The 127026-nt window shown below is 42.6% G+C and overlaps 3 protein-coding genes and 2 long non-coding RNA genes across 5 annotated transcripts; 4 read left to right on the forward strand and 1 right to left on the reverse strand.

Moving 5' to 3' along the window:
- The first annotated feature begins 69045 nt into the window (after nucleotides 1-69045).
- On the forward strand, nucleotides 69046-69424 carry LOC128373366 (uncharacterized). The gene is made up of 3 exons (XR_008322940.1): nucleotides 69046-69102; nucleotides 69192-69291; nucleotides 69380-69424. It is a non-coding gene; the product is annotated as an uncharacterized LOC128373366 (long non-coding RNA).
- A 2835-nt stretch (nucleotides 69425-72259) lies between these two features.
- LOC128373365 (uncharacterized) lies at nucleotides 72260-72638 on the forward strand. The gene is made up of 3 exons (XR_008322939.1): nucleotides 72260-72316; nucleotides 72406-72505; nucleotides 72594-72638. It is a non-coding gene; the product is annotated as an uncharacterized LOC128373365 (long non-coding RNA).
- Nucleotides 72639-74708: 2070 nt separating this feature from the next.
- sar1ab (secretion associated, Ras related GTPase 1Ab) lies at nucleotides 74709-78365 on the forward strand. Its single transcript, XM_053332783.1, has 7 exons — nucleotides 74709-74782; nucleotides 75949-76019; nucleotides 76623-76742; nucleotides 76853-76918; nucleotides 77012-77115; nucleotides 77232-77363; nucleotides 78115-78365. The coding sequence occupies exons 2-7, from the start codon at nucleotides 75962-75964 to the stop codon at nucleotides 78229-78231; spliced, it is 597 nt and encodes a 198-aa protein (XP_053188758.1). The 5' UTR covers nucleotides 74709-74782; nucleotides 75949-75961; the 3' UTR covers nucleotides 78232-78365.
- Nucleotides 78366-80359: 1994 nt separating this feature from the next.
- On the forward strand, nucleotides 80360-84154 carry tysnd1 (trypsin like peroxisomal matrix peptidase 1). The gene is made up of 4 exons (XM_053332912.1): nucleotides 80360-81603; nucleotides 82946-83076; nucleotides 83221-83406; nucleotides 83606-84154. The coding sequence occupies exons 1-4, from the start codon at nucleotides 80504-80506 to the stop codon at nucleotides 83806-83808; spliced, it is 1620 nt and encodes a 539-aa protein (XP_053188887.1). The 5' UTR covers nucleotides 80360-80503; the 3' UTR covers nucleotides 83809-84154.
- A 1153-nt stretch (nucleotides 84155-85307) lies between these two features.
- On the reverse strand, nucleotides 85308-121018 carry spock2 (SPARC (osteonectin), cwcv and kazal like domains proteoglycan 2). Its single transcript, XM_053332921.1, has 11 exons — nucleotides 120830-121018; nucleotides 107245-107253; nucleotides 106672-106717; nucleotides 97321-97435; nucleotides 96833-96938; nucleotides 95125-95233; nucleotides 94776-94907; nucleotides 88427-88645; nucleotides 87907-87969; nucleotides 86851-86982; nucleotides 85308-86291 (listed from the first exon to the last, which is right to left on the reverse strand). The coding sequence occupies exons 1-11, from the start codon at nucleotides 121016-121018 to the stop codon at nucleotides 86146-86148; spliced, it is 1266 nt and encodes a 421-aa protein (XP_053188896.1). The 3' UTR covers nucleotides 85308-86145.
- Between the last annotated feature and the right edge of the window lie 6008 nt (nucleotides 121019-127026).

The following is a 127026-nucleotide window of genomic DNA, read 5'->3' on the forward strand; positions in this document are numbered from 1 at the left end:
GGCCGCTTTGGAAAATCCTTCACAATTTTCACACAATGCCCTCACGGTGCTTGATTTTACACATTTTTCATTCAGGCCGCCCCTCTGGCCCCTTGTAGCAAGTTTTGGGACAATCCCCCACCCTTCCCATTTTTTACTTTTTCAACACTACCTGCCCTGTCATTTTTTTCAATTTTTGCCCGCTTTGGAAAATCCTTGACAATTTTCACACAATGCCTTCACGGTGCTTGATTTTACACATTTTTCATTCAGGCCGCCCCTCTGGCCCCTTGTAGCAAGTTTTGGGACAATCCCCCACCCTTCCCATTTTTGACTTTTTCGACACTACCGACCCTGTAATTTTTTTCAATTTTTGCCCGCTTTGGAAAGTCCTTGACAATTTTCACACAATGCCTTCACGGTGCTTGATTTTACACATTTTTCATTCAGGCCGCCCCTCTGGCCCCTTGTAGCAAGTTTTGGGACAATCCCCCACCCTTCCCATTTTTGACTTTTTCGACACTACCGGCCCTGTCATTTTTTTCCATTTTTGGCCGCTTTGGAAAATCCTTCACAATTTTCACACAATGCCCTCACGGTGCGTGATTTTACACATTTTTCATTCAGGCCTCCCCTCTGGCCCCTTGTAGCAAGTTTTGGGACAATCCCCCACCCTTCCCATTTTTTACTTTTTCGACACTACCGGCCCTGTCATTTTTTTCCATTTTTGGCCGCTTTGGAAAATCCTTCACAATTTTCACAGAATGCCCTCACGGTGCGTGATTTTACACATTTTTCATTCAGGCCGCCCCTCTGGCCCCTTGTAGCAAGTTTTGGGACAATCCCCCACCCTTCCCATTTTTTACTTTTTCGACACTACCGGCCCTGTAATTTTTTTCCATTTTGGCCGCTTTGGAAAATCCTTGACAATTTTCACACAATGCCTTCACGGTGCTTGATTTTACACATTTTTCATTCAGGCCGCCCCTCTGGCCCCTTGTAGCAAGTTTTGGGACAATCCCCACCCTTCCCATTTTTTACTTTTTCAACACTACCCGCCCTGTCATTTTTTCAATTTTTGGCCGCTTAGGAAAATCCTTCACAATTTTCACACAATGCCCTCACGGTGCTTGATTTTACACATTTTTCATTCAGGCCGCCCCTCTGGCCCCTTGTAGCAAGTTTTGGGACAATCCCCCACCCTTCCCATTTTTTACTTTTTCAACACTACCCGCCTTGTCATTTTTTTCAATTTTTGCCCGCTTTGGAAAATCCTTGACAATTTTCACACAATGCCTTCACGGTGCTTGATTTTACACATTTTTCATTCAGGCCGCCCCTCTGGCCCCTTGTAGCAAGTTTTGGGACAATCCCCCACCCTTCCCATTTTTGACTTTTTCGACACTACCGGCCCTGTCATTTTTTTCCATTTTTGGCCGCTTAGGAAAATCCTTGACAATTTTCACACAATGCCCTCACGGAGCTTGATTTTACACATTTTTCATTCAGGCCGCCCCTCTGGCCCCTTGTAGCAAGTTTTGGGACAATCCCCCACCCTTCCCATTTTTGACTTTTTCGACACTACCGGCCCTGTCATTTTTTTCCATTTTTGGCCGCTTTGGAAAATCCTTCACAATTTTCACACAATGCCCTCACGGAGCTTGATTTTACACATTTTTCATTCAGGCCGCCCCTCTGGCCCCTTGTAGCAAGTTTTGGGACAATCCCCCACCCTTCCCATTTTTGACTTTTTCGACACTACCGGCCCTGTCATTTTTTTCAATTTTTGCCGCTTTGGAAAATCCTTGACAATTTTCACACAATGCCTTCACGGTGCTTGATTTTACACATCTTTAATTCAGGCCGCCCCTCTGGCCCCTAGTAGCAAGTTTTGGGACAATCCCCCACCCTTCCCATTTTTGACTTTTTCGACACTACCGGCCCTGTCATTTTTTTCAATTTTTGCCGCTTAGGAAAATCCTTGACAATTTTCACACAATGTCTTCACGGTGCTTGATTTTACACATTTTTCATTCAGGCCGCCCCTCTGGCCCCTTGTAGCAAGTTTTGGGACAATCCCCCACCCTTCCCATTTTTGACTTTTTCGACACTACCGGCCCTGTCATTTTTTTCAATTTTTGCCCGCTTAGGAAAATCCTTCACAATTTTCACACAATGCCCTCACGGAGCTTGATTTTACACATTTTTCATTCAGGCCGCCCCTCTGGCCCCTTGTAGCAAGTTTTGGGACAATCCCCCACCCTTCCCATTTTTGACTTTTTCGACACTACCGGCCCTGTAATTTTTTTCCATTTTTGGCCGCTTTGGAAAATCCTTCACAATTTTCACAGAATGCCCTCACGGTGCGTGATTTTACACATTTTTCATTCAGGCCGCCCCTCTGGCCCCTTGTAGCAAGTTTTGGGACAATCCCCCACCCTTCCCATTTTTTACTTTTTCGACACTACCGGCCCTGTCATTTTTTTCCATTTTTGGCCGCTTTGGAAAATCCTTCACAATTTTCACACAATGCCCTCACGGTGCTTGATTTTACACATTTTTCATTCAGGCCGCCCCTGTGGCCCCTTGTAGCAAGATTTGGGACAATCCCCCACCCTTCCCATTTTTGACTTTTTCGACACTACCGGCCAAGTCATTTTTTTCAATTTTTGCCCGCTTTGGAAAATCCTTGACAATTTTCACACAATGCCTTCACGGTGCTTGATTTTACACATTTTTCATTCAGGCCGCCCCTCTGGCCCCTTGTAGCAAGTTTTGGGACAATCCCCCACCCTTCCCATTTTTTACTTTTTCAACACTACCCGCCCTGTCATTTTTTTCAATTTTTGGCCGCTTAGGAAAATCCTTGACAATTTTCACACAATGCCCTCACGGTGCTTGATTTTACACATTTTTCATTCAGGCCGCCCCTCTGGCCCCTTGTAGCAAGTTTTGGGACAATCCCCCACCCTTCCCATTTTTTACTTTTTCAACACTACCCGCCCTGTCATTTTTTTCAATTTTTGCCCGCTTTGGAAAATCCTTGACAATTTTCACACAATGCCTTCACGGTGCTTGATTTTACACATTTTTCATTCAGGCCGCCCCTCTGGCCCCTTGTAGCAAGTTTTGGGACAATCCCCCACCCTTCCCATTTTTGACTTTTTCGACACTACCGGCCCTGTCATTTTTTTCAATTTTTGCCCGCTTAGGAAAATCCTTCACAATTTTCACACAATGCCCTCACGGAGCTTGATTTTACACATTTTTCATTCAGGCCGCCCCTCTGGCCCCTTGTAGCAAGTTTTGGGACAATCCCCCACCCTTCCCATTTTTGACTTTTTCGACACTACCGGCCCTGTCATTTTTTTCCATTTTTGGCCGCTTTGGAAAATCCTTCACAATTTTCACACAATGCCCTCACGGTGCTTGATTTTACACATTTTTCATTCAGGCCGCCCCTCTGGCCCCTTGTAGCAAGTTTTGGGACAATCCCCCACCCTTCCCATTTTTGACTTTTTCGACACTACCGACCCTGTCATTTTTTTCAATTTTTGCCCCCTATGGAAAATCCTTGACAATTTTCACACAATGTCTTCACGGTGCTTGATTTTACACATTTTTCATTCAGGCCGCCCCTCTGGCCCCTTGTAGCAAGTTTTGGGACAATCCCCCACCCTTCCCATTTTTGACTTTTTCGACACTACCGGCCCTGTCATTTTTTTCAATTTTTGCCCGCTTAGGAAAATCCTTCACAATTTTCACACAATGCCCTCACGGAGCTTGATTTTACACATTTTTCATTCAGGCCGCCCCTCTGGCCCCTTGTAGCAAGTTTTGGGACAATCCCCCACCCTTCCCATTTTTGACTTTTTCGACACTACCGGCCCTGTCATTTTTTTCCATTTTTGGCCGCTTTGGAAAATCCTTCACAATTTTCACAGAATGCCCTCACGGTGCTTGATTTTACACATTTTTCATTCAGGCCGCCCCTCTGGCCCCTTGTAGCAAGTTTTGGGACAATCCCCCACCCTTCCCATTTTTTACTTTTTCGACACTACCGGCCCTGTCATTTTTTTCAATTTTTGCCCGCTTTGGAAAATCCTTGACAATTTTCACACAATGCCTTCACGGTGCTTGATTTTACACATTTTTCATTCAGGCCGCCCCTCTGGCCCCTTGTAGCAAGTTTTGGGACAATCCCCCACCCTTCCCATTTTTTACTTTTTCAACACTACCCGCCCTGTCATTTTTTTCAATTTTTGGCCGCTTAGGAAAATCCTTGACAATTTTCACACAATGCCCTCACGGTGCTTGATTTTACACATTTTTCATTCAGGCCGCCCCTCTGGCCCCTTGTAGCAAGTTTTGGGACAATCCCCCACCCTTCCCATTTTTTACTTTTTCAACACTACCCGCCCTGTCATTTTTTTCAATTTTTGCCCGCTTTGGAAAATCCTTGACAATTTTCACACAATGCCTTCACGGTGCTTGATTTTACACATTTTTCATTCAGGCCGCCCCTCTGGCCCCTTGTAGCAAGTTTTGGGACAATCCCCCACCCTTCCCATTTTTGACTTTTTCGACACTACCGGCCCTGTCATTTTTTTCAATTTTTGCCCGCTTAGGAAAATCCTTCACAATTTTCACACAATGCCCTCACGGAGCTTGATTTTACACATTTTTCATTCAGGCCGCCCCTCTGGCCCCTTGTAGCAAGTTTTGGGACAATCCCCCACCCTTCCCATTTTTGACTTTTTCGACACTACCGGCCCTGTCATTTTTTTCCATTTTTGGCCGCTTTGGAAAATCCTTCACAATTTTCACACAATGCCCTCACGGTGCTTGATTTTACACATTTTTCATTCAGGCCGCCCCTCTGGCCCCTTGTAGCAAGTTTTGGGACAATCCCCCACCCTTCCCATTTTTGACTTTTTCGACACTACCGACCCTGTCATTTTTTTCAATTTTTGCCCCCTATGGAAAATCCTTGACAATTTTCACACAATGTCTTCACGGTGCTTGATTTTACACATTTTTCATTCAGGCCGCCCCTCTGGCCCCTTGTAGCAAGTTTTGGGACAATCCCCCACCCTTCCCATTTTTGACTTTTTCGACACTACCGGCCCTGTCATTTTTTTCCATTTTTGGCCGCTTTGGAAAATCCTTCACAATTTTCACACAATGCCCTCACGGTGCTTGATTTTACACATTTTTCATTCAGGCCGCCCCTCTGGCCCCTTGTAGCAAGTTTTGGGACAATCCCCCACCCTTCCCATTTTTGACTTTTTCGACACTACCGACCCTGTCATTTTTTTCAATTTTTGCCCCCTATGGAAAATCCTTGACAATTTTCACACAATGTCTTCACGGTGCTTGATTTTACACATTTTTCATTCAGGCCGCCCCTCTGGCCCCTTGTAGCAAGTTTTGGGACAATCCCCCACCCTTCCCATTTTTGACTTTTTCGACACTACCGGCCCTGTCATTTTTTTCAATTTTTGCCCGCTTAGGAAAATCCTTCACAATTTTCACACAATGCCCTCACGGAGCTTGATTTTACACATTTTTCATTCAGGCCGCCCCTCTGGCCCCTTGTAGCAAGTTTTGGGACAATCCCCCACCCTTCCCATTTTTGACTTTTTCGACACTACCGGCCCTGTCATTTTTTTCAATTTTTGCCCGCTTAGGAAAATCCTTCACAATTTTCACACAATGCCCTCACGGAGCTTGATTTTACACATTTTTCATTCAGGCCGCCCCTCTGGCCCCTTGTAGCAAGTTTTGGGACAATCCCCCATCCCCCACCCTTCCCATTTTTGACTTTTTCGACACTACCGGCCCTGTCATTTTTTTCCATTTTTGGCCGCTTTGGAAAATCCTTCACAATTTTCACACAATGCCCTCACGGTGCTTGATTTTACACATTTTTCATTCAGGCCGCCCCTCTGGCCCCTTGTAGCAAGTTTTGGGACAATCCCCCACCCTTCCCATTTTTGACTTTTTCGACACTACCGACCCTGTCATTTTTTTCAATTTTTGCCCCCTATGGAAAATCCTTGACAATTTTCACACAATGTCTTCACGGTGCTTGATTTTACACATTTTTCATTCAGGCCGCCCCTCTGGCCCCTTGTAGCAAGTTTTGGGACAATCCCCCACCCTTCCCATTTTTGACTTTTTCGACACTACCGGCCCTGTCATTTTTTTCAATTTTTGCCCGCTTAGGAAAATCCTTCACAATTTTCACACAATGCCCTCACGGAGCTTGATTTTACACATTTTTCATTCAGGCCGCCCCTCTGGCCCCTTGTAGCAAGTTTTGGGACAATCCCCCACCCTTCCCATTTTTGACTTTTTCGACACTACCGGCCCTGTCATTTTTTTCAATTTTTGCCCGCTTAGGAAAATCCTTCACAATTTTCACACAATGCCCTCACGGAGCTTGATTTTACACATTTTTCATTCAGGCCGCCCCTCTGGCCCCTTGTAGCAAGTTTTGGGACAATCCCCCACCCTTCCCATTTTTGACTTTTTCGACACTACCGGCCCTGTCATTTTTTTTCAATTTTTGCCCGCTTAGGAAAATCCTTCACAATTTTCACACAATGCCCTCACGGTGCTTGATTTTACACATTTTTCATTCAGGCCGCCCCTCTGGCCCCTTGTAGCAAGTTTTGGGACAATCCCCCACCCTTCCCATTTTTGACTTTTTCGACACTACCGGCCCTGTCATTTTTTTTCAATTTTTGCCCGCTTAGGAAAATCCTTCACAATTTTCACACAAAGCCCTCACGGTGCTTGATTTTACACATTTTTCATTCAGGCCGCCCCTCTGGCCCCTTGTAGCAAGTTTTGGGACAATCCCCCACCCTTCCCATTTTTGACTTTTTCGACACTACCGACCCTGTCATTTTTTTCAATTTTTGCCCCCTATGGAAAATCCTTGACAATTTTCACACAATGTCTTCACGGTGCTTGATTTTACACATTTTTCATTCAGGCCGCCCCTCTGGCCCCTTGTAGCAAGTTTTGGGACAATCCCCCACCCTTCCCATTTTTGACTTTTTCGACACTACCGGCCCTGTCATTTTTTTCAATTTTTGCCCGCTTAGGAAAATCCTTCACAATTTTCACACAATGCCCTCACGGAGCTTGATTTTACACATTTTTCATTCAGGCCGCCCCTCTGGCCCCTTGTAGCAAGTTTTGGGACAATCCCCCACCCTTCCCATTTTTGACTTTTTCGACACTACCGGCCCTGTCATTTTTTTCCATTTTTGGCCGCTTTGGAAAATCCTTCACAATTTTCACAGAATGCCCTCACGGTGCTTGATTTTACACATTTTTCATTCAGGCCGCCCCTCTGGCCCCTTGTAGCAAGTTTTGGGACAATCCCCCACCCTTCCCATTTTTTACTTTTTCGACACTACCGGCCCTGTCATTTTTTTCAATTTTTGCCCGCTTTGGAAAATCCTTGACAATTTTCACACAATGCCTTCACGGTGCTTGATTTTACACATTTTTCATTCAGGCCGCCCCTCTGGCCCCTTGTAGCAAGTTTTGGGACAATCCCCCACCCTTCCCATTTTTTACTTTTTCAACACTACCCGCCCTGTCATTTTTTTCAATTTTTGGCCGCTTAGGAAAATCCTTGACAATTTTCACACAATGCCCTCACGGTGCTTGATTTTACACATTTTTCATTCAGGCCGCCCCTCTGGCCCCTTGTAGCAAGTTTTGGGACAATCCCCCACCCTTCCCATTTTTTACTTTTTCAACACTACCCGCCCTGTCATTTTTTTCAATTTTTGCCCGCTTTGGAAAATCCTTGACAATTTTCACACAATGCCTTCACGGTGCTTGATTTTACACATTTTTCATTCAGGCCGCCCCTCTGGCCCCTTGTAGCAAGTTTTGGGACAATCCCCCACCCTTCCCATTTTTGACTTTTTCGACACTACCGGCCCTGTCATTTTTTTCAATTTTTGCCCGCTTAGGAAAATCCTTCACAATTTTCACACAATGCCCTCACGGAGCTTGATTTTACACATTTTTCATTCAGGCCGCCCCTCTGGCCCCTTGTAGCAAGTTTTGGGACAATCCCCCACCCTTCCCATTTTTGACTTTTTCGACACTACCGGCCCTGTCATTTTTTTCCATTTTTGGCCGCTTTGGAAAATCCTTCACAATTTTCACACAATGCCCTCACGGTGCTTGATTTTACACATTTTTCATTCAGGCCGCCCCTCTGGCCCCTTGTAGCAAGTTTTGGGACAATCCCCCACCCTTCCCATTTTTGACTTTTTCGACACTACCGACCCTGTCATTTTTTTCAATTTTTGCCCCCTATGGAAAATCCTTGACAATTTTCACACAATGTCTTCACGGTGCTTGATTTTACACATTTTTCATTCAGGCCGCCCCTCTGGCCCCTTGTAGCAAGTTTTGGGACAATCCCCCACCCTTCCCATTTTTGACTTTTTCGACACTACCGGCCCTGTCATTTTTTTCAATTTTTGCCCGCTTAGGAAAATCCTTCACAATTTTCACACAATGCCCTCACGGAGCTTGATTTTACACATTTTTCATTCAGGCCGCCCCTCTGGCCCCTTGTAGCAAGTTTTGGGACAATCCCCCACCCTTCCCATTTTTGACTTTTTCGACACTACCGGCCCTGTCATTTTTTTCAATTTTTGCCCGCTTAGGAAAATCCTTCACAATTTTCACACAATGCCCTCACGGAGCTTGATTTTACACATTTTTCATTCAGGCCGCCCCTCTGGCCCCTTGTAGCAAGTTTTGGGACAATCCCCCACCCTTCCCATTTTTGACTTTTTCGACACTACCGGCCCTGTCATTTTTTTTCAATTTTTGCCCGCTTAGGAAAATCCTTCACAATTTTCACACAATGCCCTCACGGTGCTTGATTTTACACATTTTTCATTCAGGCCGCCCCTCTGGCCCCTTGTAGCAAGTTTTGGGACAATCCCCCACCCTTCCCATTTTTGACTTTTTCGACACTACCGGCCCTGTCATTTTTTTTCAATTTTTGCCCGCTTAGGAAAATCCTTCACAATTTTCACACAAAGCCCTCACGGTGCTTGATTTTACACATTTTTCATTCAGGCCGCCCCTCTGGCCCCTTGTAGCAAGTTTTGGGACAATCCCCCACCCTTCCCATTTTTGACTTTTTCGACACTACCGGCCCTGTCATTTTTTTCAATTTTTGGCCGCTTTGGAAAATCCTTCACAATTTTCACAGAATGCCCTCACGGTGCGTGATTTTACACATTTTTCATTCAGGCCGCCCCTCTGGCCCCTTGTAGCAAGTTTTGGGACAATCCCCCACCCTTCCCATTTTTTACTTTTTCAACACTACCTGCCCTGTCATTTTTTTCAATTTTTGCCCGCTTTGGAAAATCCTTGACAATTTTCACACAATGCCTTCACGGTGCTTGATTTTACACATTTTTCATTCAGGCCGCCCCTCTGGCCCCTTGTAGCAAGTTTTGGGACAATCCCCCACCCTTCCCATTTTTGACTTTTTCGACACTACCGACCCTGTCATTTTTTTCAATTTTTGCCCGCTTTGGAAAGTCCTTGACAATTTTCACACAATGGCTTCACGGTGCTTGATTTTACACATTTTTCATTCAGGCCGCCCCTCTGGCCCCTTGTAGCAAGTTTTGGGACAATCCCCCACCCTTCCCATTTTTTACTTTTTCAACACTACCCGCCCTGTCATTTTTTTCAATTTTTGGCCGCTTAGGAAAATCCTTCACAATTTTCACACAATGCCCTCACGGTGCTTGATTTTACACATTTTTCATTCAGGCCGCCCCTCTGGCCCCTTGTAGCAAGTTTTGGGACAATCCCCCACCCTTCCCATTTTTGACTTTTTCGACACTACCGGCCCTGTCATTTTTTTCAATTTTTGCCCTCTATGGAAAATCCTTGACAATTTTCACACAATGGCTTCACGGTGCTTGATTTTACACATTTTTCATTCAGGCCGCCCCTCTGGCCCCTTGTAGCAAGTTTTGGGACAATCCCCCACCCTTCCCATTTTTGACTTTTTCGACACTACCGGCCCTGTCATTTTTTTCCATTTTTGGCCGCTTTGGAAAATCCTTGACAATTTTCACACAATGCCTTCACGGTGCTTGATTTTACACATTTTTCATTCAGGCCGCCCCTCTGGCCCCTTGTAGCAAGTTTTGGGACAATCCCCCACCCTTCCCATTTTTTACTTTTTCAACACTACCCGCCCTGTCATTTTTTTCAATTTTTGGCCGCTTAGGAAAATCCTTCACAATTTTCACACAATGCCCTCACGGTGCTTGATTTTACACATTTTTCATTCAGGCCGCCCCTCTGGCCCCTTGTAGCAAGTTTTGGGACAATCCCCCACCCTTCCCATTTTTTACTTTTTCAACACTACCCGCCTTGTCATTTTTTTCAATTTTTGCCCGCTTTGGAAAATCCTTGACAATTTTCACACAATGCCTTCACGGTGCTTGATTTTACACATTTTTCATTCAGGCCGCCCCTCTGGCCCCTTGTAGCAAGTTTTGGGACAATCCCCCACCCTTCCCATTTTTGACTTTTTCGACACTACCGGCCCTGTCATTTTTTTCAATTTTTGCCCGCTTAGGAAAATCCTTGACAATTTTCACACAATGCCCTCACGGAGCTTGATTTTACACATTTTTCATTCAGGCCGCCCCTCTGGCCCCTTGTAGCAAGTTTTGGGACAATCCCCCACCCTTCCCATTTTTGACTTTTTCGACACTACCGGCCCTGTCATTTTTTTCCATTTTTGGCCGCTTTGGAAAATCCTTCACAATTTTCACACAATGCCCTCACGGAGCTTGATTTTACACATTTTTCATTCAGGCCGCCCCTCTGGCCCCTTGTAGCAAGTTTTGGGACAATCCCCCACCCTTCCCATTTTTGACTTTTTCGACACTACCGGCCCTGTCATTTTTTTCAATTTTTGCCCGCTTTGGAAAATCCTTGACAATTTTCACACAATGCCTTCACGGTGCTTGATTTTACACATCTTTAATTCAGGCCGCCCCTCTGGCCCCTAGTAGCAAGTTTTGGGACAATCCCCCACCCTTCCCATTTTTGACTTTTTCGACACTACCGGCCCTGTCATTTTTTTCAATTTTTGCCCGCTTAGGAAAATCCTTCACAATTTTCACACAATGCCCTCACGGTGCTTGATTTTACACATTTTTCATTCAGGCCGCCCCTCTGGCCCCTTGTAGCAAGTTTTGGGACAATCCCCCACCCTTCCCATTTTTGACTTTTTCGACACTACCGGCCCTGTCATTTTTTTCAATTTTTGCCCGCTTTGGAAAATCCTTGACAATTTTCACACAATGCCTTCACGGTGCTTGATTTTACACATCTTTAATTCAGGCCGCCCCTCTGGCCCCTAGTAGCAAGTTTTGGGACAATCCCCCACCCTTCCCATTTTTGACTTTTTCGACACTACCGGCCCTGTCATTTTTTTCAATTTTTGCCCGCTTAGGAAAATCCTTCACAATTTTCACACAATGCCCTCACGGTGCTTGATTTTACACATTTTTCATTCAGGCCGCCCCTCTGGCCCCTTGTAGCAAGTTTTGGGACAATCCCCCACCCTTCCCATTTTTGACTTTTTCGACACTACCGGCCCTGTCATTTTTTTCAATTTTTACCCGCTTAGGAAAATCCTTCACAATTTTCACACAATGCCCTCACGGTGCTTGATTTTACACATTTTTCATTCAGGCCGCCCCTCTGGCCCCTTGTAGCAAGTTTTGGGACAATCCCCCACCCTTCCCATTTTTGACTTTTTCGACACTACCGACCCTGTCATTTTTTTCAATTTTTGCCCCCTATGGAAAATCCTTGACAATTTTCACACAATGTCTTCACGGTGCTTGATTTTACACATTTTTCATTCAGGCCGCCCCTCTGGCCCCTTGTAGCAAGTTTTGGGACAATCCCCCACCCTTCCCATTTTTGACTTTTTCGACACTACCGGCCCTGTCATTTTTTTCAATTTTTGCCCGCTTAGGAAAATCCTTCACAATTTTCACACAATGCCCTCACGGAGCTTGATTTTACACATTTTTCATTCAGGCCGCCCCTCTGGCCCCTTGTAGCAAGTTTTGGGACAATCCCCCACCCTTCCCATTTTTTACTTTTTCGACACTACCGGCCCTGTAATTTTTTTCCATTTTTGGCCGCTTTGGAAAATCCTTCACAATTTTCACAGAATGCCCTCACGGTGCGTGATTTTACACATTTTTCATTCAGGCCGCCCCTCTGGCCCCTTGTAGCAAGTTTTGGGACAATCCCCCACCCTTCCCATTTTTTACTTTTTCGACACTACCGGCCCTGTCATTTTTTTCCATTTTTGGCCGCTTTGGAAAATCCTTCACAATTTTCACACAATGCCCTCACGGTGCTTGATTTTACACATTTTTCATTCAGGCCGCCCCTGTGGCCCCTTGTAGCAAGATTTGAGACAATCCCCCACCCTTCCCATTTTTGACTTTTTCGACACTACCGGCCAAGTCATTTTTTTCAATTTTTGCCCGCTTTGGAAAATCCTTGACAATTTTCACACAATGCCTTCACGGTGCTTGATTTTACACATTTTTCATTCAGGCCGCCCCTCTGGCCCCTTGTAGCAAGTTTTGGGACAATCCCACACCCTTCCCATTTTTTACTTTTTCAACACTACCCGCCCTGTCATTTTTTTCAATTTTTGGCCGCTTAGGAAAATCCTTGACAATTTTCACACAATGCCCTCACGGTGCTTGATTTTACACATTTTTCATTCAGGCCGCCCCTCTGGCCCCTTGTAGCAAGTTTTGGGACAATCCCCCACCCTTCCCATTTTTTACTTTTTCAACACTACCCGCCCTGTCATTTTTTTCAATTTTTGCCCGCTTTGGAAAATCCTTGACAATTTTCACACAATGCCTTCACGGTGCTTGATTTTACACATTTTTCATTCAGGCCGCCCCTCTGGCCCCTTGTAGCAAGTTTTGGGACAATCCCCCACCCTTCCCATTTTTGACTTTTTCGACACTACCGGCCCTGTCATTTTTTTCAATTTTTGCCCGCTTAGGAAAATCCTTCACAATTTTCACACAATGCCCTCACGGAGCTTGATTTTACACATTTTTCATTCAGGCCGCCCCTCTGGCCCCTTGTAGCAAGTTTTGGGACAATCCCCCACCCTTCCCATTTTTGACTTTTTCGACACTACCGGCCCTGTCATTTTTTTCCATTTTTGGCCGCTTTGGAAAATCCTTCACAATTTTCACACAATGCCCTCACGGTGCTTGATTTTACACATTTTTCATTCAGGCCGCCCCTCTGGCCCCTTGTAGCAAGTTTTGGGACAATCCCCCACCCTTCCCATTTTTGACTTTTTCGACACTACCGACCCTGTCATTTTTTTCAATTTTTGCCCCCTATGGAAAATCCTTGACAATTTTCACACAATGTCTTCACGGTGCTTGATTTTACACATTTTTCATTCAGGCCGCCCCTCTGGCCCCTTGTAGCAAGTTTTGGGACAATCCCCCACCCTTCCCATTTTTGACTTTTTCGACACTACCGGCCCTGTCATTTTTTTCAATTTTTGCCCGCTTAGGAAAATCCTTCACAATTTTCACACAATGCCCTCACGGAGCTTGATTTTACACATTTTTCATTCAGGCCGCCCCTCTGGCCCCTTGTAGCAAGTTTTGGGACAATCCCCCACCCTTCCCATTTTTGACTTTTTCGACACTACCGGCCCTGTCATTTTTTTCCATTTTTGGCCGCTTTGGAAAATCCTTCACAATTTTCACACAATGCCCTCACGGTGCTTGATTTTACACATTTTTCATTCAGGCCGCCCCTGTGGCCCCTTGTAGCAAGATTTGGGACAATCCCCCACCCTTCCCATTTTTGACTTTTTCGACACTACCGGCCAAGTCATTTTTTTCAATTTTTGCCCGCTTTGGAAAATCCTTGACAATTTTCACACAATGCCTTCACGGTGCTTGATTTTACACATTTTTCATTCAGGCCGCCCCTCTGGCCCCTTGTAGCAAGTTTTGGGACAATCCCCCACCCTTCCCATTTTTTACTTTTTCAACACTACCCGCCCTGTCATTTTTTTCAATTTTTGGCCGCTTAGGAAAATCCTTGACAATTTTCACACAATGCCCTCACGGTGCTTGATTTTACACATTTTTCATTCAGGCCGCCCCTCTGGCCCCTTGTAGCAAGTTTTGGGACAATCCCCCACCCTTCCCATTTTTTACTTTTTCGACACTACCGGCCCTGTCATTTTTTTCAATTTTTGCCCGCTTTGGAAAATCCTTGACAATTTTCACACAATGCCTTCACGGTGCTTGATTTTACACATTTTTCATTCAGGCCGCCCCTCTGGCCCCTTGTAGCAAGTTTTGGGACAATCCCCCACCCTTCCCATTTTTGACTTTTTCGACACTACCGGCCCTGTCATTTTTTTCAATTTTTGCCCGCTTAGGAAAATCCTTCACAATTTTCACACAATGCCCTCACGGAGCTTGATTTTACACATTTTTCATTCAGGCCGCCCCTCTGGCCCCTTGTAGCAAGTTTTGGGACAATCCCCCACCCTTCCCATTTTTGACTTTTTCGACACTACCGGCCCTGTCATTTTTTTCCATTTTTGGCCGCTTTGGAAAATCCTTCACAATTTTCACACAATGCCCTCACGGTGCTTGATTTTACACATTTTTCATTCAGGCCGCCCCTCTGGCCCCTTGTAGCAAGTTTTGGGACAATCCCCCACCCTTCCCATTTTTGACTTTTTCGACACTACCGACCCTGTCATTTTTTTCAATTTTTGCCCGCTTTGGAAAATCCTTGACAATTTTCACACAATGCCTTCACGGTGCTTGATTTTACACATTTTTCATTCAGGCCGCCCCTCTGGCCCCTTGTAGCAAGTTTTGGGACAATCCCCCACCCTTCCCATTTTTTACTTTTTCAACACTACCCGCCCTGTCATTTTTTTCAATTTTTGCCCGCTTTGGAAAATCCTTGACAATTTTCACACAATGCCTTCACGGTGCTTGATTTTACACATTTTTCATTCAGGCCGCCCCTCTGGCCCCTTGTAGCAAGTTTTGGGACAATCCCCCACCCTTCCCATTTTTGACTTTTTCGACACTACCGGCCCTGTCATTTTTTTCAATTTTTGCCCTCTATGGAAAATCCTTGACAATTTTCACACAATGGCTTCACGGTGCTTGATTTTACACATTTTTCATTCAGGCCGCCCCTCTGGCCCCTTGTAGCAAGTTTTGGGACAATCCCCCACCCTTCCCATTTTTGACTTTTTCGACACTACCGGCCCTGTCATTTTTTTCAATTTTTGCCCACTTAGGAAAATCCTTCACAATTTTCACACAATGCCCTCACGGAGCTTGATTTTACACATTTTTCATTCAGGCCGCCCCTCTGGCCCCTTGTAGCAAGTTTTGGGACAATCCCCCACCCTTCCCATTTTTGACTTTTTCGACAATACCGGCCAAGTCATTTTTTTCAATTTTTGCCCGCTTTGGAAAATCCTTGACAATTTTCACACAATGCCTTCACGGTGCTTGATTTTACACATTTTTCATTCAGGCCGCCCCTCTGGCCCCTTGTAGCAAGTTTTGGGACAATCCCCCACCCTTCCCATTTTTTACTTTTTCAACACTACCCGCCCTGTCATTTTTTTCCATTTTTGGCCGCTTTGGAAAATCCTTGACAATTTTCACACAATGCCTTCACGGTGCTTGATTTTACACATTTTTCATTCAGGCCGCCCCTCTGGCCCCTTGTAGCAAGTTTTGGGACAATCCCCCACCCTTCCCATTTTTGACTTTTTCGACACTACCCTGTCATTTTTTTCCATTTTTGGCCGCTTTGGAAAATCCTTCACAATTTTCACACAATGCCCTCACGGTGCTTGATTTTACACATTTTTCATTCAGGCCGCCCCTGTGGCACCTTGTAGCAAGTTTTGGGACAATCCCCCACCCTTCCCATTTTTGACTTTTTCGACACTACCGGCCCTGTCATTTTTTTCAATTTTTGCCCGCTTTGGAAAATCCTTGACAATTTTCACACAATGCCTTCACGGTGCTTGATTTTACACATTTTTCATTCAGGCCGCCCCTCTGGCCCCTTGTAGCAAGTTTTGGGACAATCCCCCACCCTTCCCATTTTTGACTTTTTCGACACTACCGGCCCTGTCATTTTTTTCAATTTTTGCCCGCTTTGGAAAATCCTTGACAATTTTCACACAATGCCTTCACGGTGCTTGATTTTACACATCTTTAATTCAGGCCGCCCCTCTGGCCCCTAGTAGCAAGTTTTGGGACAATCCCCCACCCTTCCCATTTTTGACTTTTTCGACACTACCGGCCCTGTCATTTTTTTCAATTTTTGCCCGCTTAGGAAAATCCTTCACAATTTTCACACAATGCCCTCACGGTGCTTGATTTTACACATTTTTCATTCAGGCCGCCCCTCTGGCCCCTTGTAGCAAGTTTTGGGACAATCCCCCACCCTTCCCATTTTTGACTTTTTCGACACTACCGGCCCTGTCATTTTTTTCAATTTTTACCCGCTTAGGAAAATCCTTCACAATTTTCACACAATGCCCTCACGGTGCTTGATTTTACACATTTTTCATTCAGGCCGCCCCTCTGGCCCCTTGTAGCAAGTTTTGGGACAATCCCCCACCCTTCCCATTTTTGACTTTTTCGACACTACCGACCCTGTCATTTTTTTCAATTTTTGCCCCCTATGGAAAATCCTTGACAATTTTCACACAATGTCTTCACGGTGCTTGATTTTACACATTTTTCATTCAGGCCGCCCCTCTGGCCCCTTGTAGCAAGTTTTGGGACAATCCCCCACCCTTCCCATTTTTGACTTTTTCGACACTACCGGCCCTGTCATTTTTTTCAATTTTTGCCCGCTTAGGAAAATCCTTCACAATTTTCACACAATGCCCTCACGGAGCTTGATTTTACACATTTTTCATTCAGGCCGCCCCTCTGGCCCCTTGTAGCAAGTTTTGGGACAATCCCCCACCCTTCCCATTTTTGACTTTTTCGACACTACCGGCCCTGTAATTTTTTTCCATTTTTGGCCGCTTTGGAAAATCCTTCACAATTTTCACAGAATGCCCTCACGGTGCGTGATTTTACACATTTTTCATTCAGGCCGCCCCTCTGGCCCCTTGTAGCAAGTTTTGGGACAATCCCCCACCCTTCCCATTTTTTACTTTTTCGACACTACCGGCCCTGTCATTTTTTTCCATTTTTGGCCGCTTTGGAAAATCCTTCACAATTTTCACACAATGCCCTCACGGTGCTTGATTTTACACATTTTTCATTCAGGCCGCCCCTGTGGCCCCTTGTAGCAAGATTTGAGACAATCCCCCACCCTTCCCATTTTTGACTTTTTCGACACTACCGGCCAAGTCATTTTTTTCAATTTTTGCCCGCTTTGGAAAATCCTTGACAATTTTCACACAATGCCTTCACGGTGCTTGATTTTACACATTTTTCATTCAGGCCGCCCCTCTGGCCCCTTGTAGCAAGTTTTGGGACAATCCCACACCCTTCCCATTTTTTACTTTTTCAACACTACCCGCCCTGTCATTTTTTTCAATTTTTGGCCGCTTAGGAAAATCCTTGACAATTTTCACACAATGCCCTCACGGTGCTTGATTTTACACATTTTTCATTCAGGCCGCCCCTCTGGCCCCTTGTAGCAAGTTTTGGGACAATCCCCCACCCTTCCCATTTTTTACTTTTTCAACACTACCCGCCCTGTCATTTTTTTCAATTTTTGCCCGCTTTGGAAAATCCTTGACAATTTTCACACAATGCCTTCACGGTGCTTGATTTTACACATTTTTCATTCAGGCCGCCCCTCTGGCCCCTTGTAGCAAGTTTTGGGACAATCCCCCACCCTTCCCATTTTTGACTTTTTCGACACTACCGGCCCTGTCATTTTTTTCAATTTTTGCCCGCTTAGGAAAATCCTTCACAATTTTCACACAATGCCCTCACGGAGCTTGATTTTACACATTTTTCATTCAGGCCGCCCCTCTGGCCCCTTGTAGCAAGTTTTGGGACAATCCCCCACCCTTCCCATTTTTGACTTTTTCGACACTACCGGCCCTGTCATTTTTTTCCATTTTTGGCCGCTTTGGAAAATCCTTCACAATTTTCACACAATGCCCTCACGGTGCTTGATTTTACACATTTTTCATTCAGGCCGCCCCTCTGGCCCCTTGTAGCAAGTTTTGGGACAATCCCCCACCCTTCCCATTTTTGACTTTTTCGACACTACCGACCCTGTCATTTTTTTCAATTTTTGCCCCCTATGGAAAATCCTTGACAATTTTCACACAATGTCTTCACGGTGCTTGATTTTACACATTTTTCATTCAGGCCGCCCCTCTGGCCCCTTGTAGCAAGTTTTGGGACAATCCCCCACCCTTCCCATTTTTGACTTTTTCGACACTACCGGCCCTGTCATTTTTTTCAATTTTTGCCCGCTTAGGAAAATCCTTCACAATTTTCACACAATGCCCTCACGGAGCTTGATTTTACACATTTTTCATTCAGGCCGCCCCTCTGGCCCCTTGTAGCAAGTTTTGGGACAATCCCCCACCCTTCCCATTTTTGACTTTTTCGACACTACCGGCCCTGTCATTTTTTTCCATTTTTGGCCGCTTTGGAAAATCCTTCACAATTTTCACACAATGCCCTCACGGTGCTTGATTTTACACATTTTTCATTCAGGCCGCCCCTGTGGCCCCTTGTAGCAAGATTTGGGACAATCCCCCACCCTTCCCATTTTTGACTTTTTCGACACTACCGGCCAAGTCATTTTTTTCAATTTTTGCCCGCTTTGGAAAATCCTTGACAATTTTCACACAATGCCTTCACGGTGCTTGATTTTACACATTTTTCATTCAGGCCGCCCCTCTGGCCCCTTGTAGCAAGTTTTGGGACAATCCCCCACCCTTCCCATTTTTTACTTTTTCAACACTACCCGCCCTGTCATTTTTTTCAATTTTTGGCCGCTTAGGAAAATCCTTGACAATTTTCACACAATGCCCTCACGGTGCTTGATTTTACACATTTTTCATTCAGGCCGCCCCTCTGGCCCCTTGTAGCAAGTTTTGGGACAATCCCCCACCCTTCCCATTTTTTACTTTTTCGACACTACCGGCCCTGTCATTTTTTTCAATTTTTGCCCGCTTTGGAAAATCCTTGACAATTTTCACACAATGCCTTCACGGTGCTTGATTTTACACATTTTTCATTCAGGCCGCCCCTCTGGCCCCTTGTAGCAAGTTTTGGGACAATCCCCCACCCTTCCCATTTTTGACTTTTTCGACACTACCGGCCCTGTCATTTTTTTCAATTTTTGCCCGCTTAGGAAAATCCTTCACAATTTTCACACAATGCCCTCACGGAGCTTGATTTTACACATTTTTCATTCAGGCCGCCCCTCTGGCCCCTTGTAGCAAGTTTTGGGACAATCCCCCACCCTTCCCATTTTTGACTTTTTCGACACTACCGGCCCTGTCATTTTTTTCCATTTTTGGCCGCTTTGGAAAATCCTTCACAATTTTCACACAATGCCCTCACGGTGCTTGATTTTACACATTTTTCATTCAGGCCGCCCCTCTGGCCCCTTGTAGCAAGTTTTGGGACAATCCCCCACCCTTCCCATTTTTGACTTTTTCGACACTACCGACCCTGTCATTTTTTTCAATTTTTGCCCGCTTTGGAAAATCCTTGACAATTTTCACACAATGCCTTCACGGTGCTTGATTTTACACATTTTTCATTCAGGCCGCCCCTCTGGCCCCTTGTAGCAAGTTTTGGGACAATCCCCCACCCTTCCCATTTTTTACTTTTTCAACACTACCCGCCCTGTCATTTTTTTCAATTTTTGCCCGCTTTGGAAAATCCTTGACAATTTTCACACAATGCCTTCACGGTGCTTGATTTTACACATTTTTCATTCAGGCCGCCCCTCTGGCCCCTTGTAGCAAGTTTTGGGACAATCCCCCACCCTTCCCATTTTTGACTTTTTCGACACTACCGGCCCTGTCATTTTTTTCAATTTTTGCCCTCTATGGAAAATCCTTGACAATTTTCACACAATGGCTTCACGGTGCTTGATTTTACACATTTTTCATTCAGGCCGCCCCTCTGGCCCCTTGTAGCAAGTTTTGGGACAATCCCCCACCCTTCCCATTTTTGACTTTTTCGACACTACCGGCCCTGTCATTTTTTTCAATTTTTGCCCACTTAGGAAAATCCTTCACAATTTTCACACAATGCCCTCACGGAGCTTGATTTTACACATTTTTCATTCAGGCCGCCCCTCTGGCCCCTTGTAGCAAGTTTTGGGACAATCCCCCACCCTTCCCATTTTTGACTTTTTCGACAATACCGGCCAAGTCATTTTTTTCAATTTTTGCCCGCTTTGGAAAATCCTTGACAATTTTCACACAATGCCTTCACGGTGCTTGATTTTACACATTTTTCATTCAGGCCGCCCCTCTGGCCCCTTGTAGCAAGTTTTGGGACAATCCCCCACCCTTCCCATTTTTTACTTTTTCAACACTACCGGCCCTGTCATTTTTTTCAATTTTTGGCCGCTTAGGAAAATCCTTCACAATTTTCACACAATGCCCTCACGGTGCTTGATTTTACACATTTTTCATTCAGGCCGCCCCTCTGGCCCCTTGTAGCAAGTTTTGGGACAATCCCCCACCCTTCCCATTTTTTACTTTTTCAACACTACCCGCCCTGTCATTTTTTTCCATTTTTGGCCGCTTTGGAAAATCCTTGACAATTTTCACACAATGCCTTCACGGTGCTTGATTTTACACATTTTTCATTCAGGCCGCCCCTCTGGCCCCTTGTAGCAAGTTTTGGGACAATCCCCCACCCTTCCCATTTTTGACTTTTTCGACACTACCCTGTCATTTTTTTCCATTTTTGGCCGCTTTGGAAAATCCTTCACAATTTTCACACAATGCCCTCACGGTGCTTGATTTTACACATTTTTCATTCAGGCCGCCCCTGTGGCACCTTGTAGCAAGTTTTGGGACAATCCCCCACCCTTCCCATTTTTGACTTTTTCGACACTACCGGCCCTGTCATTTTTTTCAATTTTTGCCCGCTTTGGAAAATCCTTGACAATTTTCACACAATGCCTTCACGGTGCTTGATTTTACACATTTTTCATTCAGGCCGCCCCTCTGGCCCCTTGTAGCAAGTTTTGGGACAATCCCCCACCCTTCCCATTTTTGACTTTTTCGACACTACCGACCCTGTCATTGTTTTCCATTTTTGCCCGCTTTGGAAAATCCTTCACAATTTTCACAGAATGCCCTCACGGTGCGTGATTTTACACATTTTTCATTCAGGCCGCCCCTCTGGCCCCTTGTAGCAAGTTTTGGGACAATCCCCCACCCTTCCCATTTTTACTTTTTCGACACTACCGGCCCTGTCATTTTTTTCCATTTTTGGCCGCTTTGGAAAATCCTTCACAATTTTCACACAATGCCCTCACGGTGCTTGATTTTACACATTTTTCATTCAGGCCGCCCCTGTGGCCCCTTGTAGCAAGATTTGGGACAATCCCCCACCCTTCCCATTTTTGACTTTTTCGACAATACCGGCCAAGTCATTTTTTTCAATTTTTGCCCGCTTTGGAAAATCCTTGACAATTTTCACACAATGCCTTCACGGTGCTTGATTTTACACATTTTTCATTCAGGCCGCCCCTCTGGCCCCTTGTAGCAAGTTTTGGGACAATCCCCCACCCTTCCCATTTTTTACTTTTTCAACACTACCGGCCCTGTCATTTTTTTCAATTTTTGGCCGCTTAGGAAAATCCTTCACAATTTTCACACAATGCCCTCACGGTGCTTGATTTTACACATTTTTCATTCAGGCCGCCCCTCTGGCCCCTTGTAGCAAGTTTTGGGACAATCCCCCACCCTTCCCATTTTTTACTTTTTCAACACTACCCGCCCTGTCATTTTTTTCCATTTTTGGCCGCTTTGGAAAATCCTTGACAATTTTCACACAATGCCTTCACGGTGCTTGATTTTACACATTTTTCATTCAGGCCGCCCCTCTGGCCCCTTGTAGCAAGTTTTGGGACAATCCCCCACCCTTCCCATTTTTGACTTTTTCGACACTACCCTGTCATTTTTTTCCATTTTTGGCCGCTTTGGAAAATCCTTCACAATTTTCACACAATGCCCTCACGGTGCTTGATTTTACACATTTTTCATTCAGGCCGCCCCTGTGGCACCTTGTAGCAAGTTTTGGGACAATCCCCCACCCTTCCTATTTTTGACTTTTTCGACACTACCGGCCCTGTCATTTTTTTCAATTTTTGCCCGCTTTGGAAAATCCTTGACAATTTTCACACAATGCCTTCACGGTGCTTGATTTTACACATTTTTCATTCAGGCCGCCCCTCTGGCCCCTTGTAGCAAGTTTTGGGACAATCCCCCACCCTTCCAATTTTTGACTTTTTCAACACTACCGGCCCTGTCATTTTTTTCAATTTTTGCCCGCTTTGGAAAATCCTTCACAATTTTCACACAATGCCCTCACGGTGCTTGATTTTACACATTTTTCATTCAGGCCGCCCCTCTGGCCCCTTGTAGCAAGTTTTGGGACAATCCCCCACCCTTCCAATTTTTGACTTTTTCAACACTACCGGCCATGTCATTTTTTTCAATTTTTGCCCGCTTTGGAAAATCCTTGACAAATTTTCACACAATGCCTTCACGGTGCTTGATTTTACACATTTTTCATTCAGGCCGCCCCTCTGGCCCCTTGTAGCAAGTTTTGGGACAATCCCCCACCCTTCCCATTTTTGACTTTTTCGACACTACCGACCCTGTCATTTTTTTCAATTTTTGCCCGCTTTGGAAAATCCTTGACAATTTTCACACAATGTCTTCACGGTGCTTGATTTTACACATTTTTCATTCAGGCCGCCCCTCTGGCCCCTTGTAGCAAGTTTTGGGACAATCCCCCACCCTTCCCATTTTTGACTTTTTCGACACTACCCTGTCATTTTTTTCCATTTTTGGCCGCTTTGGAAAATCCTTCACAATTTTCACACAATGCCCTCACGGTGCTTGATTTTACACATTTTTCATTCAGGCCGCCCCTGTGGCACCTTGTAGCAAGTTTTGGGACAATCCCCCACCCTTCCCATTTTTGACTTTTTCGACACTACCGGCCCTGTCATTTTTTTCAATTTTTGCCCGCTTTGGAAAATCCTTGACAATTTTCACACAATGCCTTCACGGTGCTTGATTTTACACATTTTTCATTCAGGCCGCCCCTCTGGCCCCTTGTAGCAAGTTTTGGGACAATCCCCCACCCTTCCCATTTTTGACTTTTTCGACACTACCGACCCTGTCATTTTTTTCAATTTTTGCCCGCTTTGGAAAATCCTTCACAATTTTCACACAATGCCTTCACGGTGCTTGATTTTACACATTTTTCATTCAGGCCGCCCCTCTGGCCCCTTGTAGCAAGTTTTGGGACAATCCCCCACCCTTCCAATTTTTGACTTTTTCAACACTACCGGCCCTGTCATTTTTTTCCATTTTTGCCCGCTTTGGAAAATCCTTCACAATTTTCACACAATGCCCTCACGGTGCTTGATTTTACACATTTTTCATTCAGGCCGCCCCTCTGGCCCCTTGTAGCAAGTTTTGGGACAATCCCCCACCCTTCCAATTTTTGACTTTTTCAACACTACCGGCCATGTCATTTTTTTCAATTTTTGCCCGCTTTGGAAAATCCTTGACAAATTTTCACACAATGCCTTCACGGTGCTTGATTTTACACATTTTTCATTCAGGCCGCCCCTCTGGCCCCTTGTAGCAAGTTTTGGGACAATCCCCCACCCTTCCCATTTTTGACTTTTTCGACACTACCGGCCCTGTCATTTTTTTCAATTTTTGGCCGCTTTGGAAAATCCTTCACAATTTTCACAGAATGCCCTCACGGTGCGTGATTTTACACATTTTTCATTCAGGCCGCCCCTCTGGCCCCTTGTAGCAAGTTTTGGGACAATCCCCCACCCTTCCCATTTTTACTTTTTCGACACTACCGGCCCTGTCATTTTTTTCCATTTTTGGCCGCTTTGGAAAATCCTTCACAATTTTCACACAATGCCCTCACGGTGCTTGATTTTACACATTTTTCATTCAGGCCGCCCCTGTGGCCCCTTGTAGCAAGATTTGGGACAATCCCCCACCCTTCCCATTTTTGACTTTTTCGACAATACCGGCCAAGTCATTTTTTTCAATTTTTGCCCGCTTTGGAAAATCCTTGACAATTTTCACACAATGCCTTCACGGTGCTTGATTTTACACATTTTTCATTCAGGCCGCCCCTCTGGCCCCTTGTAGCAAGTTTTGGGACAATCCCCCACCCTTCCCATTTTTTACTTTTTCAACACTACCGGCCCTGTCATTTTTTTCAATTTTTGGCCGCTTAGGAAAATCCTTCACAATTTTCACACAATGCCCTCACGGTGCTTGATTTTACACATTTTTCATTCAGGCCGCCCCTCTGGCCCCTTGTAGCAAGTTTTGGGACAATCCCCCACCCTTCCCATTTTTTACTTTTTCAACACTACCCGCCCTGTCATTTTTTTCCATTTTTGGCCGCTTTGGAAAATCCTTGACAATTTTCACACAATGCCTTCACGGTGCTTGATTTTACACATTTTTCATTCAGGCCGCCCCTCTGGCCCCTTGTAGCAAGTTTTGGGACAATCCCCCACCCTTCCCATTTTTGACTTTTTCGACACTACCCTGTCATTTTTTTCCATTTTTGGCCGCTTTGGAAAATCCTTCACAATTTTCACACAATGCCCTCACGGTGCTTGATTTTACACATTTTTCATTCAGGCCGCCCCTGTGGCACCTTGTAGCAAGTTTTGGGACAATCCCCCACCCTTCCTATTTTTGACTTTTTCGACACTACCGGCCCTGTCATTTTTTTCAATTTTTGCCCGCTTTGGAAAATCCTTGACAATTTTCACACAATGCCTTCACGGTGCTTGATTTTACACATTTTTCATTCAGGCCGCCCCTCTGGCCCCTTGTAGCAAGTTTTGGGACAATCCCCCACCCTTCCCATTTTTGACTTTTTCGACACTACCGACCCTGTCATTTTTTTCAATTTTTGCCCTCTTTGGAAAATCCTTGACAATTTTCACACAATGCCTTCACGGTGCTTGATTTTACACATTTTTCATTCAGGCCGCCCCTCTGGCCCCTTGTAGCAAGTTTTGGGACAATCCCCCACCCTTCCAATTTTTGACTTTTTCAACACTACCGGCCCTGTCATTTTTTTCAATTTTTGCCCGCTTTGGAAAATCCTTCACAATTTTCACACAATGCCCTCACGGTGCTTGATTTTACACATTTTTCATTCAGGCCGCCCCTCTGGCCCCTTGTAGCAAGTTTTGGGACAATCCCCCACCCTTCCAATTTTTGACTTTTTCAACACTACCGGCCATGTCATTTTTTTCAATTTTTGCCCGCTTTGGAAAATCCTTGACAAATTTTCACACAATGCCTTCACGGTGCTTGATTTTACACATTTTTCATTCAGGCCGCCCCTCTGGCCCCTTGTAGCAAGTTTTGGGACAATCCCCCACCCTTCCCATTTTTGACTTTTTCGACACTACCGACCCTGTCATTTTTTTCAATTTTTGCCCGCTTTGGAAAATCCTTGACAATTTTCACACAATGTCTTCACGGTGCTTGATTTTACACATTTTTCATTCAGGCCGCCCCTCTGGCCCCTTGTAGCAAGTTTTGGGACAATCCCCCACCCTTCCCATTTTTGACTTTTTCGACACTACCGGCCCTGTCGTTTTCTTCAATTTTTGCCCGCTTTGGAAAATCCTTGACAATTTTCACACAATGCCCTCACGGTGCTTGATTTTACACATTTTTCATTCAGGCCGCCCCTCTGGCCCCTTGTAGCAAGTTTTGGGACAATCCCCTACCCTTCCCTATTTTTGACTTTTTCGACACTACCGGCCCTGTCATTTTTTTCAATTTTTGGCCGCTTTGGAAAATCCTTGACAATTTTCACACAATGCCTTCACGGTGCTTGATTTTACACATTTTTCATTCAGGCCGCCCCTCTGGCCCCTTGTAGCAAGTTTTGGGACAATCCCCCACCCTTCCCATTTTTGACTTTTTCGACACTACCAGCCCTGTCATTTTTTTCAATTTTTGGCCGCTTTGGAAAATCCTTGACAATTTTCACACAATGCATTCACGGTGCTTGATTTTACACATTTTTCATTCAGGCCGCCCCTCTGGCCCCTTGTAGCAAGTTTTGGGACAATCCCCCACCCTTCCCATTTTTGACTTTTTCGACACTACCGGCCCTGTCATTTTTTTCCATTTTTGGCCGCTTTGGAAAATCCTTCACAATTTTCACACAATGCCCTCACGGTGCTTGATTTTACACATTTTTCATTCAGGCCGCCCCTCTGGCCCCTTGTAGCAAGTTTTGGGACAATCCCCCACCCTTCCCATTTTTGACTTTTTCGACACTATCGGCCATGTCATTTTTTTCAATTTTTGCCCGCTTTGGAAAATCCTTCACAATTTTCACACAATGCCTTCACAGTGCTTGATTTTACACACTTTTAATTCAGGCCGCCCCTCTGGCCCCTTGTAGCAAGTTTTGGGACAATCCCCCACCCTTCCTATTTTTGACTTTTTCGACACTACCGGCCCTGTCATTTTTTTCAATTTTTGCCCGCTTTGGAAAATCCTTCACAATTTTCACACAATGCCTTCACAGTGCTTGATTTTACACACTTTTAATTCAGGCCGCCCCTCTGGCCCCTTGTAGCAAGTTTTGGGACAATCCCCCACCCTTCCCATTTTTGACTTTTTCGACACTACCGACCCTGTCATTTTTTTCAATTTTTGCCCGCTTTGGAAAATCCTTGACAATTTTCACACAATGCATTCACGGTGCTTGATTTTACACATTTTTCATTCAGGCCGCCCCTCTGGCCCCTTGTAGCAAGTTTTGGGACAATCCCCCACCCTTCCCATTTTTGACTTTTTCGACACTACCGGCCCTGTCATTTTTTTCCATTTTTGGCCGCTTTGGAAAATCCTTCACAATTTTCACACAATGCCCTCACGGTGCTTGATTTTACACATTTTTCATTCAGGCCGCCCCTCTGGCCCCTTGTAGCAAGTTTTGGGACAATCCCCCACCCTTCCAATTTTTGACTTTTTCAACACTACCGGCCCTGTCATTTTTTTCAATTTTTGCCCGCTTTGGAAAATCCTTCACAATTTTCACACAATGCCCTCACGGTGCTTGATTTTACACATTTTTCATTCAGGCCGCCCCTCTGGCCCCTTGTAGCAAGTTTTGGGACAATCCCCCACCCTTCCAATTTTTGACTTTTTCAACACTACCGGCCATGTCATTTTTTTCAATTTTTGCCCGCTTTGGAAAATCCTTGACAAATTTTCACACAATGCCTTCACGGTGCTTGATTTTACACATTTTTCATTCAGGCCGCCCCTCTGGCCCCTTGTAGCAAGTTTTGGGACAATCCCCCACCCTTCCCATTTTTGACTTTTTCGACACTACCGACCCTGTCATTTTTTTCAATTTTTGCCCGCTTTGGAAAATCCTTGACAATTTTCACACAATGTCTTCACGGTGCTTTATTTTACACATTTTTCATTCAGGCCGCCCCTCTGGCCCCTTGTAGCAAGTTTTGGGACAATCCCCCACCCTTCCCATTTTTGACTTTTTCGACACTACCGGCCCTGTCGTTTTCTTCAATTTTTGCCCGCTTTGGAAAATCCTTGACAATTTTCACACAATGCCCTCACGGTGCTTGATTTTACACATTTTTCATTCAGGCCGCCCCTCTGGCCCCTTGTAGCAAGTTTTGGGACAATCCCCTACCCTTCCCTATTTTTGACTTTTTCGACACTACCGGCCCTGTCATTTTTTTCAATTTTTGGCCGCTTTGGAAAATCCTTGACAATTTTCACACAATGCCTTCACGGTGCTTGATTTTACACATTTTTCATTCAGGCCGCCCCTCTGGCCCCTTGTAGCAAGTTTTGGGACAATCCCCCACCCTTCCCATTTTTGACTTTTTCGACACTACCAGCCCTGTCATTTTTTTCAATTTTTGGCCGCTTTGGAAAATCCTTGACAATTTTCACACAATGCATTCACGGTGCTTGATTTTACACATTTTTCATTCAGGCCGCCCCTCTGGCCCCTTGTAGCAAGTTTTGGGACAATCCCCCACCCTTCCCATTTTTGACTTTTTCGACACTACCGGCCCTGTCATTTTTTTCCATTTTTGGCCGCTTTGGAAAATCCTTCACAATTTTCACACAATGCCCTCACGGTGCTTGATTTTACACATTTTTCATTCAGGCCGCCCCTCTGGCCCCTTGTAGCAAGTTTTGGGACAATCCCCCACCCTTCCCATTTTTGACTTTTTCGACACTATCGGCCATGTCATTTTTTTCAATTTTTGCCCGCTTTGGAAAATCCTTCACAATTTTCACACAATGCCTTCACAGTGCTTGATTTTACACACTTTTAATTCAGGCCGCCCCTCTGGCCCCTTGTAGCAAGTTTTGGGACAATCCCCCACCCTTCCTATTTTTGACTTTTTCGACACTACCGGCCCTGTCATTTTTTTCAATTTTTGCCCGCTTTGGAAAATCCTTCACAATTTTCACACAATGCCTTCACAGTGCTTGATTTTACACACTTTTAATTCAGGCCGCCCCTCTGGCCCCTTGTAGCAAGTTTTGGGACAATCCCCCACCCTTCCCATTTTTGACTTTTTCGACACTACCGACCCTGTCATTTTTTTCAATTTTTGCCCGCTTTGGAAAATCCTTGACAATTTTCACACAATGCATTCACGGTGCTTGATTTTACACATTTTTCATTCAGGCCGCCCCTCTGGCCCCTTGTAGCAAGTTTTGGGACAATCCCCCACCCTTCCCATTTTTGACTTTTTCGACACTACCGGCCCTGTCATTTTTTTCCATTTTTGGCCGCTTTGGAAAATCCTTCACAATTTTCACACAATGCCCTCACGGTGCTTGATTTTACACATTTTTCATTCAGGCCGCCCCTCTGGCCCCTTGTAGCAAGTTTTGGGACAATCCCCCACCCTTCCCATTTTTGACTTTTTCGACACTATCGGCCATGTAATTTTTTTTCAATTTTTGCCCGCTTTGGAAAATCCTTCACAATTTTCACACAATGCCTTCACAGTGCTTGATTTTACACATTTTTCATTCAGGCCGCCCCTCTGGCCCCTTGTAGCAAGTTTTGGGACAATCCCCCACCCTTCCTATTTTTGACTTTTTCGACACTACCGGCCCTGTCATTTTTTTCAATTTTTGCCCCCTATGGAAAATCCTTCACAATTTTCACACAATGCCTTCACGGTGCTTGATTTTACACATTTTTCATTTAGGCCGCCCCTCTGGCCCCTTGTAGCAAGTTTTGGGACAATCCCCCACCCTTCCCATTTTTGACTTTTTCGACACTACCGGCCCTGTCATTTTTTTCCATTTTTGGCCGCTTTGGAAAATCCTTCACAATTTTCACAGAATGCCCTCACGGTGCGTGATTTTACACATTTTTCATTCAGGCCGCCCCTCTGGCCCCTTGTAGCAAGTTTTGGGACAATCCCCCACCCTTCCCATTTTTACTTTTTCGACACTACCGGCGCTGTCATTTTTTTCCATTTTTGGCCGCTTTGGAAAATCCTTCACAATTTTCACACAATGCCCTCACGGTGCTTGATTTTACACATTTTTCATTCAGGCCGCCCCTGTGGCCCCTTGTAGCAAGATTTGGGACAATCCCCCACCCTTCCCATTTTTGACTTTTTCGACAATACCGGCCAAGTCATTTTTTTCAATTTTTGCCCGCTTTGGAAAATCCTTGACAATTTTCACACAATGCATTCACGGTGCTTGATTTTACACATTTTTCATTCAGGCCGCCCCTCTGGCCCCTTGTAGCAAGTTTTGGGACAATCCCCCACCCTTCCCATTTTTGACTTTTTCGACACTACCGGCCCTGTCATTTTTTTCCATTTTTGGCCGCTTTGGAAAATCCTTCACAATTTTCACACAATGCCCTCACGGTGCTTGATTTTACACATTTTTCATTCAGGCCGCCCCTCTGGCCCCTTGTAGCAAGTTTTGGGACAATCCCCCACCCTTCCCATTTTTGACTTTTTCGACACTATCGGCCATGTAATTTTTTTTCAATTTTTGCCCGCTTTGGAAAATCCTTCACAATTTTCACACAATGCCTTCACAGTGCTTGATTTTACACATTTTTCATTCAGGCCGCCCCTCTGGCCCCTTGTAGCAAGTTTTGGGACAATCCCCCACCCTTCCTATTTTTGACTTTTTCGACACTACCGGCCCTGTCATTTTTTTCAATTTTTGCCCCCTATGGAAAATCCTTCACAATTTTCACACAATGCCTTCACGGTGCTTGATTTTACACATTTTTCATTTAGGCCGCCCCTCTGGCCCCTTGTAGCAAGTTTTGGGACAATCCCCCACCCTTCCCATTTTTGACTTTTTCGACACTACCGGCCCTGTCATTTTTTTCCATTTTTGGCCGCTTTGGAAAATCCTTCACAATTTTCACAGAATGCCCTCACGGTGCGTGATTTTACACATTTTTCATTCAGGCCGCCCCTCTGGCCCCTTGTAGCAAGTTTTGGGACAATCCCCCACCCTTCCCATTTTTACTTTTTCGACACTACCGGCGCTGTCATTTTTTTCCATTTTTGGCCGCTTTGGAAAATCCTTCACAATTTTCACACAATGCCCTCACGGTGCTTGATTTTACACATTTTTCATTCAGGCCGCCCCTGTGGCCCCTTGTAGCAAGATTTGGGACAATCCCCCACCCTTCCCATTTTTGACTTTTTCGACAATACCGGCCAAGTCATTTTTTTCAATTTTTGCCCGCTTTGGAAAATCCTTGACAATTTTCACACAATGCCTTCACGGTGCTTGATTTTACACATTTTTCATTCAGGCCGCCCCTCTGGCCCCTTGTAGCAAGTTTTGGGACAATCCCCCACCCTTCCTATTTTTGACTTTTTCGACACTACCGGCCCTGTCATTTTTTTCAATTTTTGCCCCCTATGGAAAATCCTTCACAATTTTCACACAATGCCTTCACGGTGCTTGATTTTACACATTTTTCATTTAGGCCGCCCCTCTGGCCCCTTGTAGCAAGTTTTGGGACAATCCCCCACCCTTCCCTATTTTTGACTTTTTCGACACTACCGGCCCTGTCATTTTTTTCAATTTTTGCCCCCTATGGAAAATCCTTCACAATTTTCAAACAATGCCTTCACGGTGCTTGATTTTACACATTTTTCATTTAGGCCGCCCCTCTGGCCCCTTGTAGCAAGTTTTGGGACAATCCCCCACCCTTCCCTATTTTTGACTTTTTCGACACTACCGGCCCTGTCATTTTTTAAAATTTTTGCCCGCTTTGGAAAATCCTTGACAATTTTCACACAATGCCTTCACGGTGCTTGATTTTACACATTTTTCATTCAGGCCGCCCCTCTGGCCCCTTGTAGCAAGTTTTGGGACAATCCCCCACCCTTCCCATTTTTGACTTTTTCGACACTACCGACCCTGTCATTTTTTTCAATTTTTGCCCTCTTTGGAAAATCCTTGACAATTTTCACACAATGCCTTCACGGTGCTTGATTTTACACATTTTTCATTCAGGCCGCCCCTCTGGCCCCTTGTAGCAAGTTTTGGGACAATCCCCCACCCTTCCAATTTTTGACTTTTTCAACACTACCGGCCCTGTCATTTTTTTCAATTTTTGCCCGCTTTGGAAAATCCTTCACAATTTTCACACAATGCCCTCACGGTGCTTGATTTTACACATTTTTCATTCAGGCCGCCCCTCTGGCCCCTTGTAGCAAGTTTTGGGACAATCCCCCACCCTTCCAATTTTTGACTTTTTCAACACTACCGGCCATGTCATTTTTTTCAATTTTTGCCCGCTTTGGAAAATCCTTGACAAATTTTCACACAATGCCTTCACGGTGCTTGATTTTACACATTTTTCATTCAGGCCGCCCCTCTGGCCCCTTGTAGCAAGTTTTGGGACAATCCCCCACCCTTCCCATTTTTGACTTTTTCGACACTACCGACCCTGTCATTTTTTTCAATTTTTGCCCGCTTTGGAAAATCCTTGACAATTTTCACACAATGTCTTCACGGTGCTTGATTTTACACATTTTTCATTCAGGCCGCCCCTCTGGCCCCTTGTAGCAAGTTTTGGGACAATCCCCCACCCTTCCCATTTTTGACTTTTTCGACACTACCGGCCCTGTCGTTTTCTTCAATTTTTGCCCGCTTTGGAAAATCCTTGACAATTTTCACACAATGCCCTCACGGTGCTTGATTTTACACATTTTTCATTCAGGCCGCCCCTCTGGCCCCTTGTAGCAAGTTTTGGGACAATCCCCTACCCTTCCCTATTTTTGACTTTTTCGACACTACCGGCCCTGTCATTTTTTTCAATTTTTGGCCGCTTTGGAAAATCCTTGACAATTTTCACACAATGCCTTCACGGTGCTTGATTTTACACATTTTTCATTCAGGCCGCCCCTCTGGCCCCTTGTAGCAAGTTTTGGGACAATCCCCCACCCTTCCCATTTTTGACTTTTTCGACACTACCAGCCCTGTCATTTTTTTCAATTTTTGGCCGCTTTGGAAAATCCTTGACAATTTTCACACAATGCATTCACGGTGCTTGATTTTACACATTTTTCATTCAGGCCGCCCCTCTGGCCCCTTGTAGCAAGTTTTGGGACAATCCCCCACCCTTCCCATTTTTGACTTTTTCGACACTACCGGCCCTGTCATTTTTTTCCATTTTTGGCCGCTTTGGAAAATCCTTCACAATTTTCACACAATGCCCTCACGGTGCTTGATTTTACACATTTTTCATTCAGGCCGCCCCTCTGGCCCCTTGTAGCAAGTTTTGGGACAATCCCCCACCCTTCCCATTTTTGACTTTTTCGACACTATCGGCCATGTCATTTTTTTCAATTTTTGCCCGCTTTGGAAAATCCTTCACAATTTTCACACAATGCCTTCACGGTGCTTGATTTTACACACTTTTAATTCAGGCCGCCCCTCTGGCCCCTTGTAGCAAGTTTTGGGACAATCCCCCACCCTTCCTATTTTTGACTTTTTCGACACTACCGGCCCTGTCATTTTTTTCAATTTTTGCCCGCTTTGGAAAATCCTTCACAATTTTCACACAATGCCTTCACAGTGCTTGATTTTACACACTTTTAATTCAGGCCGCCCCTCTGGCCCCTTGTAGCAAGTTTTGGGACAATCCCCCACCCTTCCCATTTTTGACTTTTTCGACACTACCGACCCTGTCATTTTTTTCAATTTTTGCCCGCTTTGGAAAATCCTTGACAATTTTCACACAATGCATTCACGGTGCTTGATTTTACACATTTTTCATTCAGGCCGCCCCTCTGGCCCCTTGTAGCAAGTTTTGGGACAATCCCCCACCCTTCCCATTTTTGACTTTTTCGACACTACCGGCCCTGTCATTTTTTTCCATTTTTGGCCGCTTTGGAAAATCCTTCACAATTTTCACACAATGCCCTCACGGTGCTTGATTTTACACATTTTTCATTCAGGCCGCCCCTCTGGCCCCTTGTAGCAAGTTTTGGGACAATCCCCCACCCTTCCCATTTTTGACTTTTTCGACACTATCGGCCATGTAATTTTTTTTCAATTTTTGCCCGCTTTGGAAAATCCTTCACAATTTTCACACAATGCCTTCACAGTGCTTGATTTTACACATTTTTCATTCAGGCCGCCCCTCTGGCCCCTTGTAGCAAGTTTTGGGACAATCCCCCACCCTTCCTATTTTTGACTTTTTCGACACTACCGGCCCTGTCATTTTTTTCAATTTTTGCCCCCTATGGAAAATCCTTCACAATTTTCACACAATGCCTTCACGGTGCTTGATTTTACACATTTTTCATTTAGGCCGCCCCTCTGGCCCCTTGTAGCAAGTTTTGGGACAATCCCCCACCCTTCCCATTTTTGACTTTTTCGACACTACCGGCCCTGTCATTTTTTTCCATTTTTGGCCGCTTTGGAAAATCCTTCACAATTTTCACAGAATGCCCTCACGGTGCGTGATTTTACACATTTTTCATTCAGGCCGCCCCTCTGGCCCCTTGTAGCAAGTTTTGGGACAATCCCCCACCCTTCCCATTTTTACTTTTTCGACACTACCGGCCCTGTCATTTTTTTCCATTTTTGGCCGCTTTGGAAAATCCTTCATAATTTTCACACAATGCCCTCACGGTGCTTGATTTTACACATTTTTCATTCAGGCCGCCCCTCTGGCCCCTTGTAGCAAGTTTTGGGACAATCCCCCACCCTTCCTATTTTTGACTTTTTCGACACTACCGGCCCTGTCATTTTTTTCAATTTTTGCCCCCTATGGAAAATCCTTCACAATTTTCACACAATGCCTTCACGGTGCTTGATTTTACACATTTTTCATTTAGGCCGCCCCTCTGGCCCCTTGTAGCAAGTTTTGGGACAATCCCCCACCCTTCCCTATTTTTGACTTTTTCGACACTACCGGCCCTGTCATTTTTTTCAATTTTTGCCCCCTATGGAAAATCCTTCACAATTTTCAAACAATGCCTTCACGGTGCTTGATTTTACACATTTTTCATTTAGGCCGCCCCTCTGGCCCCTTGTAGCAAGTTTTGGGACAATCCCCCACCCTTCCCTATTTTTGACTTTTTCGACACTACCGGCCCTGTCATTTTTTAAAATTTTTGCCCGCTTTGGAAAATCCTTGACAATTTTCACACAATGCCTTCACGGTGCTTGATTTTACACATTTTTCATTCAGGCCGCCCCTCTGGCCCCTTGTAGCAAGTTTTGGGACAATCCCCCACCCTTCCCATTTTTGACTTTTTCGACACTACCGGCCCTGTCATTTTTTTCCATTTTTGGCCGCTTTGGAAAATCCTTCACAATTTTCACAGAATGCCCTCACGGTGCGTGATTTTACACATTTTTCATTCAGGCCGCCCCTCTGGCCCCTTGTAGCAAGTTTTGGGACAATCCCCCACCCTTCCCATTTTTACTTTTTCGACACTACCGGCCCTGTCATTTTTTTCCATTTTTGGCCGCTTTGGAAAATCCTTCACAATTTTCACACAATGCCCTCACGGTGCTTGATTTTACACATTTTTCATTCAGGCCGCCCCTGTGGCCCCTTGTAGCAAGATTTGGGACAATCCCCCACCCTTCCCATTTTTGACTTTTTCGACAATACCGGCCAAGTCATTTTTTTCAATTTTTGCCCGCTTTGGAAAATCCTTGACAATTTTCACACAATGCCTTCACGGTGCTTGATTTTACACATTTTTCATTCAGGCCGCCCCTCTGGCCCCTTGTAGCAAGTTTTGGGACAATCCCCCACCCTTCCCATTTTTTACTTTTTCAACACTACCCGCCCTGTCATTTTTTTCAATTTTTGGCCGCTTAGGAAAATCCTTCACAATTTTCACACAATGTCCTCACGGTGCTTGATTTTACACATTTTTCATTCAGGCCGCCCCTGTGGCCCCTTGTAGCAAGTTTTGGGACAATCCCCCACCCTTCCCTATTTTTGACTTTTTCGACACTACCGGCCCTGTCATTTTTTAAAATTTTTGCCCGCTTTGGAAAATCCTTGACAATTTTCACACAATGCCTTCACGGTGCTTGATTTTACACATTTTTCATTCAGGCCGCCCCTCTGGCCCCTTGTAGCAAGTTTTGGGACAATCCCCCACCCTTCCCATTTTTGACTTTTTCGACACTACCGGCCCTGTCATTTTTTTCCATTTTTGGCCGCTTTGGAAAATCCTTCACAATTTTCACAGAATGCCCTCACGGTGCGTGATTTTACACATTTTTCATTCAGGCCGCCCCTCTGGCCCCTTGTAGCAAGTTTTGGGACAATCCCCCACCCTTCCCATTTTTACTTTTTCGACACTACCGGCCCTGTCATTTTTTTCCATTTTTGGCCGCTTTGGAAAATCCTTCACAATTTTCACACAATGCCCTCACGGTGCTTGATTTTACACATTTTTCATTCAGGCCGCCCCTGTGGCCCCTTGTAGCAAGATTTGGGACAATCCCCCACCCTTCCCATTTTTGACTTTTTCGACAATACCGGCCAAGTCATTTTTTTCAATTTTTGCCCGCTTTGGAAAATCCTTGACAATTTTCACACAATGCCTTCACGGTGCTTGATTTTACACATTTTTCATTCAGGCCGCCCCTCTGGCCCCTTGTAGCAAGTTTTGGGACAATCCCCCACCCTTCCCATTTTTTACTTTTTCAACACTACCCGCCCTGTCATTTTTTTCAATTTTTGGCCGCTTAGGAAAATCCTTCACAATTTTCACACAATGTCCTCACGGTGCTTGATTTTACACATTTTTCATTCAGGCAGCCCCTCTGGCCCCTTGTAGCAAGTTTTGGGACAATCCCCCACCCTTCCCATTTTTGACTTTTTCGACACTACCGGCCCTGTCATTTTTTTCCATTTTTGGCCGCTTTGGAAAATCCTTCACAATTTTCACACAATGCCCTCACGGTGCTTGATTTTACACATTTTTCATTCAGGCCGCCCCTGTGGCCCCTTGTAGCAAGTTTTGGGACAATCCCCCACCCTTCCCATTTTTGACTTTTTCGACACTACCGGCCCTGTCATTTTTTTCAATTTTTGCCCGCTTTGGAAAATCCTTGACAATTTTCACACAATGCCTTCACGGTGCTTGATTTTACACATTTTTCATTCAGGCCGCCCCTCTGGCCCCTTGTAGCAAGTTTTGGGACAATCCCCCACCCTTCCCATTTTTGACTTTTTCGACACTACCGACCCTGTCATTTTTTTCAATTTTTGCCCGCTTTGGAAAATCCTTGACAATTTTCACACAATGTCTTCACGGTGCTTGATTTTACACATTTTTCATTCAGGCCGCCCCTCTGGCCCCTTGTAGCAAGTTTTGGGACAATCCCCCACCCTTCCCATTTTTGACTTTGTCGACACTACCGGCCCTGTCGTTTTCTTCAATTTTTGCCCGCTTTGGAAAATCCTTGACAATTTTCACACAATGCCCTCACGGTGCTTGATTTTACACATTTTTCATTCAGGCCGCCCCTCTGGCCCCTTGTAGCAAGTTTTGGGACAATCCCCTACCCTTCCCTATTTTTGACTTTTTCGACACTACCGGCCCTGTCATTTTTTTCAATTTTTGGCCGCTTTGGAAAATCCTTGACAATTTTCACACAATGCCTTCACGGTGCTTGATTTTACACATTTTTCATTCAGGCCGCCCCTCTGACCCCTTGTAGCAAGTTTTGGGACAATCCCCCACCCTTCCCATTTTTGACTTTTTCGACACTACCAGCCCTGTCATTTTTTTCAATTTTTGCCCGCTTTGGAAAATCCTTGACAATTTTCACACAATGCCCTCACGGTGCTTGATTTTACACATTTTTCATTCAGGCCGCCCCTCTGGCCCCTTGTAGCAAGTTTTGGGACAATCCCCCACCCTTCCCATTTTTGACTTTTTCGACACTACCAGCCCTGTCATTTTTTTCAATTTTTGCCCGCTTTGGAAAATCCTTCACAATTTTCACACAATGCCTTCACAGTGCTTGATTTTACACACTTTTAATTCAGGCCGCCCCTCTGGCCCCTTGTAGCAAGTTTTGGGACAATCCCCCACCCTTCCCATTTTTGACTTTTTCGACACTACCGGCCCTGTCATTTTTTTCAATTTTTGCCCGCTTTGGAAAATCCTTCACAATTTTCACACAATGCCTTCACAGTGCTTGATTTTACACACTTTTAATTCAGGCCGCCCCTCTGGCCCCTTGTAGCAAGTTTTGGGACAATCCCCCACCCTTCCTATTTTTGACTTTTTCGACACTACCGGCCCTGTCATTTTTTTCAATTTTTGGCCGCTTTGGAAAATCCTTGACAATTTTCACACAATGCCCTCACGGTGCTTGATTTTACACATTTTTCATTCAGGCCGCCCCTCTGGCCCCTTGTAGCAAGTTTTGGGACAATCCCCTACCCTTCCCTATTTTTGACTTTTTCGACACTACCGGCCCTGTCATTCTTTAAAATATTTGCCCGCTTTGGAAAATCCTTGACAATTTTCACACAATGCCTTCACGGTGCTTGATTTTACACATTTTTCATTCAGGCCGCCCCTCTGGCCCCTTGTAGCAAGTTTTGGGACAATCCCCCACCCTTCCTATTTTTGACTTTTTCGACACTACCGACCCTGTCATTTTTTTCAATTTTTGCCCCCTATGGAAAATCCTTCACAATTTTCACACAATGCCTTCACGGTGCTTGATTTTACACATTTTTCATTTAGGCCGCCCCTCTGGACCCTTGTAGCAAGTTTTGGGACAATACCCCACCCTTCCCTATTTTTGACTTTTTCGACACTACCGGCCCTGTCATTTTTTAAAATTTTTGCCCGCTTTGGAAAATCCTTGACAATTTTCACACAATGCCTTCACGGTGCTTGATTTTACACATTTTTCATTCAGGCCGCCCCTCTGGCCCCTTGTAGCAAGTTTTGGGACAATCCCCCACCCTTCCCATTTTTGACTTTTTCGACACTACCGGCCCTGTCATTTTTTTCAATTTTTGCCCGCTTTGGAAAATCCTTGACAATTTTCACACAATGCCTTCACGGTGCTTGATTTTACACATTTTTCATTCAGGCCGCCCCTCTGGCCCCTTGTAGCAAATTTTGGGACAATCCCCCACCCTTCCCATTTTTGACTTTTTCGACACTACCGACCCTGTCATTTTTTTCAATTTTTGCCCGCTTTGGAAAATCCTTGACAATTTTCACACAATGCCTTCACGGTGCTTGATTTTACACATTTTTCATTCAGGCCGCCCCTCTGGCCCCTTGTAGCAAGTTTTGGGACAATCCCCTACCCTTCCCTATTTTTGACTTTTTCGACACTACCGGCCCTGTCATTTTTTTCAATTTTTGGCCGCTTTGGAAAATCCTTGACAATTTTCACACAATGCCTTCACGGTGCTTGATTTTACACATTTTTCATTCAGGCCGCCCCTCTGGCCCCTTGTAGCAAGTTTTGGGACAATCCCCCACCCTTCCCATTTTTGACTTTTTCGACACTACCAGCCCTGTCATTTTTTTCAATTTTTGCCCGCTTTGGAAAATCCTTGACAATTTTCACACAATGCCCTCACGGTGCTTGATTTTACACATTTTTCATTCAGGCCGCCCCTCTGGCCCCTTGTAGCAAGTTTTGGGACAATCCCCCACCCTTCCCATTTTTGACTTTTTCGACACTATCGGCCATGTCATTTTTTTCAATTTTTGCCCGCTTTGGAAAATCCTTCACAATTTTCACACAATGCCTTCACGGTGCTTGATTTTACACATTTTTCATTCAGGCCGCCCCTCTGGCCCCTTGTAGCAAGTTTTGGGACAATCCCCCACCCTTCCCATTTTTGACTTTTTCGACACTACCGGCCCCGTCATTTTTTTCAATTTTTGCCCGCTTAGGAAAATCCTTCACAATTTTCACACAATGCCCTCACGGAGCTTGATTTTACACATTTTTCATTCAGGCCGCCCCTCTGGCCCCTTGTAGCAAGTTTTGGGACAATCCCCCACCCTTCCCATTTTTGACTTTTTCGACACTACCGGCCCTGTAATTTTTTTCCATTTTTGGCCGCTTTGGAAAATCCTTCACAATTTTCACAGAATGCCCTCACGGTGCGTGATTTTACACATTTTTCATTCAGGCCGCCCCTCTGGCCCCTTGTAGCAAGTTTTGGGACAATCCCCCACCCTTCCCATTTTTTACTTTTTCGACACTACCGGCCCTGTCATTTTTTTCCATTTTTGGCCGCTTTGGAAAATCCTTGACAATTTTCACACAATGCCTTCACGGTGCTTGATTTTACACATTTTTCATTCAGGCCACCCCTCTGGCCCCTTGTAGCAAGTTTTGGGACAATCCCCCACCCTTCCCATTTTTGACTTTTTCGACACTACCGTCCCTGTCATTTTTTTCAATTTTTGCCCGCTTTGGAAAATCCTTCACAATTTTCACACAATGCCCTCACGGTGCTTGATTTTACACATTTTTCATTCAGGCCGCCCCTCTGGCCCCTTGTAGCAAGTTTTGGGACAATCCCCCACCCTTCCAATTTTTGACTTTTTCAACACTACCGGCCCTGTCATTTTTTTCAATTTTTGCCCGCTTTGGAAAATCCTTGACAATTTTCACACAATGCCCTCACGGTGCTTGATTTTACACATTTTTCATTCAGGCCGCCCCTCTGGCCCCTTGTAGCAAGTTTTGGGACAATCCCCTACCCTTCCCTATTTTTGACTTTTTCGACACTACCGGCCCTGTCATTTTTTTCAATTTTTGCCCGCTTTGGAAAATCCTTGACAATTTTCACACAATGCCTTCACGGTGCTTGATTTTACACATTTTTCATTCAGGCCGCCCCTCTGGCCCCTTGTAGCAAGTTTTGGGACAATCCCCCACCCTTCCCATTTTTGACTTTTTCGACACTACCAGCCCTGTCATTTTTTTCAATTTTTGCCCGCTTTGGAAAATCCTTGACAATTTTCACACAATGCCCTCACGGTGCTTGATTTTACACATTTTTCATTCAGGCCGCCCCTCTGGCCCCTTGTAGCAAGTTTTGGGACAATGCCCCACCCTTCCCATTTTTGACTTTTTCGACACTATCGGCCATGTCATTTTTTTCAATTTTTGCCCGCTTTGGAAAATCCTTCACAATTTTCACACAATGCCTTCACAGTGCTTGATTTTACACACTTTTAATTCAGGCCGCCCCTCTGGCCCCTTGTAGCAAGTTTTGGGACAATCCCCCACCCTTCCTATTTTTGACTTTTTCGACACTACCGGCCCTGTCATTTTTTTCAATTTTTGCCCGCTTTGGAAAATCCTTCACAATTTTCACACAATGCCTTCACGGTGCTTGATTTTACACACTTTTAATTCAGGCCGCCCCTCTGGCCCCATGTAGCAAGTTTTGGGACAATCCCCCACCCTTCCTATTTTTGACTTTTTCGACACTACCGGCCCTGTCATTTTTTTCAATTTTTGGCCGCTTTGGAAAATCCTTGACAATTTTCACACAATGCCCTCACGGTGCTTGATTTTACACATTTTTCATTCAGGCCGCCCCTCTGGCCCCTTGTAGCAAGTTTTGGGACAATCCCCTACCCTTCCCTATATTTGACTTTTTCGACACTACCGGCCCTGTCATTCTTTAAAATATTTGCCCGCTTTGGAAAATCCTTGACAATTTTCACACAATGCCTTCACGGTGCTTGATTTTACACATTTTTCATTCAGGCCGCCCCTCTGGCCCCTTGTAGCAAGTTTTGGGACAATCCCCCACCCTTCCTATTTTTGACTTTTTCGACACTACCGGCCCTGTCATTTTTTTCAATTTTTGCCCCCTATGGAAAATCCTTCACAATTTTCACACAATGCCTTCACGGTGCTTGATTTTACACATTTTTCATTTAGGCCGCCCCTCTGGCCCCTTGTAGCAAGTTTTGGGACAATCCCAAACCCTTCCCTATTTTTGACTTTTTCGACACTACCGGCCCTGTCATTTTTTAAAATTTTTGCCCGCTTTGGAAAATCCTTGACAATTTTCACACAATGCCTTCACGGTGCTTGATTTTACACATTTTTCATTCAGGCCGCCCCTCTGGCCCCTTGTAGCAAGTTTTGGGACAATCCCCCACCCTTCCAATTTTTGACTTTTTCAACACTACCGGCCCTGTCATTTTTTTCAATTTTTGCCCGCTTTGGAAAATCCTTCACAATTTTCACACAATGCCCTCACGGTGCTTGATTTTACACATTTTTCATTCAAGCCGCCCCTCTGGCCCCTTGTAGCAAGTTTTGGGACAATCCCCCACCCTTCCCATTTTTGACTTTTTCGACACTACCGGCCCTGTCGTTTTCTTCAATTTTTGCCCGCTTTGGAAAATCCTTGACAATTTTCACACAATGCCCTCACGGTGCTTGATTTTACACATTTTTCATTCAGGCCGCCCCTCTGGCCCCTTGTAGCAAGTTTTGGGACAATCCCCTACCCTTCCCTATTTTTGACTTTTTCGACACTACCGGCCCTGTCATTTTTTTCAATTTTTGGCCGCTTTGGAAAATCCTTGACAATTTTCACACAATGCCTTCACGGTGCTTGATTTTACACATTTTTCATTCAGGCCGCCCCTCTGGCCCCTTGTAGCAAGTTTTGGGACAATCCCCCACCCTTCCCATTTTTGACTTTTTCGACACTACCAGCCCTGTCATTTTTTTCAATTTTTGCCCGCTTTGGAAAATCCTTCACAATTTTCACACAATGCCCTCACGGTGCTTGATTTTACACATTTTTCATTCAGGCCGCCCCTCTGGCCCCTTGTAGCAAGTTTTGGGACAATGCCCCACCCTTCCCATTTTTGACTTTTTCGACACTATCGGCCATGTCATTTTTTTCAATTTTTGCCCGCTTTGGAAAATCCTTCACAATTTTCACACAATGCCTTCACAGTGCTTGATTTTACACACTTTTAATTCAGGCCGCCCCTCTGGCCCCTTGTAGCAAGTTTTGGGACAATCCCCCACCCTTCCTATTTTTGACTTTTTCGACACTACCGGCCCTGTCATTTTTTTCAATTTTTGCCCGCTTTGGAAAATCCTTCACAATTTTCACACAATGCCTTCACGGTGCTTGATTTTACACATTTTTCATTCAGGCCGCCCCTCTGGCCCCTTGTAGCAAGTTTTGGGACAATCCCCCACCCTTCCTATTTTTGACTTTTTCGACACTACCGGCCCTGTCATTTTTTTCAATTTTTGCCCCCTATGGAAAATCCTTCACAATTTTCACACAATGCCTTCACGGTGCTTGATTTTACACATTTTTCATTTAGGCCGCCCCTCTGGCCCCTTGTAGCAAGTTTTGGGACAATCCCCCACCCTTCCCTATTTTTGACTTTTTCGACACTACCGGCCCTGTCATTTTTTAAAATTTTTGCTCGCTTTGGAAAATCCTTGACAATTTTCACACAATGCCTTCACGGTGCTTGATTTTACACATTTTTCATTCAGGCCGCCCCTCTGGCCCCTTGTAGCAAGTTTTGGGACAATCCCCCACCCATCCCATTTTTGACTTTTTCGACACTACCGACCCTGTCATTTTTTTCAATTTTTGCCCCCTATGGAAAATCCTTGACAATTTTCACACAATGCCTTCACGGTGCTTGATTTTACACATTTTTCATTCAGGCCGCCCCTCTGGCCCCTTGTAGCAAGTTTTGGGACAATCCCCCACCCTTCCCATTTTTGACTTTTTCGACACTACCGGCCCTGTCATTTTTTTCCATTTTTGGCCGCTTTGGAAAATCCTTCACAATTTTCACACAATGCCCTCACGGTGCTTGATTTTACACATTTTTCATTCAGGCCGCCCCTCTGGCCCCTTGTAGCAAGTTTTGGGACAATGCCCCACCCTTCCCATTTTTGACTTTTTCGACACTATCGGCCATGTCATTTTTTTCAATTTTTGCCCGCTTTGGAAAATCCTTCACAATTTTCACACAATGCCTTCACAGTGCTTGATTTTACACACTTTTAATTCAGGCCGCCCCTCTGGCCCCTTGTAGCAAGTTTTGGGACAATCCCCCACCCTTCCTATTTTTGACTTTTTCGACACTACCGGCCCTGTCATTTTTTTTCAATTTTTGCCCGCTTTGGAAAATCCTTCACAATTTTCACACAATGCCTTCACGGTGCTTGATTTTACACATTTTTCATTCAGGCCGCCCCTCTGGCCCCTTGTAGCAAGTTTTGGGACAATCCCCCACCCTTCCTATTTTTGACTTTTTCGACACTACCGGCCCTGTCATTTTTTTCAATTTTTGCCCCCTATGGAAAATCCTTCACAATTTTCACACAATGCCTTCACGGTGCTTGATTTTACACATTTTTCATTTAGGCCGCCCCTCTGGCCCCTTGTAGCAAGTTTTGGGACAATCCCCCACCCTTCCCTATTTTTGACTTTTTCGACACTACCGGCCCTGTCATTTTTTAAAATTTTTGCTCGCTTTGGAAAATCCTTGACAATTTTCACACAATGCCTTCACGGTGCTTGATTTTACACATTTTTCATTCAGGCCGCCCCTCTGGCCCCTTGTAGCAAGTTTTGGGACAATCCCCCACCCTTCCCATTTTTGACTTTTTCGACACTACCGACCCTGTCATTTTTTTCAATTTTTGCCCGCTTTGGAAAATCCTTGACAATTTTCACACAATGCCTTCACGGTGCTTGATTTTACACATTTTTCATTCAGGCCGCCCCTCTGGCCCCTTGTAGCAAGTTTTGGGACAATCCCCCACCCTTCCAATTTTTGACTTTTTCAACACTACCGGCCCTGTCATTTTTTTCAATTTTTGCCCGCTTTGGAAAATCCTTCACAATTTTCACACAATGCCCTCACGGTGCTTGATTTTACACATTTTTCATTCAGGCCGCCCCTCTGGCCCCTTGTAGCAAGTTTTGGGACAATCCCCCACCCTTCCCATTTTTGACTTTTTCGACACTACCGGCCCTGTCGTTTTCTTCAATTTTTGCCCGCTTTGGAAAATCCTTGACAATTTTCACACAATGCCCTCACGGTGCTTGATTTTACACATTTTTCATTCAGGCCGCCCCTCTGGCCCCTTGTAGCAAGTTTTGGGACAATCCCCTACCCTTCCCTATTTTTGACTTTTTCGACACTACCGGCCCTGTCATTTTTTTCAATTTTTGGCCGCTTTGGAAAATCCTTGACAATTTTCACACAATGCCTTCACGGTGCTTGATTTTACACATTTTTCATTCAGGCCGCCCCTCTGGCCCCTTGTAGCAAGTTTTGGGACAATCCCCCACCCTTCCCATTTTTGACTTTTTCGACACTACCAGCCCTGTCATTTTTTTCAATTTTTGCCCGCTTTGGAAAATCCTTGACAATTTTCACACAATGCCCTCACGGTGCTTGATTTTACACATTTTTCATTCAGGCCGCCCCTCTGGCCCCTTGTAGCAAGTTTTGGGACAATGCCCCACCCTTCCCATTTTTGACTTTTTCGACACTATCGGCCATGTCATTTTTTTCAATTTTTGCCCGCTTTGGAAAATCCTTCACAATTTTCACACAATGCCTTCACAGTGCTTGATTTTACACACTTTTAATTCAGGCCGCCCCTCTGGCCCCTTGTAGCAAGTTTTGGGACAATCCCCCACCCTTCCTATTTTTGACTTTTTCGACACTACCAGCCCTGTCATTTTTTTCAATTTTTGCCCGCTTTGGAAAATCCTTCACAATTTACACACAATGCCTTCACAGTGCTTGATTTTACACACTTTTAATTCAGGCCGCCCCTCTGGCCCCATGTAGCAAGTTTTGGGACAATCCCCCACCCTTCCTATTTTTGACTTTTTCGACACTACCGGCCCTGTCATTTTTTTCAATTTTTGGCCGCTTTGGAAAATCCTTGACAATTTTCACACAATGCCCTCACGGTGCTTGATTTTACACATTTTTCATTCAGGCCGCCCCTCTGGCCCCTTGTAGCAAGTTTTGGGACAATCCCCTACCCTTCCCTATTTTTGACTTTTTCGACACTACCGGCCCTGTCATTCTTTAAAATATTTGCCCGCTTTGGAAAATCCTTGACAATTTTCACACAATGCCTTCACGGTGCTTGATTTTACACATTTTTCATTCAGGCCGCCCCTCTGGCCCCTTGTAGCAAGTTTTGGGACAATCCCCCACCCTTCCTATTTTTGACTTTTTCGACACTACCGGCCCTGTCATTTTTTTCAATTTTTGCCCCCTATGGAAAATCCTTCACAATTTTCACACAATGCCTTCACGGTGCTTGATTTTACACATTTTTCATTTAGGCCGCCCCTCTGGCCCCTTGTAGCAAGTTTTGGGACAATCCCCCACCCTTCCCTATTTTTGACTTTTTCGACACTACCGGCCCTGTCATTTTTTAAAATTTTTGCCCGCTTTGGAAAATCCTTGACAATTTTCACACAATGCCTTCACGGTGCTTGATTTTACACATTTTTCATTCAGGCCGCCCCTCTGGCCCCTTGTAGCAAGTTTTGGGACAATCCCCCACCCTTCCAATTTTTGACTTTTTCAACACTACCGGCCCTGTCATTTTTTTCAATTTTTGCCCGCTTTGGAAAATCCTTCACAATTTTCACACAATGCCCTCACGGTGCTTGATTTTACACATTTTTCATTCAAGCCGCCCCTCTGGCCCCTTGTAGCAAGTTTTGGGACAATCCCCCACCCTTCCCATTTTTGACTTTTTCGACACTACCGGCCCTGTCGTTTTCTTCAATTTTTGCCCGCTTTGGAAAATCCTTGACAATTTTCACACAATGCCCTCACGGTGCTTGATTTTACACATTTTTCATTCAGGCCGCCCCTCTGGCCCCTTGTAGCAAGTTTTGGGACAATCCCCTACCCTTCCCTATTTTTGACTTTTTCGACACTACCGGCCCTGTCATTTTTTTCAATTTTTGGCCGCTTTGGAAAATCCTTGACAATTTTCACACAATGCCTTCACGGTGCTTGATTTTACACATTTTTCATTCAGGCCGCCCCTCTGGCCCCTTGTAGCAAGTTTTGGGACAATCCCCCACCCTTCCCATTTTTGACTTTTTCGACACTACCAGCCCTGTCATTTTTTTCAATTTTTGCCCGCTTTGGAAAATCCTTCACAATTTTCACACAATGCCCTCACGGTGCTTGATTTTACACATTTTTCATTCAGGCCGCCCCTCTGGCCCCTTGTAGCAAGTTTTGGGACAATGCCCCACCCTTCCCATTTTTGACTTTTTCGACACTATCGGCCATGTCATTTTTTTCAATTTTTGCCCGCTTTGGAAAATCCTTCACAATTTTCACACAATGCCTTCACAGTGCTTGATTTTACACACTTTTAATTCAGGCCGCCCCTCTGGCCCCTTGTAGCAAGTTTTGGGACAATCCCCCACCCTTCCTATTTTTGACTTTTTCGACACTACCGGCCCTGTCATTTTTTTCAATTTTTGCCCGCTTTGGAAAATCCTTCACAATTTTCACACAATGCCTTCACGGTGCTTGATTTTACACATTTTTCATTCAGGCCGCCCCTCTGGCCCCTTGTAGCAAGTTTTGGGACAATCCCCCACCCTTCCTATTTTTGACTTTTTCGACACTACCGGCCCTGTCATTTTTTTCAATTTTTGCCCCCTATGGAAAATCCTTCACAATTTTCACACAATGCCTTCACGGTGCTTGATTTTACACATTTTTCATTTAGGCCGCCCCTCTGGCCCCTTGTAGCAAGTTTTGGGACAATCCCCCACCCTTCCCTATTTTTGACTTTTTCGACACTACCGGCCCTGTCATTTTTTAAAATTTTTGCTCGCTTTGGAAAATCCTTGACAATTTTCACACAATGCCTTCACGGTGCTTGATTTTACACATTTTTCATTCAGGCCGCCCCTCTGGCCCCTTGTAGCAAGTTTTGGGACAATCCCCCACCCATCCCATTTTTGACTTTTTCGACACTACCGACCCTGTCATTTTTTTCAATTTTTGCCCCCTATGGAAAATCCTTGACAATTTTCACACAATGCCTTCACGGTGCTTGATTTTACACATTTTTCATTCAGGCCGCCCCTCTGGCCCCTTGTAGCAAGTTTTGGGACAATCCCCCACCCTTCCCATTTTTGACTTTTTCGACACTACCGGCCCTGTCATTTTTTTCCATTTTTGGCCGCTTTGGAAAATCCTTCACAATTTTCACACAATGCCCTCACGGTGCTTGATTTTACACATTTTTCATTCAGGCCGCCCCTCTGGCCCCTTGTAGCAAGTTTTGGGACAATCCCCCACCCTTCCCATTTTTGACTTTTTCGACACTACCAGCCCTGTCATTTTTTTCAATTTTTGCCCGCTTTGGAAAATCCTTGACAATTTTCACACAATGCCCTCACGGTGCTTGATTTTACACATTTTTCATTCAGGCCGCCCCTCTGGCCCCTTGTAGCAAGTTTTGGGACAATGCCCCACCCTTCCCATTTTTGACTTTTTCGACACTATCGGCCATGTCATTTTTTTCAATTTTTGCCCGCTTTGGAAAATCCTTCACAATTTTCACACAATGCCTTCACAGTGCTTGATTTTACACACTTTTAATTCAGGCCGCCCCTCTGGCCCCTTGTAGCAAGTTTTGGGACAATCCCCCACCCTTCCTATTTTTGACTTTTTCGACACTACCGGCCCTGTCATTTTTTTTCAATTTTTGCCCGCTTTGGAAAATCCTTCACAATTTTCACACAATGCCTTCACGGTGCTTGATTTTACACATTTTTCATTCAGGCCGCCCCTCTGGCCCCTTGTAGCAAGTTTTGGGACAATCCCCCACCCTTCCTATTTTTGACTTTTTCGACACTACCGGCCCTGTCATTTTTTTCAATTTTTGCCCCCTATGGAAAATCCTTCACAATTTTCACACAATGCCTTCACGGTGCTTGATTTTACACATTTTTCATTTAGGCCGCCCCTCTGGCCCCTTGTAGCAAGTTTTGGGACAATCCCCCACCCTTCCCTATTTTTGACTTTTTCGACACTACCGGCCCTGTCATTTTTTAAAATTTTTGCTCGCTTTGGAAAATCCTTGACAATTTTCACACAATGCCTTCACGGTGCTTGATTTTACACATTTTTCATTCAGGCCGCCCCTCTGGCCCCTTGTAGCAAGTTTTGGGACAATCCCCCACCCTTCCCATTTTTGACTTTTTCGACACTACCGACCCTGTCATTTTTTTCAATTTTTGCCCGCTTTGGAAAATCCTTGACAATTTTCACACAATGCCTTCACGGTGCTTGATTTTACACATTTTTCATTCAGGCCGCCCCTCTGGCCCCTTGTAGCAAGTTTTGGGACAATCCCCCACCCTTCCAATTTTTGACTTTTTCAACACTACCGGCCCTGTCATTTTTTTCAATTTTTGCCCGCTTTGGAAAATCCTTCACAATTTTCACACAATGCCCTCACGGTGCTTGATTTTACACATTTTTCATTCAGGCCGCCCCTCTGGCCCCTTGTAGCAAGTTTTGGGACAATCCCCCACCCTTCCCATTTTTGACTTTTTCGACACTACCGGCCCTGTCGTTTTCTTCAATTTTTGCCCGCTTTGGAAAATCCTTGACAATTTTCACACAATGCCCTCACGGTGCTTGATTTTACACATTTTTCATTCAGGCCGCCCCTCTGGCCCCTTGTAGCAAGTTTTGGGACAATCCCCTACCCTTCCCTATTTTTGACTTTTTCGACACTACCGGCCCTGTCATTTTTTTCAATTTTTGGCCGCTTTGGAAAATCCTTGACAATTTTCACACAATGCCTTCACGGTGCTTGATTTTACACATTTTTCATTCAGGCCGCCCCTCTGGCCCCTTGTAGCAAGTTTTGGGACAATCCCCCACCCTTCCCATTTTTGACTTTTTCGACACTACCAGCCCTGTCATTTTTTTCAATTTTTGCCCGCTTTGGAAAATCCTTGACAATTTTCACACAATGCCCTCACGGTGCTTGATTTTACACATTTTTCATTCAGGCCGCCCCTCTGGCCCCTTGTAGCAAGTTTTGGGACAATGCCCCACCCTTCCCATTTTTGACTTTTTCGACACTATCGGCCATGTCATTTTTTTCAATTTTTGCCCGCTTTGGAAAATCCTTCACAATTTTCACACAATGCCTTCACAGTGCTTGATTTTACACACTTTTAATTCAGGCCGCCCCTCTGGCCCCTTGTAGCAAGTTTTGGGACAATCCCCCACCCTTCCTATTTTTGACTTTTTCGACACTACCAGCCCTGTCATTTTTTTCAATTTTTGCCCGCTTTGGAAAATCCTTCACAATTTACACACAATGCCTTCACAGTGCTTGATTTTACACACTTTTAATTCAGGCCGCCCCTCTGGCCCCATGTAGCAAGTTTTGGGACAATCCCCCACCCTTCCTATTTTTGACTTTTTCGACACTACCGGCCCTGTCATTTTTTTCAATTTTTGGCCGCTTTGGAAAATCCTTGACAATTTTCACACAATGCCCTCACGGTGCTTGATTTTACACATTTTTCATTCAGGCCGCCCCTCTGGCCCCTTGTAGCAAGTTTTGGGACAATCCCCTACCCTTCCCTATTTTTGACTTTTTCGACACTACCGGCCCTGTCATTCTTTAAAATATTTGCCCGCTTTGGAAAATCCTTGACAATTTTCACACAATGCCTTCACGGTGCTTGATTTTACACATTTTTCATTCAGGCCGCCCCTCTGGCCCCTTGTAGCAAGTTTTGGGACAATCCCCCACCCTTCCTATTTTTGACTTTTTCGACACTACCGGCCCTGTCATTTTTTTCAATTTTTGCCCCCTATGGAAAATCCTTCACAATTTTCACACAATGCCTTCACGGTGCTTGATTTTACACATTTTTCATTTAGGCCGCCCCTCTGGCCCCTTGTAGCAAGTTTTGGGACAATCCCCCACCCTTCCCTATTTTTGACTTTTTCGACACTACCGGCCCTGTCATTTTTTAAAATTTTTGCCCGCTTTGGAAAATCCTTGACAATTTTCACACAATGCCTTCACGGTGCTTGATTTTACACATTTTTCATTCAGGCCGCCCCTCTGGCCCCTTGTAGCAAGTTTTGGGACAATCCCCCACCCTTCCCATTTTTGACTTTTTCGACACTACCGACCCTGTCATTTTTTTCAATTTTTGCCCGCTTTGGAAAATCCTTGACAATTTTCACACAATGTCTTCACGGTGCTTGATTTTACACATTTTTCATTCAGGCCGCCCCTCTGGCCCCTTGTAGCAAGTTTTGGGACAATCCCCTACCCTTCCCTATTTTTGACTTTTTCGACACTACCGGCCCTGTCATTTTTTTCAATTTTTGGCCGCTTTGGAAAATCCTTGACAATTTTCACACAATGCCTTCACGGTGCTTGATTTTACACATTTTTCATTCAGGCCGCCCCTCTGGCCCCTTGTAGCAAGTTTTGGGACAATCCCCCACCCTTCCCATTTTTGACTTTTTCGACACTACCAGCCCTGTCATTTTTTTCAATTTTTGCCCGCTTTGGAAAATCCTTGACAATTTTCACACAATGCCCTCACGGTGCTTGATTTTACACATTTTTCATTCAGGCTGCCCCTCTGGCCCCTTGTAGCAAGTTTTGGGACAATCCCCCACCCTTCCCATTTTTGACTTTTTCGACACTATCGGCCATGTCATTTTTTTCAATTTTTGGCCGCTTTGGAAAATCCTTCACAATTTTCACACAATGCCTTCACAGTGCTTGATTTTACACACTTTTAATTCAGGCCGCCCCTCTGGCCCCTTGTAGCAAGTTTTGGGACAATCCCCCACCCTTCCTATTTTTGACTTTTTCGACACTACCGGCCCTGTCATTTTTTTCAATTTTTGCCCGCTTTGGAAAATCCTTCACAATTTTCACACAATGCCTTCACAGTGCTTGATTTTACACACTTTTAATTCAGGCCGCCCCTCTGGCCCCTTGTAGCAAGTTTTGGGACAATCCCCCACCCTTCCTATTTTTGACTTTTTCGACACTACCGGCCCTGTCATTTTTTTCAATTTTTGGCCGCTTTGGAAAATCCTTGACAATTTTCACACAATGCCCTCACGGTGCTTGATTTTACACATTTTTCATTCAGGCCGCCCCTCTGGCCCCTTGTAGCAAGTTTTGGGACAATCCCCTACCCTTCCCTATTTTTGACTTTTTCGACACTACCGGCCCTGTCATTCTTTAAAATATTTGCCCGCTTTGGAACATCCTTGACAATTTTCACACAATGCCTTCACGGTGCTTGATTTTACACATTTTTCATTCAGGCCGCCCCTCTGGCCCCTTGTAGCAAGTTTTGGGACAATCCCCCACCCTTCCTATTTTTGACTTTTTCGACACTACCGGCCCTGTCATTTTTTTCAATTTTTGGCCGCTTTGGAAAATCCTTGACAATTTTCACACAATGCCCTCACGGTGCTTGATTTTACACATTTTTCATTCAGGCCGCCCCTCTGGCCCCTTGTAGCAAGTTTTGGGACAATCCCCCACCCTTCCTATTTTTGACTTTTTCGACACTACCGGCCCTGTCATTTTTTTCAATTTTTGCCCCCTATGGAAAATCCTTCACAATTTTCACACAATGCCTTCACGGTGCTTGATTTTACACATTTGTCATTTAGGCCGCCCCTCTGGCCCCTTGTAGCAAGTTTTGGGACAATCCCCCACCCTTCCCTATTTTTGACTTTTTCGACACTACCGGCCCTGTCAGTTTTTAAAATTTTTGCCCGCTTTGGAAAATCCTTGACAATTTTCACACAATGCCTTCACGGTGCTTGATTTTACACATTTTTCATTCAGGCCGCCCCTCTGGCCCCATGTAGCAAGTTTTGGGACAATCCCCCACGCTTCCCATTTATGACTTTTTCGACACTACCGACCCTGTCATTTTTTTCAATTTTTGCCCGCTTTGGAAAATCCTTGACAATTTTCACACAATGCCTTCACAGTGCTTGTTTTTACGCATTTTTCATTCAGGCCGCCCCTCTGGCCCCTTGTAGCAAGTTTTGGGACAATCCCCCACCCTTCCTATTTTTGACTTTTTCGACACTACCGGCCCTGTCATTTTTTTCAATTTTTGCCCCCTATGGAAAATCCTTCACAATTTTCACACAATGCCTTCACGGTGCTTGATTTTACACATTTGTCATTTAGGCCGCCCCTCTGGCCCCTTGTAGCAAGTTTTGGGACAATCCCCCACCCTTCCCTATTTTTGACTTTTTCGACACTACCGGCCCTGTCATTTTTTAAAATTTTTGCCCGCTTTGGAAAATCCTTGACAATTTTCACACAATGCCTTCACGGTGCTTGATTTTACACATTTTTCATTCAGGCCGCCCCTCTGGCCCCATGTAGCAAGTTTTGGGACAATCCCCCACCCTTCCCATTTATGACTTTTTCGACACTACCGACCCTGTCATTTTTTTCAATTTTTGCCCGCTTTGGAAAATCCTTGACAATTTTCACACAATGCCTTCACAGTGCTTGATTTTACACATTTTTCATTCAGGCCGCCCCTCTGGCCCCTTGTAGCAAGTTTTGGGACAATCCCCCACCCTTCCTATTTTTGACTTTTTCGACACTACCGGCCCTGTCATTTTTTTCAATTTTTGCCCCCTATGGAAAATCCTTCACAATTTTCACACAATGTCTTCACGGTGCTTGATTTTACACATTTTTCATTCAGGCCGCCCCTCTGGCCCCTTGTAGCAAGTTTTGGGACAATCCCCCACCCTTCCCTATTTTTGACTTTTTCGACACTACCGGCACTGTCATTTTTTAAAATTTTTGCCCGCTTTGGAAAATCCTTGACAATTTTCACACAATGCCTTCACGGTGCTTGATTTTACACATTTTTCATTCAGGCCGCCCCTCTGGCCCCTTGTAGCAAGTTTTGGGACAATCCCCCACCCTTCCCATTTTTGACTTTTTCGACACTATCGGCCATGTCATTTTTTTCAATTTTTGCCCGCTTTGGAAAATCCTTCACAATTTTCACACAATGCCTTCACAGTGCTTGATTTTACACACTTTTAATTCAGGCCGCCCCTCTGGCCCCTTGTAGCAAGTTTTGGGACAATCCCCCACCCTTCCTATTTTTGACTTTTTCGACACTACCGGCCCTGTCATTTTTTTCAATTTTTGGCCGCTTTGGAAAATCCTTGACAATTTTCACACAATGCCCTCACGGTGCTTGATTTTACACATTTTTCATTCAGGCCGCCCCTCTGGCCCCTTGTAGCAAGTTTTGGGACAATCCCCCACCCTTCCTATTTTTGACTTTTTCGACACTACCGGCCCTGTCATTTTTTTCAATTTTTGCCCCCTATGGAAAATCCTTCACAATTTTCACACAATGCCTTCACGGTGCTTGATTTTACACATTTGTCATTTAGGCCGCCCCTCTGGCCCCTTGTAGCAAGTTTTGGGACAATCCCCCACCCTTCCCTATTTTTGACTTTTTCGACACTACCGGCCCTGTCAGTTTTTAAAATTTTTGCCCGCTTTGGAAAATCCTTGACAATTTTCACACAATGCCTTCACGGTGCTTGATTTTACACATTTTTCATTCAGGCCGCCCCTCTGGCCCCTTGTAGCAAGTTTTGGGACAATCCCCCACCCTTCCGATTTTTGACTTTTTCGACACTACCAGCCCTGTCATTTTTTTCAATTTTTGCCCGCCTTGGAAAATCCTTGACAATTTTCACACAATGCCTTCACGGTGCTTGATTTTACACATTTTTCATTCAGGCCGCCCCTCTGGCCCCTTGTAGCAAGTTTTGGGACAATCCCCCACCCTTCCCATTTTTGACTTTTTCGACACTACCGACCCTGTCATTTTTTTCAATTTTTGCCCGCTTTGGAAAATCCTTGACAATTTTCACACAATGCCTTCACGGTGCTTGATTTTACACATTTTTCATTCAGGCCGCCCCTCTGGCCCCTTGTAGCAAGTTTTGGGACAATCCCCCACCCTTCCTATTTTTGACTTTTTCGACACTACCGGCCCTGTCATTTTTTTCAATTTTTGGCCGCTTTGGAAAATCCTTCACAATTTTCACACAATGCCCTCACGGTGCTTGATTTTACACATTTTTCATTCAGGCCGCCCCTCTGGCCCCTTGTAGCAAGTTTTGGGACAATCCCCCACCCTTCCCATTTTTGACTTTTTCGACACTACCGGCCCTGTCGTTTTCTTCAATTTTTGCCCGCTTTGGAAAATCCTTGACAATTTTCACACAATGCCCTCACGGTGCTTGATTTTACACATTTTTCATTCAGGCCGCCCCTCTGGCCCCTTGTAGCAAGTTTTGGGACAATCCCCTACCCTTCCCTATTTTTGACTTTTTCGACACTACCGGCCCTGTCATTTTTTTCAATTTTTGGCCGCTTTGGAAAATCCTTGACAATTTTCACACAATGCCTTCACGGTGCTTGATTTTACACATTTTTCATTCAGGCCGCCCCTCTGGCCCCTTGTAGCAAGTTTTGGGACAATCCCCCACCCTTCCCATTTTTGACTTTTTCGACACTACCAGCCCTGTCATTTTTTTCAATTTTTGCCCGCTTTGGAAAATCCTTGACAATTTTCACACAATGCCCTCACGGTGCTTGATTTTACACATTTTTCATTCAGGCCGCCCCTCTGGCCCCTTGTAGCAAGTTTTGGGACAATGCCCCACCCTTCCCATTTTTGACTTTTTCGACACTATCGGCCATGTCATTTTTTTCAATTTTTGCCCGCTTTGGAAAATCCTTCACAATTTTCACACAATGCCTTCACAGTGCTTGATTTTACACACTTTTAATTCAGGCCGCCCCTCTGGCCCCTTGTAGCAAGTTTTGGGACAATCCCCCACCCTTCCTATTTTTGACTTTTTCGACACTACCGGCCCTGTCATTTTTTTCAATTTTTGCCCGCTTTGGAAAATCCTTCACAATTTTCACACAATGCCTTCACGGTGCTTGATTTTACACATTTTTCATTCAGGCCGCCCCTCTGGCCCCTTGTAGCAAGTTTTGGGACAATCCCCCACCCTTCCTATTTTTGACTTTTTCGACACTACCGGCCCTGTCATTTTTTTCAATTTTTGCCCCCTATGGAAAATCCTTCACAATTTTCACACAATGCCTTCACGGTGCTTGATTTTACACATTTTTCATTTAGGCCGCCCCTCTGGCCCCTTGTAGCAAGTTTTGGGACAATCCCCCACCCTTCCCTATTTTTGACTTTTTCGACACTACCGGCCCTGTCATTTTTTAAAATTTTTGCTCGCTTTGGAAAATCCTTGACAATTTTCACACAATGCCTTCACGGTGCTTGATTTTACACATTTTTCATTCAGGCCGCCCCTCTGGCCCCTTGTAGCAAGTTTTGGGACAATCCCCCACCCTTCCCATTTTTGACTTTTTCGACACTACCGACCCTGTCATTTTTTTCAATTTTTGCCCGCTTTGGAAAATCCTTGACAATTTTCACACAATGCCTTCACGGTGCTTGATTTTACACATTTTTCATTCAGGCCGCCCCTCTGGCCCCTTGTAGCAAGTTTTGGGACAATCCCCCACCCTTCCAATTTTTGACTTTTTCAACACTACCGGCCCTGTCATTTTTTTCAATTTTTGCCCGCTTTGGAAAATCCTTCACAATTTTCACACAATGCCCTCACGGTGCTTGATTTTACACATTTTTCATTCAGGCCGCCCCTCTGGCCCCTTGTAGCAAGTTTTGGGACAATCCCCCACCCTTCCCATTTTTGACTTTTTCGACACTACCGGCCCTGTCGTTTTCTTCAATTTTTGCCCGCTTTGGAAAATCCTTGACAATTTTCACACAATGCCCTCACGGTGCTTGATTTTACACATTTTTCATTCAGGCCGCCCCTCTGGCCCCTTGTAGCAAGTTTTGGGACAATCCCCTACCCTTCCCTATTTTTGACTTTTTCGACACTACCGGCCCTGTCATTTTTTTCAATTTTTGGCCGCTTTGGAAAATCCTTGACAATTTTCACACAATGCCTTCACGGTGCTTGATTTTACACATTTTTCATTCAGGCCGCCCCTCTGGCCCCTTGTAGCAAGTTTTGGGACAATCCCCCACCCTTCCCATTTTTGACTTTTTCGACACTACCAGCCCTGTCATTTTTTTCAATTTTTGCCCGCTTTGGAAAATCCTTGACAATTTTCACACAATGCCCTCACGGTGCTTGATTTTACACATTTTTCATTCAGGCCGCCCCTCTGGCCCCTTGTAGCAAGTTTTGGGACAATGCCCCACCCTTCCCATTTTTGACTTTTTCGACACTATCGGCCATGTCATTTTTTTCAATTTTTGCCCGCTTTGGAAAATCCTTCACAATTTTCACACAATGCCTTCACAGTGCTTGATTTTACACACTTTTAATTCAGGCCGCCCCTCTGGCCCCTTGTAGCAAGTTTTGGGACAATCCCCCACCCTTCCTATTTTTGACTTTTTCGACACTACCAGCCCTGTCATTTTTTTCAATTTTTGCCCGCTTTGGAAAATCCTTCACAATTTACACACAATGCCTTCACAGTGCTTGATTTTACACACTTTTAATTCAGGCCGCCCCTCTGGCCCCATGTAGCAAGTTTTGGGACAATCCCCCACCCTTCCTATTTTTGACTTTTTCGACACTACCGGCCCTGTCATTTTTTTCAATTTTTGGCCGCTTTGGAAAATCCTTGACAATTTTCACACAATGCCCTCACGGTGCTTGATTTTACACATTTTTCATTCAGGCCGCCCCTCTGGCCCCTTGTAGCAAGTTTTGGGACAATCCCCTACCCTTCCCTATTTTTGACTTTTTCGACACTACCGGCCCTGTCATTCTTTAAAATATTTGCCCGCTTTGGAAAATCCTTGACAATTTTCACACAATGCCTTCACGGTGCTTGATTTTACACATTTTTCATTCAGGCCGCCCCTCTGGCCCCTTGTAGCAAGTTTTGGGACAATCCCCCACCCTTCCCATTTTTGACTTTTTCGACACTACCGACCCTGTCATTTTTTTCAATTTTTGCCCGCTTTGGAAAATCCTTGACAATTTTCACACAATGTCTTCACGGTGCTTGATTTTACACATTTTTCATTCAGGCCGCCCCTCTGGCCCCTTGTAGCAAGTTTTGGGACAATCCCCCACCCTTCCCATTTTTGACTTTTTCGACACTACCGACCCTGTCATTTTTTTCAATTTTTGCCCGCTTTGGAAAATCCTTGACAATTTTCACACAATGTCTTCACGGTGCTTGATTTTACACATTTTTCATTCAGGCCGCCCCTCTGGCCCCTTGTAGCAAGTTTTGGGACAATCCCCTACCCTTCCCTATTTTTGACTTTTTCGACACTACCGGCCCTGTCATTTTTTTCAATTTTTGGCCGCTTTGGAAAATCCTTGACAATTTTCACACAATGCCTTCACGGTGCTTGATTTTACACATTTTTCATTCAGGCCGCCCCTCTGGCCCCTTGTAGCAAGTTTTGGGACAATCCCCCACCCTTCCCATTTTTGACTTTTTCGACACTACCAGCCCTGTCATTTTTTTCAATTTTTGCCCGCTTTGGAAAATCCTTGACAATTTTCACACAATGCCCTCACGGTGCTTGATTTTACACATTTTTCATTCAGGCTGCCCCTCTGGCCCCTTGTAGCAAGTTTTGGGACAATCCCCCACCCTTCCCATTTTTGACTTTTTCGACACTATCGGCCATGTCATTTTTTTCAATTTTTGCCCGCTTTGGAAAATCCTTCACAATTTTCACACAATGCCTTCACAGTGCTTGATTTTACACACTTTTAATTCAGGCCGCCCCTCTGGCCCCTTGTAGCAAGTTTTGGGACAATCCCCCACCCTTCCTATTTTTGACTTTTTCGACACTACCGGCCCTGTCATTTTTTTCAATTTTTGCCCGCTTTGGAAAATCCTTCACAATTTTCACACAATGCCTTCACAGTGCTTGATTTTACACACTTTTAATTCAGGCCGCCCCTCTGGCCCCTTGTAGCAAGTTTTGGGACAATCCCCCACCCTTCCTATTTTTGACTTTTTCGACACTACCGGCCCTGTCATTTTTTTCAATTTTTGGCCGCTTTGGAAAATCCTTGACAATTTTCACACAATGCCCTCACGGTGCTTGATTTTACACATTTTTCATTCAGGCCGCCCCTCTGGCCCCTTGTAGCAAGTTTTGGGACAATCCCCTACCCTTCCCTATTTTTGACTTTTTCGACACTACCGGCCCTGTCATTCTTTAAAATATTTGCCCGCTTTGGAACATCCTTGACAATTTTCACACAATGCCTTCACGGTGCTTGATTTTACACATTTTTCATTCAGGCCGCCCCTCTGGCCCCTTGTAGCAAGTTTTGGGACAATCCCCCACCCTTCCTATTTTTGACTTTTTCGACACTACCGGCCCTGTCATTTTTTTCCATTTTTGCCCCCTATGGAAAATCCTTCACAATTTTCACACAATGCCTTCACGGTGCTTGATTTTACACATTTTTCATTTAGGCCGCCCCTCTGGCCCCTTGTAGCAAGTTTTGGGACAATCCCCCACCCTTCCCTATTTTTGACTTTTTCGACACTACCGGCCCTGTCATTTTTTAAAATTTTTGCCCGCTTTGGAAAATCCTTGACAATTTTCACACAATGCCTTCACGGTGCTTGATTTTACACATTTTTCATTCAGGCCGCCCCTCTGGCCCCTTGTAGCAAGTTTTGGGACAATCCCCCACCCTTCCCATTTTTGACTTTTTCGACACTACCGGCCCTGTCATTTTTTTCAATTTTTGGCCGCTTTGGAAAATCCTTGACAATTTTCACACAATGCCCTCACGGTGCTTGATTTTACACATTTTTCATTCAGGCCGCCCCTCTGGCCCCTTGTAGCAAGTTTTGGGACAATCCCCCACCCTTCCTATTTTTGACTTTTTCGACACTACCGGCCCTGTCATTTTTTTCAATTTTTGCCCCCTATGGAAAATCCTTCACAATTTTCACACAATGCCTTCACGGTGCTTGATTTTACACATTTGTCATTTAGGCCGCCCCTCTGGCCCCTTGTAGCAAGTTTTGGGACAATCCCCCACCCTTCCCTATTTTTGACTTTTTCGACACTACCGGCCCTGTCATTTTTTTAAATTTTTGCCCGCTTTGGAAAATCCTTGACAATTTTCACACAATGCCTTCACGGTGCTTGATTTTACACATTTTTCATTCAGGCCGCCCCTCTGGCCCCATGTAGCAAGTTTTGGGACAATCCCCCACCCTTCCCATTTATGACTTTTTCGACACTACCGACCCTGTCATTTTTTTCAATTTTTGCCGCTTTGGAAAATCCTTGACAATTTTCACACAATGCCTTCACAGTGCTTGATTTTACACATTTTTCATTCAGGCCGCCCCTCTGGCCCCTTGTAGCAAGTTTTGGGACAATCCCCCACCCTTCCTATTTTTGACTTTTTCGACACTACCGGCCCTGTCATTTTTTTCAATTTTTGCCCCCTATGGAAAATCCTTCACAATTTTCACACAATGTCTTCACGGTGCTTGATTTTACACATTTTTCATTCAGGCCGCCCCTCTGGCCCCTTGTAGCAAGTTTTGGGACAATCCCCCACCCTTCCCTATTTTTGACTTTTTCGACACTACCGGCACTGTCATTTTTAAAAAATTTTGCCCGCTTTGGAAAATCCTTGACAATTTTCACACAATGCCTTCACGGTGCTTGATTTTACACATTTTTCATTCAGGCCGCCCCTCTGGCCCCTTGTAGCAAGTTTTGGGACAATCCCCCACCCTTCCCATTTTTGACTTTTTCGACACTATCGGCCATGTCATTTTTTTCAATTTTTGGCCGCTTTGGAAAATCCTTCACAATTTTCACACAATGCCTTCACAGTGCTTGATTTTACACACTTTTAATTCAGGCCGCCCCTCTGGCCCCTTGTAGCAAGTTTTGGGACAATCCCCCACCCTTCCTATTTTTGACTTTTTCGACACTACCGGCCCTGTCATTTTTTTCAATTTTTGGCCGCTTTGGAAAATCCTTGACAATTTTCACACAATGCCCTCACGGTGCTTGATTTTACACATTTTTCATTCAGGCCGCCCCTCTGGCCCCTTGTAGCAAGTTTTGGGACAATCCCCCACCCTTCCTATTTTTGACTTTTTCGACACTACCGGCCCTGTCATTTTTTTCAATTTTTGCCCCCTATGGAAAATCCTTCACAATTTTCACACAATGCCTTCACGGTGCTTGATTTTACACATTTGTCATTTAGGCCGCCCCTCTGGCCCCTTGTAGCAAGTTTTGGGACAATCCCCCACCCTTCCCTATTTTTGACTTTTTCGACACTACCGGCCCTGTCATTTTTTTCAATTTTTGGCCGCTTTGGAAAATCCTTGACAATTTTCACACAATGCCCTCACGGTGCTTGATTTTACACATTTTTCATTCAGGCCGCCCCTCTGGCCCCATGTAGCAAGTTTTGGGACAATCCCCCACGCTTCCCATTTATGACTTTTTCGACACTACCGACCCTGTCATTTTTTTCAATTTTTGCCCGCTTTGGAAAATCCTTGACAATTTTCACACAATGCCTTCACAGTGCTTGATTTTACGCATTTTTCATTCAGGCCGCCCCTCTGGCCCCTTGTAGCAAGTTTTGGGACAATCCCCCACCCTTCCTATTTTTGACTTTTTCGACACTACCGGCCCTGTCATTTTTTTCAATTTTTGCCCCCTATGGAAAATCCTTCACAATGTTCACACAATGCCTTCACGGTGCTTGATTTTACACATTTGTCATTTAGGCCGCCCCTCTGGCCCCTTGTAGCAAGTTTTGGGACAATCCCCCACCCTTCCCTATTTTTGACTTTTTCGACACTACCGGCCCTGTCATTTTTTAAAATTTTTGCCCGCTTTGGAAAATCCTTGACAATTTTCACACAATGCCTTCACGGTGCTTGATTTTACACATTTTTCATTCAGGCCGCCCCTCTGGCCCCATGTAGCAAGTTTTGGGACAATCCCCCACCCTTCCCATTTATGACTTTTTCGACACTACCGACCCTGTCATTTTTTTCAATTTTTGCCCGCTTTGGAAAATCCTTGACAATTTTCACACAATGCCTTCACAGTGCTTGATTTTACACACTTGTCATTTAGGCCGCCCCTCTGGCCCCTTGTAGCAAGTTTTGGGACAATCCCCCACCCTTCCTATTTTTGACTTTTTCGACACTACCGGCCCTGTCATTTTTTTCAATTTTTGCCCCCTATGGAAAATCCTTCACAATTTTCACACAATGTCTTCACGGTGCTTGATTTTACACATTTTTCATTCAGGCCGCCCCTCTGGCCCCTTGTAGCAAGTTTTGGGACAATCCCCCACCCTTCCCTATTTTTGACTTTTTCGACACTACCGGCACTGTCATTTTTTAAAATTTTTGCCCGCTTTGGAAAATCCTTGACAATTTTCACACAATGCCTTCACGGTGCTTGATTTTACACATTTTTCATTCAGGCCGCCCCTCTGGCCCCTTGTAGCAAGTTTTGGGACAATCCCCCACCCTTCCCATTTTTGACTTTTTCGACACTATCGGCCATGTCATTTTTTTCAATTTTTGCCCGCTTTGGAAAATCCTTCACAATTTTCACACAATGCCTTCACAGTGCTTGATTTTACACACTTTTAATTCAGGCCGCCCCTCTGGCCCCTTGTAGCAAGTTTTGGGACAATCCCCCACCCTTCCTATTTTTGACTTTTTCGACACTACCGGCCCTGTCATTTTTTTCAATTTTTGGCCGCTTTGGAAAATCCTTGACAATTTTCACACAATGCCCTCACGGTGCTTGATTTTACACATTTTTCATTCAGGCCGCCCCTCTGGCCCCTTGTAGCAAGTTTTGGGACAATCCCCCACCCTTCCTATTTTTGACTTTTTCAACACTACCGGCCCTGTCATTTTTTTCAATTTTTGCCCCCTATGGAAAATCCTTCACAATTTTCACACAATGCCTTCACGGTGCTTGATTTTACACATTTGTCATTTAGGCCGCCCCTCTGGCCCCTTGTAGCAAGTTTTGGGACAATCCCCCACCCTTCCCTATTTTTGACTTTTTCGACACTACCGGCCCTGTCAGTTTTTAAAATTTTTGCCCGCTTTGGAAAATCCTTGACAATTTTCACACAATGCCTTCACGGTGCTTGATTTTACACATTTTTCATTCAGGCCGCCCCTCTGGCCCCTTGTAGCAAGTTTTGGGACAATCCCCCACCCTTCCGATTTTTGACTTTTTCGACACTACCAGCCCTGTCATTTTTTTCAATTTTTGCCCGCCTTGGAAAATCCTTGACAATTTTCACACAATGCCTTCACGGTGCTTGATTTTACACATTTTTCATTCAGGCCGCCCCTCTGGCCCCTTGTAGCAAGTTTTGGGACAATCCCCCACCCTTCCCATTTTTGACTTTTTCGACACTACCGACCCTGTCATTTTTTTCAATTTTTGCCCGCTTTGGAAAATCCTTGACAATTTTCACACAATGCCTTCACGGTGCTTGATTTTACACATTTTTCATTCAGGCCGCCCCTCTGGCCCCTTGTAGCAAGTTTTGGGACAATCCCCCACCCTTCCTATTTTTGACTTTTTCGACACTACCGGCCCTGTCATTTTTTTCAATTTTTGGCCGCTTTGGAAAATCCTTGACAATTTTCACACAATGCCCTCACGGTGCTTGATTTTACACATTTTTCATTCAGGCCGCCCCTCTGGCCCCTTGTAGCAAGTTTTGGGACAATCCCCTACCCTTCCCTATTTTTGACTTTTTCGACACTACCGGCCCTGTCATTCTTTAAAATTTTTGCCCGCTTCGGAAAATCCTTCACAATTTTCACACAATGCCTTCACGGTGCTTGATTTTACACATTTTTCATTCAGGCCGCCCCTCTGGCCCCTTGTAGCAAGTTTTGGGACAATCCCCCACCCTTCCCATTTTTGACTTTTTCGACACTACCGGCCCAGTCATCTTTTTCAATTTTTGCCCGCTTTGGAAAATCCTTCACAGTTTTCACACAATGCCTTCACAGTGCTTGATATTACACACTTTTCATTCAGGCCGCCCCTCTGGCCCCTTGTAGCAAGTTTTGGGACAATCCCCCACCCTTCCCATTTTTGACTTTTTCGACACTACCGACCCTGTCATTTTTTTCAATTTTTGCCCGCTTTGGAAAATCCTTGACAATTTTCACACAATGCCTTCACGGTGCTTGATTTTACACATTTTTCATTCAGGCCGCCCCTCTGGCCCCTTGTAGCAAGTTTTGGGACAATCCCCCACCCTTCCTATTTTTGACTTTTTCGACACTACCGGCCCTGTCATTTTTTTCAATTTTTGGCCGCTTTGGAAAATCCTTGACAATTTTCACACAATGCCCTCACGGTGCTTGATTTTACACATTTTTCATTCAGGCCGCCCCTCTGGCCCCTTGTAGCAAGTTTTGGGACAATCCCCTACCCTTCCCTATTTTTGACTTTTTCGACACTACCGGCCCTGTCATTCTTTAAAATTTTTGCCCGCTTTGGAAAATCCTTGACAATTTTCACACAATGCCTTCACGGTGCTTGATTTTACACATTTTTCATTCAGGCCGCCCCTCTGGCCCCTTGTAGCAAGTTTTGGGACAATCCCCCACCCTTCCCATTTTTGACTTTTTCGACACTACCGGCCCTGTCATTTTTTTCAATTTTTGCCCGCTTTGGAAAATCCTTGACAATTTTCACACAATGCCTTCACGGTGCTTGATTTTACACATTTTTCATTCAGGCCGCCCCTCTGGCCCCTTGTAGCAAGTTTTGGGACAATCCCCCACCCTTCCTATTTTTGACTTTTTCGACACTACCGGCCCTGTCATCTTTTTCAATTTTTGCCCGCTTTCGAAAATCCTTGACAATTTTCACACAATGCCTTCACGGTGCTTGATTTTACACATTTTTCATTCAGGCCGCCCCTCTGGCCCCTTGTAGCAAGTTTTGGGACAATCCCCCACCCTTCCCATTTTTGACTTTTTCGACACTACCGGCCCTGTCATTTTTTTCAATTTTTGCCCGCTTTGGAAAATCCTTGACAATTTTCACACAATGCATTCACGGTGCTTGATTTTACACATTTTTCTTTCAGCCCGCCCCTCTGGCCCCTTGTAGCAAGTTTTGGGACAATCCCCCACCCTTCCTATTTTTGACTTTTTCGACACTACCGGCCCTGCAATTTTTTTCAATTGGCCGCCCCTTTGGCTCTTTGGTCATACACAACTTTATCATATTAATCAAAAACTTTTGGATGTTGCCAAAGTCCCATCTAAACAGAAACCGAACAATAGAAATTAGTTCCCTTGAACTGAGACCTGCTTTCTTACCTGCCTGTTTCTACATCTGTTTGTCCACCTCACCTGTTGTTTCAGCTGGCTCTGTCACAGCAGCATGTTGGATGCTGTCCTCCTCTCCTATGCCTAACGAATCTATCTCTTTCTCTCCCTGACCCTGTCTTTCTGCTTGAGCAGCACTGGTTGAAGCCTGAAAATATTGTAAATAAATTAATAACATAGCTAATTACACTGGTCGGACTGTTCAGCTCTGTTTCAGACTGATACCTCCGGTTCAGGCTGGTCCTCATCCTCAACACGTCTCTTTTTCAATCGCGGGAAATATTTTTCAATACTCATCTGGATTTAAGCAGCAAACATTCAGTGTAAGGGTAAAAAAACTACATAACAGTACTTATAACAACTTTATTTGATTCACAGCTGCTAGTGTTTTGACCTCGACAACCCAACTACATTTTACCGCAAACTTGCGACTAATTAACTTTATAAAGAAGGTGTAAGGGTCGGGTCGGGACGGGACAATATTGTATTCAAAATATAAAATATTTTATAAGACTTTTTAATGTGTGATTTTATAAAGGTGCACGTGATACCAATCCTTCTTGAATTTCACCAGCCGTCTTCTCTGCACTAAGGCACAGCTTCCACGCTTCTAGGGATGATCTCGCTGATGGAGACACGCGGTGTGCACGGAGGGGAGGGGCTGTGTGTGTGTGTGTGTGTGTGTGTGTGTGTGTGTGTGTGTGTGTGTGTGTGTGTGTGTGTGTGTGTGTGTGTGTGTGTGTGTGTGTGGGTGTGTGTGTGTGTGGGTGTGTGTGGGTGTGTGGGCTATGTGAGAGAGACGCGTGAGTGACAGAGAGACGCAGGGAAAGCAGGGAGAGGAAATGCAGCTTAACGAATACGATGCGTATTTTTTAAATAGCGTTAAAAAAAAATTAATAACGAAACGCAATATGTGGCGGCCGGTGTTGAATCTGTGGCGCACCGCCACGAATTAGTCTATGTGTGGGAAACACTGCATCAGGGGAGTGTGGGTTGAAGAGCCTGCGAGGCCGGCGTGCGCCTGCGGGGCCGGCATGTGCCTGCGAGGCCGGCATGTGCCCCACGGGGCGCTCGGCTGCGGTCTGCTGCTGTGTGACGAGAGGAGAGCCGGTTTCCCACGAATCTTTAGTCAAGTCGGACGGGTTGATCTGCAGTTCGTAATCCGTGGTGAGTTCACTCTTGGAGTAGTAATCGTAGCATTTGTTCAAGTTTTGTTGATGCAATGCGGGAAGTACGATCTGTTTCTGTGATGACCATGAAAGCTTGACTGAGACTGCCTGCACGTGAAACTCGAAAGCGAGAGTGAACGAGGGGGAAGCTGTTAGGTCTGTTTATATAGGAGCCGGAAGGGGTGTAATTGGTGTGTGTTCCCGCTCCTGAAACTGCGCTTATCAAGCTTCGATTCAAGAAAAACTAACTAACATGAGATATCTATTCAAGTGCATTGACCTCTGTTTCAGGTCAGGCGCTGTCACCAAGTTAAAGTTTGTGTTTGTGAATGAGGTATGATAAATACAATATTAGATAAACCATGATCATCTTCATAGCTGCAGATCATTCTTACAGACTTTGTTGTATTGCTCTTGTATACATATTTACAGCTCAACAAAGAGATCTTCACACTGCTAAACATGATGATGTGGTCCTGTTGGCTTCATCAGATCGTGACCTCCAACTCTCACTGGATCGGTTCGCAGCCGAGTGTGAAACGGCCGGGATGAGAATCAGCACATCCAAATCCGAGTCCATGGTCCTCAACCGGAAAAGGGTGGAGTGCACTCTTCGAGTCGGGGATGAGATCCTGCCCCAAGTGGAGGAGTTCAAGTACCTCAGGGTCTTGTTCACGAGTGAGGGAAGGATGGAACATGAGATCGACAGGCGGATTGGTGCGGCGTCTGCAGTAATGCAGACTCTGCACAGATCCGTCGTGGTGAAGAGAGAGCTGAGCCGAAAGGCAAAGCTCTGGATTTACCAGAGAGTTCCTACCCTCACCTATGGTCATGAGCTTTGGGGAGTGACCCAAAGAACTAGATCGTGGGTACAAGCGGCCGAAATGAGCTTCCTCCGTAGGGTGGCTGGGTTCTCCCTTAGAGATAGGGTGAGAAGCTCAGTTATCCGGAGGGAGCTCGGAGTAGACCTGCTGCTCCTCCACGTTGAGAGGAGCCAGATGAGGTGGCTCGGGCATCTGATTAGGATGCCTCCCGGACGCCTCCCTGGTGAGGTGTTCAGGGCACGTCCCACCGGTAGGAGACCCCTAGGAAGACCCAGGACACGCTGGAGAGACTATGTCTCTCGGCTGGCCTGGGAACGCCTCGGGATCCACCGGGAAGAGCTGGATGAAGTGGCTGGGGAGAGGGAAGTCTGGGCTTCCCTGCTTAGGCTGCTGCCCCCGCGACCCAACCCCGGATAAGCGAAAGAGGACGGTACGGTACGGTACACTGCTAAACATAAGACATGCAGTATCAAGTGCCTACCATCCACAAACCAATGGCCAGGTAAACATGGATACATTTTTTTTCATGGATGGATGTTACGTAGACATTACATGATATATGTGTGTAATATGTACATAAATCTGCAATTCACATTGTTATTGTACAGGATAGAGGACAAATCAAAATATCAAACGTGCTCTCCGGCGCTATGTGAATGAGCACCACAACGACTGGGACATTCACCTGCAAGCTGTGGTGTATGGCATAAATACCGCCAAACAGGTGTGTTTTTTACTTTACAATCACTAATGCTGTTAAATTTGCATCTTGAGGAATGTCACATGTCACATTGTTTTTTACTGTGAACTTAGAGCTCCGCGAAGAACACCCCGTTTTTCCTGTTCTTCAACCGCCACTACCTCCTTCCTGAGGTTCTCAACGCCTGTCCCATGGGAGACCACTTTGAAGTTGGAGACCCAGAGGACGATCTGGAAGCTAGGATGAGGACAATCACAGACCTCAATGAAAAGGTAGTGAGGCACAAAGCTCATATATTGAAGTTGTTGTATTTATGTGTTTCATGTTATTTACTTTATTTGTGGCTTTGGCCAATAGGTTCTTGCCAACATAGAAAAGGCCCAGGAGAAGCAAAAGAGCTGTTATGCAGCACGCAAAAGGAAGCGCTGCAAAACAGTAGAAATTAACACAGGTGATGACATTCTCCTGTCTTCTGAGCCAAAGAGGCAGCGGCTGGGGCATGGCCTGAAACATATGCATCAAGGCCCCTACAAAGTCCTTGATATGTCAGAAAATGGCGTGGCCACCATCCAAAAGAACACTGGGTCCTTGCAGAAGGTGAATGTCGATCGCCTGAGGCCGTACTACAGACAGAAACGTAAGTGTTTTTAGTGTACTGCTAAACTGTTTGTGTGGCCATTGTTCCATTCTCCACTCTTGGTAACAACCAGATTTGGTAGTTTGTACTTTGTCTATGGGATCAATGCCCAACTTGTCTTACTTCAGATCGACAGTCTAGAGGACTGTCTAGGAGAGAGTGATCAAATCTGAGCTGGACATCTACGCCAAATACAGTAAAGTCATCCTCATCATCCTCCTGAAGTACCTGCCTCCCCATCTACGTCAATTTAAATGACACCCTTTCGGTCTCCACTCTCGGTAAGAGCCTGATGTCAGTAGTTTGTACTTTGTCTGTAGGATCAACACAATACTTAACTTATTTCCATCTTCTTGTTGTCTTAATTCAGATTGACAGTCTAAAAGACTAGGAGAGAGTGATCAAGTCTGAGCTGGACATCTATGGCAAACACAATGAAGCCAATTGTGTTTAAATGACACCTGTTCTCGGTAAGAAGCTGATTAGGTAGTTTGTACTTTCTCTGTGGGAGCAATGCCTAACTTATCTTATTTTCAATTTCTTGTTGTCTTACTTCAGATTAACAGTAGGAGAGGGTGATCAAATCAGAGCTGGACATCTACGTCAATTGTGTTTAAATGACATGCTTCCAGTCTCCACTCTCAGTAAGAAGCTGATTTGGTAGTTTGTACTTTGTCTGCCTAACTTCAATTTCTTCAACACTGACGGCATCAATGACAAGAGGTGCAGTTCCAGGGAAGGAAGCTCTTGAGAGGAGAGTACAGTATCCCAACACAAGACACTGAGGTAAAGTTAACTAGTATGAGGTAGAACTGGTGCTTAATTTGTTTTATTAACTGTAATATCTACTGAGTGTGTGGACACATGTTTAAAAGACAGTGCCATATAGCTTCAAGTTTACTATAATATCTGTTGTACTAATATCGTTATTTTTGTGCAATTTCAGGAAAAGATGAAGATGATCGGGAGACTGCACTGTTGACAATCATCCTTCTGCCTTAATCAACTACATACCTGTATGCTCCAGATTCAGATTGCTTCAGTCTTTCTCTCTCTTTCACTCTTGGAGTAGTAATCGTAGCATTTGTTCAAGTTTTGTTGATGCAATGCGGGAAGTACGATCTGTTTCTGTGATGACCATGAAAGCTTGACTGAGACTGCCTGCACGTGAAACTCGAAAGCGAGAGTGAACGAGGGGGAAGCTGTTAGGTCTGTTTATATAGGAGCCGGAAGGGGTGTAATTGGTGTGTGTTCCCGCTCCTGAAACTGCGCTTATCAAGCTTCGATTCAAGAAAAACTAACTAACATGAGATATCTATTCAAGTGCATTGACCTCTGTTTCAGGTCAGGCGCTGTCACCAAGTTAAAGTTTGTGTTTGTGAATGAGGTATGATAAATACAATATTAGATAAACCATGATCATCTTCATAGCTGCAGATCATTCTTACAGACTTTGTTGTATTGCTCTTGTATACATATTTACAGCTCAACAAAGAGATCTTCACACTGCTAAACATGATGATGTGGTCCTGTTGGCTTCATCAGATCGTGACCTCCAACTCTCACTGGATCGGTTCGCAGCCGAGTGTGAAACGGCCGGGATGAGAATCAGCACATCCAAATCCGAGTCCATGGTCCTCAACCGGAAAAGGGTGGAGTGCACTCTTCGAGTCGGGGATGAGATCCTGCCCCAAGTGGAGGAGTTCAAGTACCTCAGGGTCTTGTTCACGAGTGAGGGAAGGATGGAACATGAGATCGACAGGCGGATTGGTGCGGCGTCTGCAGTAATGCAGACTCTGCACAGATCCGTCGTGGTGAAGAGAGAGCTGAGCCGAAAGGCAAAGCTCTGGATTTACCAGAGAGTTCCTACCCTCACCTATGGTCATGAGCTTTGGGGAGTGACCCAAAGAACTAGATCGTGGGTACAAGCGGCCGAAATGAGCTTCCTCCGTAGGGTGGCTGGGTTCTCCCTTAGAGATAGGGTGAGAAGCTCAGTTATCCGGAGGGAGCTCGGAGTAGACCTGCTGCTCCTCCACGTTGAGAGGAGCCAGATGAGGTGGCTCGGGCATCTGATTAGGATGCCTCCCGGACGCCTCCCTGGTGAGGTGTTCAGGGCACGTCCCACCGGTAGGAGACCCCTAGGAAGACCCAGGACACGCTGGAGAGACTATGTCTCTCGGCTGGCCTGGGAACGCCTCGGGATCCACCGGGAAGAGCTGGATGAAGTGGCTGGGGAGAGGGAAGTCTGGGCTTCCCTGCTTAGGCTGCTGCCCCCGCGACCCAACCCCGGATAAGCGAAAGAGGACGGTACGGTACGGTACACTGCTAAACATAAGACATGCAGTATCAAGTGCCTACCATCCACAAACCAATGGCCAGGTAAACATGGATACATTTTTTTTCATGGATGGATGTTACGTAGACATTACATGATATATGTGTGTAATATGTACATAAATCTGCAATTCACATTGTTATTGTACAGGATAGAGGACAAATCAAAATATCAAACGTGCTCTCCGGCGCTATGTGAATGAGCACCACAACGACTGGGACATTCACCTGCAAGCTGTGGTGTATGGCATAAATACCGCCAAACAGGTGTGTTTTTTACTTTACAATCACTAATGCTGTTAAATTTGCATCTTGAGGAATGTCACATGTCACATTGTTTTTTACTGTGAACTTAGAGCTCCGCGAAGAACACCCCGTTTTTCCTGTTCTTCAACCGCCACTACCTCCTTCCTGAGGTTCTCAACGCCTGTCCCATGGGAGACCACTTTGAAGTTGGAGACCCAGAGGACGATCTGGAAGCTAGGATGAGGACAATCACAGACCTCAATGAAAAGGTAGTGAGGCACAAAGCTCATATATTGAAGTTGTTGTATTTATGTGTTTCATGTTATTTACTTTATTTGTGGCTTTGGCCAATAGGTTCTTGCCAACATAGAAAAGGCCCAGGAGAAGCAAAAGAGCTGTTATGCAGCACGCAAAAGGAAGCGCTGCAAAACAGTAGAAATTAACACAGGTGATGACATTCTCCTGTCTTCTGAGCCAAAGAGGCAGCGGCTGGGGCATGGCCTGAAACATATGCATCAAGGCCCCTACAAAGTCCTTGATATGTCAGAAAATGGCGTGGCCACCATCCAAAAGAACACTGGGTCCTTGCAGAAGGTGAATGTCGATCGCCTGAGGCCGTACTACAGACAGAAACGTAAGTGTTTTTAGTGTACTGCTAAACTGTTTGTGTGGCCATTGTTCCATTCTCCACTCTTGGTAACAACCAGATTTGGTAGTTTGTACTTTGTCTATGGGATCAATGCCCAACTTGTCTTACTTCAGATCGACAGTCTAGAGGACTGTCTAGGAGAGAGTGATCAAATCTGAGCTGGACATCTACGCCAAATACAGTAAAGTCATCCTCATCATCCTCCTGAAGTACCTGCCTCCCCATCTACGTCAATTTAAATGACACCCTTTCGGTCTCCACTCTCGGTAAGAGCCTGATGTCAGTAGTTTGTACTTTGTCTGTAGGATCAACACAATACTTAACTTATTTCCATCTTCTTGTTGTCTTAATTCAGATTGACAGTCTAAAAGACTAGGAGAGAGTGATCAAGTCTGAGCTGGACATCTATGGCAAACACAATGAAGCCAATTGTGTTTAAATGACACCTGTTCTCGGTAAGAAGCTGATTAGGTAGTTTGTACTTTCTCTGTGGGAGCAATGCCTAACTTATCTTATTTTCAATTTCTTGTTGTCTTACTTCAGATTAACAGTAGGAGAGGGTGATCAAATCAGAGCTGGACATCTACGTCAATTGTGTTTAAATGACATGCTTCCAGTCTCCACTCTCAGTAAGAAGCTGATTTGGTAGTTTGTACTTTGTCTGCCTAACTTCAATTTCTTCAACACTGACGGCATCAATGACAAGAGGTGCAGTTCCAGGGAAGGAAGCTCTTGAGAGGAGAGTACAGTATCCCAACACAAGACACTGAGGTAAAGTTAACTAGTATGAGGTAGAACTGGTGCTTAATTTGTTTTATTAACTGTAATATCTACTGAGTGTGTGGACACATGTTTAAAAGACAGTGCCATATAGCTTCAAGTTTACTATAATATCTGTTGTACTAATATCGTTATTTTTGTGCAATTTCAGGAAAAGATGAAGATGATCGGGAGACTGCACTGTTGACAATCATCCTTCTGCCTTAATCAACTACATACCTGTATGCTCCAGATTCAGATTGCTTCAGTCTTTCTCTCTCTTTCTGTATCAACCCCAACCGGTTAAGGCAGATGGCTGCCCACCTAGAGCCTGGTTCTGCCTGAGGTTTCTTCCCATTACGGAGTCGCCAAGTGTTGCTCATGGGGGAATGTTGGGTCTCTTTAAATTAAAGAGTATAGTCATATCTTCTTATGTGATTACATAAAATTGTCTTTACTTGAATATGTGCACAATTTTTCATATAGCTATGTACATACATGTGTCTTTAGTTTCCTCCATTGTTTATATTCATTTTTTAAAGCATGTGGTTAAAATTCAAGATTTAAATTCTTTGACAGTACTGTTTAAGCTCTGTCTTTTGTTTTTTCCATCTCTGACATTAATTTGATGGAAACACATTTTTGTATTTTTAGATTAAAATGTTTGGTTCATGTTCAATGGAATTCTTTGGTCCTTCAAAGTTATAAACTAAAAGTTAACAAACTTTCAGTACTGGCTTGAGCATTCATTCATTTGAAATGGTCTTGAGATAGTGTGTCAAACAGAGGCATGCATACCACAGTTTAAATATCTGTCTGCATCAAAACAACAGCTGAGGAAGTCCATCAGGTGAGTGGAGGAGCTGTGACAGAACTAGAAAGGGTGGTACCTGTGTCTATAACAAAGTATAAAAGACTGCACATCACACATCAGATAAATCTTGGCCTTTTTTTCGTTAACAAAACTGTTCCAAAATCAAAGCTCTATGAATGTGAAATGGATGTAATGTAATGTTAAAAACTTCTGTTAGTTTATACCATTCTCAATTGAAAAAATATAAAATATATAATATGTTTATAGTACAATATATCTATATATACATATACATATATATAATAAAATAATATGATATAAATATATAAATAAAACAGATAGATACATAAGATAGTGTGTATCTATCTATATATATTTATATATTATATAAAGATATATATACTATCTTAACTATCTATTTTATAGCTATATATAGATATATATTGTGTATATATATACTATCTTATCTATCTATTTTATATATGTATATAATAAAATAATATAATATAAATACGGTATATCAATAAAAATATAGATAGATAAGATAGTGGATAGATAGATATAATTATTATTACTATTACCTCGTATTATTTTATTTCCATGTCTGATTTCCAGATAGTTCAATGATATGTATACTTACTCTTAACCTCTGACAACTATTTATAACCAAACTATTTATATTCATTCATATTTATGTATTTATACTATTGATTTATTTTATTTATATTTATACATGTCTGATTTCCAGATATTTCCATGATATGTATACTTACTCTTAACCTCTGACAACTATTTACAACCAAACTATTTATATTTATTCATATTTATACATTCATACGATTGATTTATTTTATTTATATTTATATGTTTATACAACTGATTTATTTCGCGTATCGCGTTTTGAGTCTGGGGGCGTTTTTTCCAAGCAGAGTTGCCGTACATAACCGTCCAAGATGGTGGACGATCGAGAACGCTACTGCGCATGTCAGACTCACATCGGGTAGGCGACTCACATCGGGTAGTGACAACCCCCCCTTCTCCTCCTGCGACCCATGGTGACGTATTTCCGGTTAACTGTCAAACTTGTGGGGCTTCATGTCAGTTGACGGGACGGACCAAAACCTAACGGACCGGGACTTCATAAAGTCGGCAGCCCAAGGTAAAATACGCAAATTATGTGATAATTTAACTCCTAATTTTCACATTTCTGCGAGTTTTCAGTCTAGTTTAGTAGTCTAGCCTTTTATCTGACATTTATAAAGTTATCAGTCTACGACGCGCTCGGGTTGTTTACTGAAATGATGATTGTTTACAGTTTGACAGCCGATGTTTGTTTTTTCACTAGCTACGTGTGATCAGACCAACAGAGGCAGCGATCAGCAGTGAAATCACTGGAAAAGTCGTTTCAGTCATGAGTTTAGCTGCCTGTCGTGTTTCATGGTGTCATTTCTCAGTATTTGTATTGAAATACTGATCTGAGATGTGTGTTAAAACCTGTTGCCATTTGTTACGTGACTACAAAGATTTTTGGGGTTAACATAGCACACAGTACCTGTTATGTTGCCGTCTTTAATCCATATATTTAGGGATTAAATGCCACATCATATACTTTAGGCTTTATATATATATATGGAGTTTGGTGTGTACAGGTGACGCATTTGAAAACACTGTGTCATATAAACAAATCAACAATTGGGTTTTTCCAAGGCCTCGCTATTCACTGCAACAAGCACATCAAGTTCCACTGAGAGTGACAGGTGTGTGTGTGTGTGTGTGTGTGTGTGTGTAGACAGGGAGAGAGTGAGTGAAGCAGGGGGTGACCGCCGATATCAAGTGTCCATGCCACAACCTGCCATAAAAATAGTCAGAGGAGGAAGGATCAGTGACTCAGTGGCTCAGTGAGATGGGCTCTCACAGCAAGCCAGCATCTAAAAATCACCTTAAACCAGTTTGCTGCTTGGTTTGTCCACCTTTCCCTTCATGGTTTAAAGCTGGTGTGATTACACAGAGCTTACACATACCAGCAGAGTAATCCAGGGTCAGGAATAATGATTTAACAATGCGCTTCAGTGCTAGATGCTGTAATGCAACAATGTCCTTTTGCAATAGCATACCAAATTCTATATACAGCATATACTGGATCATTTATTGTGTTCTAACTTGGGATGTGTGTTCATGAATAAATGTTGGTGTATTTGGGAGACGAGGCTCGGTAAACATCTGAGAGAAGCTGGAACCTCACTGAGTGATATCTTATGTACATTGCTATGTTCTTTAACATGCTGTAATAAATAATGAACTCTGGTCCCATTGTCTGTATTATAGGCAGTCAAGAGCAATGTCTTTTATATTTGACTGGATCTACAGGAGCTTCAGCAGCGTCTTGCAGCTATTAGGTAAAGTATCTTACACACATATCAACAACACCTTAGCTTCTCTGTCCCAGAAAAAAGAATTTGACACTTGACATACAGAGCATCATTTCTCAAACGGACCTAACAACACTGCTACTTGACAGTACCCTCTTTCACTCCACTCAAACAAAATGAGTTATTTGAGAAAATGTCAAAAACACAATATTTGTCACAGAATTAAATTCTTATGTCTGTCTAAAACAATTTTTTTTCAGTCTGAACAACTATGTTTACCTTTGTCTGTTGAGGTCAGGGCTACAGAAAAAATACCAATACCACCCTTCCTAAAATTCAAAGAATGCAGCATAGAATATGGATAACATTGCTAACAAATAAAATACTATATTATAATAAAATACTTCGAAACGTGTACTTTTTTATTTTGTTCCTTTATTTATTTTAACTTTTAGAAACAGATTCAATAAAACCTCACTTACATTCCTGAGTACACCAAATACTGTGTTTCTAATGACTGCGGACACTCCCATTCCTCCTCCTGTTAATCACTGTCCTCTTCAAGGGAGCAACATAAAATAAGTTTGGAGTGACTTTATATTAAATTGACATCACTTTGTTTTCTCTCAGGATTGTACAAGAAGACTGGCAAGCTGGTGTTCCTTGGACTAGACAATGCTGGCAAAACAACGCTCCTGCACATGCTTAGAGATGACAGGCTAGGACAGCACGTGCCCACGCTACATCCAAGTACGTCTGGTGATGTGACATGATGTTCAGAACTCGGCCCCGTTAGCAGGGCTGTAGGTCTTCTTTTATCCATCTCATATCTAAAGCCAGTGCTTCCTCTCTGTCCTCAGCATCTGAGGAGTTGACCATCGCAGGCATGACCTTTACAACGTTTGATCTTGGAGGTCATACACAAGGTAGGAATACACAGGAAAATGCTGTTTGAGGCACTGGCATCCTCCACTTACAGTATGTGTCACATAAATACTGATGCTGTGTTGCTCTAACAGCACGAAGGATCTGGAAGAACTACCTCCCAGCCATAAATGGTATAGTCTACATGGTGGATTGTGCTGATCATGAGCGACTAGCAGAGGCTAAAGTTGAACTGGATGTAAGTTGATTGTATTGATTTCACCTCTTCTTGTGACACACAACAGGTATTAAAGACATTTCACTGATGGGAATGGTCTATTGGGTTTACATCAATGTGACTCTTCCTGTGTGTAGGCACTTTTAACAGATGAAACCATCTCAAACGTCCCGGTTCTCATCCTGGGGAATAAGATTGATCGTCCAGAGGCCATCAGCGAGGACGCACTAAGAGGAATGTTTGGTTTGCATGGACACACAACTGGAAAGGTAATGATTGAACACATGTGAGATTAACCGCTGATGCCACAAAACACAGATTTTGGGACTAAATAACGTGATTAAAAGCTGAAGTTTGCAGGTTTTTCACTTTTAATCTATCCACATGTGAAAACGCTCATCTTACTCTGCTTCATGACTTCAATCGATAGTACATTTTGTGTGTGCAAGTTGCCTGCTGCTGTTGTGCCAGGACAATTTCACTCCATAATGAAGGGAATCAGTTTTGCAAGTCTCACAAGGCCAAACATACTTTCTTTTCAGCACAGAGGGAGGATGCCTTTGAACCCCTCTGTTCAATGACACTTTTAATGTTCCTCTATTAAAGAAGAAGCTTGCTTGAATTTCTTTAAACCAATCTAAATTGCCAAGGGAAGGCTTAGATCACTAATGATCTTATTAAATACAGTGGCGGGGAGGTGCTGCAAGAAGCATTTTGCACATTACCCATCTTATACAATCGTTAATGTAAATCATGTTAACCACCTGCTGTTTCTCTGCAAAAAAGGAGAGCAAAAGGAGACAGAATGTGGTGGCAATGGCCTGTCTCAGTGATCCACATCACTGAGTCAGATTACAGCTCTCGCACTATGCTGTGTTCTCCTGGTAGGACGTGCATCAAATTACGGATTTAGGATTAATGTTGCACACACAGTGACCGTCATAATGCATGTTGGAATGCGTGGATCATTTGAGTGTTAAAAATGGATGCCTTTTTGTGTGTATTTTTGTTTATTTTCAGGGCAAAGTGTCACTGAAGGAGCTGAATTTGAGGCCAATGGAGGTTTTCATGTGCAGCGTGCTGAAGAGACAAGGATATGGAGATGGTTTCCGCTGGCTCTCCCAGTATATTGACTGATTCACTACTATTTCATACTTTACCTGATTTACAATGCTGCCTGTGCACACAAAGACATGTTCCACACAAAACTACCTGCTGTAGAGAGATATTTTGTTAAATATACTATATATAGGACTTGTGCCAGTTGGAAACGTGTTTCAGGAGGTGTTTTTGTGTTCATATACCCCGTTTTCTTCATGCGTTCAAAGAATCTGTATGTCATACCCTAACCCAGCCACACCACAGCGAGTCAAAGATAAGTTATGAATCATCAGTCTGTACTGTTCAGATTGAGTGTAGAGAATAATCTTCATGCTGTGGGCTCCATCTTTACTTAAAGCCTTTAGGAATGTCTCTCTGCCATATAGAACATGTCATCGCTGTGAACCAGTCTCTGACCCGGGTGTATTTTTAGATGCTGGTGTTGACTTACAGCGAAGGTCAGTTTGGTTAACATTTTGTACTTGGAGTCACTCTTCCTTGATTGAAGTCAGAAGTGTTGTTGGTACAGATAAACACATTTATCTTATTTATCTAAAAAAAAAGTGGGTAACTTGAAGTACCATGCACCTTTTCCTAAAGCGCTGCAGTGAATTTGTGCCATAATTGTTTACCACAAAAGTGTTATCAATACAGTATCCTGCTACCTCCAAGGATACTGACAGTGTTGCTCATTGCATGTCTGTCTAAGAAGAAAATCAATTAAGGGTTTACCACTACAAGTTGATTATATGAATGTGACCACAAGTGCATTAACTGGTTTATTTAATACCACAGAACAGTATTAAACCATTGCAGTATATGACAACTGCATCAGCACAGCCAGGTGATGTAACCCATTTAAACTTGTCCACAGTGGCAATGACTCTCTACGTGTTTCCATGATGGTGAATCACTGTGAAATGACTTGAGTACTTTGTGACTAGTTACTGCTCACAACACGCAGTGATATTACGAGAGTACTTGGGTGGTGCTTAGAAGTAGGGTGCAAAAGCTATGCATGAGATGACCTATTAGTGCAATATTATACCTTATTTTGTACATAAGCTATTATTTATATTTTGCAATACGAATCTGGCTTGCCTTCTGTTACATCGAGCTTATCAGTCCTCAAGTCATTGATCTGTTACAAAAGGTAGGTCCTGATGTCATTAAACGTGTGTGAAGTTTGAGCATAATAAATATTTTTGACAATCCTTTAAATCTGAGTCATTGTTACTGACTCGAGATGAGGAATTCGAAACAATATGAAACCATATTTTTATTCTTGTATTTTAATATTATTATTAGATGAGATTAAACATTTATAGGATTATTTGCTATGATTCAATATGTAATAAAATACTTTATTTATAATTTATAATCAAATGGATATTTACACATTTAACTACAATATGGGACCCCTCTTTAAAAAAAAACCTTTACAATTGTACAACTTTTTTGCCTTTATATTTAAACATTCATCAGCTGTGTACAGTCTAACCATTACAAACAAGTTTAGTTGCAAGAAATAAACAAACCACAATAGCAGACTGAGTTCTGATAAACAATTTTTGTTTGTTAGTTAGTTTGTTTTATTGGTACATATACCAAGCTTCTCCATTGGATTTTAAGCACTTCACTGTAATGTTTCTATTGATTACCCCACTCTAAAAACACAATTTTTCCCCATCATAACTTGCTGTTTTAGGTCACAGTTAAAATAGGTGGATGTTTCATTAAAGTAATAAACACCCAGACATGTCATTATGAGTGTCACAACAACTACATGTGGAAACTTGGAAAAGAAGAAAGAAATTAAATGAGTAGCCTACCAATGGTGGAAGAACATTACAAGTAAAAGTCCTGTATGAAAAATCCGGTTTAAGTAAAAGTATTAACAGCAAAATGTTCTTAAAGTATTCTAGTAAAAGAAGTGATTTGGTCCCCCTGACTGATTTATTATTATATATGACTTCGATATACTGAAGCACCAGTGACGTGCTTGCTGTATGCCCGCCTCCTTACTTCCCATTGGTTCAGAGCTGATGATGTTTTCTCTCAATCCAATCACAGTAAGTGACAGTTGTCGGCGTTTCCTGTCGCTGACCAATGAGATACAACCAGGAAGCTAGTCGCAATCAGCTAGTAAACACAAACTATTACTGTAGTTAAGGAATATTCGTGACAGATAAAAAAACTTTGGAGCAGTGTGGTGTATCTGCTTAGTATGTAGGTTTATTTTCTTGCCACACCTCCTTCTAACGTGTCTTTTCACGGTTTTCTAGTTATCGACATGTGAGTAAAGTTCATGTGCACAGCTAACGACATGGAGGTGAAAGAAGTAGAGAGTTGTTGCTGTGTGGTCACGCTGTCAGAGGCTTTTTCTACCAAAAGCCCCGTGAGCTGTAGCGGTGTTATCGTCCATCCCCAAACTGGGACCGTATTATGCACCGGCCTCCCGTTTTCCAGTTTTATTACCGACAAAGAGCCGCTCTCCGCAGACCAAAGCTTCCTCTCGCCTCGTAGCTTTAGCGAGAAACTCAAAATCCGCGTCAGCTTCTCCACTCAGCCAAATTTGGAGGCAAACCAGTGCGCGCAGGGAGAAGCATTCACACCCCTGAGGAGCAAAACAACTCATCAACACCAATATGTGGCTGAGCTGCTCATGCTGGTGAACTGCCTGGAGTTTAAACAGGCTTTCCGGGCACTCTTCCAGGACGCTGACCAGTGGCGTTTCCATGGAGGGGAGGAGGATGAGGAGCTGTTGAAAGATGCTCAGTTCCTCAGCTGGTTTGCGTTGCTCAAGACAGATGTGGTACCCAACAGCAGCCCTTACACAGGCACCATATCCTGGCAGAGCAGCTCATCTCTTCAGAAAGGCTGCCCAGTTGTTGCATGTGGTTCGCCATTTGGCTCCCTTTGCTTGGACCTCTTCATCAGCACCCTCAGCAGAGGTATCATCAGTAACCTCGCTGGAGAGGACAACGCTGTCATTCTCACAGATGCTCGCTGCTTGCCAGGCACAGAAGGTGGGGGGTTGTTCATGATGAAAGGTGCAGGCCGCCTCCACTTCATCGGGCTGATTGTGTCTCCGTTTGGCTGGAAGGCAACTGAGTGGATTGGCCTCACACTAGTCTGCTCTGTGCAGTTGATCTTCAGGAACATCATCCGCTGCATGAGCATCCAAGATCCACTACGAGGTGTTTGGCTCCATCCGGGAGAGAGAGGCCTTCAGATGTGCACCACTGCCCAAGAGTCAAAAGCTGTTAAATATCCCACAGTGTGCTTCGTGAACAGTGGGCAGTTCTGGGGCTCAGGGGTTGTTGTGGCCTCTCAGCTGGTTCTAACCTGCCGGCACGTTGTCAATGGGAAGTCAACAGTCAACCTGAAGTTTCATCACAGGGAAAGGTACACACATTGATTGTCTTAACCCTGTCCTTCTCTGTACAGGAGAGGATTTCATTTAAACTTATGCAAATGTTTAATCTGCATTTTTTTCTTCCACAAAAAACTTTTTGACTTGTTAAAGCAGGTCGAAGCGATAATATGAGTACTGGTGAGCCTGTATACACACCACCAGTGGTTTGACTCTAAACTACTACTACCTCTGTCATATCAAAATATCTGCCCTGTATTCTGCCTGAGTGCTGGCTATCCATTCAGATAGATAGTTGGTGTAATTTGCTGAGATTTTGAGGTATTTGCTGGAGCTCTAACTGCTACAATCAAGCGGTGCCTAGACAGATTATGATATAGTTTGTAAGACATTTGTTCTCATATGTTTTATCACAGGTTTGTGGGAAATCATTACTTTTTCTTAATATTTGCAAAGAGCTGCTCAATTGTTATCTTTTGTTGCACCAGGCTCTGCCAACCGAAGGTCAGGATTTCAGTAAAACGTATTGAAACTGTCTCTTTATTGCCTCACCAGATTTTGTCTCCCATTAATTTCTATGCAGAAGGGGACAAGATGCATTTACTTCTGGTCATAAATTGACCTGCTTCTTTCTCTTTACATAGGGTTCAATCTGATTGAATTTTGGCACGCAAGGCTCTCCAATGTGTAGCCAGTTTGAGCTCTTAATAAATATCAAAATATTGATTGTTTACATTCTTGTCTAACTACAGGAGAAGTAATACGAGCAGCAAAGAGGGAGAGACATTGTTTGGTTGTAGTGAGTGCAAGAAAAGTGACAGACTTGAGTTTTTGATTAGAAGCTGTATAATTAAAAACTTTGTGGACTGCTGCTGTTTCTGCTGTTTCTGCTTACTCACAATGTATCCTATCCCACTGCTTTTTGTCACACCACGTGACTAAATTTCACCTGGTGAATTACACATTTAGTACATCAACTTCAGTGACTGGTGATGTAAGCAAATATTTTAACTCGTCATAGTAGGAGAAGCTAAGGTGTCACTAGCAACACTAAGGATGCCTCTGTTTTATTCAGGTGTCATGACAGTGTGACAGCGAGCAACCATGCACAATACAGTTTTGAAACTAAAGCAGCTAAATGGAAGTCAGCTATCATTGACTTTATTATTTACTCCATGACATTTTGCCATTCTCCAACTTCAACCAAAGTGGAGGTCTAATTAGTCAGGATACGTGAAAACACCTGTGTGGGTGTACAGGGTCTTTCAGCAGGGTCAACTGCTATAACGCTACTGATCTGATCAGAATGTATACTGATTCGACACAAGTGGTATGTAATTAGTAATGTTTGTTTGTACGATTACTGCTTCACAGAGTCCATGATGTTGTAGGTGATGTGCTGTTTTTTACTAAAGTGTCTTCACCCTATGATCTGGCTGTGGTGCAGCTGAGAGACTCTACCCCAGAGTTTGTGGTCCCTCATCTGGCTCAGAGTTTCAATCCAGGTTTGATTTTAGTCCTGTGTTGTGGAAACTGAATTGCTCTTAATGTAGCATGTTGCAGTAATTGGTGTCAGAGGAAATTTCAGTTTCTTTACATTAATGAAACTTTTCTATGATTAATGTTCAGCTTGATTTCTCTGCTCACAGGTGAATCTGTATTAGTGGTGGGCTATGGTGGGTTGGGTCGAAGCTGTGGTCCGTCCCTGACTTGCGGCATCCTCTCCAAAGCTATCAACCTGAATTACCAGCCTGTCATGCTTCAAACCACTTGCGCAGTACAAGCAGGGGCCAGCGGGGGTGCTGTGGTGCGGAGAGGGTCAGGAGAGCTGCTTGGTAAGAAAACCTGCAGCTACAAAATCATGTTCTCTTTTTGATCAGTGGGGGGCACATGGTGACCACTGAAAGCACCAGTGTAATGTAACAATGCATCATATGTGTAAAGAAAAAGGCAGCCACACTCATTGGATTGCTCTTTCTGCGCTGCTATAGTTGCAATTTGAACCAAGCGTGAACATTATCTGCTGTTTTTCAGGTATAGTGTCCAGCAATACAAGGGACTTGGCTGCCAAAGTGACCTACCCCCACCTCAACTTCAGCATCCCAGTGACTGTGTTCCAGAGATTGTTGCAGCAATTTAATCAGACAAGAGATGTCAACGTGTTCAGGGTGTTGGACACCACAGAAGAAGACGTCAGAAGGGTTTGGAGACTACAAGGCTCTTCGAGCAAACTATAATTGAGGATCTGTGCATCTTGAAAAGGTTGAATGATTAAATAAATATAGATTATATGCAAAATCACTTTAGATAATCAAAGTGATATTACAAAACTGGTATATTCAGATAGAAACTTCAACATGTTTCATACCTCAGTTTGTTACAGGAGTTAATACAGCTAAAAGAATAATAATATTTTACTGACATTAACACACTCATGCAGAATTATGCAGCAAATAATGTAAAATATTCACAAGACCACTTAATGCTAACAGACAAGTTTAAGCTGCTTTAATACCTATAATTCTTGTTTTTTGTACTGTAATTTACAGTGAGGTAATTCAATTAATAAAATTGTTTATTTTTGTGATATTTTGATAGTTTAGTGATTTCAGTGTAAGTTGGGTATATATTTCTGAACACAACCCTCACACATTACTGACATTATTACAGCTAATATACCAAAAGAACATAAACGGAGCCCCAAGGCTTAAATAAAGGTAGAATATTCACCCACACACACTCACCCATCCTGGAGGCATGTGTTGTGTAGGATTTACGCCTGGTTCTGTTACATATGGCTTGTTTTTACCAAGCGGGAGATCTATTCAGTATAATGGACTGACAGGATGCTGAAAATGATTGGTCCCTTTGGGTAGCTGGAAGACTTGCTGTGGGTGTCAGGTATTCAGACATCTGTTGGCAGGCTTACCCACTCACAGTTAACACATTTAAGGTTTCACCCACCGGGACATTACTGGTACTGACTTCCATTATCACAGAAACGAGAAATGGCATTTCAGAGGATTGTTTAATGTCTATTTGTTTGCCATGACAAGCTTTCTCGGCTTGATCTCCCAAGGATGTGCATACAGGGTAACATATGTCACTAGCTTAAGAAATGTCCTGCGAAAGCCAAGGAGAGAGTTTTTCATTGTGCTTTTAGAAGTGCTGATATGCAGACCTGGATCTGTATCTGATTTCTGCTCGCCCCCCATAGCTATTCACTGCAGTGAGGTAACACAAGAGTAGAAGTGAGCTGGCAATAAGATCAGGTCTGCTTTTCGGTGAAAGAGTCACACAGAGAGGAGGTGTATGTTTTCTTCTCTTCATAATAACAATTATTGTATGTATTGAATATACTGAGTTAAAAACAAGTTTCTAAAAGACAAGTCATCTCACCCTCTAGCAGACTATTCCAAATGTAAGAACAGCAAGATTGCAAGAATTAATTTGCTTGTTTAGGTGTTAGGTAGTGAGAAATGTGGTGTAGCAGCAACTGAATGTGTGGCATACTCTGAATATGCAGACCCTGATGATGTATTCTCAATGCAAATATATGCATCATTGGTGTTGGAGGGTGAAGTATGGTTACAGCTTCCTACAATGTCACTGTGTACACTTGCATATACTTTGCATAACACTTCTCAAGGATGAGAGAGGTGAAAATTAATTTAGGAATTTAAAAAAAAAGAAGAGAGAGCACAGACTCAGATGTATGGTGGCCAGCTGGGCCACATAGACCAGTTTATTTAATTTCTTTTTTTATTATTAAACACAATAATTGATCCACATTATAATACGATGCACACTTGTCAACCAAGCAGTAAGTTCTGCTAGTCTCTCAAGGCATTGATAACAGGACTAATATGTGACGATCTGTCTTCTGATACACACATTATATACAAGCTAAAGAGTGATGCGTGAGAAACTTTACTTTTAATAAGTCATGAATGAGACAGAGCACTACTGTCACACATGAACTGAAGCATATGACATGAAAACGGTAAAAGTCAAAGGGTGCTTTTCAATATTCTGACATGGCTTCCTCTCTTTTATCGCCCGTTTCCTGCCTAAAACCAGGACTGGTTATTTAAACGGTGTTAATCTACAGGAAGAAAAGATGATAGAGGCCAATTTAGACAACTGAAATACACCCAGTCTTTCTCCATTATTTTTTATGCAAGCACATGACAAGCACCCGCAGCTGCTTAAAGTCTCCATTATGCCAGCTAAAAACTGCTCAAAGATAGTTCAAAGGACATACAACAGAATAGAACAAAGATTCACAAATAGGAGGGACAAAATTCCTGACTCCACACCCCATAATTACCTAATAGTGATATTTTCCCTTCCCCTGCCCATTTTAAGAACATTCTGTAACATGAAATACTCCCAAAACGTATGCATGTTCCCTCTCCCAACCTGTGCATCCCTTTCCCTCACTTTTTCATAAGCCAGAGTTGTTCTGAGAGCTTCACCATGTCCATCTCTTTGCAGGATCTGTGTGTGTGTGTGTTATGTGTTTGGAACCATCAAGATGCTCCCGTAGAGAGGTTGGACTATAAGTTGGCTCTTTACCAGATATATCCCCCATCATCCACCTCTCCCACCTCTCCCTCTTCCTCCTCTGCCTCCTCTGCAGTCTCCTCAGCTTCTTTCTCTTCCTCATCTTCCCATCCAACCCCACTTCCAAAATCACCTGAATATGCCAGTTCATCGTCTGTGGAAAGATTTAGAGAAAACACATGCAGGAAGATTGAATTATTCACTCTGGTCATCTTATTTAATGCAATAAATTCTGTTCAGCATTCCTTCCACTCAACTTTGATGGAGTCCTCTCTGGTCGAATGAGCAATACTGAAATCAATTCAACATTCAAATTCAAATCAACATTGACTTCTATGGCAAAATAAGGGCATGTGTTTGACTTTGTCTGGATTTTAATAGCTATTTCTAAACCTTGCCAGGGGACCCATTCTTATCAGGAGCAGGTTTAGTCCAACCAGCCCTCATTTATCTTAAAAGACTTTTCTCACAGCGACAAGCAACGCTTTAGAATGCAAATGACTCCGGACACATGAATGTGGCACTGGTCTCCACAGTGAATTATGTTGCAGGGGGCCTAAGTCCTTTAACATAAAGGAAGCCTTGTGCAGAATGCATGTGGGGGTGAGAAGTGGGCTGATTTTTTTGTGTTTTTCTTTTTTCTCGCTTAATGGAGCTCCCAAGTTCAATTTCTATTCATATATTGACAGTTGAATCCTAAGGGACATACATACCGCAATCTGGCTTGCCACGAATCCTAGATCCTGCTACTTCTCCGCCATTCTGGTCCACACACCAGCACTCTCCCCTGTCACACTGCTGCTTCCTGTAGTAGCCGTCTTCATCACAGCTAGGGATGAATCGACCTGGCATTCACAAGCAACACAAAAATAAATTCAAACAAAAGTGAGGTACGATGAGGCAGCCTTACATGTCGTATATTCTCTCTAAACCCCATGAAGGCAAAAGCAGACGAACACATCCTGCATCATGCCTTATTATACATGGCACTGAGCCCAAGTGAGAATGTAATGCATGCAGCATATGTGGCAGCCAATTCCATATTCCATGAATACCAATATGTTCACAGAGCAAGATACGGAATAAGTATTAAGTCAGCATATTGGGGTTGTTTTGGGTGTGTGTGTGGGGATAGATAGCTAATCATCATGGGATAAGGAGAACACAAGATTGGAAACTTTTTTCATTTCTGAACTGTTACATGAATATGAAATACAGCGTGTGTTCACAAAAGAGTGCAGAAAGGCAGGAAAAGGCACAACAGTATGAAAGTTGTGTTTATCACTGAGGCAGCATCTCTTCAGAGATGGATGAATTTGTCATAAAATGAAATACTTCAGGGATATTTTTTTAATAGTAATGAAAAACACAATGAAGTGTGACACAAATGAGATGGGGCAAAACAGAACTGTCCATCTAGTCTTTCAAGGGAACATCTGAGCTTCGGGTTGGCGGCCTGCCCTCTGCTCGTCGCTCTGTGTCCTTGGAGAGTCCTGACTCAGAGCCAAAATCTGCAGTGCACATATTTACCCACTTATACACAAACACACACACACACACACACACACACACACACACACACACACATACATGCAACACACACTTATGACTGCCTTCCTTTGCCGTCTGTCAGTATCAAGTTCTAATCCACAAGGCTGATCGGGAACTAATCCCTGCCTCCTGCTTTTGATCTGGTTGATTAAAAACCTCGACCAAGAAAGACAGATCCAGTTGGGCTGTAATGCTCTTACAAGAAGTCAGATACCTACCAAACTTTCTTTTGCCACCGTCTAGTACTTGAATCCTCTCAAGTTCAGCCAAGCAGGGCGGCTCTGAAACAAAAAAAAGGCATGGTCTTTATTTAAAAGAAGAAAAATAGAGCACAATCTAGACAATCAGCAATCACAAACTGAATTATCTTATAAATGTAATCAATGTTTTATATCAATTGCAATGCATTCCCTTTGTATTTTCCATTTAAAAGAAAAACTTGGGAGCTAGACCTAGTTTCTGCTTGGCTGGTTGGCTGACAGGCGCAATCTCCAAGAGCTCTGGGAAAAGAGGCTGTCAGCAAGCAGCAGGAATGTTTTTAGTGGCTTACAGTGACCATTTTGCCTTGCAGGGGAACAGGAAGATGAGTAGGATGACAAATAGTGACTGGCGCAATACAACAAGACAGAACTGGCCATCCTAAGGGCAGCTGAGCGCCTTGAAGTTTGATTGCGTGCACCAAGGGGAATATGTCAGCACACAGGCAAGTGAAGATATGAAGCGCTCCACAATACTCACTCTCTCTCCAGAAGCAGAGGCACCATTCAGCAGTGGAGACCTTGCCGTCCCTGAAGGAGTCACAGGATTTGAAGAAGGGCCGAATGCAGACCTCGTATTTGTCCAGGTTGATGGCAGCCAGTTCTGCCTGGTCCAAGTACAGGTCATTATTGGTGTCCAGCTTGGAAAACATCCAGCCTATGGAGTCCTTACAGCTGGCCACCAGGCTCCTGTCCAACACTGCAAACACAAAGACAAACAAACAAATATTCATTTTTATCAGGGGACAGCTGCACAAATGGAAAAATGAAACCATGCCAGGGTGCTTAGAAATATTTCTTGTTCCCAGTGTAAATCCACTCTATTCATCATTTTCCTCACTCAAGACAGTTTCAGAAAATCAGTGAAAACAGCATTAGAAATGAGAACTTATTTTAGGCCATTTTCCACCTCAGATTTTAAATCTTGGTTAAGACTTAGTGCTTATCAGGCATCAATGTGCTGCCAACCAGATCCTGAGGCTCACTTCCTGTTGCTTTGAAGCAGCATGCTGTAAGTGATGCAACATAATCTTGATCCATCCACCCAAGAGTTTTGAGTTTCCAGCCCTGTAATGTTTTCAATTACCTTTGATATACAGAAGAGTTGTTGCAAGATTTATCCAGTGAGAACTTGATAAAAACCCGGGGGTGGATGAAACACCAACAGAACATAAAGCTGAATTTGTGAGAATTTAATTTTCCTTGTTGAACTTTTTGCTTTTCCAGTTGCAGTCATTGCATAAAACAATTATTATTGTTCTATGTCTTTTTACGATTAACTTTTTATTGCCTTTTTTCTTCAGATACATAAAAACAAGAACAATACACACAAAACAAAAACAGCACACAAGCATCCAAAATGTAGCAATAGATAGAAATGTTGATTACAGCAATTCCTTGACTTTCTCTGCTATCATACCAGCTATGGCACCATGCATTCTTACAGTTGATAGCTATATTTTAATGTGATCAAAGATGTGTTGATTCATCAAATGTGTCTGAAATTGACTCAAATTTTCTGTTTGAGATGAGGGAACAGAAAGACGTGATACTTCTACTAGCCCACTGTTTAAAGCCCCCGTCCAATCTAGCAGGTTCAAATTCTGGATCATATGCTACCCAATTCAAGACCTTAGCCTGTTTCTCTATTTGTAACTTCCTAAAAACCTTAAACCATAGCTGAAGAGTGAATAAAGTCCATTGATTCAAGCTGTTATAATGTCTTTCAGCTTGGCTTTTATTTCCTATTACAGATTGTATTGGAATTTTTATCTGTGTAATTTCCAAGCATTTCCATTTAGATTCATAGTTTGGAGCGCACAAGTGTACTAAGGGTTTCAATTACGCAGCATAATAATAATCCTGTAAGCATGGTAAAGCTCTTCCTCCCTTCTCTTTTTTCAGCTGTAGTGTCTTGAACTGAAACCTAGATCTTCTATTGTTCCAAACCAACCTTGAGATCCAGGCATCCCACTCATCAAATTGTTTGTTGGAGTACCTCTAGAGGCAATGACTGGAAGAGATAAAGAAGCTGTGGCAACACATTCATTTTAATTATTTATATTCTATTACTCATATGTAGTGGGAGGAGGGTCCATTTAGAGATGTCAGATTTGATCTCTTTATTAATGAGGCCGTAGTTGTTTTCAAAAAGTTTTGACATATCTTTAGTAAGGTTTTTTTTAGCAGAGACATCAATTTAGGGATGCTTGAGTCTGGGCTTGTAATAAAAAGCAGAACATCATCTACAAACAAACATACAAGTCTTATGCTCTTCTCCTCTAATCATAATCTCCTCTATCTCAGAGTCCTCTCTAATTGCTTGAGCCAAAGGTTCAGTAAATAGGGTCAGGCTCAGGGGACAGCCCTGGTGTGTACCTCTGCGACAGGTGCTCATTGACCCTGATCCTGGCTGTTGGAGAGAAGTATAGCGCTCTAACACATTTAATGAAACCGTCTTTGAAGCCGAATCTTGCAAGTACCCTGTATAGATATTCCCAACCCACCGAGTCAAAAGCCTTTTCGGCGTCTAGGCTGACCAACATTGCACTGATGTTTTCTGATGTAATATGACTCACCACTTGTAGTGTTCTCCTTAAATTGTTCTGTGTCTGTCTATTTATTACAAAGCATGTTTGATCTAAATCTACCAGCTCTGGGACAATGGATTCCAGTCTCTTAGATAGGATTGACGCAAATAATTTATAGTCTACATTCAAGACTGATATTGGTCTGTATGAGCTGCATTCCTTTTTATCTTTTTCTTCTTTCGGGATGATAGAGATAACTGCTTCCTTCCATGATTGGGGGGCTTCCCCTGTTCTCAGCGTATGATTAAAACAGTTAAGCAGAACAGGTGTTATTTGAAGCTTAAATGTTTTATACCACATGGACAGATATCCATCTGAGCCCAGAGCCTTATTAGCTTTCAATCTTGAAATGGCTATATTCAATTCTTCTGCTGTTATCTCAGCAATAATTTCTTTATTTTATTCTCCTATAGATGGTAGGCCTAATGAACTCTAATGAACTTAGAAAAGTCTCTATTGTTGTAATATCTGCCATGGCCGGTTGGGTATATAGGTCTTTATAATATAGTTCAAAAGCATGTTGAATATCCTCTGAATCACTGCAAACCTTTTGTGTCTTGGGGTTCCTGATCTTATAAATCATATTCTTTCCCTGTTGTTGCTCTAGGCCCCGTCTCGTAATACCTTTGTTTGGTAAATTTAAGTCATTTTTCAATTTCCTCATCATATATACCATTTATATCTTGTTTAATTTTGTTTATTCTAGTTAATATCTGAGGATCTTTTTGTTCAGCGTGTCTATTTTCTAATGACTTAATTTCTTCCTGTAGTTCAACAAGTCTTCTCTGTTTTTCCTTTTTCCGAGAGGCCGTGAGGACAATAATTTTACCTCGAACGACTGCCTTTGCTGCGTCCCGTAAAATATTTGGAGACACCTCTCCATTATCAATATTTTGTAAATATGTTTCAAATTCCTGTTGAATCTGTTTCTGTACTGTTTTGTCATTTAAAATGCTTGTATTAAGTCTCCAGAGTGTATTTTTCCGTTGATTAGTTAGGTGCAGAGTTAGGTACACCCCTGAATGATCAGATACGTCCCTAATCCCGATTTTACAGTCCCTGACTCTGTGCCAGTCTGATTTATATATGAATAAATAATCAATTTGTGAATATACAGAGTGACATGGGGAATCATAGATGAATTGTTTATCTCCTGGATGAAACTCTCTCCACACGTCAATCAGACCCAGCTCTGCAAGCAACCGCTGGGCTAAAATGGCATTTGGACTTTTCGTTTGGCACTGATTAGATGTATCTAATTTAGGAAGTTGGACATTAAGATCACCACCATAAATTAGAATCTCTTGTGTTTCCAAGACTATCAGTTCAAATAATTTCTTGAAAAACATTTTTTGCTCCCTGTAATGCAAGAACCTGTAAGTATGGACCTGTAATATGGAAGATTGCAGTTGAGTTATCAAAAAACTCAAGATTGGGGAGCCGGTTCTCATTATAAATGTTGGCAAAAGCATGGACACCTTTAGTACTCCAGGCTGGGTATATGAATAGGACTCCCACAGTGAGAAGAGAATAGTTATTGAAGATTGGGCTATTAAGACTCCATTTACATGTACAATTAGATTACTTCTCAGCAAGATACCATACTGACAAAAGGAAGTTCATTGTGAGGCCAAGCCATAGTTTAACATGTTTCAAAGAGACAGCAGAGCAAATCATATCTTCATATCATATCTTTCAGTCTTTGTGGATCTGGTAGATTACTCTCTACTAATTTACAACAAGCTACAGACTCAGGATCAAGCAAATCTGATAATGGTCTCAAGATAGATGACCAAAAATAATATTTAAAATTAGGAACTGAAAGACAACCATTTGATTTGTAACATTGGTGAATTTTCAGTTTTATGTGTTAGACAGGGAAAATATAACAACAGTCATCAGCATACAATGATATAGAATGAGTGGTGTCATTGAAAGCGATGGGCAAGATGGATGGATGTTGAGGAACTTTCTGAATGGGAAGGCTTAAAGGTCAGCTTTATCGGCAACAGCAAAATAAGATAACCTTAGATGATATAATGCCATTAGTGTTTATACTGTATGATAAATGGAATAATTTAATGACATCGGAACCCAATTAAAACATTGCAAGATCTCCCATAAGTATTCCCTTCCTACCCTATTGAAAGCCTTTTCTGCATCAAAGCTCACTAGCAGCACATGGGGAAGTTATATTGTTGGCAGTATGAATGACATGGAGAAGTCAAGGACATTATCAGATGGAAGCTGTGTTTTCGTAAAACCTGTCTAATCACAATTAATTAATTTTATGATGTTGTAAATGGGAGGCCAATATACAGGCAAAAAAATCATTTTAGCATTACGGTCTATAATTGCTGCATTTTGTGATGTCCTTGTTGGGTTTGGGCATTGCAGCAATTAAAGCAGAATTCATGTAATTGAAAATGGCACCCACATCAATAGATCTATGAATCATGGCTCCAAAGCATGTCCTAGTTCCTCCCAAAATGTGACATAACACCCCAGAGGGATCCATCCCATCCTGGTAATTTGACTTTTTTCATTCCAGCTATGGTATTTTTCAGGTCAGTGAGAGTGATTGGTTCTCCAAGGTGTTCAGCATCCTCTTGCCGGAGAATGGGAATTTTAAAATCTTGTAACATCATCCAATGTTATTTCAGAGCTGTGCAACTTAGAATAAAATGAGTGGAACTGTGTTTAATTTTTTGGGAGCAGTAAGGAACTTCTGCTCTGAGCTAGTATTCATGGAGTTAGAATATTTTTCATATTTCTCAGTGCAAGAATCTGACTTGGTTTTGAACCTATCAAATAATAATTTCTCATGGTCCTATGGATTTGGAATTCAGCTGTTGTTCTTAATATATTATTCATGTTTGCTGTGACTGAACTGATTTCCTTTTTCCTATCCTCAGTAAAACCAACCCCTTGCTGGTCATGTTCCAGCTTTTGCCAGTCATTCTCAAGTGTATTTATTTTTCCCAGTCTTGTTCGATTAAGGTTACAAATCCTTAGATTGCACCCCATAGCACTTGAGGACTCTCTACTGAGTTGTCATTCTCTTAGATAAAACTTTAGAGGTATTTCTGAAATATTCCAAATAATCATTGTTTTTAAGTAACATGGTGTTAAAGCACCATTTTGTAGCCTTGGTAGGATCGGCTAGTGTAAACTATGATGTAATTACACTATGGTCAAATAAAGGATTAGGACAGGAGAGTGAATTTGAGAAAATAAAGTCACAGAAGCCAGTAAATAATCTATCCTTGAATAGGTTTTAATGCCTCTCTGAACAGAAACTATATTGTATTTGAAGAAGGGTTTATGGCTCTAAATAAAAGAGTGAGACTGAAATCACTAATCAGACCTTGAAATGCAACTGTAGAGGGATGAGTATGCTGAAGTGGTGCACTGGATCTATCAAGTGAGGAATCAACAAAACATGCAATTTTCTGTCCATAAATATTGTTTTAACGTAGGTAATTTGGCTGTATTCATTTCCATAGCTTTCAATTATTGTTAAGGATAGACTAACAACAACCGTCCGGCACTTTTTGAATGAAAATTGCAAATTGAATGCAGCCACAGTTGCAGTATGGTAGTGTCAGTTTGCCAATCAGTGTTTAAGGTGTGACTCCCTGATAACCATTCTATCTCTGGTAGGTTAATAATGTGAATATTGTCTCTGCTGGACCTGTCCTCTAGTGCTGTGTAGCAAGTTTCATTTGTCTTCTAAAAAGCTGGTTCCATCTTGGTCAAGTGGGTGGAAAGATCATTGTATTTTGCTTTCAGCTATTTTTTTCTTTTTTTATCTAATTTGAGTTCTGTGTTACCTTTTTTGATGGTGTCCAATTGGTCTTCAAACTACGTAACTGCATCTTAATAAAGGATTGCTACTTCTACAGGGCATGGAGCATAAGGCTATCTTAAGTGACTCAGGCTTCTTGTCGGCTTCTCAAACCATCATGTGAAAGACTTGTCCCTCTAATGAAGAACATTTAGAGTGACAGGCTGCTGAGCTACAGATGTGTGGAAGTTGGACAATTGATAAAAGCTGGGGAAAATGTCTTGAGGCAGAAAATACCTTGTGAAAGGCCACCAGAATTGATTAACTGTGGGTTTCTGTGCCACAACTGCCAAAAGTATTAGCACCTGGGCCTCTAGACTGAGATATAATAGGATGTAACTATTGTAACCCCTTCCTTATGCCATTGGGATTCATTAAGTATTAGCTCTAACCTGATGCAGTGTTGGCTGCAGTGGTTCTGGCCCCAGGCTTGCTGTTGTTCTGCTTGGCATTGCTCTGCAGTAGCTGGAACCAGTCCCTCAGACGCTCCCCAAGATCAGCCAGATCCTGTCCAGTGCAGCTATCTTTGGAGAGCAGAGATAGAGGAAGAATATTTTTTTATTTGTTGCACCTATTCATTGCTGTTGTGATGATTGCTGTGCTAACATTGTGCACATTTGTGAGAGACAATGAAAACAGGTGATAAGAAGCCTTGTATTGTAGTTATTACTGATGAATTCATATTTAATATATTTGCCCAGATTATTTTTTGTCATGGTTATTGTGTATGTTTGATCTTACCATGTCTACTCTCCTTGGAAGCAGGCGCAGGGGTTGGACAAGGACACAGACCTGAACACTTCATGGTAAGATCCTTCCCTGTAAGACACGCCTGCTGCTCCAGCTTGCACTGCAATGCAAACACACACACAGACGCATAAGTACATTAACACACATACACCAGCAATATCGACAAAGGGACACAAAGGTGAAGTAAAATGAGTTATTGCTGCAACACAGATCAACAATTCATGAGGTGACCAACGGTACGCCTTAATTCAAATTTGAGACTTGTTCCTGGATGCGCTTTCCAACCTCTACATGCATGCAAGGTCAGGAATAGTGATCCAAAAGACAAAGCATAAATCAATAACACATGGGATTCTGTCACGACAAGCCACCAATTGATCCTCCTGAGGTTATATATCATGGCTCTTTGTCCCTGCACCCCCTGCGAGATTCTTCTCTCTCTCACACTGCTCAGCTCTGACTATTTCATCACTATTTACCCTACAATGCATAATACATTTTATTAGCACATATATAACAGAGTCAAAGCTGTGAACAGATGTACCAGCATCTGATACAATTTCTGTGCAATTTCGCTGCACATGTCTATTAATAGGTGTGGACTATTGTATAAATTTCTATTACCACAACTGATTACAATGCATATATTGCAGAATATATGTGATGCTGAATTGACACATACATGGGAATACATTTCACTTTTTATGCTGAGGTATGCCCTATAGTACCACTGCCAGTGATATCCCCCCTCCACCTATGCCCAGTGACAACATTTCAAAATGTGTTGCCTTAAGTTGTTTTGTGGTCACAAGTCACATAACAACACCAGGAACATCTTAGGTGCTTTCTTGTCATCAGTTTTTCTTGTTTTTTTTATGATTTATGATGCCTGTTGAGATGATTTGTTTCAGCTGGGTTTAATCACCAGAAAATCCCTGGCTGCTGTGTTATAAGGTCAACCCACAATTTTGACAGCAACACTAAGGAAAGCCTCGGGCTGAAATGCGTCCCTTGCTTCTGCTGCTATGCACCATTCAAGTGATAATATACAGTGAAGAGCAGCTTTAATATACGTCAATTTAAACAGCAACATATCAATGGGGTTAAATGATAGACAATCAAGAAATGTCATGAAGACAGGCAGGTCCACTTTGTTTCTTATATTTCATAATAATTTCATTTCATAAGATTTTTTTTTTTTGCAGGGATAATTTAATACCATCTCAACATTGGGAAGGAGGGTCTTTCCATTAATATAAGCCTCTCACACTTGATTAATCCTTATTAGGCTTGTATTTGATTCAGGTATAAACTAGGTATAAATCATGTAGGGCAAGGCAATATTGTAAAAGTCGGTATCATGATATTAAAAGAAATATGTTTCCATTATTGATACTAAATATCACAATATTGCAAATGTATGTAAAATAATATAAAGATAATCAAGTGTATGTTAAATGCAATTAATTGTGTTCTTGTTCATGTTACATTCATGTTGCTTTATTTCATACAAAACTAAATTTAATCAAAGTTGGTTTAGAATCATTAAACTGGACAACAGTTGTTAACATAATCATCATAATATAATATATAATATATAACATCATAATAACATGACATAACCATACCATTGAAAGTGGATAAGCAGTAGCTTTGAATTATTGCCTAGCCCTGTGGGTATACATTTGTTTCAGTGTACCTTCGAGGCATAGTTGTGTCCGTCTGATCCACACACAGGCCCGGTAGAGGAGATGGGACAGGGCTGACAGTTTCCGTCAGGAGACCTGAGCACAGGCTGCTTGAGTCTGCAGGACAGATAATGCATAAACACTTGAAGCTCACAAAGTCCAGCTGAGACAGCAACTGTTTGCTAATTCTGAGTACAGACAGAGCAGCACCGACCTGAACATGAAGGTCTAGCAAACAGCCCTCCGCCATGTTGCCTGAATGTATTAGCTTATCATTAAACAGCAGGCAGTCGAACTGCATCGATGCACAAACAAGCTTTTCTATGACCACTGTAGTCAGCAGGGAAACATATTCCAGACCAGCACAAGCCACTGACTGTAATTTCGGTTGTGTTGACCTTGTGTTAGCAAGCATGAACAGAGAGAAAGTTTGACTACAGGTACGTCTTGTTTTGAGACTTAGTTAGTCAGTACTTGCCCAGGAGCAACACACACTCACCTGTGTTCAAGTTTCTTGCGGTTGACGCACACAGCTCTCTGGTAGCCCTGGGCGATGCACACCTTGTGTCGGCTGCACTTAACCTTTTGACAGGGGTCCTTGGTGGTGTCTACATCTGGGAAAAAATAGAAAATGAGATGTATATTGCAGTATCCTCACTGATTCACTTTATACCTCTGGCTCTATCGTTTTCTGCTCCTCATTCTACCCTTCTTTGCCAGTCTCAAATCCCAAACCCCTCTCCTCTATTTGATCATGAATTTGAGTGAGTGTAACATATTAGCAGAGAACACAATTGTTGGTTTTGCACTGTAACACAGCTTTATCTTGAGGCATTTTATTGCTTTATAGACAGTTTAAAAAATGGATTTGTGAAAATAAAATAACTTCTAACAGGATATCGTTTGTTACTTTTTAAGGTAATATCATCTGTATAATGTAAACATAGTTTCAAGTTAATGTAATTCAATTTGGAGAAAAAAAAAGTTGATTTTGCTGGAGCAAAGTACAATTGTCACACAACACTGACTGATTTCTTTTATTTGCTTATCTAAGTAAGATTTTAAGACTCAACATGACACTTAAGCTGACCTGCTTATGCAAATACTTTTCTCAATGTACTGTAGCCTCCATGGCCAGCTCATTCAGCCCCATCTATCACACTCTTTGCTAGCAACTAATGCTGGCCTGTGTGTCAGCACCACACACATACACTCATATGTCACAGCTGTCTGTTCCAAGCAGACCTCCTGGAGCCCGAGTTGGATGTCATACTCTATTCTCCTCAACTCCCCTGGCCTTTTTTCACCTACACCATCCATCAGTAAAGTATACCGGAACAAAGCTTATTCACAATTTTACTAGTGCAGGTTTCATCTATATGACAGAGGTGACTTGTAAATCATGCACCCATTCATCCCCTGCCTGCTCCTACTGTATTCTGCTTTATGGCACGATTATGATTTAGCAGGCGGGCTTAGGCTCTCTTCTCTTGTCCTCTCCGTTGGCTGAATACATTAATGCTGCCTACATCACAGGATTATTGAAGCAAACTGACAGATATCTGATTTGAGAAGCAAATCCAAAACAATATACCCCAACCCCCCTGTCATGGCTGAGCTGGTTGTATAACTGACTGACTGACTGCTCTGCTGGGGAGAAACAGTGAGGCTCAAAGGCATTAATGCCCAGATGCAGACTCCTCATCCATTTTGACTGTCAACAGTCTAGCCTTATTCTCTGGTCGCCCCTTATCCCAGTTGGCATTGATTGTGTAGAGTATCCCAGTGTACTGTATCACACACATCTCCCAGCTTTTCTCTCTGCCTCTGCCTTTCCTTCTTAGCCCACCCCTTTTGTGGATGCCAGCCTTTCTTTTCCTTGCAGGTTTTTAAGTATCACCACTCCGTCTATTTCATACCAGTGTATAAACAATAGTTCACCAAACACAACAGCATTTCAGGAAACAGAACAACATTTCTAAAAACACAACAGTCTACAATCTAACACATAACAAGACCCATTATTTGCAGTCCAATACTGGCATAAAAAGTCACCAAAAGCAGCAGCAACATCAGCTGCAGCTGGAGCTCTGATTCATTGCTCAGTTAGCTGAAATGCATGGCTAGCAAGCCTGAGGAACCGGAACCTCCTGTCATTCAAAGCAGACACATCAGTTCTGTCCAATCACAGAAAAAGTGTTGTTGAACCCTCTCTGTAATCAGAAATGTTGTTGTGTTTTGACCCTCAGGGCCACCATACAGCAGCCTTTCCAGCCCTTAGGATAGATTCTGACACAAAGGATGAGGAGATTAAGGTAGTTTTGGGGATAAAGTGCAGTAGGTAGGAGGGCAAATACGCAAGACTATGTATTTTGCAATCCATCCAATGACTATTTAACCAGACAAAAGCCAAAGAAATGAAAAGAAGCAGTGTACAAACAGAGAGTGGATAATCTTGCCTTCTAATAGCAAAACATTTGTAAATAAATCTTGTTGGTGGCGAGCAGCTACAATGCTGGCACAGTGTTGTGTTGTGAGTACGGAAGCATAAGGTAGCTGCCTGAGCCTCATGTTAACTTAACAGGCTTCCACGGATTAAAGCAGTGCCTGTGATGATGATGTTCCCATAGCAACAGGCTCTCAGCGGTCCGGGAATCATTTCTGGGTTGACTGTGATTTGCAGCTCAATCTGGTGTTTCTGAGAACTCTCTCCCTCTCTGTTTCGGCACCCCCGTCGAGCAATCATTTCTATCAGTCTACCTTTCCTCCATCTTTTCAACATTCCTTTGTCTTCTTTTCAAAACACACATCTCCACCACAGTATGCATTCTCATTGTTGCTCTTTTTCTTTGTGCCTTTTTACTCAGCACATCCCTTCTTTCTCTATTCAACCCTAGACGCACCCACTGACTTCCATTTTTACTTTTTGAAAGTCTGTCCTTCGCTATTAGACTGATGCCTGCAGAAATAAGCCTCTCCTAATTAGGCTCCCGGTGCTTCAGTCTAATCCAATCCAGATTGAGGTTTATCCCTGTAGATTGAGGATAACAGAAGCAGTGCTCAGGCCACATCCTGATCATCAACCCTCTTATCTGCTACTTACACACTCAGCCTCTAATATCGTCAGTGCTATCTTGTCTTCTAGGTAAGACAAAACATGCCAAACGTGTCAGTTGTCTACAATTGTTAGTTGAGTATATTAAAAAATAGGCTTCAATTCCCACAGTGAAAAAACAAACAAACAAATAAACAAACAAAAAAACCCCCAAAACAATCAGAATGTATATAACAGGAGACAAAAAGTCTAAAATCAAAATTGCATTAATACATTTTTTTGGCCACTTTGCCCATCCATCAGCTGGATTTGCAGAGAGATCACATTAGAATCCATCTTGTCAGCCTTCAAGTTATGCACTTGTGTCCGAATCACCAGTAGTTCGGACCAATTAGCGTCCTATATGAGGATTCTCATGTGGTGTTGTGATCTTGGAAGTCCAGCTGCCTCACAATGTAAGATGTTGATAGACAGATGATAAACAGATGGTTCATCCAATTACCTGCCAAGTATTTTTTTGAGAGTGCCTGCACTTTTCCAAACAGTTTCCAAGGATGACTTCTCAGATGGTTCTGTGTAACAAACCATCTGTTGCGTCAGGTTACCAACAAGCAGATTTACAACACTGACATATTGTCACCTTATAAAGCTGTTGAGGTCAGTGTATTACAAATAGTTGCATATTTACACATTCAACAAACATGGAGCAACATTTTGGAGTCATGTTTCTAGTGACCTTGCAAATGTAAGTCCAATATTCACTTTCCTTTAAGCTCTATTTTCTCCACCAATGCCTGAGGGAAATGTCTTACTCTTTAGCTGCTAAATGCTCCATTATGTATTCACCAGCTAGATGCTAACTTTGTCTGTTTGTTGTTCGGTTGCTGGGCAGGCAGCGTCCAGTGGGTTTATCACAGCTTTTATTTGGAATAAATTCTATGGGATATGGTATTTCTTATGCACTTGTTTACTTCCAGGTGTTTCTTACTGCAATAATTATATTAAAAAACAATAAATGTCTGTCTAGCACTCTTTCTCATTGGTCAGTTAGTACATTGTTCCATTTCTGCAAAATGAAAAAGTGCCAATGTAAATGAATACAGATGTCTGATGCAGTTGAGAGTGTAACAAAACAATAAAGTTGCAGGCCATAAAACCAAAAGAGTCCACTGTAAGACACTGAACAGCTCTGTAGAGATGAGGAGAACTGATATGTAGAATCACCTTTTGCATTAAAAACTATTTGATCCATTGTTAAAGGAGTACTTTGAAATTTTGAAATTGTTTTCTTGCTGAGAGTTTAATAAGTAATCGTGCATGCACCAGAGCTAAAAAGGGATGAAATGGTCGTGGAGTTTCTGCTTGAAAGGTATTTTTATTTTGCATAATCTGACATACAACATCATATGTGATAACCTTACGTTTGACTGTATTTGTAACATTACAGTTACCGGATCACGTTTAGCATATTGATAACAGACCTAATGTTAGCTCCAGCTAATTAGGTAGTTTATGCTGGGTAACCTTTGCTGTACATAATATCACATTTCTGGCATGTTTGACTCGACTGTATTTGTTGTAGCCTTACAGTTACCGGATCAAGTTTAGCATATTGCTAACGGACCTAAGTAGCTCTAGATAATTACCTAGTGTTGGGTAACCTGGGCGTAAATAATGCCAGATCTCTTGTGATTGCCGCGGGAGTGCAGGGGTGGGACATAGGAGGGAGGAGGGGTTGTTGCTGTTCAAGTTTTTTCAATATGCTGTGTGAAATGCAAGAAAGGTAAGAGTAGCTTTAACTTGTAAAATTTAGGCCGGCTGTTTCCTCCTTCCTTTCAGTCATGCTAAGATAAGCTAATTGCCTGCTAGCTCCACATTAGCCTCATATTTAGTGTATAGACATTATTTAACTCTCTGCAAGAAAGCAAATAAGTTTACCAAATTTACCAAATTGTCAAACTATCCCCGTTAACATAATTATTTTGTTTTTTATCAGTGCAACTTTAAGTCTTGAATATAATACTAACATAAATTCAAGCTACAGAGAGAAAAAATGTGAAGGGTTTATTTTTGAGAGTGTTACAGAATTATGAATAGAGGAGTTTCAGTAGCAGGAAGATGATAGCAGGCATGTCTTGAAAAGATTAGTTTAAAATAGATGGTGGTGGGGTAAGGAGGCTGACTCCCCACTGGAGTTAGAGTAACATGCTGATCCTTTCAGGGCCTTGTATGTGGAGTTTGAATTTGATAGAAACAGCCCCAGGTGGCCTGTAGAGGGGTCACAGTACAGGGTGACACTGAGCAAATTCACAGAGTGTGAAGGTGAGAAGGGTAACAGCACTCTGGAGGATTGCAGCAGCTGCTTTTGGAGGTTGAGAGTTGTAGTGCAGATAGAAAATGTATCCGCTCAAACAGGAAGGGTCTGTAGGAATCTGTAGAATTAAACAATGCGTTTTATGGTTTTATTGTGTGCGTGTATATGAGCTATCTAAGCACCAATATCCATCAGTAGCTTCAAAAAGTATTAAACTCTAGACCTTGTTGAGTATGGACTCAGGTACTGTATGCTGTCTGCCATTGATCTGAAGCAACTGATTGGCCAGAAAGGGTCTATTCACCATTCTCCATTTACCTGGCCTCTCTGGCTGATAAGCTTCTGAAAACCAAGGTAGGCTTGAATGTGTACCTACAAAAAGATCAGGTCTTTTTCTGAGTGCTTTACTCAAACACTTGATTATTAATGTGTGTGTGTGTGTGTGTTTGTGTGTTTGTGTGTGTGTGCGCGTGTGTGTACAGTTGTTTGTCCTTACAAGTCTAAATTACAACCATTCTCATGCTGTGTTTACTGTATCAAGAGTGAGGTGATTCAATCACAGAGCAGAGCCAGTTTGGATTGATGAATTGACTGCAGAAAACGACTGCAAATTACTCCCTCATTCAGCCCAGCTCCAGTTGAATTGGAGTCAGCCACTGCAGTGCCTGAATTCAGATTTCCACCTTGTTGGCAGTGACTGTCTGCGGCCCTGTTCACACCTGTTATTAACAGGCATATTGGGTGATCCGATCACAAGTGGACAGCTCTAAGTAAGTCAATTCACACTAGGTATTAGGATACGTCTCTACATGCCTCTCGAGTGACCACTTATGATCAGATCTCACTTTGCAAAGACTAAATGCGGTGCTGAGGCGAGCAAAAAAATAGCAGCCAGACATTTCACTATTAGGAGCAGCTGAGATTGTCACTACAATGAGAATAACTGGTCCACCTTAAAGGTTAGTCTGCCTAAAGTGAGCTAACCCATTGTCACTCATTTCAGGGCTAGCCCCTTTCTCTTTATCCAGCAGATGGAAAGCAGGACACAGGAACTTGTAGCATTTGTTCACTGACAAATAGCCAACACTGCACTCACAATGCACTTCTACACTACAGCTTTTCTGCTAACTTCATACTCCCTGTTCTAGTCGCCAGCACTTAAATATGACGCTGTGGGTGCGAATGAGTACGTACTTCCGCAGGGGACATCAGTTGAGTAGGCGGTCCTTCAATATGGCCCAGGACACGTTCACTAAAAGAATGTGGCCATATGCAGCCAAGAACACCTCCGAATTTGGTTGGAGTGATCAGATCTCACTTTCATCCTAAATGTGTCTTGGGTGCATTCACACCTGTAATTAGCTGTCCACTTGTGACTGATTCAACTGAGATGGATTTTAATAGTAAGTGTGAACAGAGCCTGTGTGTTAAGAGTGTGGACAGTTCAAAAGCTGTCTTCCTCTGTGCGGGGGTGCAGTGGTCTGGCCTGCGATGGCTGAGAAATGAGGTCTGCAGGCTCATCTGAGATTGGGAGTAAAGACATCACACTGATTTAGAGATGTCTCAGAGGGACAAATCTCCACTTTTTGCTCATGCGCTTCATTAGTTCACTCATAAAGGAAGGCAGATTAATGTAGGGAGATAGCGCACTCATGTCAAAATGAGAGAAAGGGAAATAGATAGATGAAGGGCTTTATGCTGTGTGAATTGAAAGTACTAGTCATCTGACACCTTGAGGCAAGCATATAAAACTTAACCAAAGTTTCATAAAAGATGAGCACATACATTTAAACATTATATGGATGCCACTTGTGAAGGTGATCTATGTTGGCTGGGTTGATAAAAGGCATTTTCTTATTTCAACCCTATCGCCAGACAATAAAGCCAAGAGATCAAGTTCAATGCCAATTTTTTTCATAAAATGCCAACATTTTTTAAATTCTCTGACTCGCTACACAGCCATTAACCACCCTGACGTACATAGTCTTATGGGACAGACTACTTCCTTTATTCCAAAGACTTGGATCAACTACACTACGGTCAAAAGTTTTAGAACACCCCAATTTTTCCAGATTTTTATTGAAATTCAAGCAGTTCAAGTCCAATGAATAGCTTGAAATGGTACAAAGGTAAGTGCGTTAGGGTTAGAGTTAAAAAAAAAAAAAAAAAAAAAAAAAAAAAGTTACCCAAAACTGAAAATTATACAAAAACACTTAAAAATGTAGGTCTTTCCTACAGAGAAATTGAAGAAAGTCAAGGGGTCAGTGAGTACAGTTTCCTTCACCATCAAAAAACACTCAGAAACAGGGGGAAACTCTGAAAGGAAGAGGTCTGGCAGACCCAAAGCCACTACAGAGTCAGAAGACAAGTTTATGGGAGTCAACTTGCATGATAGGTGCCTCACAGGACAACAGCTTCAAGCACAGCTTCATAGCGGTCGTAGTAAGCAAGTCTCAGTTTCAACTGTGAAGAGAAGACTTGGATTTTCAGGTTTGACAGGTCGAGTTGCAGCAAGAAAGCCATTGCTAAGACGTCAGAATTAGAAGAAGAGGCTTGCCTGGGCCATGAAACACCACCACTACTTCAGTGACTACTGAAGACTGGAAGAAGGTGTTATGGACTGATAAATCAACATTGAAAATATTCTGTCATTCATCACGCAGGAGTTTTGTACGCCGTCGAGTAGGCGAAAGGATGGTTCCTCAGTGTGTGACATTAACTGTGAAATATAGAGGAGGAACCATGGATCCAGGGTCGGCTACCACAGCATTCTGCAGTGCCATGCAGTACCATCTGTTATGCATGTAGTTGGTCAGGGGTTCATCCTACAGCAAGATAATGACCCAAAACATAAGTCCAAGCTATGCCAGGACTACCTTAGGAAAAAAGACCAAGATGGTAAGCTTGAAAACATTTTTTCAATAAAAAACTGGAAAAATTGGAGTGTTCTAAAACTTTTGACCAGTAGTGTATGTCAAGGAACATTAAAGCTGTTCTGGTTTTTCTCTTTGATTTGTAACCCATCTATATCTTCTGGTGATGGAAAATACCCATTCAAAACCTACAGAGCAAAATCATTGCAGGATTCATTTTTGCTTGTCTCAACTGACATTTTGGAGTTTAATCTGACTACATTACAAAATTACTTCTTAGGACGTGAATTTTCAGAACTGGCTTAAAAGCAGCTTCTCCATTATGCCTTTACTAGGAACTGACAGTGAAATCACATTTAAGTATTTTTTCTGTTACATTTTCAGGCTTTATTTGTTCTCAGAAGACTGGTTCATCTTAAATTTAAAATCATAAATGCAGCTTTTCAAATGCACATCAACGTGTGACGCATTACACAGCTGTTGTGTATTGGCTAAAAATCAGTGAACTGTATGTGCAGTAGCCTTATTTCTGACAACAAACTGCATATTTTGTCTTACATCTTCAATATATCATGTTTTTGTGCATGTGATTTTGCAAGCGAAGGCGTCTTTGTATTCTTCATAGTGGACAAACAACTTCCTCTTAAGAGATTGACCAGAGCACAAAGACATCCTTTAATTTTTCCTCTTTTCATTTTCATCACATCATCCTCTCCTATTCAACTTGGCTCCTCTCCCACAGTCCACAATTTCCTCATCACCAAACCACCTTAGAGTTGGCAGAAATAATGTTGATGTCAGTTGCTTTACACTAAATCAAGCTATATAAGCCCCCACCCCCATCTCACTCTTTTCTCATGCTTTTACTTCTCTCCGGCCTTTCACTGGAAACCATAATTAGTCCTTCATTAAGCCCTTGGAAATTGCGCTAATGGACTCTGCCATTCAGGCGACTTCATTTAAGCTGCAAATCAAGCGACAATGGTTGAGGACACGACTCTGTGTCATGACTTCATCTGACAGAGACTCAATTAGGTCTGGAGTCTCAGCAGGAGTTAGGAGGACATCTCAGACAGTCGTTCTATATGCATGGCTCCTGCTCGAATGCAGCAGAGGGAGAAAAAGGACGAAGCAGAGGGAAGTGGTGATCTGTTGAATCCAAACCAGTGTTTAGCATCTCCTGGGGGAGCCACATCAGATCCACTTGAGCAGATAAAACAGAGTGCTAACATCTTTCAACCTTTTCACTGAAGAACCCCTACAAGAGTGGACAGCAGGAGACCACACAAAAAAACAAATACAACACTGTCTAATACAATGAAGCACTGACGGTCTGGGAAGCATCACAGTTCAACTGCAGGCCATGGATTCTGTCTCCACACTATAGTGGAGGCTGATGATATTCAGTTTCAATAAATCATGTGGCTTTGCTTTCACTGCATCAGCATACAGCCTTCTCTTAAAAAAATCTAGCTCATCTGCTGAAAAGTCTTTGTCTCTGCTCAAAATATACCACCATGCACTGAGGAATATAATTTTGCATATATGAGCCTCTATTAAACTAGCAAAAAATAGTGTTCAGTGACAGTGAGATGGTATGAGACTTACTTTCATTAGAACCTTGATTTTCATCCCAGGTGCGCACATAATCATCCTGCAAAAATATGAAGAAAACAATCACTTATTAGCAACTGCAGAGAATAAGAAACCATGTAAGACTTGAGCACACATTGTTATTGATAATATAACATATTAACACTCATATCCATATAGGAGAATTTAAGTAGTTTACATTATCATTGCACATTGATTTTAATGCATACATTAGTCTTGCAGCATGATAATTAGCTAAGTGAGTCACACTGGAGACAGACAGGTATATACTGTGGCTGTAGATCTGCATGAAAATGAGCCTAGTAAATCTGCACCCGATGTCTATATATGAGACATATGGCAACTGGGGGGTGGGGGGTTGGGGGGGGGGGGCTGCCTTTTAAGTGCTCTGACAATTTTTTCCCTAACTTAATTACAACATTAATTGTTCTAATTAAAATGGGCAAGTTGAAGGAGAGTGACAGAGAAGCAGAGATAAGAATGCACAAAAAGATGAGGAAATGAGTCATGAATGACAAAGATGTCGTACAAAGGCAGCTAGAGGAACAAAAATGGGAGAGAACTGACCTCTACCTCCTGGTGAAATCACAGCAAAAAGAGAGAAAAGAGCCAATATTAGTGAAGGAAAAGAAAGTGTAATTTTAGATACAGGGTATTATACATTCATAAAGCCACAAAGAGACCTTTTATGTTCATGTTAAAGCTGTTAAAAAATCTCAAGTACTTCTTTATAACACTAAATATTCAATATGACTAAATAAGCAACATAATTAAAGTTCAGGGAAACCACATCCTTAGTAATTATTTATCAAGATTTTACACAGAATAATGCTTTTATTACATTTGATACAAACGTTACTTAACTCTGTTTATAGCACAGAAATACATGACATCAGATTAAACCAGTGAGAAAAACAAGAAATGACCAAAGCTAATTAAGAAGATTTGTTTTCAGGGCTTGTAATATTAAATAAATGTAGACATGAAAATTAAATTCATACACTGACCGAATCAAAATGGACCTTTCTTTCTGAAACTGACAACATCTGGATAAATCCCAAAATTTGTAGCAGTGTAAGAGTATTAAATTAGCCATGTTTAGATTAGAGTTCTGCAATTAGAGGGGAATCCCAGAGGAGACAGTACAGATGTAACGCTTTTTTAGCATATTGCTGTTTCTGAAATAATAAAGATGAGTCATTTCAAGATATTTACAATCCCCTATCCCACTACCACCCCCTCCTTAGTGATGACTTACTCATCACCGTAAACATTTACTGTACTAGAAAGCGTGAGCCAAACAGCTCCCCGGGAGGCGATAAATCCTGACACAACATGAAATAAGGCGCTCTTGTGAAAGCTGGGAAAGTCTTCTTTGACTCTCACAGTGTTATCATACAGAGGTAAATATTTTCATCACTGGCAAAGACTATGCCAGCATTGAAATTTACTGCACTAATGTAGCTCTGCTCATCCTCTACTCACTGCTGTGCTGCACTCATTTCCCCCAGCTCTGTGACAGCAAAATCACTTCCAGTAAACTGGCTTGTGTCTTTGACAGAGAGAGTCTGGATTTTAAGTCAACACTCAACATGAATGATTGTCGGCTGTATAGTGTAACCTTGTTGGAGTTAAATATTAGCAGGGGTAAGACCTCAAAGAGTTTACAACCTGGCCATTAATCTGACGCCTCCCATGTCTCTTTTATTGATGCTTCAGCTCCTGCATTATTTAGCAGCCTTTCTCTATTTGTGTTTCTGCCAGGGCTGATGAGGAAAGTGTCCTGCTGCGCCGAAGGCACTGGAAATTTCATAAAAAAGAAAGAGGCTGCAGAAAACATATTCAGGGGAAAATAAATTCTCCTGAGTGTAAATGAAAGTGAGCATGAAGCACAGAGCACAGTGACAAGTTTGGCACACAACGGTGAAGTTACATCACCCACAAAAAATGACTCACAAACCCAAATTCTGATGAAAAGACTGCCTCTCTTTACACCAAAGTGATTAGAGGAAGCAGGCTGAGAGTTGAAAACGCTCAGCTGTATCCAGAAGCTCTGTGATCTACCTGATAACATCAGAGAGATCTCCTCTTGTTAAACAGAGCGGGGAAGCTTTCCCGTCGCATTGAACATGGCAGACTGTTCACCCTGCTGCCGTGCTTCACAATACTGATTGACAGATCACAATCCCTCATATCTGTGGGATGAGGATCATGGCCCGTTGAGCCTGTCCCCTTTTAAATTGGGCTCAACTCAGGAGGAACGGCTCTGTGTCGCTCTGATCTCTGAGAAAGTATATGTATTTGTACATGTATGAAAGACAGATTGTGCTTGTTAGATGGATAAAAAAAAGAACAAACAGGAATTTGGTTTAAATGAACATATGAATGTGTGTGTACCCTTCTGACAGAACGTGCTTGTGACTGACAGGTGTTTCTGGGTAAATGTCAGCTGTCGGATGGACTCTGTGTTCACTGCAGTAATCCTGAGGGGGTTACTCTCGTGTGGAGTGGTGCAGAGGCTCATGTGCTGGATAAAGGTTTATACTTGACCTTTTCTCGCAATCACTGTTAATATATGTCCTCAGTGGATTCATAGAACCCACGCAGAACAGCATATGGAAATTGCAAACTGCATTTACATGGCACCTTTCTAGTCTACTTAAAGCACCTTGGACCGAATGTCAACATTTACCCATTCATACACACATACAATCACACACTGGTAGCAAAGGCTTCCATGCCAACCTGGTGCCAACCTGCTCATCAGGATCTAATTTAATACTCATTCACACACCAACAGCACAGCCTTCGAGAGCAATTTGGGGTTTAGTTTCTTGCCCAAGGATTCTGCCACATGTGGACCGGAGGAGCCAGTGATTGAACCACCAATTAACATTAGTAGAGAACCCACTCTCCCTCCTGAGACACAGCTCTCTAGTGCTCTAGTGTTGGACTTTCTACTCTATATTGCACTGTACTTTTTCTCTCTCTCAAAAAAAAAAGAGCCAGGAGTCACAGATTTTACAAAATAATCTATTTCAGTTCCCAATCTCCAGCTTTGATGTATGTATGTGTAACCTCTTTATCGGTGAGGTGAAAAATCCTCAAAGCTGCAGCTAAGTAAATACAAGCATCAAAGGAGCTAAACCTAAGCCAGTTTCAACCTCATATGTTAAATTTATCAAGGAATGTGATTTCTTTGCCCGTTCCTTGATATAAAAAAACTAGTGGTTAATTGATTCAAGTATGAGTGTGTAGGTCACTTGAACTTTCTCACAGAGGATTCAGCATGCTGGTCGCCTGTACTGCAGACTGAGTGCCACTCTATACTGAAGGTCCTCCATACTGTAATCTCCCTCCAGACCTTGTCAAGGACTGGGCTGCATGCCCACCACTTGTACTGCTGAAGCCCCTTTTTCATCCTCTGTCAACAGAGTAACATCCTTGCAAGAACCCCCTTCAAAGACAAGAGTCACTGAGAGATAAGGATGCAAAGAGGCTGATTCTGAACAATTAGGATATCTTCCAGATGGAGAGCAAAACTCATCTAATCTGCAAGCAGCAAAACATCCTAATATCAGTATAAATTGTGAAAGAAATAGACTTTGAGTGAGTTCAATTTTCAAAAAATGGAATAAACATCTCTTTTTTAAATAGTGTTTCTTATTTCACATCAATGAAGTGCAGTACTGAAATTAATCTTTTAGTGTAAAATAAAACCTTGAATCTGATTAAATAAAACTGAAAAATGAACTTGCCCTGAGGTTGTCTTCAGCAGTGTTGCCACATACAGCATCACATCACTTCCTCCCACCTCTAGATCCACATAAAGACTAGCTGTTCACAGCTTCTCAGCTTTAGTTTTACAGATCACATGAGACGCGGCTGAAATGAAACAAAATCCCTCAACAATACTCTCATCCTATATTTCCTCATATCTCCATGCATACTGGGCTGCAGGGCACAAGAAGCAAGCCCGCTGATTCCTGTATTTCTGCATGCACAGGGAGCTCTGAGCTGATGCACTTGCAGAGCAGAGGCAGAGCAGAGGCAGAGCATGAAACACTGAAGGAGTCTGGTTTGCTTTTCTTACAGGGCCAAGTCAAGAGCGAGGCTTATGTAAGAGAGCCGAGAGGACTGGAGGAGCAGAAGGTAAAGTGGGGTTAGTGGAAGACATAAGAACCGTATCGATGGGATCCCAATTAGGGTTTGTGACCCCACTAGGACTTACAAGGTGACTCAGAGGTGATATGCAGGATGAAGTTACCTATCCAGGCCTTTAATTTGCCAAATTTGATTAATTCTTTCTCTTCATTTCTCTGTTTTCAGGATATTGAACAATTGCCAAGAGGCCCAACATAAAGGAAAAAAAGAGAACTGTACTAGATACATACATTAGACTCTCCACAGCCTTTGGATTTAAATATGGACTTTGATGTGAGCATTAGCCTACAGTTGCTGTTAAGTAGATACATTTTTTATAAGTATTTCCATTATTTTAATTTCTAGGCAGTGTTCTGTATTGATTTCTCTTTTGTGATTATGTTGTATCTGCAGAGGTTCTGATGTATTCGAGCAATTCTCAATTTCTCATCTGTACTCACATGTGGAAGCACAGGTGTGCTCTATTTGATGTCACTGTAAGCTTTGGAGATTGTCAAACATTTGCCCTGATGAAAGTATGGTTGGCATCATTGTTACAAAGAATTCCCTTTTTTTCTCTATACTTCAGTTCAAACGGAGCTAGGAAAAGCAGGTTTTAAATACTTTTCTTTCAACAAATGTACAATGTTAATGTACAAAAATGTTGAAATAAAAATTTGCTCTGAACATTTCAGAAAACATAAAAGCTCCTTTATTAATCCTTGTGCACAAGTATCTCTTGAAAAAGTGTTCTTAATCTCAATAAGACCTGTTTCAATAAAGGTTTGAACAGATAAAGATAGAATGGCAGAAAATCCCTTATTTGCATTTGAAAAGCAATGGCCTATATTTTAGTTGAAAGATACATTAGAACTTAACTGTAATAATTTACAGACCTGCCAAACAAAACTGCACTTTTAACCAAGAGTTTGCTGAGCTTTTATCTCATTTTATGTCCAAGTATGACAAAATTCTCATTTTAGGTGATTTTAACATCCATGTTTGCTGCCCCGCTCAGACTTTTGTAAGTGATTTTATGGACATTTTAGAGTCTTTTAACCTCACCCAGGCAGTTCATGAACCAACACATTCCAAGGGTCACATTTTAGATCTGGTTTTATACTGTGGTCTCAGCCCCAAAAATTTGAGACTAAGGATATCTGTGGGTCCGACCATAAAGCAGTTTTATTCAATGTGGTTTTAAACCAATTAGCTTTTAACCAAAATACACATGTCCACCACCGCTTCTCTAACAATATGTCTTCTAGCAACTTCTCTGAGCTTTTTACTTCTGCCTTTTTAACTGCCTTTAATCCTCATTTTAATACAGAGGAGCTGATCTCCTTTTCTAATCATACATGTAAGTCCGTCCTGGACTCTGTTGCCCCCCATAAGAAGAAAAAAATCGAAATTATCAAAACAACCATGGCTTACTGAAGCCACCCAAAAATTAAAGAGAGACTGCAGGGGAATTGAACGTAAATGGAAAAAGACAGGTCTACATGTATTTTATGAAATGTGGAAAGACACTATGAGGTTTTATCAAAGAGCAGTTAAACAGGCAAAAACATCATTTTTTTCTAATCTGATTTCAGCAAATCATTCTAACCCCAGAATTTTATTTCAAACTTTAGACTCTGTCATCAACCCCTCCCCCTGTCATTTTATCGATGCCTCACAAGAAACCTGTGAGAGCTTTTTAGATTTTTTTAGCAAAAAAGTCTTAGACATACGTAAAAACAAATGACCCCCCAGCCCAGGTTTTACATAGCAGTAGAGACATTCACTGTTATTTTAGTCATTTTAAACCCATATCATTGCTGTTTTTAACTGAAATCATAGCCCACATGAAGCCCACCACGTGCAGCCTTGGTGTCATTCCCTCAAAATTTCTCAAAGAAGTCATTGACACAGTTGGGTTATGTCCAATTTTATTCTCTATCTGTATGCTCCCACTTGGCCAAATCATCCAACGACACAATGTTTCTTTCCATTGCTATGCAGACGACAAACAGATATACCTTCCCCTGAGATCCAGTGACCTAAGAAGACTAGCTGCTGCTGTAGACTCCATGATGTCAACTGTTGGATGGCATAACATTTCCTTCAACTTAACAACTCAAAAACAGAAATAATACTGTTCAATCCCCCAAATACAAAAAATCCCATCAGTCTTGGTCCCCTGTCCGCGAACATTAAGCCCACTGCCAGAAATCTTGGAGTCCTGTTTGACTCAGAATTAAGTTTCATTCCTCATATCACAAAAACTGTCCAGTCCTGTTACTTACATTTAAGAACAATCTCCAAACTCAAGCCGATGCTCACCCACTCTGACCTGGAAAAAATTATTCATGCTTTAATTTTTTCCCGTTTAGATTACTGCAACTCTCTCCTTTCTGGGTTACCTCAAATGTGTCTCTAACCTCCAACTGGTTCAGAACGCAGCAGCTAGGCTTCTTACTGGTTTTAACAGACAACATCACATCACCTCAATCCTTGCTTCTCTTCATTGGCTCCCTGTTCGTTTTAGAATTGATTTTAAGATTTTACTGATCACTTTTAAAGCACGTCTGGGTCTAGCTCCAATCTACATAACTGACATGTTGATTCCGTATGAGCCGGCCCGCAGCCTTAGATCCTCGGGTGGGGCCTTTCTGGTGGTTCCAAAGTCAAGGCTTCAGTCTAGAGGGAACCGTGCTTTTGCCATCAGGGCCCCTTGGCTTTGGAACAACCTGCCCAAGGAAATAAGGCTCGCACATTCAGTACATTCTTTTAAATCACTTCTCAAAACTTATTTCTACAGACCAGCTTTTATGTGATGTCATTTGCTTCTTTGTTCGTTTTGCTTATTGCTACTGTCTTTTATTTTATCTTATTTTTATTTTGTCTTATTTATTTAATATATTTTTATATCCTCATTATCTCCAACTGTATTCCATTGTCCTCTACCCTCATCTTGTCAATGTCAGTCTTGTTATCACTCTCTGTGTTGTGTCTTTTTTTTATTTTTTTTTATTATAATGCTTCTGCTTGCCTTGTCTGTCAAAGCACTTTGTAAACTCTGTTTTTAAAAGTTGTTATATAAATAAAGTTATTATTATCATTATTATTATTATTATTATTATTAACATTTCTTTTGTCTTTTAGAATAATTATTTTCTATAGTATTGATAACATTAATAAAAAGGACAGTGTGATTTTGGACTCTACAGTAGAAAAATCGAAACCATGGTGACTGTTTCCCCTGAAAAACAGATTTAAATTAATTATGACTAATGCTCTAGTTTGCAGATAGATTTCAATTTTCATTTTAAACATAATTTAAGAGATTAATAGACCAATTGTCTGTGTAACTGGTCCAAACATCTCTCATACTAATGGGACAAAATATTAATTTACATCTACACTGAATTGCGTGACAGTGCTCAAGATATTGTTCAATATAATAATAAATCCCCTTTTTCATTTGTGTTGTCAGACCTACTGTGACAGAAAAGGGTGGATAAAAGGTCAAATACATGGGCTGGCTGAAAATTGCACTCAATTATGTAACCGCGGAATTGCTTTTTCCATTTAATTGGATACAAAGTCAAAGGTAAAGGACGAAAGAATTGACTAGTTTCACTGAATTTGACAGAATATTTCATACAGTTGAACCTGCTTTTATCCTCAGCTTTGCAATATTGCAGTGTGTCCACATGCAAGCACGCATGCACGCACGCACACACACACACACACACACACACACACACACACAGATACAGCTATAAAAATCACACTTAGTCCACAAAGACTATGTGCACTCATGCCAGCCGTGTACTCACTGTCTATAAATAAAATCCGCCCTTGTGCCTTTCAGGGCCCTGCGGGGAATAAGAAAACAGTCTGCAACTCACAGGAGAATCTGGTACAAAACAGCGAGAACCTTCACACTTCACTGAAAACATGGAGCCTGAGTGAAAAAAAAGACTCATACAACAATGGAAAATCAATGAAGTTGCCTTGGTCGGGGCTACAAGAAGGATAAGAATCTGGCATTTATTTGAGACAGAGGAGTCTAAAACAATGGAATCGAATAAGATAATAACAATCAGATCTGCATTATGCAACAACAGTGGACTGAAATCTGGACAAACTGATGTCATGTCTCGTGCCTGACTTGTCCAGTCAACAGACTTACTCATATCTCAAGCTGCAAAAAATTCCTTAAATAGTTTCATGTGTTTGTTTTTGTTTCTTGTTTCAAATGAGCTACTGTATGAAGGCCTTTCAATATTTTTTATTTCTGACAAATCCAGTTTAATCCAAATCAAACACTTATACATATACTTTCTAAATTTAGGCTATGTTCATTATGTTTGTATGCATTTCTTGGCATTTAATAAATGTAATTTTTCAACAGTAGTCATGTCATGTCTTGAACTGATACTAACCAACTTCTCAACGACCAGCTCCTTTCAATAAAAGAATGCTAGCTCCAGAGACTTTCTGTATGTGTGTATGTATCTAAGGATATTTTTCCACTTTTGATTACAGTTAACCCTTTCTCAACAAGCCCATTCTCAGGCAGTCTCAGGTGCAAAAAGATCCAGACTAGGTCTATTATTTCCCCCCCCCCCCCCCCCCCCCCCCACACACACACACGATCTCACATTGGCTTTGACTTTGTTTGGCTGAAGCCTAGAGGTAAAAACACTTGTGTGGCATTTAGGGACATCTGCTGACACTTTGAGTTACTGTTAGTTTTAACAGTAAAAAGGTGTGATTTATTAAAGCAACTTGACAGATCTCAGAAGCCACACACAGTGACTATTGTTGACCATTTAGGTTTTGTGACTACAAGAGGACAGTGGAAGTAAGGGCTCATTACAGGCAGACTCTTGGATGTCAGTACTCAGCAGCAAATGACCTATTTGGCAAACAGACTCCCAGGTGTAGCCAAAACAGAAGCGGGTCACTCCAAGAAGTCATGCATGTGAGATGCTGAGATGCAACTGCTGGCAGACAGGGATTTCTGGCATCTGTGAAGAAGACTGTTGTACAAAGCAATGCTTTAACATATCTTTTGCAGCTATTAGTCACACTTAGTATGGAAAGCTCTGGGTGATGACGCATAGATTCAATTTAGTGTACAACTGTGTTGGTGAATATATTTGATATTAATCACCTTCCTTCACTGGTTAGAAAATCCTTTCCCTGTCTCTCTGCGGCACCTGTGCCCTTCAGCTCTGGCAATTGTACTGCAGTGGGAAGCAGCTGTAGCCGAGCAAGCGGGGCATGATGAAAGGCTGTTTCCTTTTTTTTTTCTTCTTCCACTCTATTACAGCCCACCTAGGCCTCTGGTAGCCAGCCAAAACACCCCACAGCGCACCAGTAGTCCATCCAAACCCAGAATAACTGAGCCATTTCTCCCCAAAACTGTCGGAGGTGATCGAGATGCACTCCATCTGCATCACCAACAGAGCTGTAGACTTGTGCAGCCTCTCAGAGAATCTGGATAAGGAAAGCTTGCCAGAACAAAGCATGACTAGATAGAATAATGGATTCCTGATAAGCTGTTATCATCACTCATAACATTAATGCTTCAGTAGCAGTCTATTCTAACATCAGAGGGCTGTGGCTTTCTGCAGGGACTGTCTGCGCGATAAGAAAGCCAGACTAAGTGTATGGCTAGTGATAATAATTTACAGTTCGCGTGCATAGTCTTTAATGGAGTATTTGGCTGCGGTGTTACAGATGCCATTATCCACAATTATGTTTCATATGCTGGTGAAATAATAAAAAGAAGCACTGAGGGGTGTAACCGCAATCACAAAACATTAAAATTCTGTTGGATTGAAGCCAGTTTAAGAGCACAAGAGGTCAAAATCAGTCAGGAGAATATGAGTAGCAAAAGTAAACCTCCTGTAAAGTGTTGCCAAAATGGTGCAAAAGAACAGAACATCATGTCATAGTAAGGACTGCCAAAAAATGGCCCCAAGTGCTTCCATCACTCTGCATATTTCATCTAGTGTTGACGAGGGATCTGATGTTTTTGTGTTGGCACAGAGTGTTTTCTGTTCATTAATAATGAATTGAATGAATAGCAGGTGCGGGCAGGGTTGGTACTAGGTGGTCCAGGGCTGTGTGACTGCACAGGCGTGTGGTTTTAAGATAAGGATGTACCAGGCACAGACAGTGCAGGATGGGACGGAAGAAAGCAGAGAAAATGAAAAAATTAAATTGAATTTGAAAAAAAAAATCACATCATAAACTCAGTGCCCTTTGTGCCATGTTCATACTGGTGTGTGTGATGGATGGCAGCAATAAACATCCTCATGCTGGCTAAACTTGCAATACATGTTCTAAGCATCATCCATTTTGAGGCACATACCCGAGTTGATCTTTTATCCACAAGAATAAAACATCAGCCCAATTTCACGGCTTGGCAAATTCATGGACAGCATAATTTTTACAAGACAAGTTGAGCAAAAAAGAATTGACTTTACTGTTGATTTGGCTTTAGTAGACACACCAAATTGGATCTGCTATGCATAAAATGCAGTAGTCTGCAGTCATTTAATTTCATACTAAAATTAAAACATACAGGCCCAAGTTGACTTCTAATTGTCCCTGAAATTGAGTTTCAGAATTTCTGAATATATTTCTTGGAATATATTTGGACAATCTGGAAGAGTACATAACACAGACAATCACATTTATCTCTCTGCATGTGCTTAAAATTGTCCATAAAGTGAAAATATGTAATCAACAGGAAAGTAATCTACAAAAAATATTTTAATTTATTTTCATATCTGCAATGTCTTTGTAGCTCCTGTATTTCTCCATCTTTCAACCATCCATTAGAGCTGATTCTCTTTTGAGCTCCATATGTAAAGTTCATTATTAATAAGATGTCTTGGTTGTGATGATTAATTAAAATTTATGTCAAACATATTGAAAATCAGAGTAAATAGACATAAATAAATCCAGATTGAGTCAATTTTTGCTAAAAGTGACTATTTTATCATAATCTATCATAACAATGGGGCAAAACTGTCAAAGCCTTGGCGTTATAATAACAACTCTGCATTCAGTTACCATTACTGCCTTCCCTATGTTCTTTTTTTTGTACACTGGATTTGGTGCATTAGTGGAATGAAATGTTGAGTGCACCTGTCAGATTAAAGGATTGAAGGTATCCCATGCTATTATTTGTTGACTGTAACTGTTAAATCTAATCCCCTTGTCTTCCTGTGAAATAGATTGAATTGAAGTGGTGGAAGCTATTTTTATTAGAATCGAAAGAGCCTCTTATTCCATTTTTGCTTTGGCGAGAGAAAAGATATGAAATATTTACAGTGTCGTTCTAGAGCCTATGTATTGTGTGCATGTATTATATGCGTGTGTTTGTGTGTGTGTGTGCATTTGTGTACATGCAAAAGAGAGAATGAAAGAGCTCCTCTTTTATGTTGTGCAGCTTTGATTATTGCTTTCCAGTGTTGGATTAATATTCAACGTTCTGGTCTCGGAGGACTGTGCGAGTCAACATCAATTTGTGTAATCTGAATACCTATAACTGTGTCGTTGGCAGTGCTTTACACATCAACCAAATAATTCCCAGAGACTTGACCGTTGCACTCATTTTACAGTTCAAATTCTTTTTCCAGCTCAAAGACCAACATGATGCAACATTAATCAAAGGTTGATTATATAGAATATTATAGAAGATTCAGAAGCTCTCATTAAGAATCATCAAAAAATAATTGTTTAGTTGCACAAAGGGTGTTGAGTTTGAATGATAGGGAAAAATGCTAATAAAGGATGTTTCCACTTATTCCTGCAGCCTGAAGCAGAACTAGTGAGGAGATAGAGTCATCAAACTCCCAGAGAAACATGCTCCATTTCAACACCATAACATAGAGACTGCTGTTGCTACGGCAGCAAGCTGAAATCAAAGTGGTTTCTATTGGCGATTCCCTCAGGAGGTTCAGTGGTTCGCTTCTCTGATGTTTCTCCTGTCATCATCATCATCACCAGAGACACGACCACTCCTGCCCTTTAACACGCTCGCAAATACATGCTCGTGTGAAAGCTTACACACACACACACAGCCCTGCAGTCACACTTGCACAAGTATAGACACGATCATGCATGCATGTGCGCGCCCACACACACACACACACACACACACACACACACACACACACACACACACAAAGAAAATCACCCCTGGGAATAATGATCATGAAAGAGATACAGTGAGGAACTGTAGGGGGCTGTATGTGTTTCTCAGCAGCTTTGATGTTAAATTGAGGGAAAACAGGAAAAGCAGAGCAAGTGACATCTTTAAACTTAATGGAAAACCCTTAAGCAATGTTGAGAAGATGATCCCACTCTACTTTAACCATTTATATCTCAGGATGTTCCACATACTCCAGGTGTGTGTTTTTATTTTCTCTTGGAGGGCAGTGGGGAGGGGGGTTAGCACAATCAATTGTCATGTGCTGCTTTCAGAGTGAAGTTGCTGCCCTAACGATCATTTTGGATCAAAGCTTAAATATAGAGCAGCATCCAGTGAGTTATAATCCTGCAATAATTCTGACTTAATCTTTCCATGCCCACAATTTCATTACTTACCTAAGTACGACTCCAGAGGACGTACTCTTTAAGCAATCACAGTCAAACTAATCCCACTCCCCCGCCCCCCTGCCCTGAAGGGTGGCTGCCAATTTTCACACACATTCACCTTTCCTTCATGGACATCCATGACCCACGATTTAAGGAGGCGTGTGAATGCTGATCAACAATGACACCACAGCTTCTCTGGGAAGGTTATTCTCTCACCGTCTCCTGTTGAGAAGGTCTGGAATTTCTTCTCCTATAAATGAAGCTGAAGCCAACGCTCACATTTCAAATCCAATAACGATATCTATCACATGCAGCAGTAACCACACTGGATCAATTAAAACCCAATTAACAGGATTCATATGGAACATAATCCTGCTGCACTATTGTCCAAATCCTATTCGGATCATTAGTAATCATTTCACAGTGCTGGAGGCAAAACCACATCCATACATTCACAGACACAGCAATACATCACCATGCATACCCTGCAGGCTTCAATCAATCCCTGCAACCCAGTTCGGTCTGTTCAGTAGGTGAATATTCACATCAATCAATCTTCGCCCCTCTGCTCTAATTGCTTAATTCTCTTGTTTGTGAAATCTCCCGGGACAAGTCTAGAAACACATCCTGAGGTAACCCATATTAGAGGCAGTATGATGGAATAGGTCTATACTGCTCCTGCTGTGCAATTGAGACTAAAACATTAATTGCTTAATTAAAAAAGGGCCTATACACTAAAAATAGGAACAGCAATAGCCTATATACAGTGTTTATTTGCAGCTGTGGCTTTTCTTTTCACCTGACATCCCTGGAAAAGCTTGCCTCCTTTTATTTGACCTCTCCAATTAAATATCACAGTGGAAACCATGAATTTGAGGAAGAAGTTAGAAAAGTAAAATGTTTAGTTGGTGTTTGGCATGTGCCATTCTCCCAAACTATACATTTCACATAAAATACCATTTAGTTTGAGCCATTCTTAAAAAACAAACAAAGAAAACAAACAAACAAACAACAAATCAGGTTCAAAATGTAAGGTACATGGAGATGGCATTCATGAAAATAAGGCATGTTGTGAACATTGTAAACACAATCCTTCCTTCTTATAGGCTATCTTCTTATTACATTAAACCAACTGTATGTCATAAATGTATATTTGAACCACATAGAAACAGACCTGTACACTGATCATTTTGGGATATTTTCTCAATTGTAAAACATTCAGTCTAAAGCTTTCCGGTGAGTTGTGTATAAACAACAGCGTCAACTTTGTGTGTCTTCCAAGGCTGATGAAGTGTGTCTTAACTATTATTACTGTTTCTAAATGGCAGTGAGTGTTTCTCCAATCAGTGTATCTTGTACCGCATTACCGGGCATCTTTCAGTCAACACGGCGGACTTACGTCTCTGAAGCGATTCCAGTGCTTGATCTTGCGGCTGTACTGTGAAATGGTGGACAGCCACTGCTCGTCTTCCATGAAATTCCCCGTTTTTTCCGCCTCTTTGACGGTCTTCACGTCGGTCTGGAAGGTAGAGCCCACAAGCATCGCCAGCGGGGCGAGAAGGCACACAATATCCGTAATTTCCACCATGGTAGCGGACAACAAAAAAAACACCTGACACGCACCGGCTGTCCTCTTCTAGGAGAGAAGGAGGAGAAGGAGGAGGATGCTGAGGCTGGAATGAAAACTATCAAGTGATTAGCCTATAGGATGCTCCTTCTGCTGCTGGGGAGAGAGAGAGAGAGAGAGAGAGAGAGAGAGAGAGAGAGAGAGAGAGAGAGAGAGAGACTATTTGAAGATATGGTCAATCCTGGTGCACACTGTTGTATGTTTCTATAAATCCTCCCAAGACTCCCTGCAGTGCCCCCCACCCAGGGTTTGGGTTTGGACAGTTGGTATGATGAAATGGGACAATTATTCTGTTAAAAACAAAGAATTTTTGTTTTTATTGTAAAATCAACAAATCATTTACTATAGAAAGGTGCACAACAAAACCTTAAAAGATCCCAAGATATGTTATTTCCTTGGATTTGTGCTAGTTGCAATGACAGAAAATGAATCACCAACTATTTTGATAAGGGATTGGTCGTTCTGAGTCTTTTTTGGGGGGATCCAAATTCCAAATAGGATTTTTTTTCCCCCCTGGTAGATTTGAGTCTTTTAGTGAACTGAATATAAAAAAAGACATTTGAGGCCATCCTTGGGCTTTAGGAAACAGTGTTCAATTTTAATAGACCAAATGATTAATCCATAATGCACTTGCGCGAGCACAAAATATGTAACTGTATGCAAAATACCATCATAGACTTACCTACCATAGATATATTTTTTGACCAAATACAAAACAATATTTTGGGTTTATGTTTTTATCACAATGTAACAAACTTACATTACTGATTTATTTATTCACCTGGATTTTATTGTACAATGACAATAACGGCCAATCTGATGTCAATAGGTTTAGATTTAGCCTCTCACAGCAGATATTTTGTCATAGTAGGAAAAGCACACGTGTAACTAATAACGGTAGCTCCCTTTTGACCCATTTCCGTTTCCCAGCGAGCCAGTACACCAAACACCAGGAATGTGGAACTGGAACACCTACATGCCATGCTGCCCATAATTAATGTGATTATTTATATCCTGATATTGAATGTGCCTGCTGTGTATGAGGTCCTTCTACCACCGAGTTGAATCTACACCTCTCTGACACAGTCTGAACATTTAATGACTCACAAATGATTTACTATTAGCTGCAGGGCTATTACGAGCTTGTGGTCTGGAATTAAGTAAATTGATCATTGATTAAACTACACAGGTATTACATGTGTTGTTTTTACAATAAGACATACCTGTGGAAAAAAAGGATAGTAATATTTCATAAAGTCTGTGCTGTAGCTCAGAAACCTGGATTGATTCATAGACAACACAACAAGCACGTTTGTGTCGATTAGTATGCTGTTGATCTCTGCCCTTCTGTGTTAAGATGTCCTACAGATAATGTCTGTGTTTTCTGATGGATGACTGGGAAGCAGAGCATTTGCATTGTGCCATACTATCTGACTCTATCTCTCCCCTGCTGCAGCCTCAGCCAGTCCCCTGAGAGACAGACTGAATGACAGCTTGTAATTGAAATGCTGGATTAACTGATGCCTTCTTTATTTCATCCTGAAAAGAGTGTCTTTGAGGCCCTCTTAATAAAGGCAGGCACAAGATAGGGCGTATAGTCTAATCTCTCAGCTGAAGGCAATCAAGTTTATGAAGAGAGATAAAGTTATTTAAATTGAACACAGATGCACACAGTGTTATGCAGATATTGGAATGTGATAAACTGAGTGTCTGAAAGCAACAGGGCATGTCTTTATCCAGACACAATCACAATACATGTATGCTTATTTTCCACAACACAGAACTAGTCTTAGATGAGCAAAAGCAGAACATTTGCATAAATTGGTTTGGACTGGACTGCACATGTTCACTGTGTAATAACTAATGCTGTGTGTAGTCATGATGAGGCCACATTCTCACTGACAATAATCAAACTAAGAGCAATGAGTCAAGTGAAGTAAAATTGCGGTGTGCCTAACATTATGCATCATTAAGGCACATACAGTGTTAGTTGAAATCCCTGAAGCTTATGCACTGGGAGTCAAGCACATGCCAGGTCATGAACCCACAGATGGATGTGATGTGACAGATAAGAGAGTGAGGATCCAGAGAAAGGAGGACAAAAAAATGGAAGGCCCACTGTTCATCTAATATATAGCAGCAAGTTGAAGGTAAAAAAGGGTTGAGTAATCCTATAGAGTCACAGAACCATAGAGAAGCTGGGAAACTGGGAAAAAGAATATGCTCCTCTGTCAGTCATGTAAACGTGGTTTCCCCAGGTCTGTGTCAAGCAAAGGGAGGGAATCTAATTGTGATGGCTGGATGATGGCTGCAGGGGAAGACATGTAAATATCAGATGATGCCTATTAAGAAAACATGTAGGCCGCTGTAATAAAAAACAACGCCATGATATGACTAGATACAAGTTGCCAGGGGCCACAAGCCGACTGTAGACTGCATACATACTCAAAGATGTTGGCCATTTCATTAAAGCCCTTCACTTCAGTTGGACGTTTAAGCTTCACTTTGCAGAATGATGTTTGTGCAGAATTTGACAATAGAAAGCTGTTTTCATCAAATTTTGTGGCCACGTAGGATCTCCTACATCATGGATGGACAGGGGAAGTTGGAGGGATATTCACCTGGCTGCAATCTGCAGCCTCACCACTAGATGCTACTACATTTTACACACTGGTCCTTATACAGCATGTTTTGTTTGAAAAATCTATTTTCTGTATTTGTTTTTCTTATTATATGCCTATAAGTGTCTATTATGCACAAACCCTCAGGTAAAATCTTACATTAGATAATTGATTTTTAAACACTTTCAGTCAAGTGTCTACCATCATGATCTCAAAGCTTTTCACAAAACTCAAAAAAATCCAATTCAATCAATCAAGTTTAAAAAACACAGTCTATAATTTGCATCTAGTATCTGTCAGGCCTGTAAAATATGGTCAACATGGCTGATATTCAGTCCAATTTAAGATTCAGAGAGCAGTCACAACAACCCACCCGGTCTTGTTTAATTCAAAACCAAACACAAAAAGCATAACATTGGCAGCACTGCTAAATAATTCATTCTAAATGGTTCTAAAATGAGAGATAGCTTCACTCAGGTCCAAGTCACGGTAAGAGTACTTATAAATAATGATAAGGATCTTTTTTGCCATCTGATGTCATGTGGTTACAGTTCATCGTGTAGCCTATGCATCAACTTCCTTACTCTGGCACCTATCACTTAGCAATGCAGCCTCTCTGCGTAATGACATTCAATCAATATCAATAATAAGGCTCATTCACAGGCAAGGCTAAACAAAATGGAAACTACAAATAATCCTATTCCTTTGGGTATTTTATGTCAAGTCTGTAGTCTGAAAGGGAGAAATGGTAATACCTCGTTCTAGGGGAATACATTTTCATTCAGTAAATACATGCATAGTACAGTATATGAGTCTCCTGAAATGTGAATAAAAGCAGAGGAAACAGTATATAAATACATCAAAACACTACAGTCCACTATAAAGGGTGTGAAGCTCTTGGCCATGGACTTCACTCACCCAGGCTGTTTAATATTAGTTGAAATAGATATTAATTAGATTGGTTTCTTCATGATAGTGTAGCTCAGTGTGTAGGATTTAGTGGCATCTAGTATGTTGTTGTGGATTGCTACCTACCAACTGATTATCCCTATCTTCCCCGGTTCAATCATGTTGGAGAACCTACAGTGGCTGTAAAACTTGTGAAAAACATTAAACGCCCTCTCTAGAGCTATTGTTTGCTTTGTCTGTTCTGGGCTACTGTTGAAAAAAGGCAGTGCAACATGGTGGCCTCCATGAAGTCCCCAATGGAGATATAAAGGGCTCGATTATACACTAATGAAAACATACTTATGAACAAACACACTAAATCTGACACACTGGTCCTTTAAACTTTAGGTCATAAATAATGTTTCACTGCCCAATATGCCAGGTTGGCCAAAAATGAAGACTTGGCATCAAGCTAATATTCCATGTGCATTTGAAAGTGGTGAGTAAAGAGTTAATGCTTTTATTAAAAAAGAGTGTGTCTCAGCAAAACATGCCAAACATCACAGTTTCTCGTGCCCCCCCCTCCCCCCCCCCCAACCCCCCGAGACTGCAGGTCTGTTTCTGCTTCCTCCTGCAATAAATCAAAACCTAAATGGAACACTGTCCAAGCTCCAACTTCAGGTGACGCAGGCACATAAAGCCAAAATGGGTAAAAATGTTATTTTAGATAGACACAGTGCTCAGATAACAGAGTAATGAGAGGCTGTGTGATATTTACCACTGAGGTGCCTTGAAACTTTATTTCTACCTCTGCTGTAATCATCATGTCAAATGCTGCCAACACAACACTTTTCATGTCATGAACTGTGACAAAAACATGAGGCATCCAAGTTTGTCCCAACGCAGCTTCTTCAACAAAACATCTCAGTCGTCTCAGCAAGATCAATTTGCTCACAACAGCATGTTGTTGCTATAGCTACTTCCTGGCAAACACAACCCTGGGACCCTTTTACCCCTGACTGAATTAATTAACGACATGAGCATATTCAAAAGGAGTCTAGAGAAGAAGGTTGCATCTGAGTTCATTCAGGTGTATATATATGTGGCATTCTCCACTTTCGTGTCTCATAATTGCTCTGGTTATTTTACCCCAATTACTGAGACAAATAGGTCTTCGGAATGAAAAATTAAAGCAGCAAAGGTTCACTCGGCTGCACCTCAGATTAAAGCAAATTGCTCCAGAAAGAAAAAAAATCCATTCTTAACAATCCATTTGGTAGTAGATTTATTATACATGAATTATATAGCCTGAGGCAGGCCAGCCTAACAGCTCTCTTAGGCCTGTTTGAATTGTAAAACACAGAGCCTGTCACGCTTTATTTCCTCTTTTCCATTTTATGTTTTTTCCATGACATGGCACAAATAATGCTTTACCCCAAAACATTGTAGTGTAGAAGCTCAAATCTGCAGTTAAAATGAGAGATATCATATCCATAAACAGCATGCAGAGACACATTAAAGATGTATTAAAGATGTAGAAAAACCCAATTTTGATGCATTTTTGCACGTGTACAAGGACCAATGCATTGCAATGTGTGTGTTCATGGGTACATTGGCTCAAAACAATAGGTGCACTCAAGCATTTTACATGAAACCATCACACTCACGCAACGCTCGTTGTAGGCCCTCCATTGTGTCATTTAAAGGTGGTGCAGTGGCGCCATCATCTGGATATTCTCTGTATTACTCTTTACCCAAAATGATTTGCCACAACAATTTTCTCATACAGATACTCTTGCATTTTATTAAAATAATTCACCATGAACTGTGTTGAAATTAAAAGACACTTTATTATCAATGCATGTCTATGTTTATTTTGCAGAGGAGAAAAACAAAAATGCTTATTCATGCTTATTCTACAAGACACTCTAAAATTGCCAGGACAAATGTATTGATACTCTTTAGAAATTGTAAGAAAGCTTGATTTGCAGTGATTCTTTAAGCAGACTATTGTGTTTTAATTAGTATCACAGATGTTTTTGATCTATCAAGCAGTTTAAAAGGGGAACATTAATCACTTCTGTCATAATAATGAACATGGAAACCAGAAGGAAAACCAGAGAGTAGACTGGCATGGCATAAGAAAGAATCTCCGGTGAGCACTGTTTATGAAGAAGTTTAAGACCCGGGGAACTGTACATCTCTGGACATGGTCACAAGAGGAAAATTGGCCTGAGATTTAAAAACAGGATTGCCTGAAAGGTTGGAAAAGAATGAAAGAAAACGGCAAATAATTTCCAAGCTGATCTTCAAGATCAAAGTACAATAGTTTCAAATCACTGTCTGACCGAAATTGGCTCCGTGGTAGAAGACCCAGGAAGACCCTACTTCTAAGAGGGACACACAAAAAAGAAAGAATGGAATAAAAATAGAACTTAATGGTAAATCATACCTGCCTTC

Source organism: Scomber japonicus, chromosome 14 (assembly GCF_027409825.1).
Source record: "Scomber japonicus isolate fScoJap1 chromosome 14, fScoJap1.pri, whole genome shotgun sequence".
Taxonomy (NCBI): domain Eukaryota; kingdom Metazoa; phylum Chordata; class Actinopteri; order Scombriformes; family Scombridae; genus Scomber; species Scomber japonicus.

Bases quoted from the DNA above. Each gene is read 5' to 3' on its own strand.
- sar1ab (XM_053332783.1), top strand. From the start codon at position 75,962: ATGTCTTTTATATTTGACTGGATCTACAGGAGCTTCAGCAGCGTCTTG. The intron at 76,743-76,852 runs GTACGTCTGGTG...CTCTGTCCTCAG, and splicing joins CGTGCCCACGCTACATCCAA to CATCTGAGGAGTTGACCATC. The intron at 76,919-77,011 runs GTAGGAATACAC...TTGCTCTAACAG, and splicing joins TCTTGGAGGTCATACACAAG to CACGAAGGATCTGGAAGAAC.
- tysnd1 (XM_053332912.1), top strand. From the start codon at position 80,504: ATGTGCACAGCTAACGACATGGAGGTGAAAGAAGTAGAGAGTTGTTGC. The intron at 81,604-82,945 runs GTACACACATTG...ACTGCTTCACAG, and splicing joins AAGTTTCATCACAGGGAAAG to AGTCCATGATGTTGTAGGTG. The intron at 83,077-83,220 runs GTTTGATTTTAG...CTCTGCTCACAG, and splicing joins GGCTCAGAGTTTCAATCCAG to GTGAATCTGTATTAGTGGTG.
- spock2 (XM_053332921.1), bottom strand. From the start codon at position 121,018: ATGGTGGAAATTACGGATATTGTGTGCCTTCTCGCCCCGCTGGCGATG. The intron at 97,436-106,671 runs GTAAGTCTCATA...ATTTTTTCCCAG, and splicing joins AAATCAAGGTTCTAATGAAA to ATGTAGACACCACCAAGGAC. The intron at 95,234-96,832 runs GTACACTGAAAC...TTTGCATTGCAG, and splicing joins GACACAACTATGCCTCGAAG to TGCAAGCTGGAGCAGCAGGC.